At 37.5% G+C, this 144179-nt stretch overlaps 1 long non-coding RNA gene, 1 other non-coding gene and 1 pseudogene across 3 annotated transcripts; 2 read left to right on the top strand and 1 right to left on the bottom strand.

The window, feature by feature from the left end:
- The first annotated feature begins 46718 nt into the window (after nucleotides 1-46718).
- On the top strand, nucleotides 46719-132423 carry LOC112826713 (ELAV-like protein 1 pseudogene; annotated as a pseudogene).
- On the bottom strand, nucleotides 51248-89407 carry LOC112826716 (uncharacterized). 2 transcript variants are annotated; one of them, XR_012378807.1, is made up of 5 exons: nucleotides 89195-89407; nucleotides 75412-75601; nucleotides 69817-69990; nucleotides 59875-59953; nucleotides 51248-53254 (listed from the first exon to the last, which is right to left on the bottom strand). It is a non-coding gene; the product is annotated as an uncharacterized lncRNA (long non-coding RNA). The 2 variants fall into 2 exon arrangements; XR_003209019.2 differs by lacking the exons at nucleotides 51248-53254; nucleotides 59875-59953 and adding an exon at nucleotides 66919-67172.
- LOC112826940 (U6 spliceosomal RNA) lies at nucleotides 64424-64530 on the top strand. The gene has a single exon (XR_003209083.1). It is a non-coding gene; the product is annotated as a U6 spliceosomal RNA (small nuclear RNA).
- Nucleotides 132424-144179: the final 11756 nt, after the last annotated feature.

Genomic DNA, 144179 nt, shown 5'->3' with positions numbered 1-144179 from the left:
AATCTGTTGTACAATCGATATTAGAATCACACTCGGCACAATGAAAAGTTAACACCATGAGCGGCACATGGGAATTAAGACAATCAAGGGAATAGCAGGTTCTTTTCTATCACCTTCTGTGTGCCCCAAGGCAAACACTTACTGGTTGCAGTAGAGAACAAAATTATCTAAGCATAATTGTATTTGTTTAAGCTAAGTTTACATTTGATAGGATTCCACTCTATTTAGAAGAAAAAAAAAACAATGGGAAAGAAGACACATCAAAGTGGTGAACTTCACCCTGTAACTGAAGACTCAGTGTCACTCACTCTAAATCTGCTTGAATGTTTAGCCTGACCAGCAAATACACTTGGCTGAAAGTCCAAAAGATACCAATTTTTCCTTAGATTCTCAGAATTATCCTAAAGGTGGAGAAAGGAAAAACTGCCTCCAGCGTAGACACTGCCCCAAAGGAGTTTAAGAAAATATCTAAGAAAAACCACAGTCTGTTTTCCACTGACTTCACAGATAGTGGTGGCTATATAAAAGCCAGAAATGACAATGGTAACAGACACAAACCATGTTCTGTAAAGCTAAGAAGTTAGAGGAGGACACTTCCCATTTCCAGAGTCAAGAGCATGCAACTCATCCACAGCATGCTGGAATAAAGATATGTGGTGTGAACACAGCTAATTAAACTCCTTGGTTTATAAAACATTAGAAACCCAACCTGGACCCTGAAAAGTCAATATTCTATGAACTTCTTTTGACCACCTAGGACCATCCCACCAGTCAAGCATCAGGGACAGGACAGTAGAGGCAGATGTCTATGTCTGCAGTTGAGAGAAGGTGGTTCTGAAGCCTCTTCAGTCTATGAACTTTAATTGCCTTCAGCCCAGTCCTGCCTAAGAATGTGATTCCCAGACCAGCCCTTCTCTTTTCTCCTGGTTAGAGAAGAAAGGACAGAACAGCAATGGGATGGCAAGAGGGCAAGTGAAGAATAAAGAGAGTGGCTAGAGATGAAAGCTGCCACCAGAGAGGCTGAGCTGGAAATAGGATGACTACCACCCTCTGCTGCATTCGTCTGTTCATTCAACAAATATTGACTGAGTGCCTAATATATGCACAGCATTCTGTTGAGCATTTCTCATGTTTGACGGTCTTAAAGGGGGATCGTTTCTAGTGCCATTTTTATCGAGGCTCACTGCTTCCCTGGGTGACTAAGCTTCAGCTTTTCCTTACAGTAGGTCACACTTCTTACCCCACCTTCATGCAAGCAGAGGCTCCTGGCCCTGGAGGCTGTGAAGAGAAGAGAATCTGGCACAGCTGTAGGCTAGGAGAACCGCGTCAGATATGGTCAGCTTCCAAAATCAAAGCAAGGACCAGGTTCACGCGGTGTTCAAACAACATAAAACAACGCCTCATTTTCACTGCAGGTCCCTGGAGGGACATTTTTAACAGAAACTTGAGAACCCATGGATTATTCACCAGAGCTTAAAAAAGGAAGCCAGTGAGGGTAATTTATGGTATTACAAGAGATTTTCGAGTTCAGAGATCGAGGACAGAGTCTATACAATTTCAACGCATGTTAACATAAAGCAAGAGTTGTATGTGGTGAGGCTGACTGAAGATCCATTTCATCTTTTAATGGAAGAAAGATGCCTGTAGTCCAGTTTCCCTTTCTCAAAAAGACCTTATTCTGCCTGTGGTTAGGCAATTGAAGAAAACGTTGTTCTAAAGCCACAGAATTCATCTTTTCCTTGATCTAGCAAAACCGTGCCCATCTGTGACAATGCAGATTTGGGCAGTCAGAAAACAAGAGCATAGACAACCACTATCTTCCAAAAGCCGTCCTCAAGACTGAGACTAGGGCCTGTGCTCTCCTTAACATTGTCTAGTCACCTATCTTTCTTTTCTGTCAAAAGATGTATCTATTAAAAGAGAAAAAAATAAAAGTAATGGTGAGCACCGACAAGCCAATGTCCTGATGTAGCTGTACCTTTGTGCAACAAAGCTGGGAACAGATAATTTAAAAAGTACCCAGACTGTACTGCAAGCAAAGCAGAACAGAAAGTAGAAGATAACTCCTTTCTCACCTCAGTTAATGCTTTGTTCAAAAAACACCCCTTTCAAGCAGTCCAGTTATTTATCTCATTAAATAAAGCAATAAACCGCGCTAATACCATAAAGCACGGCACAAAATAACTGACAGTATTATTACTCCATTGTCGTAAGTCTGCTTAGGAAGGATAACTTTTAATGGTATGAACGCTGAGCAGCACCGCAGCAATACTGGAAGCTAGAAAGGGAGCGTCCACCTCCTACCCCTACACGTGATTCCTTTGCACACATGTGTATGGAAGTACGCAGAGGAGACCCTGACAGCCAGCACACCTTTACGTGGAGGATGACAGCCAGCACACCTTTATGTGGAGGATGACGGCCAGCACACCTTTACATGGAGGATGAGGGCCAAAAAGTGGGCAGTCAGATGAAGTCCACCGAGAGGCTTCCCTCACATGGGGCTGCAATCCCTGGCTGGGCCTTGCATGGTCACATGGGCAGAGGACTTCTTGGCAGAGATGATCCATGTGGAAAAATCCATCTGCCTGGAGATAAAGTGGCCAGTCACGACAGTCTGAGACCCTGTCTCCTTCAGTCTCTCCACCCTCATTCCCCTCGGTGCTGGATCTCTGATACATCTGATAAATTTACATCAAATGTAGAAGTTCCCTTTTCCTATTATTTGAATCAGAAGGATTTGTGCAGTTCCCCATACCAATTCCTGACAGATCCCTCCTCAGCTCCTACTTCATTATAAGATAGTAAGCACGCACATACCTTTGTCTGTAAGAATGAACAAATACAGTAAAAGCCCTTCTAGCCAACCTGCACTAAAGACTGCATTTCCTGTCCTCAGGAAAACCTACCAGCTGATACACCACGGCACACCTGGTGCTCACAGCCAGCAGTCTCCTCCGCCACATGCCTGCAGTCTTCTACTCCCACCAACCACATGTTAGGCTGTCCAAAGGAGTAAAGTTGTGCCACTTGTATTTACAATTATAATTATATAATTCAATTAAATATTTATATTATTTGATGAAATATGACAACAAAGAGAGTTATGTTTCTTTGAAAAAGCAAACTGAATTCTTTTAAAGAATCAATAAAGACGAGTTACTAAGAAAATCTGCTCTTAAACTGAGTATGAGTGAAACAACTGTTCATGACAGGGAAGAATAAATGAAAATATACAAGGATTCTGCACTCATTACAGCACAAGTGTCTTTAAGATCTTGCTCTTATTTTAAAAACATGGAACTGGAAATCATAGGTGATTCATTATGAGTATGGTTTATGTAAGAGAGATGATACAAATAATCAGTTGGCCGATTTGCAAAGAAAATGCCTCGACCTTCCACTGAAAGACTGGCTGATAAAATGTACATTAAATATGTTTTATTTTTAAAAACGTGTCTGTATCAGGGCGCCTGGGTGGCTCAGTTGGTTAAGCGACTGCCTTCAGCTCAGGTCATGATCCTGGAGTTCCAGGATCGAGTCCCACATCGGGCTCCCTGCTCAGCAGGGAGTCTGCTTCTCCCTCTGACCTTCCCCCCTCTCGTGTACTCTCTCTCTCTCATTCTCTCTCTCAAATAAATAAATAAAATCTTTAAAAAAAAGTTTTAAAAAATAAAAAAAAAGTGTCTGTATGATTTTCTACTTTCCCCCAATTCTCATGGTTAACCAACCAACTATTGGTTCTGATCACAAGATATCATAAGAAGGACACTGTAAAGACAAGTCAACAGAAATATCAAAAAATACTATGGTTCAACTAGACAGGACACACACTGAAAAACAGAAGAAAATGCTTCCCTCTGATTTATTACAAGGGAGAAAAGACATTTTAAAATTTTTTGGAAACTGATTTGTCATATGATTGGCCCCCTAACGACTAACTCAATGAATAACCAATTCGCTGAGCAATCATCTGACAAATGCCTTAGATAGGACAATTTGTCAAAGCCACTGTACCAGGTCAATACAGGGGCACAGTTAGGGGCAGAAGCAACAGGGACAGAGGCAATAATAATTAAGACAAAAATCAGTGTTAAAACCTTAATCATTCTATAGAAAGTGTTACGTGTTCTAGGAATTCTCAGTCTACAATGTGAAACACAGGCAAAGCTGATATTAAACAGCATTTGGCCAAAATATGTCTCCAGGAAAAGAGCCTCAGTGACACCAGGGTAAAATAATTTTTTTAGAAAAACTCTGTATTTCAGGAAGTTCATCTTTTGATCAAACGATTACTAGAGAATTAGCTTTTGGCAAGTTGGTCACCTAATGGTTCTTAGCAATTTCATGTTGGGTGAAGTAGCCAGCTTCCAAGGTGAAAGGGGAGAGCATTCTGGCATGAATGAAGGAATCACTTAGCTCTGAGGTTAGTTCTATGAGACAAGGGACCAGGTCTATTTGGTTTAATGCTGGATTGGCAGCACCTATCTCAGGACCAACACATACCAGGCATTTAAAAAAATATTTGTTTCATGAACAAATGTTGAAGATTAATAATGAGCAATAATATTCTATACATAGGTCAGGACCCACTGGGGAGAGCCATGGATGTTAGGCTATGAATGCTGTACTTGATCCTACCTGTAAAAAGGAACTCACTGAAGACTTCTGAGCAGTCAAGTAATATGACTGAAGTAAGGTGTTGAAGATTAATCCTTTGTGATTAGTAGGATATGTTAAAAGAGCAAAAACTACAAATGTCCCTTGATGGATGAATGGATAAACAAACTGTGATATATACATACAATGGGATATTGTGCAGCCTTAAAAAGGATTCTGACACACGCTATGACATAGATGAACATTTAACACATTATGCTAAGTGAAATAAGTCAGTCACAAAAGGACAAATATGTAATTCCACATATGTGAGATCAAATTCACAGAGACATAAAGTAGAATGATGGCAGTGGTTGTCAGGGGTTGGGGGAGGGGGTTATAGAGAGTTATTTTTCAATGGGTATAGAGTTTCATTTGGGAAAGATTAGAAAGTTCAGAAGATGGATAGTGGTGATGGTTACACAACAATATGAATGTACTTAATGCTGCTGAACTGTATATTTTTACAAAAATTTACCAAATTTACTAAAATTGTTAAAATGGCAAATTTTATACATTTGGTATAAAATAATGTATACATTACTATACATGTATACATTATGTGTATTTTACCACAACAAAAAAATTCTAGAAGTCAGAGAGAGAAGGGCTAGACAGAAAATTGCATTTTTCCCATATAACTAGAGCAAAGCAGTGGAGTAGACAAGATTTGAGTTAGAGTGATCAGGTGGCATACCATGAGGGGCCATGGCAACTCTGATAAAGAGTATGGACTTGGTATTGATGTTTGAATGATTCTAACTAAAATATTCATAGTCATTCATAGAAAAAAAAGAGGAGAAACTGATAGCAGGATGATCCAGGAGGCTATTTTATCCATGCATTGTCTAACCCAAGGTCTTGGTAATGGAAAGGGAAAGGAAGAAAAGAATTAATATCAAAAGCATCACAAAGGAAATGTAAGAGTTTGTTGATCTGATGGAGAAAATGATTAAGAAAAATAAAATATCAAAGTTTTTAGCCCACAACTAGAAAAGTGATGGTACCATCAAGAAAAAAAGTATGCCCAGAAGAAAGAGGTAGCTTACAGGTAAAAAATAATGATTTCCAGGGTGCCTGGTTGGCTCAGTCATTAAGTGTCTGCCTTCAGCTCAGGTCATGATCCCAGGGTCCTGGGATCAAGCCCCACATCGGGGTTCCTGCTCCGCGGGAAGCCTGCTTCTCCCTCTCCCACTCCCCCTGCTTGTGTTCCCTCTCTCGCTGTGTCTCTCTCTGTCAAATAAATAAAAATCTTTAAAAAAAATGATTTCCTGTTTTGACATGTTAAATTGGAGCTGACAACAGAAAATCAAAATGGGGAAGGCCAGTAAGCAGCTGGAGACATAAGTAAGTGATGAATAAAGGGTAGTTAGCTTAATCCACCAAAGGTAGGCTGAGCATATCAGCCTTACCATGTAGCAGTTGGTAAATTAATAATGGCCCTCAAATAAAAAGAATTAGTATGCCTACAGTAAGTAAACTGTCATTGGAAAATATTGACTCATTCTATTTAGGTGAATTATAATGTCCTTCATATAGTATGCTAAAATAATTTTTGAGACAAATCTTCCTTGGATGGACTAATGGAATAAAAAGAGAAAACTTTAGGAATCTATCAACTTTTCAAATAAGTTTTCTGCGTCATTCCATCTAAGATTTCTTAATCTAATATCAACATACATTCTAACAACATAATGTATGCACACTTGCTAATACCCTATCCTTTGGTGATAGTATCACTCATTTAGTCATTCAACAAACATGTACTAAGAGCCCACCAAAGATACAGACACAGCTTTAGAGTGTCAGAAATACAAAGACAAATGCCACATATCCCATGCCGTAGAAGAACTCACAGTCTAGAGGGGAAAATAGGATCCTGATCTAGAACACTAATACTCTTCTTATCCAGGGTACTATATTAAGATCTCCTAGTAAAAATGACCACTGTACTTACCTTGCTTTTTAGAAAGACTTAATCATATTATCAATTGATTATAGCAAACCGTTATAAACAATTGTTACATCCTAGGTTAACCAATATATATGTAATTATTCTAATTATTACTTAAGATGTATGGAGAAAGACAGGTGATGGCAGTTAGCAAGAAAGGAAAGAATGAGCTCTCAAGTTACCAAATAATTTTGAACCTCCTCTCTACTTAAACAGATAAACAGTATTATTTGATTAATCCAGAAGCAACAATACTATACACAGCCCTTCCAGCTGGAACTTTTACCGTTTATATTATATATGTACTTCAATCTGGCATATTAAAAAGAAAGACTGATGCATTCTGTTAATTATTTCATGAATGTACCCTTTTCTCTGTAGATACCATGCCAGCTCCTTAAGGATAAGAGTTATGTCTTTTCTTTTGAGACCCTATGAGCTTGGAGCAAGTCTTAATATTTGCTTAATCTAATTAAAATAAATTAAGTTTGTGCCTTGAAATCCTGTGTCAGTTACATTCTATTATAAAACATTGCCAAACTAGTAATTAAACATGCCATCCTTGGTTAGCACCAAATTTTCTCTCCACTCTTTGTTGTTTTTTAATATCCAAAGTGCTACTTCTCTTTCTCACAGCCAGTTCCTACAACTTTGGAATTTACAGTATTTTCATATTTCCATAATGACACCTGCTGGTAGGAGAAGAATGGATGAACTGCAGGAATTTTATTCAACTAGCTATAGCCAGTCATATTCCAGTCTGAAATAACTAATGTTCCTGAACATACAAAGAGTAAATCTGAATAACTCCAACTACCCACGTACTAAAAATTTGACAAAATTAGTACTGTTTCAATGCTATTTTCCAACCAGATTTAAAACTTATCCCCATAATCTTTGTCCAAAGCAAAACTGCTACAATTAAGAATAGTTGTTATTAAGAGCCTTAAAGGGCGCCTGGGTGGCTCAGTTGGTTAAGCGACTGCCTTCGGCTCAGGTCATGATCCTGGAGTCCCGGGATCGAGTCCCACATCGGACTCCCTGCTCAGCAGAGAGTCTGTTTCTCCCTCTGACCCTCTTCCCTCTCATGCTCTCTATCTCTCTTTCTCTCTCTCTCAAATAAATAAAAATAAAAAAAATCTTTAAAAAAAAAAAGAGCCTTAAAAATCATCAATTCACTTATGTTAAATATTTATCCATTTAAGATTTGGCATTTAAAGTATGGCTTTTTAAGAGGAAGATGGCGGCTGAGTAGGAGGACCCTAGGCTCCTCTAGTCCCACAAACACACCTAGACAACTATCAAATCATCCTAAATACCCTAGAAATCAACCTGAAGACAGATAAAATATGGCTATTTAAGAAATTATCATTCTCTTAAACTTTTTCAGTTTTTTCATATGATCAATAGATCAAAGTTTAAGTGGCCCAGAAGACAATGAATGGGGCATTTGTCTCAGTCGTAACCTGCATGTCTTGCCCTTTGGGAGGGTAAATAAGAAAAGCGGCAAGCCTGGCCACCTCTAGAAACACTTCTGGAAGTTCAGGATAAGCTGTAGGTCTCCTGTAATACCCAAATAAGAGATATGGCTGCTCTGTTCATCTAGTCTACACTTCAGGATTGTGTCTGGCTCATATCCTCAGTGCTCAGCACACTCCCTGACACACAGTATACATCAATGATTATTTTTAAACAAACGTGTGTGTGTGTGTATGTGTGTGTGTGTTTAGCAGCCAAACAGACTAGATCCTGGGTACATCTTACTCAGACACCAAGATGTTAATGAGATTAGGTGGGTTCACCGTGACAACACCCGAGTGAGCTTATTTAACTCAGTAGTTTAAAAAGCATGAACATTAACCAAGATGGCCTCAAATAAAATATGGGTAAGGTCAATGCATCCAAATTTCCTGAACAATTAGTAGATAAATGTATAACTCATTATAACATACATTACACAGACTCTTTCTTATTTAACCAGCAATTCCTCTTCATTAGAAATCAGTCATGTATGCCAGCTCCAGGGGGAGACAGCTGGTCTCAGAATGAGTTTTCTTTCTAAACTGCCTGCAGGTTAGAGTCCACACTGGCCTTCACTCAGCTGACAATCTACTCGTGATTGTTTTGTCTTTACAAGTATGTAAACTTCTCAGACTTCCCTATACTTGCTTAAGTTTGACTCCTTTCACACAGAGAAGGAAAGGCTTATAGGCAAAGTACATGAAGTAGGCCTTCTGATTTCCCTTTTCAAACACATTCCCCTTCTTCCAAAACAGCAGGGCAAGAGACATAATTATCATGCTTATTAATCAAAGGCTATAGTTTTCTTTCAAGAAAGGAAAACCGTTTGGGCACTTTAAAAGTCTTTCTTTGTACCCCAATTATATATAGACTACAAATCAATTCGATAAATACTACAAACACCTACTATGTACTAGCCCTGGTAGGCACTGAAAAAAAAAGAATTCTTGGATTTTGCCCTCAAAGAAAAGAGTTCATTGTCCAGCATCCTAGGCAGTAGCCTCGTCCGCTACGAGGACTAAGTCATATCCTATCAGCAAGTCAGTATTCAGCTAACTTTGTGTTTCCAGTTCCCAGCCCCACCTCACAGAGCTTATCTCTGTGTGTATATGGCTGAAGAAAACATATCAGAAAGACTGTGGTGTTCCAGGATACCATGGCTCATTAGGACACCCCAGGTTGATAAACCATAGTTCAAGGATTCCTACATGTCATGAGAATCTAGCACCTGGCTTAGGGCTTTGTTCATCAATTGTTTTTGATGGAGAGATGAAGCTTTGTAGAAAAACTGCAGTGATTCAGAATAATCTAATCCTTGGGCCATATCACATAAATGTGTGTGTGTGTGTGTGTGTGTGTGTGTGTGTGTGTGTGTGTGTAGTGGCAGACACACTGAATCGGGACTTTTGATTCAATACTCTACACAGCTGATGAAAGCACTTCATTCTTTGCTTTTTACCCAGAGAAAATAACATTGTGATTCATTTTGCCTAGGGCTTTTTAAAGACGAGAATCACAGGGGAAACCCCAACTCTCTTTTTCATACCCTTCTAACAATATGCACTTTAAAAAGACAAAATGTTTCCTCACCTGCGTCCCTGACCTGAGATTAACCTGTGGAACCACTGGAAAGTGGTTGAGGAAAAAAGGGAAATAATATTTACTGAGTGTTTATCCATGCTAAGCATTTATCATGTGTTCCTTTAGGTCTCACAATAATCCTGTGATTATTACAACTATTATATTACTATAACTTTATAGCTGAGGAAGTTAAAGTTCAGAGAGGCTGAGAAACTTGCGAAAGCCACTCAGCTGGTAGGTGGCAGAATCAAGGTTACTCCCTCCATTACAACATGCTACCCCGCTCTACACACGTGCTTCAGCTGTTTCTGAACATGTCCATACGAGACTGAAGGGATGGAAGAGTGCAGAGCTGGGTTTTGTGGGGCCTAAAGCTAATACAAATTTTGTACCACTCTTTAAGGAAAGTATAATACAAATTAGATACCAAAAAAATGAGTATTTCTTGAGAATGAGGAAAGAAATTGCACGTTTTTTAAAGACAACAGGTATCACAAACATTTTCTTTCAATTTACACTCTTGGTTTTCAATAGACATATATCCTTTCTATCACATCTGAATTTGGGTATGAATAATAATTCTGAAAAGATATACAAAATTAACCTGAAATTAAGGTATACACAAGAACAAGTCGAATGTCCTTACACTGCATCCCGCTACATGAGTGGATAATTGGATTCCTCTTATGCTACATACTGTGAATTACTGATGGATTATGTGAGAGTTTTGTCACCATAACACTTATTCTTTGGCATTTCTCTTGCTTTGGTGATGACTTTCCTCTGAAACCACCAAGCTTTCTGGGGACAAAATGCAACAGATAAAATAAGAAGAGATCCAGAATGGGATGAAGAAACATGCACAAATACAAGAATCCTGATAAAATCTACTCCATGCTATTCACATGAAAAAAGAAAAATATACGTAGTGAGTCTATAGTTGTATGCTTAGCATTATCAAGCATATTCCAGATAGGAGAGAATATATTTGACTAGGCATCAAACTTCCACTCACAATTTTATATCTGCCGAAGGTAAGAATTTTCCACAGCTGAGCTTCTCAAACTTTGCTTCAAACCTTTTTTTATTTCCACTACCCCTGTACTTCCAGTGATGAGCACCATAAACTGGTTTATAACCTTAAGACCTCTGGCCCTCATGTTTCCTCACCATCGCTGTTGGGTGAGTCATCCAGTGGGTGGTAGGGGTATTCCTAGAAGTCATTCCTCACCTGGATGGTCACAAAAGGGACTGCAAACTTCATAAAAATATTGCCCCAAACTACACGTATCCCCAGTTCAACTTCCTCTTAGCCAGATCCAAAACGTGCCCTTCACTCAGATGCCAGCTGACAAACTGTGATCGAGATGTCAGAGTGGAAAGAGATGATCTTAAGTGATTACATTTAAAACATCTTGCTTTTGCAAAATTTAGAAACACACATGATCATGTGAACACACTGGTAGGGCCCCTTGCAGAGCCTTCAGGAGATTGCTGGAGACTGGCCACCAGTATGTAATAGATCACATTATAGGAAAATAGAATTGGAAGAGAAGCAATCCAAGCACCAAGAGAATATTTGATGAGTCTAACAAGCTCTCTGGGTGTCCTTGTTCCTTGGACAAGACTTGATTCAAAGCAGATACAAACTAGGGAAAGAAGAGTAAAACAATCATCTATGTTTTGATGATTTTAAAAAACCACAGTCTCCCAGTGAGACAGAGTGTCCCCCAAAAGTTGCCACCACAATCCATTCTATTAAAAAAAAAAAAAGAAAGAAAGAAAGAAAAAACTTTGGAGAGCAATGCACTACACTTCAATAACTAAGATCAACCTTTTGGCTTTATTTTCCTCCCAGGGTAGTAGTTTCTTACCTTCCTCACATATGTATAATGGACCACTTTGTAGCAAAACTAGCAGTATTATTTATTGTCCCATACATTATTTTTAAAAGCCTGATATAGACTGGAAGGTTATTGTTGTTCTTCTTTTCCCCTCCTTGTTAGCTAATCAAATTTTACATGTCTAGTTTCAAGAAAGGCAGATTGGTTTTCACCAAGAATTAAAAAAATAAATATGATCTCTCACCAAAAAACAGTGTGAGGTCCTTTTATTCCACTGGATAGTAGCTGCACAGTTGATCCTTCAAAGGGAAATGTCCATTAATTTCACCTCCAAAGGACACACAAAATTGACACCTTAGGATCTGAGGCCTTCATTTATATGTCCTGTATAAACAACTGCCTGTTGCTACCTGAACTGGATGAGACAGACTAGGGAGCTTGAGAATGCCTTGCTTCCTGAACACAGATATTCCACAAACACATCCCATAATCTTGCAGCCCTCTCCTATCCCCTAAGCCCAAATGCATAACACAGGCTTTTCTGACAGTTGTAAGGTTGGGGGGGCGGGGGTAGGCAGTGGGGAAGCAATGCTTTGCCTTGCTTGCTTAGGGCTCTCTAACAAAATCACATCACAGATTCTCTTGCCATAAAACTAGTTCACAAAAGAAAGGAAACATGAACTTGAATCGTTGCCTACTGTGTGCCAGGGACATTTCATACATGCTTCATACATACCCTTGTGAGGTAAATACTATTATCCATTTTTTATAGATGAAGAAACAGAGGTTCAGAGAGATTAAGACATTTTCCCCCAAGATTCTGCAGCTGTCAAGGGGGCAGGGGCAGTATTCTGAAATCTTGTGAAGTGGTACCTACAATGTAAAGTGGGGAAACCCTGGGCTTTGGGCTTCATTCCTGGTTCCGCACACAGTAGCAATGTGACCTGAGATGGATGATGATGTCCCTTTCCTTATCATAAAATAGGGGTAAGAACAGCGCCCACCTCAGAGTTGAATGAGTGGTAGATGTAAAAGGCCAGCGCTTAAAAGATACACCGTAATTTTTGTTACTTTCCCTTCCTCTCAAGTTTCTTGGAGGCAGAGGCCACATTTTTCCTATTATCTTTTTTTTTTCTTATATCTTATACATACTCAGCCTTTAGCAAATACCTGTGGAAGTAAGCCCTGCCGTGTCCAGTACTTTCTGGTGATAGCTGACACAGTGTTTTCCATAACAATGCTGGGCATTCTTATGCCCCAAATATTAAAACTTTCCTTTCAACAGATTGGATGAAATACCTCACACAACAGTGCAATTAAAGTAAGAAATGGAGGGCGCCTGGGTGGCTCAGTTGGTTAAGCGACTGCCTTCGGCTCAGGTCATGATCCAGGAGTCCCTGGATTGAGTCCCACATCAGGCTCCCTGCTCGGCAGAGAGTCTGCTTCTCCCTCTGACCCTCCCCCCTCTCATGTGCTCTCTCTCTTTCTCTCATTCTCTCTGTCTCAAATAAATAAAAAAAAAAAATCTTTAAAAAAAAGTAAGAAATGGATGGGGAAAGCATTTTTGCAATTTTTTAAAAACCATCAGTTCCAGCATCTCCTTTTTATTAAAAAATATTTTCAGCCAGTGGAATGTAAGGTGAAACAAATAATAATCAAGTTATCAAACAAACACTCTGAGCAGCATCGAGCCTCTGAAACAGGCATTAATGGCTAGCATACAAGGAGTACATCTGATCCAATAAGATGATCCAGGGAAGCCTGGTTTCTAGGGTTCCAAGCCAGCTGCTCAGACACTAAGTACATGAACGCTAGAGCCAGGCCCCAGCCATAAATGAAGGCTACACTAGCATAAGAAACAGGGTTTGGCCTACAAATACACACTTCGGCAAGAATGGGTCCATTTCTCTCCACTTCAAACACCCTCGCTTAAGCCATCATTACCTCTAGCCTAGAATTCTGCCGTAGATATCCTGCTCCCGCCCTTGACCTCTTTCATCTATTCTCACACTACAGCCAGAGAGAACTTTTAAAAACACAAATTAGGGCACCTGGGTGGTGGTTAAGCGTCTGCCTTCAGATCAGGGTATGATCTCAGGGTCCTGGGATCGAGCCGTACATCGGGCTCTCTGCTCAGTGGGAAGCCTGCTTCTCCCTCTCCCTCCGCCTGCCGCTCCCCCTGCTTGGGTGCATGCTCTCTCTCTCTCTCTCCCTATCAAATAAATAAATACAATCTTAAAAAAAAAAAAATCAGACCATGCCGGTTCCATGGTCTCCCACAGTTCTTAGAATCAAAACTAAGCTTATGATGGTCTGGAAGGCCTAATAAGATCTGGCTTCTGCTTACCTCTTTATTCAGTGAATGAATGAATTATAAACAAGTGAATGAGACAGATATAGCAATGCACCACCTATCTAGGATGAAGCCCAGGATGTCTTACATAATATAAGTGACTGTTATTGTTCTCACTTAACCTTTATGAAATGTCTTGAGCACACTGCAATGTGTACAGAACAACAAAGGTAATCCAACGCCTGCACTTCCAGACCTATATTCCAGGAGTTAATCTTCCAAACATGGAAGGAAAGTTCGGGTCTTTCTTGGCAATACTTGCTTTATTCTTTTTCCTTCTTCAGACTTAGACAGAGATAATGATATTTGGAGAGCAGTGAGAAAGAAAACTAGAAATGCCAGGAAAAAGTAGATGTGCTACTAGGAGGAAGGGAGAGAGGGAAATCAGTAAAAACATCAAGAATGGGGCAGGGAGGTCAGGGAAGAGAAGAAGCAATGAGGAAGAAATAGGTTCTCTGTTTCTCCCTGCCTCAAAGAGACATTTGACTGGGAAGCGTTTGAAAAAAATAGAAATCAAGGTGAGTCCCTATGACCTCAGACAGATCTGTGACCATGCAGGAATGGCCTGCACTGTATGTTAATTAGACTTGAGTAAAAAATGATAATTAGTAGTGGTAATTTAAAACTTTTTTAAAGAATGAACTGTAGGCGCTAGAAGAACACATGTGTACACTAGGCTCTCTGGGTAGATGGACAGAAGGCAAGAGCTACAGCTGGGTAATACTCTACCATTACTGCCTTCGTCTCTATTTGTGAAAATGATTTCCCATTGGCTTCCAAATTTCCATAGACATTGACTTACAAGAGCATCATTGCATGAGCAAAGAACAAGAGATGAGTAAGCCTTCTTCTGTGCTTGCTATTCCCTTCCTCACAGGGTTCTGGAGTCCTTGACCACTAGAGTGGCAGAAGCAAGTTGTAGGTATTTTAGCTCTTTAAATAATCCCACTGTTCCTTCTTTTTTTAAACTACTAAATAAGTGTAAGTATATGAATCATATACTGTATTATCTCATTATTTAACTGGTTCAAGAATGCCTTGTCTCACTTTATAAATTATAAGTTCCTTGAGAGTAGGAACCGTGTATTCCCTCTTTCATTTGTGTCCCACACAACACTCAGCACAGTGTCAGAAACATAGCAAACACTCAAAAGAAACTCATTGCACTAAATATGATTCAGGGATTTACTGTCTTAAAATAATCCTCTCTCAAGGACATGGAACTTTGCAGTCTGACATTACAGAAGAAACTGAGAAAGAATCACAGCTAAACTATCAACACTAATTTCAATGAATCAATGTACTCAACTTCTTTATGTGTACAACTGGTCTACCAGAGGAAAAAACCATTCTGATACCCCATAATGAGAGCAGTGCTAATAATAGTTCATCCCGTTGCCATGTAAACACTGAGGAGCTAGCCCATCAATAGATGTGTTGGAAATGCTGATCCAATTCTAAAAATATCACTTCCTTTTCTCTTCAAGAAGCAATTTTCCAGGTTAATACAAATATGCAAGGAGAATACTAAGGCACATCAAGGCTTCCCAGAATTCTTGTATATTCATCAGCTGGATGTCCCAAGCTCTTCTCCCATTTGTGAGGACTGGACTAAGTTGTCACTGCCAATGATGATCTACTAAATCCTCAAAAATACAGCAAAGTCTAAGACTGCAATGACCACTCCTTCCCGTTAGACCCATGGCAGGAATCATTAAATGATGGAATTCATTCCCCTGAGTCTGGACTTGGCCTCAGAACTTCTCTTGATCCAGGACTGCAACCCAAGCAGCTTCAACCAAGCACAGTGAAGAACTGAGATGAAACTTTTTCCCATATATTCAAAGGCTAAAGCCTTCGAATCTCCATGAAGAGCTCCCGTAAAGACCAAACTCCAAATCAGGCTATGAATTTGAAATAGGTTACATTTGTCTTTAGGGACACCTAAAACCTCTTTACAGGAATTGCCCCATTCTTTCTATCAACCCCATCCCCAACAAAGTCATCATTCTATAATGTTTATGTTAATTCAAACTGCCACAGTCCCACGCTATGTGCCCACCCCTGGCCTGCCTTCCACAGACGTCATTATATTCTCAGAACTCTTCTTCCTCCAACTTTATTCTCCGATAACACCTGAATGACTATGGTCCTACTTCTCCTGGACTGTTTTTTCTTAGTGCCATAGATAACTGCTTAGATAGTCGGACAAACTCACCTAAACTAGTGTGCTAATTCTCCAAAGGAGCAGGGCCCTTCAGGAAACAACAGCCTAAGTGACACTAGTGGAGAAAATTTCGGACTTAATGTTAATTGGCTAGAAGAGAGATTTGAGAGCGTGAGAAAGAAACTGCTCCCTGTCATACCACCTTGATTTTCTCTCTATCCACTCAACAGCTCTTTATAATCAGTCACTGCCCTGGGTCTTTCTAGATCCATTTCAGCAAACCAACTTAACCACCATATAAGAACACAGCCCATTAAACACCCAATAATTCCCAAGAAAACTTAAGGTAGCTTAACAAAGAAGTACCTGATTTCTGTGGACTCTTGGGCACGTGCTAAGTAGAAGAGTTTACTAGAACATTATTACCCACCACCCACCCCCCTGCTCCAAATTTTAAAATCCTGCCTCTGTAAGCATTAACCTGGTACTTTCCAGAAGCTGAATAAATTAGGTGTCCAGTACCACTTAGGTTAAGTGGCTTAATGTTTCACCAGACCTGAATAGGCTTAGACAACAAGGAGTAATGGGGATGATCATGTATTTTCATTTCTTTCATGAGTCCTATTCTCTGTGGACTGGTTGTTTCTAAAGCTACACACAAAAAAGCTTTAACTGCATGAGTAATTTTTGTTTTGTGGTACATTATTATTCACTTTCAATCATGCAACTCAAAAATGACTTGCAGGATTACAAGAGTGTAGCATAAAGTTTCTAATACAATTCAATGGCCCTTAAGTAAAAACATGAACACCATCGACTGCAGTTATCCTGTGCAATGGCAGAAAACCGTCAAGCCCAATTATGTGAAAATGCAAGAGAACTGCATAGACAAACTCCCCACCAAGCCTTTCCATTGCTCATATAATAGAGGATGCTTAAGATCAAAATTCTAATGACATTAAATCAGTTTTCTGATTATAAAACATGCTTTTCAAGTTAGTTCAACATAGCATTCTCTGCCCTAGTACATAGATTAGAATAAATATAATAGTTATTTCTAGAAGGAATAAGCTACTTGCCAATCAAAATTGTATGTTCCAGGTGAAGCTAGAGAAAATTCTTAAGGCAAATTTACTAATGAAGAATGATTTGAGAATGCAAAATGCTTGAGACACAAACCCCCATCCCAGCCGTGGATCCTATTTTATAACATATAATCCACTTCCTTATATACTTGTTCAACTGAGGTTTTGAAAAACTATTAGTTTAACGTTGGGTACATAGTAAGTCACAAAAAAATGTCTGATGAATGAAGGAATGAATTCTTACAAATACTAAGGAGCTCCAATAAATGTAGAAAACTTAGAGCCATATCATGTAGAACCATATCTCACTTTCTTCAAAAATGCTATTACTACTCTTCTTGTTAATTACTTAATTGCTTAAGGCAATTTCTCTTTTTCTGAAATGTTTTAAGGCATTTATTTTCCCAAAAATAAATTAAATGTGGGTTAAGCATCTGTGCATCTACACCATTTAGATATCACATGTATTTTTTCCTATTTTCATAGATTTCATAAAATGCAAAGGTTGCATAATCCTGCCAGCATTATTAAGTCATTAGCAGACAAAGAGAATCAAGAGCTTTGTGTTTTAGTTTATCCCGTATACTGCTTCATAGCCCAACCAGGTTTCATAATGAAAATTTCCCTCAGCTGGTGCCTCAAATACTTTATTTTTAAAATACAAATTATGTGACCAACATCATTGTGGCTTAGAAATGTTTTCTTCCCTGTTGGTCTCTGCCATGATCTCCTCTGGATATAGTTCAATTAGATGCCTTCTCACTTTTTCACAAGTAGCCTGTTTTTGTAAAAGATTGAAAAACTTTGAAAAAGAACTATAAAACGTTTTCACTGTCAATAGAAAAAAAAAAAATGGATTGCTTGAGCCAGACACAGCTCCCCGTAGAGCTAACCTTTTGATCCGGGAGTCCTTTCATGCACTTAAGTCTTCTCTAGAGTCAATGGGAGTGTTGTGTGTGCAGGGGCAGCAGGATCAAGTTCAGTCAGTTCAGTCTCTTCTTTAGTACTCTGTAGCCAAGTGGGGTAGCCAGCTGAATCTGGTTTAGTTAAAAAGTTGGGGGGGGGACCTTTCCTGATGCTTTGAAGTTTTGGGGCAGTGTAATAATATCAGGATTTGTAGGAGGTTATTTTGCATAATCCTTAATAAGATATTCTTATGCTTTCAAAAAGTTAGTGGGATAAGAAAAGCAAGAACCTCCAGTACTCATCTGAAGTATTTTTTTAAAGTTCTGCGTAGAAATGACCCAAAATGCATTTCAGGACGATGTATAATTATAGTACTGCCCAACTACATGCCTATGCAGGAATGCGCCTGAAACTCTTCCCAAAAGATGGATTTTTTAAAGAAAGATATAAACCCCCATTTTGTAAAGAAAGACATATAACATCCCTCAAAAAAGTGTTCACAGAAAGTGGAATGGTGATTGCCAGGGGCTGGGGGAAGGGGAGAATGGGGAGTTAGTGTTTAATGGGTACAGAGTTTTGCCAGATGAAAAAGGTTCTGGAGGTGGATGGTGGTGATTGTTGCACAACAACATGAATGTACTTAATGCCACTGACCCATACACTTAAAAATAGTTAAATTATGATGTACTATATGGTGACTAACATAACATAATAACGAAAATTTTTTAAAGGATGAAAAAAATAGTTAAAATGGTAAATTTTATGTTATGTATATTTTAACCACAATGTAAAACTCTATGGAAAACGTAAATCTTTAGAAGTATCTAAATGCTTATACTTCTTATAATCAGGAAAATTAGAACTCTGCTAACTGAACAACTCCTGCATGGTTTGTATTCAGTTGTTCATTTTTTTCCTTTAAATGAGTACAAAATACTCTGATGAACACAAAGAAGCTTGCTGGAGGATTCTACTATTTGTAAATGGATTAAGTATCCCTGTGACTCATCCAACTACTTGAACTGAAACAAGCACTCTTTCCTTTAGAATCCTTATCACCCGAACTCTACAAGTACTCACTGATGAGGACATTTTTCCAGGTGAGGCCAGAGGTCTGAGCAAGGTGACTCTGCACTGCCAAGTGGAAAAGGGGCTCGAGAACAGGTAAGTACGGAGGCACGTCACAGAAGCCATAAAATCTCCCTGCTGGAAGCCCGTTCACTTTATTATTACCAAGAAACTGAGGTTCATTTTCTGGTATTTTGGCCTGGACATTAAGAATTTGAACTAACACCATTGTACACAACATACTGTTTTAAAAATAATCATTTTTTTATCACTTTGTGGAAGGGTACTAAAACCTCTGTAATTTATTGATATTGGGGATTCAGAAGGAATTTAGGCAGTAGCAACTTGGGCCTGAAAAATAAAAGTGCCTCACTAAACAAGTGATGGTCCCAACACTAAATATGAGGTTAGGAATGACCTTCTCTCTGGCTAAACACACACATACATATTTCAGAAGCATACTGAAGCTAAAACAGAAGAAAGGTGAACATTGTGTTTAGTGGTTGGAAATGAAGTGTGTCATTTCAACATATATAAAAATTAACTTACTTTGTCCCCACTTTTTGGAATCCAGATATTGGTTAACCTAATATTTGCTCCAAATGACTATTATCTTTTTAACAAATCTTTTTAAAACTTTAGCAGTGGTCCTCAGACAAAAAAAATACTCTACTTAGAGGTAAAATCTCCAAGTTATCTTCTTTGCTATCTCTGACAAATGAGAACCATGGCTCCACATGTTCACTTATCAATATACCCAACTAAAGGAAGTATTTTGTTACCTGCTTGGAGTATATTTTAAAATTATAAAATTAATTTACTTCAGCAGGACAAAATAAGTCTCTGGTGTTTCAAGAGAAAACCACTGGACAAAGAACAGACAACGCATAAAAGAAATATATTATGGCCAATAAATATGCAGAGATATCCAGCTTTGCTTGTAATGTAAGCATTGCAAAAACAAAAAAAAACAAAAACCAGCACAGAAATTTTTCTATCAGAATGGCAAATTTAAAAGAAAACTGACACCAGTGAGAGTGTAGAGGAAAACGTGTAAAACAGATACCTTTGTGTACTATTGACGATAGTGTAAACTGATACTACTTGAGCATGAATATACCAGCCTGGCAACTTTATCTCTCTCAAACTGTTAAATATTTCTACATTTGACCCAGCTATTCCACTTCTCAGAAGTTTCCTTAAACAGATCATTGTACATGTGAACAAAGAAGATGCAAAAGGATATTCATCACAGTGTAATTTATAATGGTGAAAAATTGGAAATAAATCATGACCATTAACAGAAGATTGGTTAAATAAATTATTGCTCTTTGATTCATCAACAATTGGTTGAGGGCCTACTGAGTGCCAGGCAGTATTCTATATACAGTATACATAATGCATCCACTAAAATAATGATGTAGATCTATAGTTATTAACAGTTCATATAGTATTATCTCATTTATGTAAAAATGCATGTGTATTTACTTATGTATATTTATATGTGAATATGTATACATTGAGAGACATCTGTAAGGATGATCACCAGTGTGTTGTCATATTACCAGGGATTATCTCTGAGGCTTTTTTGTTGTTAATCTCTACACAAAATTCCCCCCCACTATCTGTAAGTAGAGCATTCCCATGAAACTTCTCATAAGCTGAAAGGAAGCAAAGAAGCAATTAACATTAATTCACATGGAAAAATTGTTTAGTATTCCCAGACCCCAAAAATTGCCTCTCTTAGGCCTTTCTGATACTTAAGGACACATCTTGCTAATGAATGCACAAAACAAATCAAAATAAAGCACAGACGCCCACACAGGTCAAAGCTCCAGCAGCTTGATGCTGAGATGCCGAGTATAGTTCTGGGGCAGGAGCTTGGCGGGGGCCCCTCTCGCTGCTTGGGGTACTCCCTCCCTCCATATGGGGTACTCACTACCTCCATATAAGCAAAACAAATGCTGAACACTATTTTCACTTTTCACCTTTTTTCCTAAAAGCGAAAATCTTTTTCAGATTTCTTTCAGTTAGTGAAAACAGGTAGTAATGTAGGTCTTTCATTAAGAGCAAAGTGGCATAAAGCAAACTTAAAAAGCTGGGGATACCTATACATTTCTACACCAACTATTTTTACAAGGTAACTATATCACTTTTATTATCTAAGAATATCTGGGGTATATTCATTTTGAAAGGATAAAAAAGAGAACCATCAGTACAATTTAATCCTATTAATATGCAGAAGAAAATACCAGACAGCCACAGAATTCCAGAAATCCAGCTGCAGTTCTAAGATGTAAGACACAAAAGCAGATGCTTGCCCACAAGGATGAGGTAAATAAAGATGAAGCACAACGGTTCCATAGAACTCAAGTGCACAATGCAGCTGAATGTACTCTACCAAACTGGAAATCCAGGCCAGCAAAGTCCCCAAAGACTACAAAGCCTAAAAACTAGTAACAATAAACATATCATTCACAGGGCTTTTATAGAACTTGAATGTTATTTGCATTGAAATATTGGCCTCTTAACAGTTTATAATGTTGCTTTTTAACTCTATATGTCATTCTCTTTTCCTTTAAAAATGATTTCCCGTGAACCTTCCCCGTCCCTTTAATCCTACAAGATAGCTTTTAGTCTGAGTAGGTGCCAAATCATAGCTTGGTTAAAAAGCTAAAATATTTTTAGCTTTCCCTAAATTATGACCATCCCAGCCAAAATATCAAGTGTATATCAACAGCACAATCGTAATGCAAAATAATTCCTTTTCCTGCTATGAGCAGAATCAACAGGATGTGCATCATAAAGACAGACAGAGAAACCATAACACAGAATGATATACCACAAGTCATGCTAGAAATTCTCTCATGATTCTGTTGAATCTGAATATATGACTAGCTGGCCAACATGAATAAGAGAATGGAAACATACAACCACATCAGGTCTTTAAACCGTTAGAAAAGAGCATTCACAGAGTTCTCATTTAAATGCCCTGAACAATTATTTAAAAGTCTGGGTTTCTACTGTGAGAGGTATACTAAGAATTCACTTTTGAATATATTTTAAATTTTTGTTGTTATGTTGCTGTTTACTCTTACTGGATTACTTTACATTTTTATACCTTCTACTAGGTATGCATCATAAAGCATCAGCTTTCTCTGTATAAAACTTCTGCTCCAGGTCTTTAAGATGGAATCAAATCCCAGTAGTAAGCAAATACCTTGCTTTCACAGTTTTTACGATAAAAATTGAAAACGAAACTTGAAGACATTTGGTTGAGTCAAACAGAACAAACAAAGCAAGTACTGTAGTCTGGTGTCTTTTATTAGTCCAACTTTGAGTTCTGAACAGCAAGCTCCCTTGACCACACAGAAGTCTTAAGAGTGTGTGTGTGTGTGTGTGTGTGTGTGTGTGCTTGCCTTGAACCCTACCAAGGACCCATAAGATGGATCAAACATTCTAACTTTGCTCCTTTCAAAAATTGTTTCAAGAAATCAGGATAATCTGCCAGTAGATTTTTAAAAGCTGAAAAAGTATTCTGTAACATATGACCTTTCTGATTAGAGAGAAGGCATATGCAGACTATTGACCAACTCCAAGCTTCAAGCTGCCATTGTTAAGCAAAGTTGAAAGACCTGTTGACTTAACTCTTGTGAACCTGGGCAGGAAGCATCAAGCTCTTTCTCATGTCTTGCCCTTACTCACCCATTTGTTATATTCTTCAGATGAAAATTCCAACTTCAAGCAGTCTGCTAGTGTTCCTAAGAATAAATCAGGTTTTATAGACCTGAATATCTTGTAAGAACAAAGAAAATTTAGGAAGCCCTAAAAATATCAGACTGACACATTAATTTTTTGGACATTCACCAGGTTAATATAAATAGTTCTGGTTACCCCTATTGGGGAAGGGAAAGGTAAGAGTTTAGGTTTCTGGGCTTCACATTAATAGTTCAAAGTCAGGGAGTGGGGTGGGAGACTGAGCATAAGTCTCTTCCTTGCCTGCCAAAGCATGCCCTTGCCCCAGGTGCTTCTCTATGAATCTTTGTGAATGGAACATTAAAGGAAATGACTAAAAGAGAAAGAAGACACCATGTTCATTAGTCTGATGCTGCACAGTACAAAGTTACTTTCATTCTCTTTAATGACATTTTTGTAGAATGATGTCAGAAGTAGTTTAAAACATTTTTAATCTCAAAACTTATTAGAATAGTTGAAAGAGAAAAATCTCTAAAAACTGCAGTAGTATAATCTCTCAACTGCTCAGAAACAAAGAGTTTACATTTGGTTGTGTGTGTGTGTGTGTGTGTGTGTGCGTGCGCGTATGTGTTTTCATAACCAGCAATTAGTATTAAATCAACCCCTTCTTGTAGTTCTATTGCAATAATCATGTTTGAAGCAATCAAGATATTGTATTAGCCAGTATCCAAAGTTTTAATACTTAAAACAATACTTAAATATTGTCAAAGCTCTTGGGTTATGTCTAAATGCTGAACTAAATTTTAAAAAAAGTTCAGCTCAGTTGAAAGTATTGTACTAACAGCATATTTAACAAAAATAACACACTGAGTTGTTTTTAACAACTTAAATTCTTGTGGTACTATTTACAATTGCATACTTATTATTGTCATGGCAATACAATTTGGGGATTATTAAGAAGGTTAGAAAAACTCTTCCACTAATAGGTCTCTCCAAAATTCCAGTCATGTCCAAAATCCTGTAATTGTAATTAGTTTATTAAATATGCACTAAAGGGGATACTCCTTCAGAGATATACACATGCTTCTATATATCAAAAGCTTAAAGGAAGAAGTTTTCACAAACACACAGAAGCTATACTATTGAGGGAAAAAACTATTTGAGGCTTTAAAAAAAGAAAGAAATTACAAGGGCCCTTCACACTCCATAGATCTTACTCTTATTCACTCAGAATTCTTTAGAGTGCCTAGGTATGTTCTAGCCTGTGACAAGGCCATATTCTTTTATCTCCTACCCACCCTTACCCCAATCACTACTTCCCACCATAAAATTAAATACCAAAATTGAGCCCATGGCAAAGTGAACAGTGGCTTAGCAGCTGCTAAAATAGCTGAAGACATGAACTAACCTGGCACTTCATATCTTGTCAAACTGAGGTCCAGTTGGTTTGGTGTAGACTCAGAGGACCAGCAAAGAGCTTCCGCAGGTCATCTGGTTGACCCTCCCATGCATTAGGCAAGGGTCTGTCCACCTATCCAAACCATTCCTGCCACATCAGTTTCTGTCTTATTTCCAAACATCTCCAGAAAAAGAGATTCCATAATAATCCATTCCAATGATTAACAAACGTCACTTTAATGGGAAATTCTTCCCTACATCTAACCTAGTTCCACCTCTGCTGAAGTTAAAGACTATTTCCTTTTGTTCTCTTCTCAGCAGCAAGGAGAACAGCTGGTTACTGGTCTCCATACAATAACCCTTCATACACTTGAAAACTTTTATTAAGCCACCCACCAGTTTCTTTCTTCCAACCAGAATAATCCTAGCTCCTTTAACCTTCTTAAATCCTATTTTTCTAACCTTTTGGTCAATTTTTTTCTTTCCTCTGTAATAGCCGTGGACAACTAAACATGAAATCCAAGATGTTAAGGCATTAAAGTGGACTGGAGAGACAGTTTTGAGGACTGTTAAAGAGGGATGGTGAGATGGGGTGACAGAACACTGGAAAAAGATATACTGGAATTTAATGCATGAAACCAAGATAGTCTTGGAAATTTAAGTCTTAGTTGTTCTAAATATTGCCCCAATTTCTTGCAGAGCCATTGTGTTTTCAAGACTAGCATTGGATAACATTACATTCAGCTGCAAGTCTTGTGAACATCAATCTTGCCCAACACTTAGAAAACATGCTGTCCAAGGCACCCTTCAGTACAACTTTAGACTGCAATAAAACAGCTAGATAATATCAATATTGGCTGACTCAGAAGAATGCAAATCTCCAGTAACTCATCAGCTAATAAATGCTGAATGCAAATGTTAAAGTCACACACCAAGACACATGGTTTGACTCTATCCTAATCTTTCATCAAAACATAGAGCATAATCAATTCCTGAGAAGAACATTCCTTGTCCTGAGATGGTCAAATGTGCCTTGTATTTTTTTATCTAAACCCCAGGGGATTGAAAATCCTGCAAATGTCGAAGTGTTTCTTAAAGCACGCTGGGTTCCTGCGCCTCAAAGAATGTGCCACACATAATACACCAAGAGTTTTCTTTACAAGTTTTTTTTTCCAATCTTTATTAAATAAGAATCCAAGAATAAATGCATTCAGATGTATGAAGTTTAACTGTTTACTCTTGATTACGAAGAAAAAAGAAAGAAACAGAAAAGGGTTTTGAAAGATTGAAGATGAAACCTTCCCTAGTTTGTGGCCTCAGTAAGGTTAAATACTGATTAGATATACTTTGGCAAGATGCCGCTTCTATTATGTCAATTTTCACAAAAAAAAGTAGGGTGTTTTACAAGTACTTGTTTCTTAAATGCCACAATTCATCCTCAGAACTTTTTTTCTTACAGCATACTTTTCCCCAAATAGATGTGGTTAAGTTTGTATTTGTCAACTGTAGGTCAAATTCTATTCTTAAGGACCAAGGCAGGGTGCCTTAAAAGTTATATGCGTGTTCCTGCATACATTTGTGAACTGTGTGCATGAATGTGTATTAGGAATGTGTCTTTAATTTACCATCCAGTTGTGTGGACAAGTTGGTCTTTCACTGATTGAAAATGTACTGAGCTACTTATCAAAAACAAATTGCTGCCATCTGTGAAATAAACCACTAAAGATATTACTACCATAATGAAATTCAGGAATCAAGATCAATGAGGAGATGGATAGTCTAAATATCCAAATTTTACATTTGTTTCTCCTTTCGAACCTCTGCATACTGAAAGAAGGTTCAGAGGCTAACTGCATTGATGGGCCCTTACCTCCTGCCATAAAGCCAAGGGTAAAGTTCTTGACAGGCTTAAGGCATTTGCATTGTAATGCAGAATCCAGGAATGCCACATGGAGGGTGGGCTCCTTTAGTGTGTCTTCCAGCCTGATTCCCCTGACTCTGACCACTGTAAATTTAAGTGGGTAGCACAGAGCCTGACATATAATCACGTTCAATAAATATGTGCTGAATATATGAATAGGGGAAAAAAGGTCATAGACTCTAGATCATATCTTAGTGGTATCAACATTTTGCTGGAGCTGGAGAAACTCAGGCAAAGAGGAATACAAAGGCTTGTCTGTATGGCATAAGCTGAACTAAGTGGTCGGGTATGCTTTTCAACCAGGTGTATTTTGACCACCGGACTTTACGAAGATATCATGGAGTATTAGGACCCCAAACTGCAATGCTTGGTCACACCACTATTTATTAGATGCCTATATTGTCATGACCTACAACACCTGCCCAGAGTAATCCAGGCTATTAATTAATTCAGGACCAAGAACCAAACGCACTGGCTTAGGGTTGAACCTGCTCCCCATTACACCAGATCTGAATTCCGTTGTGACTAGTTATTGCTGCATTCCATTGTCATAAACTGAACCCCCACAGTAGAGTGCTATATTAAAATTGTGTTGGCCGTAATTCAAAACATCGCCTATTTGGGAGCACTTTCCTCAGAAAAAGGCATAGCAATAACTTCAGTGTATCTCTAGAGTCACAAAATCTAAAGATCAAGAAAACATTCAACTAAAATGTAACACATGACTTTTCTTTAAGGACTGGATGAAACTGCTACTAACGGTTACAATTCACTAAAATCAAAGTGTTAAAGAGTGTTATTTAATGCAGCTAAAACATGGTTACCTTTATTGTTATGTGCTTAAGAAAAGGCTTTGAAACTTGGTCATTTTAAACTCTCTTGTATTTAAATTGCCATCTGTCACACTGAATCTTCATTTGATCCCTTTTCCCCCCTCCAACAGTTCCCCTTCTCCCTAGAATAAGGCGCCCTTACCCTCCAGTCTTGAACTCCCTATACCTCCTCACTTATGAGGATTTTTAGAAGCTCAACCAACCCAGACTTTAGTTACTGGAACATAAATGACAGTATTCTTTAATATGCTATCATTCCTAAAGGGCTTTATATTTTAATAGGAGAGGAAATCTAAGCCAGCCAGTTTGAAAGTTAAAGGAAGAAATATGTAAATTATTAATCTCTGAGTTCATCACACTAAATAAAAATAAAAAATCCTGTATAGTAGAACTTAAAATTCCCAAGGGCCCTTTACAAAGTTTCACCAGAGGAATCAAAGATGATTTAGGCACCAGAGAATCTGAATTACAGTTGACCCTTGAACAACACAGGTTTGAACTGCACAGGTCCACTTATACATGGATATTTTCAATAAATCCAGTACAGTCCTATAAATGCATTTTTCCTTATAATTTTCTTAATAACATCTTCTTCTCTCTAGCTTACTTTATTGTAAGAATATAGTATAATACATATAACATACAAAATATATTTTAATCAACTATTTATGTTAACAGTAAGGCTTCTGGCCAACAGTAGGCTAGTAGTGATAAATTTGGGGGGGAGTCAAAAGTTACACATGGATTTTTTTTCTATGTGGGGGGGGTGGTCAGGGCCCCTAACCCTTGCATTGTTCAGGGGTCAACTACATTTTTTTCCCTATGCTTTGAAATGAATGTCCTAGACTAGAATTGAGATAAAAATTGGTGCAATGACAATGAAAATTTTGCCTTAAATTTTGACTAGTTCAAAGTTGGAAAAGGGCAGGACAGAGCCTCTCTCACAGGGCATGCTGGGATGTAAACCAGGCTGTTTCTGTAGGAAAACTGGCAATATGTACCAAGTGTCACATGTATATAACATTTGACCCAGTCATTTGACATCTAAAAATTTATCCTAGGGAAATAGACAAACATGCACCCAAAGATATGGAGAAAATATTTATGCAACACGTTTAAAAGCAAAATAAAATAATTTCAAATCAACCACAATGTCCAGCAGTAGGAGATGATTAAAGAGAAATGGGCATCCATGGATGGGACCACTGTGTAGCCACTGTGGTGAGACAACTCTGGCTGTGTACGCTGACTAGAAAATACCCACCCAGTGATGCCACCTAAAGAATCTCACAGTTAAAAAAAAAGAGAGAGAGAAGATGGTAGGAAGGGAAAAATGAAGAGGGGGAAATCAGAGGGGGAGATGAACCATGAGTGACTATGGACTCCAGGAAACAAACTGAGGGTTCTAGAGGGGAGGGGGGTGGGGGGATAGGTTAGCCTGGTGATGGGTATTAAAGAGGGCACGTACTGAATGGAGCACTGGGTGTTATACGCAAGCAATGAATCATGGAACACTACGTCAAAAACTAATGATGTACTGTATAGTGACTAACATAACGTAATAAAATAAAATTTAAAAAAAAGGAGAAGGAAGGGAAAAATGAAGGGGGGGAAATCAGAGGGAGAGATGAACCATGAGAGACTATGGACTCTGAGAAATAAACTGAGAGTTTTAGAGGGGGAGGGTGGTGGGGGGATGGGTTAGCCCCGTGATGGGTATTAAAGAGGGCATGAACTGCATGGAGCACTGGGTGTTATATGAAAACAATGAATCATGGATCACTACATCAAAAACTAATGATGTATTGTATGGTGACTAACATAACATAATAAAAAAAAAAGAATCTCACAGTAGAAAGTGGCATGAATGAAATTACCCTATTTAAAGGAAAAACTCTCATATCACAGATACTCATATACATTTACATACTTCCATTCTTTTTTCTTAATGACTATTAAGTATTCCCTGGAGTCACCTCGAAGGACTGTGACTGACAGAGAGTGAATGACTTGACAGTGTGTGGAGAGAAAGTTTAATTTTCGGCTTTATAAAACTAATTATTGCTTAAATCTTTATACTCAGCAAGTATCTGCTTTATAGTTCAAAAACAAAAATAAAAAGCTTTTAAAAATCATGTTTCAGAATAAGGGCACAGGAAGCAACTCATAGTATTTTCTCAAGTGAAAAAAAACAAGATACAAAATAGCTCAAACCAATATGATCCCAACTCTATAAAAAAGTAAATCATATATGGCATAGAACATAAGAGAAATATAGAGTCAAAAGGAATGAAAATATATCCACTATTACTGGTTAGTTCTGAATGGTGAGACTAAGATTATTTTTTTCTTTTTTTTCTGAATTTCATTAATTTTCTGCAATGAACACAGATTAATAGTATAAGAGAGAAGAACAGTAAATATTATTCTTAATACATTAAACTTTTTAATTGTCAGTTAATAAGTTAATGGTATTTGTTTTTCTAACATTAAGACTTACACTTTCTGCCAACATTGACATTCATTTTAATTTCACAGTGTTACTCTGAAGCTTGAGATGTCAAATTTCTACAGATGAGTATCCTTTGAGCTCACTGGGATGTGCATGTTCTAACAGTCTTAAAATGTTAGATGAAAGAAGGGACTTTATATAGCAGACTGATGCAGTTGATGAAACTGAGGTCCAAAGAGTTAAAGTGGTTTTCCAAAAGCTCAAATCTTTTCATTTAACGGAAGAGCTGAGACGAGAATTGATTCTCCCAGTCCAGTGTTTTTCCATGACATGATGCTGCTATGTTTTGGAAGAGAATCAGCGAAACCACAACAAAAATAGCACTTTAAGAAATGTACAGCAAAATGGCAAATGGACAAAATTTGTATGTAGCTTCATGGAGAATTGTTAAATCCAGCAAAATACCAGATTCCACTCTCAAAAAACCAATTGGCCTTTCAGAGAAGTCTATCTAAAGAAATGGCTAGTACCTAGAAGGAATCTTAAAGAAACTTGATTTTTATTTTAATAGTAACACAATTCAAAGCTTAAATGAAAACATCTGGTTTCACTTTCTTTGCTGATTATGATAGCTAGAGATTCTGAGACATCAAGCATGACTCTGTTATTTAATATGCAAATAAAATTTTTGGCTTGAGTGTAAATCTTATACTTTCAGTTGTGCCCCTTGCAGCTAATTATTTTTTTATGTCCCCTCCTGGATCCAAGAAAGCTTGAGATAGAATCATTCATCAAGAAATGCATCCTTCCCACAAAATGCCTACAGGCACAATCCCCCTAAAAAGTAGGAAAAAAGTAGACCCTAATTAATTAGAATCTAGATCACTGGGATAATTGCCAATTCTGTTTTTTTTTCCCACTCTTCCCTAAAGGTTGTGACCCAAACCCAAGGATGCAAGACCAAGTGGGGTTGGGAGGGAGGTGACCACGTGGCAAAGGGATCAATTTCCACTGCAGCTATGAAGCAGAGCATTTATTATGAAACAGGTACTGTGCTAAGTGATTGTCAAAGACTACCAAGGTCAGATGAGAAACTTGAGTTCTCAAAGTGGGAGTAGACCCCCAGAACTGTTCTCACACTGCCTAGCTCTCTCTCAGCACATACATACACACATATACACCAAAACAAAGAAAAACATCCATAACTCTCAGTTCTCTCATTAATCAGGTAAGTTTAATAGAACAGAGTATTAGGCACTTTCACCCTTGCTAATGGAAACCTTGCTTTGGCTCTGTGTTTCATAATGCCAAACATGTAATTCTGGATCTCAACAATGAACTACTTGTTGCAACACATCCTTAAATTCAAGGGGCTTAGACCTATCTTTTCCTCACAGGGCATCTTCTCTTAGTTGGGAACTATGCAAATACATTCACTGATATTCACAGGGTACCAGAGTATGGTGTGTATTCATCCATGTCAGGCAATGTGACATTTCAGAAGGGAAGGCCCTTCTCTGTCAGGGTTCATTTCACCAGACCTGGATATAAAGTTGATAACTCCATCTGAACCAGAAGGAGACACTGAGGAAAGAATCTGGGTAAAAGGTACAAATATATACCTTTCCACAGTCAAATGTCATAATTTCACTTCACAATATCCCTAAATTTGAAGTGGAGGAGGCAGAATCCAGAATATTCCTTCATTTATTTAAGCAAGCAGAAATTAAAGCAATGGGGAGAAAGAAATGACATACCAATCACAATTAACTACTGTTTAACTTTTTAGAAATAAATAAACTAGTCAGTTCACATAGCTAGAATTTTTTAACATATGTTATGCAACCTATTTTTATGAGATGAGGGCAAATAAATAACATTCAAAGTGGCCGCAGGGTATTCAAACAGGCAACTGCTAAATTACACTGCTAAATTTGTATCTTTTAAGCCCAATCCCCACAGGTTCATGTCTAATGCTACATAGTAACAATTGCTGTTTACAACCCACTGAAGGTCACAGTAGTAACTGCGATATCCTAAAATGCCTACCACATAAATCAACTAGATTAAATTCTATTTAGTATAGTCATACTAACCAATATATCTCATATATTTCTCGTATTTTAATTGATTGTAAACTTACAACCCACATATGATAACACAGTCCAGTTAGTCAAAAAATAGCCCAGTCCTAAACATTTAAAACCACACCTGTTCTACTTACTACAAGTATGACAAGTAAAACAGAAACAGAGACAGAGCTACACTGATAATCCAGGAAGCTATAAATACTGCACTGTCTCATCATCTGATATTACATATTGATATATTTAAGCATGTCCAAATTTTTACATCAGTCCAGATCTTACATCCCTAAATAGGCATAAACTATTTTCTAAGTTCAGAAATCAACCCGGTTTCTCTCATTCTAGCTTCCTGAATATTCTGACCACTGCCCTACCACCACCTCCCTCCACTGCACATACTTTTTCACCATCTGAGACACTGCAGAGTGAGGGAAAGAAAGGAGATAGAAAGAGAAGTCTCATGACTTCTGAAATTGGAAAGGGAAGCTAAGTTTTGAAAAGAAGAAAGAAAATGACGGTTTTGCTTAATTCTAGTATTGAGTGCTATTGCTTGATTATTCTTTATAAGATATGCCAGTCCTTTTTAGCCATTTCTTTATTTACTTAATTTATAAGAAGTGAAACTCTAATGTAAAGAAACTTCTTCCACACACAAAAATCACTTTGCCCTTGGCACCTGACAACATTCCACCCCACCCCAAATCATAGCTTGCATGATAGGGCCTTACCTTGTGTGCTTAAATACTAGGACCCTAACTGCTAAAATGAGGAGCCTAACACAACTGAACTGGGGAAAACACAAAGTAGAAATTTATTCCCCTTAGAAAAATAAGTAAAATATATGTTAAGGAAATGGGTAACTCAGGGAACCAGAGTATTTAAACAAATTCCCAGATGTTTGTGCTGCTGTCTGAACATTTTAAAAAGGAAACAGCTTTTTATTCCTTCATGAATCCTCCTTCATTGTGAAGACAATTTCAAAGCCCCCAGCATTCAGAAGAGAAAGCCTCAAACTTGTCAGGGTCCCACTATGTCTTGGGCACCATGAATGTTCCAGAAACCCACAGAAAAAGCTCAGGCCTGAAAACACATCTGATTTTGACCTCCCAACCCCCCAAATCTGTTTTTATATAATTCATGATTAAGATGGATTTATGAAGCTCAGGTAAAATCCCATTTCATATTTCCCCAATCAAAATTTCAAAATAATTAAACCAACAGTCATTTTAACATTAATAGCAGGGATACGGTGACCATAAATCTCCACACTTTCCTCTGGACATCACATGCCTTCACTGGGAAGCTTTAACTACCTCTGGCAGTGCCAATAAATGTGGTTAAAAATCAAGCAAGAAATGTCCAAATGTGCACACTCAGTTACATGATTTTCACTAAGACTCAAAAGAAACTCTCAAACAATTTTCACCAAATTTGACTTGCCTTGCCTGCCTGTAAATTGCAATACTGCCAAGTTACAAATTAAAAATTCTGCCAATTTTTCAATTTTGTGAGCAAAGAAAGAAAAAAGCGTACTTTCCCTAAACAGATAAAGTGCGTGTGTGTGTACGTGTGTGTGTATGTTGAGTTAACACTTGGTTGTAACAGTATACTATAACAACATATGGAACTCTTATTTAAATTTTCCAGCACACACACACAGACACACACACACACACACACATTGTATACAGATCATGAAAAAAAAGTTAAATCCAGATTGAACTGAGAGGGACTAGAAGAGAGAGTTTTTGTATCTCTAAATGCTAATATCCACAACCATTAGTGCTGCAATTTAGGCAATTTGCCACCCTTCTAGATCTTTATTCTAATGTAACTCACATCGCAAATGTGGTCAAGTGACTAGTTTCAACCTCCACACAAATAAATTTAACTTCTAAAAAAAGTCCCCAAAGCAAATGTACAGCCAAAGAAAGACTCATTCCAGCCAGGCTGGTGGTCATGGTGGCAGAGGTGCTTCTAGGGTGACGTCTCCCTGAGGCCTGAATGAGGTCTGAAATGAAGAAGGAAATACTCAGAATGTCCTCCAGGCATTAAGAGCCACAGCCACAGAGCCAAGCTAATCAGCCCTGCTCAGACTTCGCTGTGTTTTTAAGAAACACAAAATACAGGGGGCGCCTGGGTGGCTCAGTTGGTTAAGCATCTGCCTGTGGCTCAGGTCATCGTGCTCCCTGCTCTGCGGGAAGCCTGCTTTTCCCTCTCCCACTCCCCCTGCTTGTGTTCCCTCTCTCGCTGTGTCTCTGTCAAATAAATAAATAAAATCTTTAAAAAAAAAAAGAAAAGAAACACAAAATATTGAGATAGACTTTTAATGGTAAATGCTGGAAAATACCTACTCCCAAACCTTAAATATCCCCTCCTCCTTCCCAAATCTAGGAGTGGTGCACTCCTTGTCAAATACTGAACATAAATAGCCAGAATGTCATGGCAGATGAAAAGTAAAGCTCTGGTGTGAGAAGCAAGAACTTGCATCCATCCACAGCAGGAGTCTGCCTCACTACAACCATTCTGGAGGGCAGTTTGGCTATATATGTCAAACTGGATGCTCTGGAGCTGAGTGACATCCACGAATAGTTTGGTTTTTTTTTTTAAGATTTTATTTATTTATTTGACAGAGAGAGACACAGTGAGAAAGGGAACACAAGCAGGGGGAGTGGGAGAGGGAGAAGCAGGCTTCCCACGGAGCAGGGAGCCTGATGTCGGGGCTTGATCCCAGGACTCTGGGATCATGACCTGAGCCGAAGGCAGACGCTCAACGACTGAGCCCCCCAGGTGCTCCCATCCACGAATGGTTTTAAATGAACCATGGGTGAAACTATTCACCAAAATGCTCTCCCATTTAAGGTATTATATTTTATGTCATCTATATCTGCCCTGAAGACTTCCTGTCAACCTTTCCCACCCCTTAGCACACACATTTTCTAAGTGGGTTTGGATTCTTAACTTTCACTGGTAGAGTATAACCTCACCCCTATCCACAGTGTCAGGGGCTAGGGGGCTGTTTTTCTTTAGGCCACTTGACTGTAATTAAGTGGTCTAGATCTTTTTCCCAAATGCTGATCTAGGCAGACTGCCTAAGAACTACCGGAAAATTTGTTTCAAATGGAGAGTAATGGGAGCACCTGCCTGGCTCAGTCGATAGAGCATGTGACTCTTGATCTTGGGGTAGTGAGTTCAAGCCCCACACTGGGCATAGAAATTAATTTAAAAAATATTTTTGGTGGGGGAGAGGCAGAGGGAGAGAGAATCTTAAGCTGGCTCTATGCCCAGCGTACAGAGCCCAATAGGGGGCTCAATCACACAGTCTGACATCATGACCTGAACCAAAATGAAGAGTCAGACCTTTAACCGACGGAGCCACCCAGGCACCCCAATTAAAAAAAATTTTTTTAATAAAATAAAATGGAAAGTAAGGCCCCACCTCCAGAAAATCTGACTGTACAAGAGGGAGGTACTATTCTATGTTTCTAACAAGCTGCTCAAGTGTTTCCTAGCTTGAGAAACAATGTTTCAGAAGGCAAAAGTCTAGTCTGAGCAAGGGAGGCTCAGAATGCTGTTGGATTGCAAGAGACCCCAGGCATCTGTTATAGCACATTTTCATAATTTACCTGTTTATATGTCTCTTTCATCCACTAGACTTGAAGCCCCTTTTGGACAAGGAACTTCCCCTAATCTCTGTATCTACAGGCTCAGTACAATTCTACTACATCCAATAAGTGTTTGGCACTGAATTAATTAATAAAACAAAGAACAAGAATAATTCATCAAAATCTGATCCTACTGGACTAGAAGTTCTTTTCCATCAATAGATTGTTAAAATAAACCTATCATTAGAGTTCATATGCTTTTTATCCTGTGACATTAAATTTAGCTAAACAATTGCTTTTGGGTTTTAACAGTGCTCCATGAGGTAAACACGGTAAGAATAATTATCTGTTTTAGCTGAGGAAACAGGACAAGAAGGGATAAAATGACTAGCAAGTACTCACAATTTTTAGTATCTGCATGACCAAGGATGCATAGTGGGGTAATGAAAAAGCATAGTCTGTATTGCTGGGTTTGAACTGGAGCTCTGCCATTCACTAGTGCGATCTTGAACAAGTTATTTAAATTTTCTGAGACTTCCTTTTTTGTGTATCTACTGTATCTACAGGGACAGACAGCAGCCTTTTCTGAAAGATTAAATGAGTCTCAGAGAGTGTTTAGCACATAGCAGGAGCTGAGCAAACATTGTTTTCCTTCCTTCCTGATACACTGTCCACAGCAAGGACTCAGTTTGTCTTGATCAATGTTATATATTCAGTATATAGCACAGTACCTGGCAAGTAGTATGGGTTCAACACATATTTATTGAATTGATTGATGGACTGATATAATCCTAGGATTAAAAAAAAAAAACCTTGTCCTTTTACCTATCAAATGTTATCAGTCTATAAAATTGTAATATTATCATAGTCTCCCCCAATCACAAACCTCAGATGATCTACATACTAATGACAAGTCTCCTCAGTCAAAACCCAAGGAAAGTGACCTAGAGACTGCAGGTTAGAAAATCAAAAAGGGAATTTTCATTTAAATGTAAGACTATACACACATGAACAAAACTAACATATAAGCATGTCTTTATCTTGAAATTTTTCTAGCAAGCAAAGGATGGTAAAGAGAAATTAATCACATTGTATGAGAATTCAACTTGTATAAAAACATTCCTGGTGTTCTAATTATTGTGATCCCTTAATTTTAATATTGGCAACTCTAAAATATAATTTATAGGGATACTGTAACTTCACCCAACCCTATATTTTCCAGAAGGATTTAAGGTCTCAAATGTGAATTCTCTTACTATGATTTTCTTCTTTAGGACCATCACCCTCTGGTTGGGAACAGACGCCATGAGAAGAATGAAGAGAACACAGACTTGGAGTCAGATAGCTCTGCCATTTACTTGCCAAGTGACCATACATAAACACACTGAGCCTCAGTTTCCTAATCTATAAAACTGAAATTAAAAACACCTATTTCACAGAGCTGTTATCAGGATTAGAAAAGGCAATATGTATGAAACATCTATGTCACACAGCAGGTGCTCAATGAATTGTTCCCTCCTGGCCCTATAACCACACAACAAAGGAATTTAGGAGCTCTAGTTAAAGGTACCAGTCTAGGTATTTTCATACTTAATAACTGTGACATCAAACTAACACTTTTTTTTAAGTCTAATTAGTTGCAAGATCTTTCTATTGTCTCTCTGAAACAGAGTTATTAGCTGATAGCACGCCTAAGACTCACAAATGCTGTGAAGACTCCAACATTTCCAGAGAGGAAAAGGGCTATGTCAACCCACAAAGGCTTTCTCTTTCCTAGGAATGTTCTCTGGGATTTCCCCATGGGACTTCCCTGAGCTACCTTGAACTAAATGCCCCACCCCCATGACCTGGCCTCCTGAGAGTTTAAAGCCTGCCTTGTCTGTTGCCCTTTATATTCCAGGATGTTGAACATCTTGTATTTATTTCTCCATAACTTCCACTGGATTTTAAACTCCATGAGGACAGGACAGTGTCTTTTTCACTATCTAAGATTTAGTCTCAAATACAATTCTCTAATTGCAATATTTTCACAAAACTTTCTGCTAGATGGTTCTCTTAAAATTAGTTTTTAGTTTTCTTCTTTTCAAGGTCTGAAGTGTCAATAATCTAGGTATAACAGGGATAGATGTGTTTTATTTATTTATATGTGCCTCAGCGGGTCCTGGAATGGAAATACCAAATCCCTTAATAAAATGAAAGTGAATCTTTCTTAGCACCAGAAGAAAATCCTAGGAGGCATCTGATCTACTGCAGCACCACAGCCTCCTCAGCTCTATTTTTCTGGGCCATCCAACACCCTGAAGGTCCCATGATGCACTGCTTACCCTTTAAACTCCTCTCTTGGATCCAGGCTAATCACCTAAGGCTGTCTCTCTACTCCCCCACCCAGTCCTCTGACCACTATATTCGAGGGATGTTGTAAATATGCCCAAATAACCATGTTCACCTCACCATGGGTGTGTCCATGTATTCCTTTCACAGCATATTTTAATTGCCTGGTTTTTTTTCCTCCTCTATAAAGAAAATTAGATTGTAAGCTCTGTGAGGACAGGAACTATCTTGCCCAACACACAGTAGGCTCTCAATAAAGATCTGCTAAGTGAATGACTTCCTTTTGCAAGATTTTCAAAAACACTTGACTAAAGAGTAAATGGAAAACAAATGGAAAGAATCTTAAAATACAGTACAAGAAACTTAGCCAGGAACATACAGATTTCTGACACTAGCATAGTCTCTGGAAGCTTCAGCCTTGTCCTATTCACCTTTAGACTGGGCATAACCACCTTGTCTTTTAGGCAGGGCTACTAAACTCCCCAGGCCTCTTTTTCATAGAGAGAAAGCTATCCTAACCATCCCAAGTTCTCCACACACATTCAGGTCCTGTCTCCTGGTCATTTTCATGCCCTCCTGCTGTCCCTCCCACCTCTGCAGAATCCACCTCTCATTCCCATGTCAGACTAGTCCTGCAGGGAAGCTCACCTCCTCAGCTCAGTGCAGGACCTCCCCTAGCAAGCCCAGGAGTGTGGAGGACACACAATGTCCCAAGAAGGAGGCACTTACATGAACAGGGGATGAACCCTTCGCAGGCCTGTAACCCACGTTTTGTCTGTGTGACCACCTCCCTTGAGGAAAAGAAGGTAGTCCCAAAATCCACTTCTACAGGCAAAAATACCTATAGGATCCTAAGAAAACAGTCAGCCTTGAGTTCATTGATTGCAGATTTGGGAAACTTGTGTAGTTCTTTTTGGTGAAAGAAGAAACCTGACACTGAGCTAACCCCTGCCCAGAGGCCGCTGGGGCCTGGAAATACCCTTGTGAATTCTCAGCGTCTAGGCCAACGCCTGGGAGTTCCCTGCCATCGGGCCATCTGCACAGGCGCACTCTTGAGAGTTTGGCCCGGCCCAACTGTATGACCTGTGGCCAGACTGTGTGTGGCACCCATAAGGCTAAGGCCGCTGCACCACCCTGACAGGGAGAGATTCCTGGTAGCTGCAGCGAGGCCCACCTTTGCTGCTCAGAGCTCCCGGGGTCCTTCGACCCTCACCCGGAGTGCCTCTGCTGACGGCTGAGACCGCAAGAGCCCTGATGAGAACAGAGTTCGTTCCCGCCCCTTATCCCTTCCCCGCCACACTTGCCTGCGCCACGAAGCTCGCGAAGTGGTTCCCCCTGCGTGCCCCTCTCTCCAGGCCGAGGCTGGAAGCGCCTCCGCCTTCGCTGCTGCGCCAGACCCGCGTGGGCTGCCCGCGGCCGCCGCCGCTCCTCCTTGCCCCAGAGTCGGTGCGCGACGCCGTCCCCGCTGCCCCGCTGCAGACAAGCCGGTTCGGTGCTGGGCCTGCCCGGACCCCTGGACCTCCAGATCGGAAAGCCCTGGGGTTGCTCCCGGGCCGCGGGGGTGGGGTGGAGGATGGGGGCTCAGTTTGCAAAAATAATAACATGTTCTGGTCGCACTGATGCCAGGACCCCCGCGAAAGGCAAGCAAGTGATTCTGCGGGCCCTTCAGGTGTGGCGTCCAGTTTGCTCAAAGTATAGCAATCCGCTACTTTTGCAATGTGAGAAGGATTTTGAGGGGGCTAGGGCGGAGCCCCAGACAGCAGCTCCTAGCTGGACCTGGATATTCCCCCCCCCCCCATTCTGACCTAGGTCCGCGGCTCTGACCTGAGTGTGACCTCCGCGCCCCGCCTTGGGCTCTGCGCGAGCGGGAACCCGGTGCGAGACTCCGGAGGAGTTGCGCTCGCACCCGGGGCTTGCAGACCACGGGAGTGGAGGCCGGGGAGGAATTTATATAGGCTCACGTCTGGTGTCGTTTTCCAGAACGAGCTAAATAGATCTCAAAAGTAAAGTTCTCGTCCCAAAGCCGCCACTGCGCCCCCTCGTCCTCTCCACAGATTCCCCAAGGGTGCTTGTCCAAAGAGAAGACTATTTGCGCCCCAAGTTTTCCTCACGTACGGCGCTTTGAACCTGGGTATAGCGTTCGAGATGCACGCACTGTGCTCACCCACTCACGTCTGTGGGAGCCACGTACTAATTAGGCGCCACTGTCGCCAGGTCCCAGGGAGAGGCAGCCCCGCTCCAGGAGGCTGAGACCCAAGCAGATGCCAAGGTCACCCGCCGTGACCGGCCTCGACATTTAGAAGGAGAAAGGCTGCGTGGAACACTCTTTAAATACTTAATCATTTGAGACAGGAAAGCCTGTAGGCGGACGCGAACGTGCGGGAGTTCTCTTAAAGAGCAGCGCAAAGTTGCCAATGTAACTGTTTCCTCCCGGCGAATGGGCCGCAAAGAAAACACATCTGGACCAGGTACTTGCGCAAGATCCGCAAAGCCGCTCCCGGCGATTCTCTGAGACCTCCAGCGCCTGCGCAACCAAGGCAGGAGGAGCGGGCAGGTGGGTTTTCTCCACCCGTGAGTGCTACAACCTCCTTCTCTATTTTCTCATTTTATTTTTTAAAAGAAAAAAAATGAGCACAAGTCTCAAATGTAGCTAACTGAACAGGGTCCAGATAAAATTTGCATTGTGAAAAATATGAAGTCGAGATAGATCAGTTTGTGGGTGAAGGCTGCTCTAGCAGAAACGCGAGAAGTGAGCAGGAGCCCACAATTTTCGTTTTTACTGTAGAAGTCGGTAAACGAAATCAAATGGTAATGGTTACCTATTACAGCCACTGAAAAGTTTGAAACAATCTAGTGTGTTTTGGATTTATATGTATGTAATCACCATACTTTTTATTTTGTCTAGCTATTTCCATTCAGTTTTAATAAGCTATTAAAGCTCCCTGGATAAATTTTGTGAGGTATATTTTTTTAAAATGAGTGTAGATTACCTGAACCAGAAGCGAAGTTTGAGCATAATTTCCTTAGCTACTGGGAATCTGTACCTCCTGCCAAAATTTCCAGTGATGAGGAGAAGAAAGGGAAAGAAGGAGATTAAATATTCATTGAGTACCCACTATGTGCATGCACCCTGTTGGGGCTAGTTTACCCATTTTATTTCATATTAATCATTGTTTATAAATAAGAGCTCTTTTTAAAAAGACGGAAACCTCCTTCTGCATCCGGACCTCAAATGGATAGCTTCCATAATTATATTTTATTCGCAAGAATTTCGTTTTTATTACTTCCTTCTTCGAAGTGACATAATTGCCAAGGTTAATGGAGAGATCCATATTTAATGATATTAAAGTCTGTTTTGTTTAACCGATTACATCGTTTAGTGTTAATCCTGACTGGGGGTTAAGGGGGGGGAAGGTGAGTCAGCAAACGCTGAATTTCTCCTAACTCTTTAGGTCCCTGTAAGAATAAAGAAAAAGAAATCCTGAACTTTCTGGAGGAGACGGAACTTGTAACTGGGAGGAGAGCACCATCACTGAACGCGATGAACCAAAAAAAAAAAAAAAAAGAGAGAGAGAGAGAGAAAGAAAGAAAGAAGAAAGGAAAGAGAAGAAAGGAAAGAACATGCAAAACAAAACCTCCGTTGCTGTGGATCAAAGGAACCGAAAACATGACCCATTTTGTGAGGGTTATGCAAACACTGTGGCTTATATTGACCATTGATAAAGGCTGAGTTAGACTAGCGGCTACATATGTTACAATGGATACGGTGTGATTGAGTTTTAAAAAAAAAATGAGAAAGGAGTTAACCCCCAGATGAAGTGGGAAAGGAGAGGAGAAGAATAAACCCAGGAGCTCCAGCAGGCAGGTAAATCATCAAAAATTCAGTTCCTGTAACTAATGAAAAAACCAATCTCACTATAGTCCGGGGGAAATGGTTCTCTGACGCAAGCCTGATGGTGAGTCTATTTGTCGTGTTTCTTTTCCGGACTATCAAAAAAGTTATTTCGAGATTCAGCCAAATGTTTTGACTGGGAGACAGAAAACGGGACGAACCGTTTCCTGCTGTAACGCCCGGGCCGCAGAGCGGCCCAGCGAGAGCGCGCCGGGAGTCGCGCGCTTCCCACCCGGGGCTGCTCAGTAGGAACGCTCCCCCGCGCGCTGGGAGAAGTGAGCCCTAGGTCAGCTGGCGGTGCTGCTCCGGTCCCACATGGGGCCTGCTCTTCAGCCTTCCTTTGGAGGAAAACTCCTTTAGTTTTGTTCTGGAAGGGGAAATGGGCGCAGCTCTTCCAGAGCTAGCAAGATTCCCAGTCGCCTGACAAACGTGGAAACTGTGGGAAGTTCTAAACTGAACTTCCCTCATTCCCTGAGTCCCTTTCTGTCTCCTTTACCAGGGCTAAAGGGCTGCTTGCCGAGGGGTTGCTCTTTCAGATGAGTGTTTCCACGTAGACTGGCGAAGGGCCGCCGCCCGCTCCGAAGGCTACTTGTCGACCTCAGCGCCCCGGGCTCGGCGCGGCGCACCGCCAGCCTCCCTGCGCCCGCCCTGCCCCGCTCGCGGAGAAAGCCCGAGGGCGAGTATCTTCTCCGCTGGTCAGACCTCCATGCCAGAGAGGTCTCCTGACATAATCCTGTCCAGGGGGGCCAAGACGTGCACTAACCAGTGCTTGGCTCTTCGGCTACCGGTCCCATCCCCATTACCGCCCGCATCTTCCTTGAAACCAACCCCCAACAGCAGAAAACCTCGCCTCACACCCTCCCTCCTTGGTCCCCGCTTTCCCGGCCCTTTCCGGGATCCCACACCCTCACCCCGTTTCTCCCGCCCGTCGGGGCCGAACCCAGGCACCACTCCCCACGCCCACCCCGCCGCGCCATTTAACCCCTTACAGGTTTCCGCAGCCGAGGGAGCGCTAAACAGAGAGAATGCTTAACCTCTACATCTCACCCCAACCCCACCTCCCACCCTACCCCCACTCCGCCTAGGTCACCTCCTAAAGCAACCTGAAGGGAGGGGATTGTGAAATGAACCAGTGGTGGGCGGAGGTGGAGGACATGCTACTTCTGGATTCTCGAAACTTTGGCAAAGTCTGGGGAACACTTGTGCTCCCCCAGGACGGTTGTCTTCACCTCGAGTGGAGCGCGGGGTGTCCGAGTTCTTTGGCACTAACTGCGAAGAGCCTCTCCCTTTCCCAGCCCCTTTAAGGACATCTGATCTCAGCCTCAAGCTTTCTCCTCTAGTCTAAAAGCTTCGTCAGCCGCCGAGAGCGACCCCAGGCGAAGCCGGGAAGGGAGAGCGCCAGTGTGGGGTTAACCCAAACCAGGGCGCCCAGAGGTTGGCTGAGGCCCTGCGGGTCGAGGCCCCGCGCACTGTTTGCTGGAGGGAGCCCCCAGGGATCCGCACGGGGCATGTGGCCACGCCTGAAGCAGGCGTTCCCTTTTCCAGATCATATTCCCCATAAAATCTAAAGCCAGATGCATCGCTTGGGCAAGTTCCCATTTCACCGCGAAAAGCACAGATTTGTTTCCAAACTGGACTCCAAATCGAGGTTTCTGGTGCGGGTTCCAGTGGAGTACGCAAGCTTGGGCTTTCGATGGCTCAAGGGACTGCCCAGACTGGTAACGTTTTAGGTGCTGCAGTTTTATCCTAGACCAGGAAATGTGTCATTTGCGTGTGCGGAGATTAAAAAAAAAAAAAAAAAAAAGAGGGTGCGTAATAAAGACAACTATGGCTTTCAAAGCCATGCATGTACTTTTTATTTAAGTGGGGTGGAGAATAGACCAACTTCATAATTACAGACGCCCAGGTAAGCAAGATAACCTGATGGAACCTCTGTTTCACAACAGTAAGTTACAAGAGGAAAAACTTGCAAGAAAGTGAGAACAGTGGCCAGGTATGAAGCCAAAGGGCGAACATAGTGAAAGCAGGCTTTTTTTTTTTATCAGTCTGCTGCGTCAAAAACAGCTTCTGATGAATATTTTTTTAAGAAATAGATGGTTCTTTACAAAAGGGTAGCCTAAGGGTCGATAAACCTAAGGTTCTATTTAACCTGTAGCTCTCTTCTCAACATTGTATAAAGAAATTTGGGTGGAATAGGCCGTCTTTTTTTTTTTACAGTTAGAACTTTCTGGCATTTGCAGTTGTGGTGAAAAAGGAAGGAATAAAAACGAACGCTAGTCTGGGATTGACTACTGCCTGTTACCAGCGAAACACTAGCAGGAAACCAAGACTGCCTTCCCAAGGCTCGCCTAAGCGAACTCAGTTTTGCATCTTTTAAAATTACAGCTGTTTTAAAGTCACTTTGGTGAAATGAATGACCAGCAATGTGGGATCTAAACGACGCAAACAAGTACACATTCCCAAGTCTCTCTATTTAAAGAGCGAAAGGGTGAGATGCGAAAGCGCCTCTGAACAGCTAGAGATGTAACAGCTGTGGGCTGCACCGTTGCAGTAGGTGCCAGGGAGAGAAAGCACAGACCCAACTACTCGTACAGAAAACTGTTTCCACATTCGACTCATTTAGAATCAAATGATTTTTTTAACACTTGCCAGAACTCGCAGATATTGCTACAACAAATGTACCATTAAATAGAATAAAGTTAGTTGTTTATTAGGGTAAGGTGGTGCTTTTCTGGAGTTTGGCATTACATATATGTACTGGAGCGACAGAGAGAGCCTCTAGCAGGCCAGTCTTCTAGTGTTGGGTCACTGCGGGGGTGGGTAGGGAAGCGAGGACGCAATTTGGGACTGGCTGCCATCCCTGAGAGATGATTGTGGGGGATTACCTTCACCTAGTGAAGATATTCTCAAGCCTTCCCTTAACCGAGAAAATCTGCGGCCGGTAAGGCCGCCCACACTGGCCGCTCCTCATCCAAATCTGCGCAGGCCGCCTTTGTCCCCGCGGTGACTACTGCGAGGGAGGAGGGCAGGAGCAGAGGATGTCACCAAAGTTTTCTGAAATCTTTATACCACGTAGAACTCTGGTTTTTGCAGGGAGTCTCGATGCTTATTCAACGTCAGTGGATCAGCAATTCTGTGGGCCTCTGCGGCCTCTGTGCGCACTCGCTCGCCCAGGCCTCTCCCCGGGATCCGCCTCCAGGGGCCAACGCTCGCCTCCGCGCCACGCTCCTTGGCCTCCGCGTCCCCTCCGCACAGCCCTAATCAGTCTCGAATTTCAATTCCAGATCCAGGCCAAACTTTCCCTTCTGGACTGGCATTCGCTTCTCCCAGGGGGAGGAGGAGCGCTAGGGTTCATGGCAGCCCCCGGACGCCCTCCGGAGACCACCCCCGACCCGGTTTCTGCGCAGCTCTGGCGTCCACTCTCGCCTCCCTACCCCAGACCTTAGCCTCCCGCGGCCGCTCTCAGGGAAACCCAGGGAAGCCGCTGCGACTGATGCGCCCGGGTGCTTTCGTTTTACTTTCGCTCCCTCCTCGCCGCAGCTGAAAAGACTGCGGAAGAACAAAGTGGGGGTAAAAGGCACGTGTCCCGACAAAGTAGCGGGGACACTGCGGTTTGGCCCGAAACGGGAAGGGGGAAGGAAGGCTAAGGCTCAGGCCTGGACACCCCTGCCATCTGCAGGGGCGGGAAGGACCAGGAGGCCCTGGATTATTTTCTTCTTGCAAAGAAACGTGGTTTGTAGGTATGGATGTAACAAAATTGGCTCGTAAACGAATTCGCCTTCTTAGGCAGGCTGTGTCTTTCAAATACAGAAGACAAGGCAGAGTGGAAAGGCGGGAAGAGGGGCGGCCTGGACCTTTCACTAAGTTGGAAAAGAGAGGAGGCACGAAAGCCATAAGATTAAGAGTGGCTTCCCCTACCAAACTCTAAGACCCGTCAGGTGTCAGGGGACCAACACGTCGTCCAATTTGAAGCGGGTCCGCTCAGCTCCGCGCTTTGCAAACCCAGCAGCCACTATAAAGGTTTGCTTTATTTCTTCTCACCTCCGTCTTTATGGCGAGCGAAGCACACGTTGCTAAACTGATGAACCCACGGCCTAAGTTCTCCCCCTTCAAACAAACAAACAAACAAACAAACAAACAAACAAACAAGGCCCAAACTTGGAACGGTTAGTCAAACAGTGGCACACTTATTGCTGCCCCATGTGGCCCGTGCGAAAGCTCTCCTAAGTTTGGACAAGCACAGTGCACGGCCAGGAAGCGCGGCTCGCGGGCGCGGGCCGGTACAGAGGTCCCGCCCCCGCTCCCCTGGTCTGCACTTGAGCCAGAACGAGGCTGAACGCACGGGTACAGTCTCTCCAAAATCCTCAGAAAATAACATAACCCTTCCAGACTGTTTACCACACCGTCCAGCTGCCCGGAAAGGTCCAACGCATTTCCTGCACTCGTCCCAGCTGAGCCTGGGCTTTCCTCCATCCGTGATCTGATGGGCTACAATGTTTTACTCCGACTCAAACTGCGATCTAAATAAATTAGCTAGGGAAAAGTCCCATAAGGCGAGAAGGTAAATTACACTCAAACTAGCTACTTGCACTTGGTATTGTTATAAGGCCTTCCTCTCGTATTTACCGCCTTCCTTGTTTACATCGAACTCAGAAACAGAGGCTTTAGGCCGGTAGGGAGCTCAGTTTCATTTCGGGGGTATACCGGGGCCTATCATTTCATCAGGTTTTGAAGGAAAGTTCCAATGTTTTTGTCACATATCTAACTTACAGTAACTACTCAAAAACCATATTCCCCCCACTGTGGCTTAGGTCTGCAAACTCCTCGATTCCCAGCTGTCCGGGAAGCGGTAAGTAAACTCTCTTAATGCCTCGTTGCACCTGCGGAGTAGAGAGTGCGTCTCCGCGCGTCCTGAAACGGCCGCACCGCGCTCCCCGCGCTCAGCGGACCAGCTTGAGAGCCGCTGCGAGCCACCTCCGCAAGCCTCAATCCCCCGCCCTCATCCGATCATGCGGGGGAGGGTGGGGGCGGGCATCCCAACGCCAGGGGAAGCGGCCGAGCGAGGGACAAGTCAGGCCCCTGGCTCCGAGGCGAGGCCCGAATGCGCGCACACTTCGCGACCGGGGCGGTGGCGCTCCCGAAGCGGGGGGGGGGGGGGGTTGCTGTGGAGGGCGGAAGCGCCGGACCTTTGTGAGCACACCCAAGAGCTGCGGGCCAGGGGTCCCCGCCGGGTGGCTAAGACGTGGGTGCCCACGCTGTGCGCGACACTCGGGCTACAGCCGGAGCCCACGAGCTGGGCGCACAGCTGAGCGAGGCAGCCGCAGCCGCCACGGAGCCTGGCGGGCGGCGCGGAGCACCGGCGAGCTGGTTTTCCCGGGCGGGCACGTGACGGGGTTGGCAGCGCTCTGGCCCGGGCTAGGAGGAGGGGGAAGCGGCGAGCAGGAGGCCGGGGGCGGGCGGACGGCTGGCTGCTGTGTACTTAGGTCGTGTGCTGGGGCTTTTCTCTCCCAGGAGCCGGCGGAGGGAGGGGGAGGGGCCACCGCTCCGCCTTCTCCTTTTCGCAATGTTGACGCAATCTATAAATAGTGGAACAAAAGGACCAACTTCCTCGGAGCTTTGCTGAAACTGCACAAAAAATCGAGCTGGGGGGTTCCCTGGTCCCTGGCGACGGGGCGGGGAGCGCGGCGCCAGGGGAGGGGGCGGGCGCGGTAGCGCGGGCCCCGCCGAGGGGGGACACCTGGCTGAGGCACAGCTGCCGCCGCACCGCTCCGCGCGAACCCAGGACTCCGGTCCCTGCGCGGGCTCGAGAGTTCGCCCCGAACCGGGGTCTTCCTCCTCCGCCGTTGACAGGTCAGTTCGTACCGCCCCTTTCTACACTGGGTTTTCTTTTCCCTCCCCCAAGCCTCTACTTTTAGAAGGGAATTGAGGGAAAAAATAGAACAAGGCGAAGCAGTGACAGCCACCAAATTTGCAACCCCAGCAGTCCACGGCGGGGTGGCCGAGGGGGCTCAAGGAGGCGGTCAGCGCCTGGACCCTCGTCGTACGGCCGGTGCCGGTGTCGCGGCCGGAGACGAAGCCAGGCAGGACTAGCGTGCGCCGCCCAAGCGGCAAGGAGAGCGGAGGCGGGAGCGCTGCGGAGGTGCGGGTCGAAGGCTGGCTCCCGGTTGCCGCTCCCGCCCGGGGGCCGACCCCCGGCAGAGACGTGCCAGGTCCAGGAGGCCGCTGAGCGCGCCTCGCCCCCTCCGAACTCGGACCTGGCGTCTCCGCCTCGTCCTGCGGCTGCTGTGGGAGGGCTGAGCAGAGAAGAGCTGTCGCCACACGCCGCCGCGCACCCTGGCTCCGGTGCCCACGCACCCAGGGCGCCAGGCATTTGGGGGGCAAGGTGGGGTCAGGGGGCAAGTTCTCATTCGGGAGCCCGGGACCTGTGCGCGAGCGCCTGCCGCGCCGCCGTGGCGGTTACTCAGGGCGCGGGGGAGGGGGCGGAGCTGGTGCTGTTGACAGCAGTGCTGGAGCAGGGAGGGCGAAAGTTGGGGAGAAGGGGCGGGGGAGAGGTGGGAGTCGGAGCTGGGGGAGGGAGGCGCGCGCGAGATTCGGCGGCGGGGGGGGGCTGGGTCACGTGACGGGCAGACGCCCCCGCTACAGGCTGACTGTAGGGGTGACGTCACCATCCCCTGACTGCAGGGGGTGGCACTTCCGCTCCCTCCCCCATCTCTTCTGCAGCCTCCTGTAACTGCGGTTGCAGCCATTTCCAAGTGTGGGAGTGGGCGGAGGGTGGACAGGGGTTTTCCTCACTGCCCCAGCCCCTGGCTGCTTCCTCAGCAATCCAGAGTCCCGGGCCTGAACCGGAGTGGGAGCGGTGGCCACCCCCTCCCGACGCGTCCCATTGTGTGAGCGGGAGGCGCTGGGCGGAGGCTGGTGCCGGCCCCCCGCGGCTCCTAGCTCCGTAGGGGGCGGGGCGGCCCCGGAGCAGTCAAGGCCAAGTCCCGCTGCGTCCCCAGAGCGCCGTCGGAGCGCGCGAGGTCCAACACTCTCGACTCCCGGTTGGGAATTTGGCGGCTTTGCCCGCGTTCCCGGGGCGCCGAGCGGCTGGGGGGCGGGGAACCCGCTCAGTGGCGCGGGCCTAAAGTCCTGCGGGTGTGTGGTAGGAGTCGGTCACCGCTCCAGGGGACGCGATTCCTGCAGTCGTTATAAGCTATTTGGGGAAATTCGGGGTTTTGGTGACTCAGCGCGGTAAGCGCTATTTATAAGTTGACGCGTTACTAGCAGGGCAATACACTTCACTCAGATCCGTCCGCCAGTGGAGGGCAAAGAGCTCTGTTAAGAGACAACTAAAAAACTTTTTTTTTTTTTTTTTAAAGAAAAAAGGTTTGACTCAGATCCTATGCTGTAAGACCCAGCAGCTCTCACGAGTATAGTAGTCAAAACACGTTTTCTCTCAAAAAGTTGGAACATCTTCCAGGGTAGATGGAGAAGTTTAGGGACACGTCGTGATGGTAGACTGTTCTGGTGCTGCGTGAACTAGGAGCAATAATACAGATATATGACCCAGCAGCCCTCCTAGCAGGTTACAAAATATCAGAACTGCATTTTTACAGGATTTCTTAAATAATAGACCTAACACCTTCCGGTGGCTAGGCATAAAATAAAGGAAAATTGGTTGATGTTGAAAATTCCTATATTCTGTAACAGGAAGGTGTGTGTGGTATTTACCATCACAACTGCTGACAAATATAAATTACACGTTTACCACCCAATTTCTTCCCAGAAAGTACTGTAAAAATGTATATTGCAGCCTGGAGTTTTACAGTGTGTAAGTGCTGCAGAAACAATTATCAGTCCTTGCTTGTTTTACAGGCTTTATGGGTTTTATTTTTTTCTTTTTCTCCCATCCCCCCACTCGCCCCCACCCCAGTTCGGAAATCCAGGGGGTAAATGCTAAAAAAGAGCCATTGCTAGTCGGGCTTCACGGAGCCAACAGTTCATACCCAGCTTGCCTAGCCCCGCACAGTTTTCTATAGGTAGCAAGATCTGAGGTGTTTCCTGAAAGAAAGAAGGTGGTCTCCTGGATAGCCAGTTAGGCCAGCTAGGAAAGGAAGGGGCTTCCTAAGCTGAGAGAGTGAAGCAGAATGTATAAAGGCCTGGAACTACAGAGAGAGAAGTACAGGACAAGAAGGGAATAAAGACGGATGAGAAAGGAAGCTGGACAGAAGGCCAGAGGAGTCTGACCTTTATCCTGAGAGCTACAACTTTTTAACCTTTTTGTAGACACATACCCTTTTGAGAACCTATGGGAAGCACTGTGGCCTCTCCAGAAAAATGTACCTATAGATCTATACTACAGTTTTGCATACATTTTCAAGGGGTTTGTAAGTAAAGCACTATTGGGCCTCAGGATTAAACCTATAGGAAAGGGAGAACCAAGAAAGATTTTTTAATGGAAATGCATAGTCAGGTGTGAAAAGATTAGAGGTCTTTGAAAAGATTACATTGGCTGGGGTCCTGGAGACTTGAAGATGGAATGTAAAACAGCCTGTAATCTAAGTAAGAATGGACTGGGACCACTGCTGTGTGCCTAATGACAGTGGTAATAGAGAGAAGAGGGAATCAAGAGAAGTAATTAAAATGAATTGAAATGGGAAACTGATTGGTTGTATGGGGCAAGGGCAGGAGATCCCTAGGTTTCTGGTCCAGTGTGTGGACTGGGATGGGGAGTGGGCCTTAGGTCCAGGAGGAGGAACCCTCTTTTGTCCCTGTGGAATTTGAGCTATCCGGGAACTAGCCCAGGAGGGTTGGAAGTAAAGTCTGGCTCTCTGGAGTCAATAAAATGTAGATGGTAACTAAAGTCATGGGAATGTATAAGATGAACCAGAAAGTGTGCAAAGTGAGAAGAGGTCTGAGAAGAGAACCCTGGGGAAAGCCCACATTTAGGGGAAGGGGAGGAGCCAGAGGAAACTTTCAAGGGCACTGATGAGTGACTAAAGACTGAATGGTGTCCTTAGTGTATAACTTTGGTCAGTAAATCCTGCTTCCTTGATAAGGAATGAAAATATGTTGCAGCTTTAGTCCTTTCATAAGATTGAAAAGTCTGTATTATTTCTGGGGGGGGGGGGCACCTTTCCAAAGATTTTAATTCAGAAGAGAGATGAGGGCAGGAGATGATTAAATCTTGCTTTCCCCTCTTTTTTGAAACTAGGGATACCTAGGGGAGAAGAAAAGAAGAAATAGACTCAAGCTTTCTCTTTTCCCTGCTCAGACACTAAGCCTTCATTCAAGGAAAAGGAGTTTAGATAGGTCCCCATTATGGTATTTTTTTGGTTCCTGATGGCACTTCAAAAGCATACTTATACACCAACAATTAGTACTAGGAGGTGCTAAGGTCTCAGTCTGGCTAAGAAAACAAGAAAAAGTGGAGGGAAAGCGTTTTCTTTTGCTTCCTCCATCTCCTTCCTACTTGTTACAGCTAACCTGAGCTAGAACTAGTCCCTACAAACAGGGGCTCAAGTACATAACAAACCACCCCAGAACTTATTCATTACTTTACTTGAATATGCAATCTGGGTAGGGCTCTGCAAGGATAGTTTGTTTCTAATCCACTTGGCCTCATCTGGGGCAGCCCATAGGCTGGAGGCTGGCACCATCCAAAGGCTTGTTCACTTACATGTCTAGTGATTAGTACTCACTGATGCCTGGGACCTTAGCTGGGGCAGTCAGGTCAGAACACCTACGCAATGACCTCTCCTTATGGTTTGGGCTTTCTCACAACAGGGTTGCTGGGTTCCAAGTGTCCCAAGACTGAGAGCCAGGTAAAGCTGTATCACCTTCTATGACCTAATCTTAGAGGTCATGCAGCATCATATCCATCACATTAGGTTCGTTAGAGAAAAATCACTAATGCCATACATATTCTAGAGAGGGGAATTCCACTCATCTTTTAATGGAAGGAGCATCAAAAAATTTGCACCGTGTTTAAAATCACCACACAAATTAACTTCAGATAAACAGATTTATAAACAATATATTGTATATTAAAAATGTTTAAACATAAGAAACCAAACATCCTCTTTTGATATCATAATGAGATACAAAAACTCAAACATTCCATTGTTACAGCAAAACCAATTCTAAAGCAATCCAAGTAGGCAATTTGTCTCATAATCTTTCCTTCTTCTTCTCTCTCCTGACCATTCTCCCCACTCCAGGTCAGGCCTCCTATACACAGATACCCCTCTCTCCCAAACCAGGTAGGATCCTCACAGTGGCTATACCTCTAAAGCAATAATCAGGTCCTAAAAGTTTTTCCCTGAATTATCCCTGACTTTGTACCTTACCAGATCATTGGGAAGGCCATCAGTGACATGTCTTTACTTCTCAGAGTCAAAAAGCAAAATGCTATAGGGGGATTATTCCAATAAATAATTTTATAACAAATTCATGTTACATAATTAAAACAAAATGACATTTCTTTAAAAGGGCTATATGTTTTTAGATACAGGATCTTGACTTAGGCTTGTTAATTCTTAAAACTCAGTGATTCTAAAAGGGATGGTTGAGATTTTAGGTATTTTATAAGAATTTGTATGTTGCCTTGAAGGTCATATACCACTTGATTATTATAATACAAAATTTAAATGACCTTTCTTCCATGTTTATAATGCACATTGTATTGTTTTTCTTTAAAACCAGTACACATTATTTGGTTGGTAAAAAGGCTCAAGAGTTCTCTTAGGAACTGAAAATACTACCTTTCTTTGAGTAATCACGATAAAACAATCTTTTCTTATAACCTAGTATCTTTTTAAATTCTCCTAAGCGGATATTATTATAATTTATACATCTTTGATGTTCTCTTAAAAGATTTATGACTTAGAAATAGTGCTTTCTTGGCTTAGAAATAGAATTTTATTTATTTTTATTTTTTTAATGAGTATTCATTCGAGAGAGAGCGAGAGAGAGCGCGCACGGGAGCCTGCAGGCACGTGCGCACGGTGGGGGAGGGGCAGGGGAGGAGGCCAAGGGAGAGGGAGAAGCAGACTCCCTGCTGAGCGGGGAGCCAGAGACAGGGGACTCCATCCCAGGACCTGGAGATCATGACCTGAGCCGAAGGCAGACACCTAACCATCTGAGCCACCCAGGTGCCCCAGAAATAGAATTTTAATAATTCATACTCTCCGGCGCCTGGATGGCTCAGTTGTTGAGCAACTGCCTTCGGCTTAGGTCATGGTCCTGGAGTCCGGGGATCGAGTCCCACCATCGGGCTCCCTGCTCAGCGGGGAATCTGCTTCTCCCTCTGACCCTTTTCCCTCTCATGCTCTCTGGCTCTCACTCTCTCTCTCTCAAATAAATAAATAAAATCTTTAAAAATAATAATAATAATTCATACTCTCCTAAAGGCTGTCTAATACCTCTACATATTTTGGTAATTTTGCATAATCGTTTATAGTTATACTGAGTCAAAATGATACTGTGAATCCATAGTATGGAATACAAGTTTAAAAATAAGTATATCTAAATAGTGAGCAAACATATATTTATGAACCCTTTGTTTTGTGTATTTCTTAATGATTTTAAAGAAGCACATGTGTTTTAAAAAACAAAATGAATTAAACATATCTTTGTTTTTAAAGGTTCTTATACAGCAATGATTAAAAAAAATTGACACAGTATTCACATTAAACTAATAGACTTTGTTATCAGGCCCCAAACTATTCCTAATTCTGTGAATTCATAGCTACCATGGAGGCAGCCCAAAGGAGCTTAAGTAAACACTTTTAAATTATGTAATGAAGTTCTGAGGGAGGAACAGCCCCAACCAAACTGTATAGTACTATACTATATTACCTTTCTGGGGTCTTAAAAATGTCCAGATTTTTGATACAGTAGTTCTACTTCCAGGAACCAATCCTAAAGAAATAAATAGGAAGTCAAAGATTTATATATATTCACTACAGTATCTATAAGAGGAAATAATCTGAATATTCAACAGTAAAGGAGTGGTTAAATGAGCCATGGTACATCAATCAAATGGAATATTATGTGATAACTAAAAGTACTTAATGCCACAGAAAAATATTAATAGTAATGTACAGTTAAATTTTTTAGGTTATAAGACTATTTCTCCTCATTTGAAAATGCACTTATTTATATGCATAGAAAAAGGATGGGGAAAAATATATCAAAGTGTGTTATATGTGGTTATAGTAATTTTACTCTTTCTTTTTTAAAATGAGCACAAATTGGGTGCCTGGGTGGCTCAGTTGTGAAGCGTCTGCCTTCAGCCCAGGTCATGATCCCAGGGTCCTGGGATCAAGCCCCACATCAGGCTCCGCACTCAGCCAGGAGCCTGCTTCTCCCTCTCCCTCTGCCTGCCACTCCCCCTGCTTGTGCTTGCTATCTCTCTGTCAAATAAATAAATAAAACCTTTTAAAAGAAATAAAATAAAAATTTAAAAAATGAGCACAAATTACTTTAACAGAAAAAAATCACTAGTACCTATGAAACAAATAATGCAATATAAGAAAAAAAAAGAAGATAGCAGGAAGGGAAGAATGAAGGGGGGGAAATCGGGAGGGGGAGACGAACCATGAGAGACAATGGATTCTGAAAAACAAACTGAGGGTTCTAGAGGGGAGTGGGTGGGGGGATGGCTTAGCCTGGTTATGGGTATTAAAGAGGGCACGTTCTGTGTGGAGCACTGGGTGTTATGCACAAACAATGAATCATGGAACACTACATCAAAAACTAATGATGTAATGTATGGTGATTAACATAACAATAAAAAATTTAGAAATCACTAAAATTAAAAGATCTCCTCCCAAATATGTAAATCAAATGACATATGTTTACATTCTTACAACTCTAGGATATTTAATAAAGTAACACATCATATTAGTTACTCTTTATAAGTACTTTTTCATTTTGTATACTTATAATAATGTCTACCAGTGAATAATCTCTGCTTTCTAAAATTAAATTAGATAAGGTATAGGCAAGTAGAGAGTATTCTGTGAATGGTATAATCTGAGAGGTAATCTTGGTGGAAAAGCTGATTTAAGAAAAATTTAGCATAGTCAAAATCCATCTGTAAAGCTATAATGGCTGGATCTATTTTATAAGTTTTATAACAGTATGTTTAAAATTTTTTATTTTAAATTGTGGCAAAAAACACATAGCATAAAATTTACCATCTTAACCATTTTTAAATGTACAGTTCAGTAGTACTAAGTGTATTCACATTGTGTATAATAGTGTTTTTATAAAAATAATAAATGTTCATAAAAATAATACAGGTTTACTTATAAATAATTTAAACAATATAGAAAGTTACAGGAACGTTTTAAAATCTCGGATTCCAGATTTTACCATCAATTTTAAATGAACATCATGGTAGGCATTTCTGTGCATTTATACAAATAAGATAATCTTATTTAAGATCAGAAAATGTACATTAAAGTTAAAAAGTATTAAGTTTAAAATTATTTTAATTTGGTAGTGGTAAGATAAACTGAAGGAATTGCTGAACTTTCAGAAAAATGTTTCTTTACTACAAAAGCTCTTATTTCCTAAAATAGCTGAAGTTTAAAAAAGAGTTTGGAGGCTTTTTAAATCTATGTTTCAAATTTAGAAATACTAGCAGACTCTGCTATGAAAAATGTATTTTTACATTATCATTATTTTTACAAAGTCAAGGTTTTAATGTTTATTTGTTTTATAATCCTAATTTCTTTGATCACTTGGTCTTGATCTGTATCTTAATCCAGTGCTCACAACATGGCTTGATTCTCAATATCCTAGTTATTAATTTTGAGTGATCAGTTATCTGTTCTTCACTGTTTCGTTTTTGTTTTTTCCTCTACATGGATCCATGGATGCTGTGTTTGCCTTTTTCATCAATTCTCAAATGACACTTATTTAGATGTAATAGTTTGGGGTCATGCTGGCTTTGCCTCAAAACCATACAGACGTTTTTCCTTTGTTTTCTGGCTTTGAATATTGCTTAGAGGAAGTCTACGGCCAGCATGATTTCCTCCCTCTTGATAAGTTATTTAGTTTTCTGCCTGGAGTTCTGAGAAGTTTTTCCTTCATTCTTTATGGTTAGTAGCTTAACCAGGATATGCCTCAATACTGAATATTATGTGTCCATTATTTTTCTGCAGGTTCAGGTTTTTCGTTATTTGGTGGAAATTCTCTTCTGCTACATCTTTCTGTGCTTTTTCTGATTCATTTGTTATATTATGTACTCAGGAAGATGAAGCAGGTTTATTATGATATCTTCGTCTCACTTACATGATTTTTGTATTGATTCTGCAATTACTTTGATCTGCTTCTCTCCTACATTCACTGCAATCTATTAAATTCATTTCTCAACTGGAATTTATTGAGTGCCAGCACCAGTGGTAAATAAGATCATATTCCTGCCTTGATGAAGCTTTTAGTTAGGGATAGGGGAGGGAGAAATAAATAAACTTGTAACAATGTCAGGTAGGAATAAGAAGAACCCCAGGTAAGAAACTAGAAGGATGGGGGAAGGAATTGTGCATTTTAGATGGAATGTGAGAGCAGGCCTCTCTCTGTAAAATGACACCTGAGAAGAGATCTGAATGAAGTGAGGGGGTAAGCCAGGGAAAGACCTGGGCAATCCAGATGCAGAAAAGAGCAAATACAAAGGTCCTGTAGTGGGAAAGTGGTGTGTGTTCAAGACAGAATCATTAGAGCCAAATGAGTAACCAGAAAGTGGTGAGAGATGAGACTAGAGAAGTGGACAGGCCAGATCACAAAAGGGGTTGTGAGGAGGCTGAATTTTGTTCTAAGTGTGATGAGGAGGGAGATGATGTATGCTTCAGAGGAGTAATTCAGGTTGCTGCTAAGTATTTCAATAGCAATAACTGAGTATAAAGAATCAGTCAGATAGGTGTAGAACTGAAAATGCAAAAAGGGAGCACTAAAATAAGAGTAACTTCAGGAAGCAGCCACTACCCCTGATACTAGATAAACACAAGGAAGACCTGAAGTTTTTAGAACCCAGAAGCTAGAAGGGGAGACGCTGGAACCCTGGCCTCAGAAGATAGGTTGCTGCCCATTTGCTGCTGATACCTCTGACAGGGTATGTTGAGTATGTTGGGGCTGGTTCTAGGGAATGGAAAATAGTTGAAATTTGGAGCTGAGTGCCACTGTGACAGTGAAGGTCCATAACTGGGGCAACCCTGACGTGTGCAGAAATCCAATAAGAAGGAGCAGGTTATTTTCCCCTCTCTTCTTGACTTTCAGTCTTTCTCTAATGCACCTTATTAAGAGAATGCAGCAAGGATTCAGCTGGGAAAATAGAAATGTAGTTTGCAGAGTCCCATCCTAGCATCACAAAATGTATGAATGTGGAAGGATTTATTATTAAGAGATAACAGCTTAGTAACCAGCACAGAAAGGAATTAAGGATGACTTCTAGATTTCTGTCTTGAGCAACGGGATGAAAGTAATGTCATTTACTGACCTAGGGGAAGACCTGGAGAAAAGTAAATTGAGGGGGAGAAGAAAATTACAAGATTGGTTTTGAATGTGTTGACTTTGAAGTCCTTGCTAGATGTCTGAGTGCAGTTCCTAGGTAGGCAGTTGGGTATGAGTTCAGAGTTCAACAGAGATATGAGGGATAGAATACAAATTTTAGGAGTCCCAAGAACATCTGCAACATTAAAAAAGGAAAAGAAAACAACTTGATGAGATTACCCAAGGGAAAATAAATGTTGATGGAGAAGGAAAAAAGGGGTGAGGAATATGCCTGGGGTCCCAAACATCTGAGAAGAGGAAAATGATGTGGCAAGAAGTTAATTGGTGATTTCAACAAGCCCAGTTTCGGTGGGACTGTGGAAACGGTAATCCTAATTGGAATGGACTGAAGGGATAATGTAAGGCGAGGAAGTGGAAACTGCAAGCACAGTCTTTAAAAAGTTTTATTATAAAGGGGAGTAGAAAAATGGGCTCACTCAGTAAGTAGAGGGGGAAAGGGGGTGATGGTATATTTAGAATGGGAAAAATTACAGTGTATTTACTGGTTAGAATAATCCAGTAAAGAGAGAGAAAATGAAGATGCAGGAAATGGAGGAAATAATCACAGGAACACAATCCTTGAGTTTACAAGAAAACACAGAATGGGGGCACAGGTGAGGGGCATGCCTTATTTAAGAGAAGGGATAGTTGATCCTTTATAAAGGAAGACAGTATAAGTATAGATGAAGAGAGGTTGGTAGATAGGGTGTAAGAAAGAGGAGTTTTTCCTGTGACAGCTTCTATTTATCAATAAAACAAGAGTTTGGGGTGAAGAGTGGGGAGATGTGAGAGACTTAAGAGAAGAGACAAAGTGTAATCATCTAGGAAAAGAGAAGAATGAATTGACTAGGGGAGTGTGCTGGGATTGCCAGTCTTCCCTTTTGTTGAGAATTTGATTTCCAGCCATTCTTGATATTCCAAAGTATTGGTTTTGAAATAATAGTATTATTTTGGTCTTCAATGGTTAGGTTGTAGACATTCTTTGTTTTTAACGGAATTTTTACTGTTGTTTGTTTCTCCTGTAAGATATTTGAAGTGGAAGACTTTGTGGTCTGCCTTTACTCCCCCATCTTTGTCTGGAAGTCTAGAATAATGTTTTAAATAGATTGCAATTCATATTTTTTCAGCTCACCCTATACATAGGAATTTAACAGTAAGATGTCACAGTACTATTATATATTATTATAATAGCCACCATTTACTGAATGCCTGTGTGCAATGCATGCTAGAGACCTTACATACATGATCTCTAACACTTATCACAAGCCTACAAGGTAAGTACTGTTGCCAGTCATTTCCACAAGAAACCTTTTTTACTAGTGATGTCAGATCACAGAATCTTACCTGAAGCTCACAGCTGACCAAAATAGACAAGAACAAATTTTTCTCTCTTGTGTGTTTTTAAAAAATTAGCACATAAGAGACTCTTCTTTTTTAAGTACAAAATAATAGTTTGCAAAAGTGCACCACACAAACTAAGAGCAATTTTAGGGACAGCTTTTTGACACTGTACTATATCATTAAACCCTTGGTGGGAGAGGTGCTACTTAACTGACAGATTCAAGGAACTTGGTAAATTGAGGTGCCCTTACTCTAACCATCTTCATCATCCACGAACATATTGAGAGCCTGCTATGTTAAAATCATTACTAAATTATATTAAACCTTTATAATTTTACAACTTATAGGAGATGTATCAGCATTTGTTTTGGAAACTCCATAATTTGAATTTAAATAATATCAAACTTTCCTATTGGTCAACAATATTTATATTCATGTGATGACACTGAAAACATATCATTGAGACATAAACTTATATCTATGACAAGTAATGGATTTCTTTTTCTGATTATAAAAGTAGTACATGTAAGTGAAGAAAATTTTGAAGATATGTTTAAATAAAATAAGTAAAGAAAACATCTTTTTTAAAGGACAGCAGGAAAAAATAACGAATAATTCTCTTATTTACAGGCAACTGACTATTGAGGTTGAGTATTTCCATGTAGTTTTTTAAGCTTATGAAGTTTAAACTACTTGAGTACACTGCCTTTTTTCATAACAATGTATCAGAAATGTTTCCTCAAGTTATTTAAAAGTCCTCAAAAACATTTTCAATGGCTGCATAATGTTCCTTGAGTAGTATTTCCTTAAGTGCTCATTTAAGCTATTTTCCTTAGTTTCTTGTAAGTAGTGTTACTATGAACTTTTTTATGCTTAAATCTGTTTTAGCATTTCAGATTATTTCCTAAGTTAGGACAAATTCCTAGAAATAAGCTTAAAAGGCCAATATTTTTAAGGTTCTTCATCTGGTAAAAATTTTGCTGTAAAAAAATCTTTTCATTTTCTACATACTCGTACTGAAAATAAAGCTAAGGAGAAAAATTTATGTGGACTACCTTTTAAAATTGAGACTAACATTTAAGTTTAGGTTCAGTGTTTTGGTTTTGGTTTTAATATCTTACCTTTAGGGAAAAATCCACTCTTCAAAATATTTACTTGTTTTTGTCAGGTTCAAAACTTACACTTAATTTGAGGATGTAAGTTTAAATATATATTTATTTCAGCCTAAGGTATCATCATCTCTTTTTTCCTATTTTCAGATATGCTCACCCAACAGTGTTGCCTCCTGACTCATCATCAGTTTAATCTCACATGTACACCACTAATTCATGGTACAGATGTACACATTCATCTGTGGATGGAAACCTAAATAAAATTGCAGGCCAAGGTCATTTCCAAACTAAGCAAACTTGGCACAAGAGTTTTAAGAGTGCCTAAATTAATACTACAAAACAGTTCTATCATTCTAGACTGAAATACAGAGCATATGAACAAAGCAGTTTCACCTAATTCTAAAATTAATTTAGACTGGTGATGGAATTGCAAAACTTGAGAAAATATCCAGAAGAAATCTAGTCTAAGTAAATAAAGGATTACTGTTTTTTAGTAGCTATCATTTATTCATTCACTCACCAAATACTTACTGATTTGTGTGTCAAACACTTGCTAGGTGCTGGAGTCAACCGACAAAAGATATAGGCCTGTCCTGCTGGAAGATACATTCTAGTGGAAGAGACAGACAAAAGCAAATGAATAAATGAATAGTCCTAAGCTGTAATCTAGGCACGTCCACTACCAGTATTACTTAAGTGAGACAAAGAAATGATTTGGGTTCTACACCAAGAGTTTTTAAAGTTGTGTTATTGAATAAAAAAAAAGTTAAAGATTTATAATTATTAGGAAATATAGATATGTCCACATATAGATACCTCTACAGATCTTTTATGAATAGTCATTATCATCCCCTTATGCCCTGTACTCCCCCCCAACCCCCCGCCAATAGAAAGGATAGACTAGGATATCTAGACTTTGGCCTTCCCTTCATTACTCTCTGGACTCTGGCCTGACCCAATCTCTGCTGTGGCATGTTGTAGTCGAAAATAAAACATTCCAAATTTGGGGAGTAAGAAAACCTCAGTTTTAGCAAGTGACAGTGCTAAAGGGATTGAAACCTTAGGTGAGACACTTCATTTCCTAGAGTATCAGTTTCCTTTGCAAAATGATGGATTTTGACTAAATGATCTCTAAAAATCACTTTGGGCTTTAAAATTCACTATCTATGCATCTTTCTGTTAAACATCTCTTCCATTATGCTCCTATTTATATTGGGGATGAAGAGGAATAAGATTGATTCCTGTTTAATAGGGATAAAGGATTTATAGTTTTTAATGACCATTCTTTCATGTTATTGAATATTTTTTAAAACATGTTTTTAAGGGGCGCCTGGGTGGCTCAGGCGTTAAGCGTCTGCCTTCGGCTCAGGACATGATCCCAGGGTTCTGGGATCAAGCCCCGCATCTGGCTCCCCACTCAGCGGGAAGCCTGCTTCTTCCTCTCCCGCTCCCCCTGCTTGTGTTCCCTCTCTCGCTGTGTCTCTCTCTGTCAGATAAATAAATAAAATCTTTAAAAAAAAAAAACATGTTTTTAACATCTGCACAGCATTCCAACATATGGATATACCAAAATGTATCTATCCATACCCTCATTCTAAAGATTTTTTCCCCAATTTCTGCAGTATTGTAAAGGATATATTTTTAAAAGATTTTATTTATTTATTTGACAGAGAGAGCGAGCACAAGCAGGGGGGGCAGGAAAGGGAGAAGCAGGCCCCCTGCTGAGCAGGGAGCCTGATGCGTGACTCAATCCCAGGACCCTGAGATCATGACCTGAGCCAAAGGCAGACGTTTAACTGACTGAGCCACCCAGGTGCCCCAAGAATATTTTAGAATCTCTATTTGTCTTCTTTACTCAAAATACTACTACAGGCTTTCTCTTTTGTTTTATTCCTTTTGCTTGGAAAAAAAAAAATCACTGTGATTCCTTCTTATCTACTCCAGCCTCTACATGGCTTTCTATTAATATAAAAACTCCACTTTGGACAATGTGATAGAGGCTGTCCTTTCTCCTCTCTAAAACAGTATCATCCCAGAGTAAGGTCCATATTTCTGCAGCTTCCTGCTGTAAAAGAATGTGAAGTAAAGCCAATTCCACGCCTGCATCAAATCTGGATAATGTACATTTTAGCTTTAACCAAAGTTGAAATCCATGAGATTAAAACCCCAACAGCAGACAAATAGGCAAAGGTTCATTTCTGTTAGCTATACCAAAAATGTGATTTAGTGTGTTAATTACGACAAAGATAACTGTGACTGGTGATTTTGCCATGATCCTGAACTTGCTATAATATTAGCTATTACTACATTGAAACATTAGAGCATAAATATACAATTAGGAGAAATAAAATTTAAGGTTTTAACTACTAAATTCAGTGAACACTATATAATCTGCTATTTAGTTTTTTACTTTTTTTGCAATATGCTATATTATTTCAATAGATATCATGTTCGGCATTAGCATTGGTACTTTTCCACCCATGAGTAAAGAAATCAGAGAGGTGACACCTACTTTAAAATTACCCTAAAAAATATGAGTTAAATACCTTTTCAACTTAGAAGTTTTTACTTAGGAAAAGAATGGGAGCTCTGTTGTGCCTCTTTGATTATGAATTGGTGCAAGTTAAATACCTTTTTTAAAAACTTCCAAGATACTATTCAGGACCTCTATAGAATCAGTTTGGAATCCAAAGGAACACTCACATTAACAATTATTTCTATCAATAGCTTCATAACTACTGATATATCAATTATGTCAATTGACAATTATATCAATATTATAGTAGAATTTTAGTGACAGGATCTTTGAAGTCACATAATCCAACTCTCATCTTACAGAGAGGGAAAGTAAAACCCAGAAAATTTGTATTACTCATAGCAGTAAGCTTGGAGTGGGTGGAGGCAGATGAGGGATCCTAACACTCTCTTTCAATCTAATGCATACCATAGGGTATTAGACTATAGGTAGGTAGCTAACAGGTAGGTAAATATTCTAACAGATAGCTAATAGATGAACAAATCTAAGAAAGATATCTGATTTGTATCCTTAGTATACATATTCCCCTTAAGATTCTTATTGGATGGGGGCACCTGGGTGGCTCAGTCATTGGGCGTCTGCCTTTGGCTCGGGTCGTGATCCCGGGGTCCTGGGATCGAGCCCCGCTTTGGGCTCCCTGCTCAGTGGGGGGGCCTGCTTCTCCCTCTCACTCCCTCTGCTTGTGTTCCCTCTCTCACTGTGTCTCAAATAAATAAATCTTAAAAAAAAAAAGATTCTTGTTGGATGATCCATTCCACCTCAATCTGTTAGCACAGATACAAAATTATACAAATTGATGCTCGCGTGCAATAAAACCCAGGAGAGTAGTTGGAGTTAGTTTGGCAGAACTATATTGTTGCATAACTCCTGGGATGAAGATTTATGTATATCCATATGTATATATACCTGTAGCTTCTTAATCCTGCTTCAGGAAATGCCATTTACATACATTACAATGTAAATAGTGCCCAATGGAGTTGTGCATCATAGGGACACTGCAAATATAAGTTTTGTATGTTAAATTAATTAGGGTAGGCTAATTGCCATACAGACCAACCCCAAAATGTATAATGGCTCAAATTATATTTGCTATAATCAAGTTTCTTTCTAAAATAAACAGGTAGTTCAGTACTTAGTTTCCAAGGTGTTCTAGTACCTCGGCTTTCAGTACTAAACTTCCAAGGTCTCCTGTGGGGTCTTGTCTATTCCAGTCCATTAGAAGGCGAGTTTTTTTAGGAGATTCAAAAGTAGTGCATATAACTGCCATTCTTATTCCATTGGCTCTAACTCAGTCACATGCCCACACCTGCCTGCAAGGGAGACTGGGAATAAGTTTATCTGTGTGGCCAAAAAGAAATGAAAACATGGATTTGGATGTCTAACTAAGAGTCATTGCTCACTTGGGTGCTCTCTTTCTCTCTCTCTACACACACACACCCCCCCACACAAACCCTGAAGTGGTCACCAAAAAACAAACTCACATTATTATGCTTCAAATAAAACAAATAAAGGAGCTTTTATTTAAGAATTGCATTCACCTCTACCCTTTCCCTCCTTCAGGTTGGGACTGTTAGTTAATGCATAACAATAACCAATTGGTAACTGACATCTGAAAAGGAGGATAAAAAGCAAATTTTTGCAAGTATTACCCTTGTGTGTGTGTGTGTGTGTGTGTGTGCACATGCATGCATGTGTTTCAGGGATACAAGACCACCAAGTTCTCCTTTTTAACTACACTATTAGTAAATGATGTTTGAAAAATATTCAACTTTTTATACAACAAAGATAGCAGTTCCACAAATGAAGGCAGCAGTAAGGTTAATGGTTTTATTTCCTTTGGATAAGTTGTCATTATAATCCTCAAACTGTTCTCAATCACTCAGTTTTTAATAGAAGCACTGCATGGTTGCACTTCTCAAATCATAAACAGGAAGTATGATATATAAATGTCAGTAAAACTAAAACTCATTTCTATGGCTTGATATTTTCATTTTAATGTCTGATTTTGTATGTACTTCAAATGATTACATAAGGCAAATAGTAATATTACCTGATAAGTTTTCTTTGGTAACCTAACACTTTGGGTTTTGGGGGAAATATTTAGAGTAACCCATGTGTTGTAGATTTTCACAGAGGAAGAAATGGGAATGATCCAGAAACTGCTATTAGTTTGGCATCCTTAGAAACTGCTTTTTTATATATGTTGCCCAACTTTATTAATGCCAGAAGATAGCATAGATGGAGAAAGAAGCCAGAGGGTGCATGACTCTTAATCTATTTAAAAATACATTACAGAAAATAGTCTTAGACTTTGTATATTCTTATTCTGATACCTCAGCAATTCCTCGAATGTGTTCTACTACATTAATTCCTTCATGAAACAACTAAGGAGTAGCTTAAGTACTGCAAAAATCAGGATATTATCTCTGTTTCCTCTCTGAAGAAATTAGGGGTCTTTTTAGGATTGGTGATATTTTCTACATAATACTATTTCAGTTTCTTTGGTACATGGACATCTCTATGGAAATTACAAGAAGCGATTCACTGCTCACTTCAGCAGCACATATACTAAAACTGGAACAATACAGAGAACATTAGCATGGCCCCCACGTAAGGATGACACGCAAATTCATGAAGTGTTCCATAACAAAAAAAAAGGGGGGGGAAGAAGAAGAGATTCAAATTGACTAGCCTAGAACTTTTATATTACATTAAATATTTCTGGAGAAATGTACCAATATATAGATAACTTCTATAACTTTAAAATGTTTTTTTCTTTAGGAAATAGTTTCTTAATTTGTTCTTAAACTGAGCACTGAAGGAATGATTTTACTCAAAGTTACATAATATAGGAGGGAAATAGCAAAAAATAGAACCTATCTATGTATCTAAACTCCCTTTCAAGGCAGATCACAATGATCCAGAGAATGTCATAAAAGGTAGCCTGCCCATCTATTGAGTACCTAGCTTTCTACAGCACATGAGGCACTGCTGAGCAGCATATATAATATATAAAATTTGAGGGCTTTTAATTTTTAATTTTTTTTAAGATTTAGAGAGAGCGCACATGAGCACAAGCGGGTGGAGAGACAAAGGGAAAGGGAGAGGGAGAGAATCTCAAGCAGACTCCCTGATGAGCATGGAGCATGATGCTGGGCTCAATCTGAAGACCCTGAAATCATAACCAGAGCTAAAATGAAGAGTCGAATACTCAAGTGACTGAACCACCCAGGTGCCCCAAGAATTTGAGGTATTTTCATTGAAAATACAGCATATGTAAAAAGGATTTGGGAGTGTTTGAAAAGTAGTAAGAATATATTAATCAAATGCAAACTATAAATAACTGCTAAGGGGAAGTGGAAGATGAAGTGATTTAAAACTAGATTGATAATGGATAGAAGTTTATTGGAATAGGCAAATTTTATGTCAATTTTTTAAAGTGGTGATGGATTTTGACTGCCAGAGAGAAAAGATAACCATTCATTCACTTATCAAAGAGTTATTGAGGGCTCACTATGTGCCATATGCTAGACACTGTTCAAGGCACTAGAAATATGGTAATACACAAAACCATTGGAGAGCATGAACAGATATTTCATTGCCCAGGAGGCATGATAATTTGATAGAAACAGAAAACACAAATATGAGAGTAGAGAGAAATGAAATAGAAAGGAAAAGAACTAGTAATGGGCTTATAGTAGAAGGCCTTAAATACGAGGATATTTCTAAATGGGAGAAAGATGTTTGGTGTGAACTGAACTCCTTTGGTCACTGCAGTCAGAATAGACTGCCTTTTTTTTTCCCTTCTGTCAGTCAGCTCTCCTAGCCTCTCAGATAACTTTATAGTAACCAAGATAACACAAAATAAATACTGCATATGGAAAGATTCACAGCTGAAGTATGTGGAAAGCAAAAAGGGAAAGAATAGGAAGCAAAAGTTGAATTTTATGTCTCCTTTTATCTTTCCAATGGCTATTATATATTATCAGTCCCTTTCTAGCAACAGTCTCCCTTTCAGTATTTGTGATTCAATTCCTGAAGGTTCTGCTCTTCTTTCCTTCTAGGTAGAATCACTGAAAGGAAAGGAGATTCCATTTAAATTCCCTTTTTTGAGTCAATCAGGTGTTCCTTATTCACCTAGCAATACTTCTCTACAGAGTGTGTGATGAAAAGTGTCTCATGTTTTGTGTGGGATGGTGGGGAAAGGGGTAAGACAAGATGGGCGCTAAGGAGAATACCAAGAGGCTGTAATGCAATATAATATAAGAGCCTAGAATACAAACTTGACAATTAAGAGCTTGGATTAAATGGGCAGTTTTAAAAGTGAAAAGAGACATATCTGAAGTATACAATAAAGAACAATTATAAAAAGTAACAAGTTTAACCCCTGTTTACCTATGGGAGGATAAGGAAATAAGGAAATGAATGTAAGTTTTTAAGTTTGAAGTTCTGAAAATTTGTGTTGTCAATAAGAATAGCCAAGAAATTTGAAAGAAATAGCTTGAAGGAAAAAATGAACTTAATGTCAGATCTAAATGAGATGTCTCCAGAAGATAGAGGACTCAGACTTTCTTGATAAGCTACTGGACCTGTTGATGGACACGTGTAAGTCAGCACCATATAGAAATTGATTGAAACTCTATGGACTAATGAGGAAATACAATGAAGATGATCAAATGGCTATGTATGAACTTTGACTGTAAGATTAGGTATCAATTTCAAAGCAATTTCAAAGAAGGTAATCTAGCTTTGGAACTCTTTCCTTCAGGTCAAAGCTGTCCTTTATTAAACATCATCTCTTCATTTTGACTGACCCCTTAGTAAGTGAGAATAACAAAACGAATAAAATTGAAAGACTTATTTTTTTCTGGATTATCTCACTGGAAGTTCTGGATTTTTTAAAAAAAAGATTTATTTAGGGTGCCTGCGTGGCTCAGTCATTAAGCGTCTGCCTTGGGCTCAGGTCATGATCCCAGGGTCCTGGGATCAAGCCTCGCATCGGGTTCCCTGCTCAGCGGGAAGCCTGCTTCTCCCTCTCCCACTCCCCTTGCTTGTGTTTCCTCTCTCACTGTTTCTCTCTCTCTGTGTGTCAAATAAATAAAAATCTTTTTAAAAAATTTAAAAATTTAAAGAAAGATTAATTTATTTATTCATTTATTTATTCATTTGAGAGAGCGCATGCACAAGGGGGGGGACGGAGTGGGCAGAGGGAGAGAGAGAGAATCTCAAGCAGACTCCCTGCTGAGTGACGAGCCTGATGCGGGGCTGCATCTCAGGATCCCAAGATCATGACCTAGGACAAAATCAAGAGTCAGACACTTAACCAACTGATCCATCCAGGCACCCGTGGAAGTTCTGAATGTTTAACTGAATGTCCTCCTAGCCAATTTATACAAATTATGTGTCTTAAGATACAATAAGCAAAATAAATATCTGCAACTTTTCTTTGACTGTATACCTTTATATAAAGGCTATGGCTTAAAAAATACAGAATATAAAATTTACACTAGCATAAGTCATTCGAATTATTTAGCTGTTAAATATGGAGTTTGTTTTATATAACACTGTCAGGGTGAACATGAATTTCCATCCCTAAAGCAAATCTTGGTTGGGGAACCACATAAATAGAAACTTACCTTTAAAGAAGGTTCAGTTTTAAAATGCACTAGGCTGGGGCGCCTGAGTGGCTCAGTCGTTCGTTAAGCGTCTGCCTTCGGCTCAAGTCATGATCCCAGGGTCCTGGGATCGAGCCCTGCATCGGGCTCCCCGCTCTACAGGAAGCCTGCTTCCCCCTCCAACTCCCCTGCTTGTGTTCCCTCTCTCACTATGTCTCTGTCAAATAAATAAATAAAATCTTTAAAAAAATTTTTAAAATTTTAAAAAAATGCACTAGGCTACATGTTCCTTTAAATAGGAAAGGATCAATCCTGACACTCCCTGAACTAAGAGTTTTTAGAATCTATTTGATATTTTCTGTACACAGATTATATCATAAAATAATTTTAGCATTTCTTCATTATCTAATATGGCTTTGGATTTCTATATTTATGTAGAAGCACCTTCAAAGTAGCTAGCAGTAGAACATTTATTAGAGTATTTTCTATATGTTGGACACTATGTTAAGTGCTCCAATATTTACTATCTCATTTAGTTAACATTGACAACTCAATGAAGTATTACTAACCCATTTCACAGATGGGAAAACTGAGGCCCAAGTTAAGTTATATCTTCAAGGTAACATAGCTGGTAAGTGGGCAGAGCTAGGATTTGAGTTCAGATCTGTCTGATTCCAATGCCACTTTTCTTAATATCCTATTGCCTCCAAAATTCACCTAAAAACATTTTTATTATAAAAGTTTTATGTCTATTGAATTCTTTCAATATAATGGAATACTTTTTTTTTGGCAATTTAGAAATGTTCCTGTGTTCTTGCTTATTCTCATGACTTTAACCAAGAAAATCTTCTTGGGTGCCACTTGGACCACGTATCAAACTATATCTCCCAGATTAGTAACCATAATTTAACACACACACACATACACACACACAGACACACACTCACAGGAAAGGAAGATTTCATGGAAAAGTAAAAAAAAAAAATCCTCCAGTTCAATTTTAGGGATATAGGAACACATCTATTTAATTCCACTTATAGAAGTGCATAGATAAATTACTGTCTTTAATATTAGCCTGAAAAAATCCTCCAAAGTCACACATTCAATTTCTTAATTTCAACAGACATAGCTATACTATGAATACTGAAAAGAGAATTGTCAAGACCAAAAAACAAATAATTTTTGAGCTCTTAGTTGCTTACTGGTGTAAAACATATTCTAATCTATAGTTAGCAAACATGCCAGACAGCACTACTGAATGGTAAAAGGGGTATGGAACAGAGTGGATCACATAGTCTGAGATCTTAGTTATCAGTAGTATTATACCATCAGTCCTGCCATTGAACCACAAATCTAAATGGAGGCAATCTAGTATAGAAGAGTATATATTTTGGAGTAGAACAAATTTGAGTTTAAATCTTGACATTACTTATAAATTCTGCAATCCAGAAAAAGTTACTGCCTTTGTGAGTCACAGTTCTTTCATTTTGTAAACTGGAACTAAAACTCTGTAGCCTAATGGATGTCATAAAGATCTATTAAAAGAAGAGACTTCCCAGGTTCAAATCTCAGCTCCCTCACGCAGAAATTGTGACTTAATGCCTCCTTTCCTCATCTGTAAAATGAGGGTAATAAAAGTCCCTATACCTCAAAGAGTTGTGAGGATTTAACACCTTAATATATTTAAAGTACATATAACAGAACTTGGCACATAGAAAATGATATATTTACATATACTGTCATTCTTATTTAAAGTACCTACCTAGTACTTGCTCCTTAGTATATTTCTAATAAATGTTAATTCCCTTTTATATTTCAATTGAAATTATTTTCCTTCCTTTTCTTTTTTAAGATTTTATTTTTCAGTAATCTCTATACCCAACATGGGGCTCAAACTTACAACCCCAAGATCAAGAGTCACATGCTCTACTGACTGAGCCAGCCAGGCGCCCCTCCTTTATTTTCTAGATACATTTTTAAATGTATTAAGCTAAAGTATAACTGATATTCAATAAACTACGTATATAAAAGGTGTACAATTGATAACTTTTAACATGTATAGAATTTATAAGTATACAATTGATAAATGTTAACACTGTGAAACTATCACCAGAATAAGACAATGAATATATCCATCAACCCTAAGAATTTCCCCGCTTTTATAATCCTCCTAGTACCTCTCTCCCCAGACAACCATTGCTGTCTGCCCTTAGTCTCAATAGATCAGTCTGCATTTTCTAGAATTTTGTATTTTCTGTCCTCACTCAGAATACTGTTTTGAAATTAATCCATGATATTGCACATAACAATATTGTACATTACCTTTTATTGCTGAGTAGTATTCCACTGTATGAATATATCACAATTTATTTAACCATTTATCTGTTGGTGACATTTGAGTTGTTTCAAATTGGAGACTGTTAAAAATAAAGCTACTATGAATATTCATGTACAGATCTCTGTAGGAACATGTGCTGTCTTTTCTTATGGAAATACCTAGAATGAAATGGATCATATATTGGTGTATGTTTAACTTTTCAAGAAACTGCCAAACTGTTTCCAAACCGATTATATCATTTTACATTCCTATTAGGAGTGTGTAAAGTTCTAATTTCTCCACATCCTTAACAACACTTTTCATTTTAGCATTCTAATAGATGTGTATACATTTTTTTTTGTATATGGATATCCAGTTGTTCCATCATGGTTTTACTCTATGTTTCCCCTAAAGACTAATGAGGTTAATAAGTTGAACTTCTTTTCATATGCTTATTTGCTATGTGGGTTATCTTCTTGGTGAAGTTACTATTCAAGTCTTTTGCCTATTTTTTGAGACTTGTTTGCTCATTGTTGAGTTTTGAGAGTTGGTCACATTCTTTTATTTTTTAATCTTTATTTATTTATTTTTTAAGTGATCTCTATACCCAATGTGGGGCTTGAACTCATGACCCCCGAGATCAAGAGGCACATGCTCTACTGACTGAGACAGCCAGGAACCCTGAGAGTATGTTACATTCTTGATACAAATCCTTTATTACATGCTTTGCAAATATTTCTCTCAGGCTAGAGCTTGTCTCCTTTAGCAGTGTATTTTAAAGAATAGAAGTTTGTAAAAATTTGTAAAAGTTTGTAAAAAAGTCCAATTTCCCAATTTGTTCATTTATGGATTGTACTTTTGATGTCACATCTAAGAAATCTTTGTCTAACTCAGAGTCACAAAAATTTTCTTACATTTTCTCTAGAAGTTTAATAGTAATGTCAGGTTTTATGTTTAGGTCTGTGATCAATTTTGAATACATTTTTTTACATGGTGTGAGATATGAATCAAATTCTTATTTTTATATATGGATATCCAGTTCTTCCAAGCACACTGTGTTAAAAACAACAACAGCAACAACGGCTATTCTTTCTTCACTTAATTACCTTTGCACTTTGTCAAAAATCTGTTATCCTTCTGTATGTGGCCTACGCCCGTACTCTCTGTTCCGTTACATCAATCTATTTGCCTATTCTTACACTAAAACCACTCTGTTTTGATTACCGTACATATTTAATAAGTCTTGAAATCAGGTAGTATCAGCCCTCCAACTTTGTTCTTTTTGTCAAAGTTAATTATTTTGGCTATTCTAGATCTTCGCATTTCTATATGAATTTTAGAATCAGCTTTCCTTTTTTTTTTTTTTTAACTTACTGAGATTTTGATTTGGTTTGTGTTGAACCTATAGATAATTTAAGGGGAGTTGACATGTTAACAATATGAGCCCACTGAGCCAGGTAAATCTCTCCAATTATTTAAGCTGCCTTTACTTCCTCTCAACAGTATTTGCTGGTTTCAGCATACAGATCTTTTATGCCTTTTATCAGATTTTTTCCTAAATATTTCATATTTTTATGCTATTGTAAATGATATTTTTTTGCATTTCCATTTTCGGTTGTTTGTTGCTAGAGCATAGAAATACAGATGATTATTGTATATTGATCTTGTATCCTGCAATTTTGCTACATTCACCAATTAGTTCTAGTAGCTTTTTGTAGATTCCACCAAGTGGAACAGATGGATAATTATGTCAGTTTTATTTCTTCCTTTCCAATCTGAATGTATTTTTTTCTTTTCTTGCCTGACTTCACTGGCAGAACCTCCAATGTTGAATAAAAGTAAGAGCAGGGGCACCTGGGTGACTCAGTCAGTTGAGTGTCCAAGTCTTGATTTCAGCTCAGGTCATGATCTCAGGGTCATAGGATCCAGCCTCGTATGGAGCTCTGTGTTCAGCATTTGTCTGCTTGGGATTCTCTCCCTCTCCCTCTCCTTGTGCCCCTCATCCCACTCACACTCTAAATGAATGAATGAATGAATGAATGAATGAATGAATGAATGAAAATAAAATCTTTAAAAAAAAGTGGTAAGAGCAGACATCATTGTTTTGTTCCTGATTTTAGGGGGCAAGCATGCAGTCTTTTACCAGTAGGTATGGGATTATCTATAGGTTTTCTGTAGATGCACTTTATCTGGTTGAAGAAGTACCCTTCCATTCCCAGTTTGCTAAGTTTTTAAATAGGGAATGAATACTAGATTTTGTCAGATGTTTTTTCTGCATTTATTGAGATGATCAGTTTTTCTTTTTTAGATTAATTTGGTGAGTTACAGTGATTAATTTTTGAATGTTAAACCAATCCTGTATTCTTGGAATAAATAGCACCCAATAAATAATATTTTTTATATATTGTTAGATTTGATTTGATAAAATTTTGTCTAGAATTTTTTACATCTGTGTTCATAAGGGAAATTGGCCTGAGTTTTCTTTTCTTGTAATGTCTTTGTGTAGCTTGGGTATCAGGGTAATACTGGCCACAAAGAACAAGCTTGGAAGTATTCCTTTCTCTTCACTTTTCTGGAAGAGTTTGTGTGTGATTGGTATTTTTTTTTCTCTAAATGTTGGAAGGATTCACCAGTAAAGTCCTGTGGGCCAAGACTTTTCTTTATGGAATGTTTTAAACTAAAAATTCAATTTTTTGGAAATGGATAGATGACCATTCAGGTTATCTATTTCTTCTTGAGTCAGCTTTGGTAGTTTATGTCTTTCAAGGAACTTGGTCATTTCTAAGTTGTTAAATTTTTTGCCTAAAGTTGTTCATAATATTCCTTTATTATCCTTGAAATATCTGTAGAATTTGTAATGATGTCACCTCTCTCATTCCTGATACTGGTCTTCCTGATAAGTGTCTTCCCTCTCTTTTTTTTTTTCCTAACCAGTCTGGCTAAAGGTTTATCAATTCTATTGATCTCAAACAACCAGGTTTTGATTACATAGATATTCTCAACTTCGTTTTCTATTTCATTGATTTCCACTTTGACCTTTATTTCATTTCTTTTGCTTCTTTGTGTTTAATTTGCTCTTCTTTTATAGTTTCTTAAGGTGGAAGTTAAGGTCATTGCTTTGAGACTTTGTATTTTTTAATGTAGGCATTTCATTTATATAAATTCTGATATATTGTATTTTTATTTTCCCTCAGGTCAAAATACTTCCTAATTTCACTTTGGATTTCTTCTTTTAATCAGTGGGATATGTAGAAGCATGTGATTTTGTTTCCAAATATTCACGGATTTTCCAGTTAGCTTTCTGTTACTGATTTCTAATTTAATTCCACTGTGGTCAGAGGACATACTTTGCATGACTTAAATCCTCTAAAATGTACTGAGACATATTTTACAGTCTAATACAGAGATTGGCAAACTTTTTCTATAAGGGGTCAGACAGTAAATATTTTAAGCTTTGTGGGTGACATACAGTTTCTCCTGTCACATATTTTCTTTTCTTTTTTACTTTTAAGAAATCTTTCAAAATGAGAAAACCATCCTTAGTTCATAGGCCATACAAAACCAGGCTAGATTTGGCCCCACAGTCATAGTTTGCTAACCCCTGGCCAGGAATATGGTCTCTCTGGGTAAAAGTTTCATGTACTCTTTAAAGAGAATGTGTATTCTACTGTTAGTGGAATGTTAGGGAAGTTGGGTAATATTGGTGGATAGTGTTGAGTTTACTATATCCTTGCTATGTTTCAGCTTGTCCTAGCAATTACTGAAGGGGAAGTATTGAAATCTCTCACTATAATTATAGATTTGTCTGTTTCTCCTTGCAGTTCTATCAGATTTTGCTCTACATATTTTGAACCTCTTTTTATTTGGGGCATAAACATTTAGGATTGTTATATCCTCCTGATTGACTCCTTTATTATTATGAAATGACCTTCTTTAACCCTGGTAATATTCTTTGCTCTGAAATCTTACTTTGTTTCTACTATGTTAATACAGCCCCACTAGTTTCTTTTGACTAATGTCAGCATCAGTATGGTATATCTTTTTCCATCCTTTCATTCTTAACATTTTTGTGTCTTTATATGTAAAGTGTGTTGAGTCATGCTTTCTATCCAATCTGACAATCTCTACCCTTTGATTAGGATTTTTAGGTCATTTACATTTAATGTGATTATTGATATAATTAGATTTAAGTCTATCATCTTGCTATTTTCTATTTGTTCCATTTGTTCTGTGTTCCATCTGTTCATTGTTCCTTTTTTTCTTTTTCTGCCTTCTTTTGGATTGAGTACTTTGTTATTCCATTTTTTTCTTTGTTGGCTTATTACCTGTAACAGTTTTGTTATTATTCTACTGGTTGCTTTAGGGTTTACAGTCTACATATTTATCACACTCTACTTTCAAGTGAATTTATACCATTTAACATATAATAAATGATCCTTATACTATCTTATTTCTATTTTTCTCCTCCTGGTCTTTATGCTATTGTTGGCATATATTTACTAATGCATGTTGTAAACCCCATAATACAATGCTATTATTTTTGTTTAAACAGTTGATTATCTTAAAGAGAATTAAATGTAAAAAGAACTTAAACATTTACCCTGTAGTTACCTTTTCCAGTGTCCATCATTCCTTTGTGTAGATCTATATTTCCATCTGGTATCATTTTCCTTCCATCTGAATGACTTTTTTTTTTAAAGATTTTATTTATTTGTTTGAGAAAGAGAGAACGAGAGAGAGAGCACATTGGGGGGGGAAGGTTAGAGGGAGAAGCAGACTCCCTGCTGAGAAGGGAGCCTGATGTGGGACTCGATCCAGGGACTCCAGGATCATGACCTGAGCCGAAGGCAGTCGCTTAACAACTGAGCCACCCAGGCGCCCCTGAATGACTTTCTTTAACATTTCTTGTAGTGCAGTCTGTTGGCAATGATACTAAATTTTCATTCTGTGAATTTTCAGAGTCTTTGAAACACTCTCAGATTCAAAGTAAGTAATCATCAATTAATCTACTCCCTACCATACACTACTATAAATAGCCTGGGCTAAAGTATAAAAAGAGAAAACTGAAAAGGAGCATATTGTACACCATGAAATAGCCTAGAACCTTGCCTCTAAAAGTAAGTTGGAGGCAAAGGAAACTTATAGTATGCAGGGTGCTAAAAGCTACTGAATAAACATGAGGCATCTTCTTAGATATCAATTTTACTCAGGGATTTTGGAAAAAATATATAAGCATTATATTTATACTAAACATAAGACTGTTATGATATGTAATGCAACATTTACAGTAAATTTAAGACAAAACAAGAAACTAAAAATTCTGGTTTGGGATCAAGCTTCTAGGGCACTTTTTTTCACTTTTCTCTACTATTAACCACACTTTTGTGAAAAAGTTTAAGAAGCTGTGAACTTGATGATTATTCATGATTTATTAAAACCTCCCCTAAAATTGGATGCTGTCAACAAATGTAGGTTATTCACAGAGGTTTTTATTTAATTTATGAATTGACCACTATATCCTGTTATTCAGCTCATGAATCATTTCTTATTGTGCTCATGAAAACTACACTTAATTCCAAGTTTTTTAAATACTTACTTACCAATTTTCACTTTTGTGGCTATCAGCATGCCTACATCAATCAGTACCTACAACACTGTCCAATTTTCTGATTCCAATCCAGGATAGAATAATAATACACATAAACAAGGCTGTTAGAAATAAGCCTAAAACAAAGAAAAATAGGCTGGCTATGAAGATCCTACTGGAAAATCCACTTGTAAGTCTGCATCCTAAGGAAATAAAGCAAAAATTTAACTATTAGATTGTCCCTTTTACAAAGAGAAAAACATAAGTATAATACCCCCCAAATAAGAAATTGCTTAAATTATGGTATATCCTTATTCTATATGGAATACGTACTCAGCCATTAAAGGGTATTATAGCTGAATATTTATTACTAGAATGAACAACAAACAGGTATGAAAATGTAATAAAAGGGGTTAACAGTGGTTATTTCTGGGTTTGGATTAATTTTTTTCTACATCTTGCTTATCTTGTTGTATATTCTTTAATAGCAACTGCATGTAATAAGAAACACCCAAAGTTTCCAAAAATACTAATTCAACATGAATACTTATTCAAAATGAGATCATCATTTGTTTATCCATTAATCAACAAATATTTGCAGTATTAAATAAGACAAGTTCTTGCCCTCATGACTCTTAATTTGTGAGGACAAAAAGGGCATAATCAACAATCTTGGAAATTTTTTATTCCTCTTCTTCATTCTCATTACTTGATTGCCCAGTCATTCCCTCCCTTATTTATAGAGGACTTTGGCACCTGACTTCCAGTATCTGCCTCCCCTGCATTTCCTGCCATCATGTGCCACTTCAGTGTCCACATGGACAACCCATCCAACAACCTTGAGCTCTGACTCCACCAGCTTACAACCACTTCATTCAGTGATCCATACCCAGACCCATACCATCAACCTTCTGATCACAAGGAAATTGTTCCACAGCCTTAGACTTCAATATTATTGATCTCAGACCACAATCACTTATCATTCTAATTTTTTCACTCTCTTATTCCCTAAACACCTGCTTTTTTATTTTAACCTCTATTCCTCAACTATTCCCTTTTCTTTTTTTCAAACTACAATCTCCAGCATGGCTTCATATCTTTTCCTATCTAGCTTAGTTTCCCAGGTACATCAGTCTCTCTCGATAATAACCTTGCCCCCTGGCTAATTCCCTCTTCCATTCCTTAGGGCATATATTTTTTGCCACCTTACTACAACCCAAACTTGCTACTTCACCTATGCCCTTATCTTTAACATCTCCTTTATCAGAAAAAAAGTCAAAACTATAAGCTATGAACCTCCTAACCTTCTTGTTCCACATTTACAAGTTATACATGAACTATCTTCACCTCCTTTCTTCTAATCTTAGAGGAAGGAGTATCCTATCTCTTCTTCCAGGTCAACTCTTTTACTACACCCTTGATCCCACATTCCCTCATCTCCTACAGATCTTTCTTTACCTTTATCCCTCTTCTCTTTAATCTCTTCTCTTCCTCTTCTGATGACTCTCCCCACATTTTATAAATATTAAACTCTCTTCACTGGAGAATCCCCTCCTCAATTCTATAAACTACTCCCTATAGTGATCCTTTATTTCTGTTTTGAAGAAGAAATGAAAAGCCTTGAAATAATATAAATCCATTGTAACTTTTCTCAATTTAAAATACTTTTCAGGATGCCTGGGTGGCTCAGTCGGTTAAGCGTCTGCCTTCGGCTCAGGGGGTCCCAGGGTCCTGGGATCAAATCCTGCATCTGGCTCCTTGCTCAGCAGGGAGCCTGCTTCTCCCTCTACCTGCCCCTCCCCCTGCTTGTGCTCTCTCTCTGGCAAATAAATAAATAAAATCTTTAATAAATAAAATATTTTTCAACCCAACACAGAATTCTGCCATCATCAGCACATTGAAAATGTTCTGGCAAACATTACTAATGACAAAATTGCCAAATCCTATTATCTTTTTCAATTTACTTGACCTGTCTTTATCTTCTGATACTGACTCTTTTTTCCTGAATCCTGTCCCCCACTGGCTTCTAGAACTCTGAGCTCTGTTGGTGCTCCCTTCCATCCTTCTGCTATTTATGCTTAATTTCTTTTTTTTTGCTGTCTTCTGTTACTTTGCCCATTTACTAATGTTGGTTTTCATTTCCTCTCACTATATTCAGTTTCTATGAGCAATGGCATCCAGTTCCCCCAAAATTTCAACTACTACCTTTTTAGTGACATCCACTCCCAGCTCCAGCCTTTCTCCTAAGCCTCAGATACACATGCTGAGCTCCCTACTGAACTTCTCTATATGGATATCCCAGTGACAATCTTCCATATTCAATATGTCTTCATTGAGTTTCTCATCTCCTTCCCCTTTCCCAGTTTTCTATTCCACATCCTTATACACACATACACATAAGCCAAAATCCCTGTTCTTCTCCATTTGCCTCTATCCTGGTTAATTATACCACTATTGTACTCTACAACCAAGCCAGGAACTAGAAAATCGTTCTAGATTCTTCTTCATCTCTATCCCAACCATTACTACCCTAGTCCAAAATCCTATTATTTGCCCCCATGATTGTAAAACCACATAAAACTACTTCCATTTACTTAAGTAATAATAATTATTACACATAATAATATGTAATAATAGAGCACATTTTACAACATTTCCCTTAGTATTTAAATAATGAAATTACGATCATGTTACCTAATTAGCAAACCGTGAAGGCTTATACAGAAGCATAAATAGTCTCCACTATTCCTAGAGATCAGAAACCTTGTTTATACCCCCGTACCTAAGTTTTTATCACACAGCAGTTGTTGCTTTACTATCTGTTCACTTTTGAATAAGGTAAACATGGCACACTTAAAGATAACCATAATAATCATTAAGCTGCAAATTAAAAGGTCAATAAATAGTAGGATCCATATTTTTATATAACAAAATACAATTTCATACCTTGTTAGTTCACCAGGATTTCTTTAAAACATATACCACACACATACCTATACACATATACCACGTTAGGAATTACATAAACTAACAAACTGAGTTTTCCCTATAAACTGAGCTTCCTTTCATTCCTATTCTACTGTCTTTAACAGCACTCAACCTATCCATGCTTCCAAAATTATGAAAGTGAATGCACCCCCACAGCCACCCTTGTAGTTAGTGTGGCATAGGTAGATCAGAGGGGTCCCACTGCCTCCCCAAATCTTTTCCACTTTGCTTTCTAATGCCTGAAAGATGGAACCATCTATTCCACAAGATACAAACTGCAATTTTCCTGAAGAAGAAAAACAAAGTATAGTATTTAATAATGCTAAATGAATGAAATTCAATAATACCAAGACATGAAAGACAAATACAGTCTTCCTTTGTCAATTGGGAGAGAGAGAAAAGTGGTATATTGTTAAGGGGCCTTCTGAAGCAATGCCTTCCAAATCATTCCTGATTTTTTTCAGTATTCTTTAATACACATGATGTATTTTATAACTGGGGGCCAGGGGACGTTCAAAAGTGAGTCCACAGGTCTAGTGTCCCAAGGGCAAATAAAAGTATTTTTACATCGAGTGATTTACAAGAAGCTTTGAACTTTATCATAATTAACAACTGTATTACTAACATTTTTTACATCTAAAGGATTAAACTTTAGGAACTTTCAATTTTATATTCCTTTCCTTTTAAAGGAAATATGTGTATAAATAAAGGTAGATGGGAGGATCATTAGGTTTGAGCATATGCTATAAGAATTTCTTGTCAGGAAAAGTTGTGTATCCACCATAATATATTAGTAGTTTTGCAGTTATTAAAAATATTGCAGTTAAGTCACATGAGCTTTGGGTTGTTTTGCCAATGGCATAAATATCTAATTGTTAAAGAAAACCCTGTGCTTATAAAATACATCCTCCCAAAAGGGGAAAAAATTAGTATGTATGATATTCAAACCACTTATTTTTCTTTAAGAGTTTTCTTAAAATTAGGTATATGCATTGTATATACCATCCTGGGTTCACTGGGTCAAAAGTTAATAGTATAGGGTCATCAAGTAAATTAAATGTTAACAGCAAAAATTAAAGGACTTAATTTAAAAACATAGGGCCTAATCCTATGATGAAGAAAAGTGGGGAAAAAGTGTTCCCACAAGAGCTGTAAACTGTTCACCTATTTAAAATAAATTACTTCTTCAGAGCTGCCTTAAAAAGTTAATTTGTTTTAAACACATAAGCATTTCTTTGCCAAAAAAGAATGTGCTATATTTTATTCTCATTTCCCTACAGATTTGTGCTACATGAAAGAAATAATTTTTTTACATATGAAGAATAGAAATGTAGCATGAAGCTCAACTGTCATAAAGAACTCATCACACATTCTCAGTCACATCTCCTAAAGACCAGAGGGTCTCAATTTTACTTCTGTTTACTAAAAATAAGTAAGAAATGAATGATCATAGGTTCCTGGTTCTCTGTCCTTCTCAACTTCCAGGACAAGGCTCGCCCCAAATCAACAAAGTTTCTGAGAAGGTCATGAGTTATAATTTTTAAAAGTTTTTACTCAATGTGAAGTTTATTTTATTAAAACCCTTCAATTTTCTTTTGACAAAGGATCAATAGATCCATTTATATTATTTACCAGTCCTTTTTATTATCTTAAATTTTATTATCTTGAATTTAATTTAAGACATTTTAATGGCTAGGACAAAAAGTTAACTAACACTTGGTATATTTCAGACCATATATGGTATATGATTTACCGTTCTGGGTGTGTCACTTTTTGAGAGGGGCCCCGTTAAACTGGAGCATAACCAGAAGGAAGCCAAGATGGTGAAGGGTTTAAAATCACAGAGCCACTAAGGAAACTAAGGATCTTTGGAGGGCCGTGATTCAGTTGTCTTCATGGCTGAACGTAATAGTGATCATATTTTTTTTTAAGTTTTTTTTTTTTTACTAATCTCTACACCCAACATGTAGAACTCATGACTCTGAGATTAAGAGTCTCTCGCTCTTCCAACTGAGCCAGCCAGGTGCCCCAGTAGTAGTCATATTTAAAAGGTTATCACACATAGATAGGAATTAATTTATTCTCAGTAGCTGCATGGGGCACTTTGACAATGGGTAGTGGTTACAAAGAGACATGTTTTAACTACTAAGACTTTATGACTCCAAACCTATTATTTTAATAAAACAACATTCCAAAACATTCTATTTAATATTTCATCTAAAAGCAGCATGTTCACACGAATTTGTTAGAAAGTAGGTAACTGAAATAAGTGGGTTTATCCTTTTCCAGGTATCCTTATTGGTAAAGGGAGTGAGGAGAGCTCAGACTTCTTCAGTAAATATTAACCATTATTAATTGTAAATGAATTTTAGATCAGTCTCATAATCTGTGCTCAAGAATATGGAAGTAAAACAATTATTCATATGGAGGGAAAAAACCCTTATACTTCTATAACCTTAAGTCAGAGTTGAAAATGCTATGTATGAATCTGTTCTACTTCCATAATACTCACCCATAATACTATTTTTTAATTGAAATAAACTGATATTTGCCTAATTTTCTTAAACATTACAAGAACTTAAAATACATAGATCATTCCTACCTAAGCTATAGTAGTATATGCCTGATTTATTAAATCATTCTACATTTAATTTATATCTTCCTGAGGCTAAAACTATGACTTACTGGTAAAAACTGTCAACTCAAGCAAGTTAGGGTTACCATCCCAGGCACTGAAGTTAATTATCAGAGCCCCCCAAAAGAGGCGACCTTACAGACATATAAACCAGATTCAAATTACACATAACTTAATTCTTCCATATACCACTAAGACTGTAGCTAATTTTCATTACTACTTAGTTAATTTTGCATATCTCTGGATACCTTAAGATCATCCAGTTGGATTCTCCATCTCTCTCAAATTCTGCACTAAAGTCATGCTAACAAGTGGGATCTAAATTTTTATGAACAAGAGAAGCAAGTGCTTTAAAAAATAGATTTTTAAGAATTATGTGATCCATCAGTCCATCAGCACCCTCCAGTCTCTTAACAATGTCCTCAATTATTGATTTTAAAAAGTAAATCAATAAAAATGAGATAGATGGTGAAAACTTGCAAATTTCTTTACTTTCACTTTCAGGTTTTGCTTTTTCAAATATTCCTTAAGCTTTTTGTGTTTGTTTTCCTTCTTTTGTTAACTGTGTATTTGTTAATGGTTCTCTTTTTCTTATAGACTTATCTCTGTACATTGAGGATATTAACCCATTATCTGCTTTATAAGTTAAAAATATTTTTCAGTTTGTCATGTGTCTTTTGTATTAATAGTGAATTTTTCCCTTTGTATTTATTTTTTGTGTAGCTACCAATGTTCTCTGAGATTCTGTGACCCTTTTTATCACTCTACATATCTCAGTGACCTCATCCAAGCCCATAGGTTAAACTACCATCTATGACTGGTCAACTAGTAAATCTATAGACAACATGCAAACCAGACCTTTCCCCTAAATTCCAGACGTCTAAATCAAAATCCAATCCTACTACCTAGTTATCTGTAAAGTGAGGATGGGAGGATGTACTTAACCCACCAGGCATCTCAGAATCAATACTTCATATATCAAAATCCATCAAACCTGTTCTAGTTTCCTTATCTCAGGAAATGGCACCGACAGCCACTCATGCCCACACCAGAAACCTAGGAGTCCTGTGACGTATCTCCTCCTCTCTTCTCCATAAACAAATTTTGTTTGTTTAAACCTTCTCTGTAGGGGCGCCTGGGTGGCTCAGTCGTTAAGTGTCTGCCTTCGGCTCAGGTCATGATCCCGGAGTCCTGGGATCAAGCCCCACATCGGGCTCCCTGCTCAGCCAGGAGCCTGCTTCTCCCTCTCCCACTCCCCCTGCTTGTGTTCCCTCTCTCGCTGTGTCTCTCTCTGTCAGATAAACAAATTCTTTAAATAAATAAACAAACAAACAAACAAACAAACCAACCAACCTTCTCTGTAGTCTTACCTTCCAACTTTTTCCATTCTTACTTACTCTGCTCTAGCCATATGGGCATTGAATTTACCAGTCCTTCCTGCTCAGGATGTTAATATACACTCTTCCTTTGCTTAGAATGTTCTTCCTTTCTTTTTGGCCTGGCTAATTCCTAAGTCTCCGCTTAACTGTCCCACCTTAGGAAGGCCTTACTTAAACCTACAGTGTTAGGTCCCCATGGTGTATGCTTTCATTGCATTTGTATTTTTCTGGTACAGTACTTATCACAGTTGTAATTTGTGTAACTATTAACTTAAACATTGTTTCTCTCACTAGACTATGAGAAGCAGTGACTAATATGCTCAGTACCTTGCACAATACATGACACTTTGCATGTGCTAGTTACCTGGAAATACCTACATATTAATACTGAATAAATAAATTCAATCCCTTTCATACTTCATTTCATTCCCATTTCTACTTCTTTAGTTCAAGTACTCTTTATTGCTTGCCGGGATACTACAATAGCCTCTTAAGGCCTCAACCACTGCTCTCACATTTTCTAATCTGTTCTCCAGGATCCTTGGATTTTTTTTTTTAAGATTTTATTTATTTATTTGTCACAGAGGAAGAGAGAGAAAGAGCACAACCAGGGGGATTGGCAGGCAGAGGGAAAAGCAGGCTCCCCACTGAGCAAGGAGCCCAATGCAGGACTCGATTCCAGGACCCTGGGATCATGACGTGAGCCGAAGGCAGATGCTTAACCAACTGAGCCACCCAGGCATCCCTCCAGTATCCTTCTTAAAGTGAGTTTCTAAAATATATATCTGATCATATTACTTACTGGTTTGAGATTTTTTAAGTGCATTTTGTAAAGGTGACATGCAAGACCCTTCATGATTACCTCTATCCACTTGATCAGGCTAAACTTTCTCAACTCCTCCAAAGACATGTAGCAACAAATCATATAAACTACCTGAATTTTCCTGAACATGCAGGTTCTTCCTGACTTGTTTTCTTACAATCCAGTGATTATGTTTAAAATGCTTTCTATGGCTTATTTCTACTCTCTCTCTCACACTGGAATAACCCCAGTCCTTTAAGGTTCCGTTAAGGTATCCCTCAAGATATAGCTCTACTACTGAAAAGCTTTCCTGAGCCACTTATTCCTAACCTGGTTTAAATGCTCTTTTGTCTATTATTTCTCTAATTGTCATTTTTAGAGAATTTATCTATCTTCCATTAGGCTTTCAGTTTCTTCCTAGCAGGGACTACATATTTTTCATCTCTATATATCCAACCCTGGTTTGGGCTTTGGTAATTGTTTGATTACATGTGTGTGCCAAAACATATCAAACCCATTAAAACATACCTACCTGTGGGAACTGGTATTCCTACTTCTGGGAAATCTTCCAATAAATAAGCAAATAAATACGAAGGTCATTAGAAAAGGCATATGCATAAAAATGTCCACTTCAGAATTATTTGTAATAGCAAAATATTAGAAACAAATTAAATGTCCAACAATAGAAGAATGGTAGAATCTGCTGAATGACCTGTAGCAGAGCAATTTAGAATGAAGATTATAAAATGATACAGTAACTCACAGATGCTAACGACATGTTAAGTGGAAAAAGACAAAACTGATTTCACACTATGACCCTTTAAAATTATATGTATAGATAGTGACTAAAAGGAAACATGAAAATTGTATGAGTGGTTTGTGTGGATTGTGATTTTGTTGCCTTTATTAAGAATTTTACAAATGTTGCCATGGTATCTTCTCAATTATAATTATAATGAAGATAATTTAAAATTAAGCCCATATCATTAACATATATATATAAGTGTATGCACATTTGTATGTATGTACATTTTTGTGTATATAAATATTCTATATGTATGTATATATTTCCTAGTTCAGTCTTATGAAAGATCCAAGAAGCAGAAACACTTCATTAGCAAGAGCATACCTAGCCTTGGTCTCTAATACCATTCTGTACTAACAGGAAACAGGGCTCCTTAGAGAAAAGTCTAATTCCAAGGCTGGGACAGAGTAAGGACAAGATGAACATGGAACATCTTATTATACCAGAAAGTAAGGAAGTGCTCAAAAAAAAAAAAAAGATATAGGCATATCACAAAAACATAGTACCCAGACTAAAAGTGCTCCCACTAGCTTAATCTGGGACAATGTAAATAACAAAATAATTAAATATAGACTTAAATATTTTAGAGGTGAAAGGTCGTGACATAACAACTTACCTTCAAGTGATTCATTTTTAAAAAGTGTACAAAATATACATATCTAAATATAGCTAGAACTCAAGAAATCAAAGCAAATACAGAATGGAAAAACAGGAATTCATAAGTTAATGCAGATAATAGAGAAGAAAGGGCTCTTTGTTCACAGTAGAATGCTATGGACTGACTTGGTAGATGTGGAGACAGTACTAGATTTGTTGAATCATTTTGCAACCATAATGGCAAAAAATATCAGCAATAATTGATGCTAAATTTAAATGGGAATTTTGATGATGAGCAGGATGTATCTTCAAATGTTTCCCCACAATTTGCTTTTTAATTGCCGGGAAGGGAAAAAACAAACAGTAGCTATACAATGGAAGATTCAGTCCACATATGGACCAGGTGATCAAAACTAATATCACCTGGGGCGCCTGGGTGGCTCAGTCGTTAAGCGTCTGCCTTCAGCTCAGGTCATGATCCTAGCATCCTGGGATCAAGCCCCACATCGGGCTCCCTGCTCCGCGGAGAGCCTGCTTCTCCCTCTCCCACTCCCCCTGCTGTGTTCCCTCTCTTGCTGTGTCTCTCTCTGTCAAATAAATAAATAAAACCTTAAAAAAAAAAAACTAATATCACCAAGGAGGGACAGATGGAGCATGTGCTTCCAGAAGTGATACCCTACAAAGGACACATCTATCACCTGTGTAATAGTCCGGTTGAGAATATATATAACCCCAATTTAATCATGAGGAAACATCAGACAAAAACAAAATAAGGAACACTTTATTAAAAAGAGTGGTTGAGGGGTGCCCGGATGGCTCCCACAGTTAATCCAGCTCAGGTCATGGCCCCAGAGTTGTGAGATCATCAGCCTTGGGCTCTGTGCTCAGCGGGGAGTCTGCTTCTCTCCCTCTCCCTCGTGCCACTCCTCCCACTCTGGCGTTCCCTCTCTCTCTCAAGTAAATAAATCTTAAAAAAAAAAAAAAAAATGCAGTGGAGTGAAAAGCTATATTCTTTAAAAATTCTTTAAAAATGTCCAGGTCATAAAAGGTAAAGGCTGGAAATGTCCCAAAGTAAAGGAAGCTAAAGAGTCATGACATCTAAATGTATTACCTGACCCCAGACCGGCTCCTATACTGGAGGGGTAAATGCTAATAAGGGTCAAGCTACAAAACTGGAATATGGTGGTAGATTGAAGTATTATTTCAATGTAAATTTATGAATTGATAGGAAATACACTCTTAAATATTCATGGGTGACAGGCCAAAATGTATGTAACTTAACCTCAAATAGTTCAGAAAAAAATGTATTTAAGTATACATGTATGTGGCGAGAGAGAGACCTTGCACAAGAGCAAGCAAATGATAAGGATGTTCTTTGAACTATTTTTATTTTTGCAATTTTTTGTAAATTTTAAATTACTTCCTTTTTTAAAGATTTATTTATTTGAGAGAGAGAGCCTGGGCGAGTGCGGGGGGAGGGGCAAAGGGAGAGAATCTCAAGTAGACTCCCCGCTGGATCCTAGGACCCATGAGATCATGACCTGAGCCAAAATCATGAATGGGACTCTTAACCGACTAAGCCAATTTTAAATTATTTCTAAGTAAAAAGATTTTTTAAGAATTAAGTCCACCTTGGAGAAACAAGACCAACAAGAAAATAAAAGTTACTTTAAAACGCATCTAAGCAAATTGTCTTTAAAACATTCTCCAGTGTATACTGTTTTCAAGTTACTGTTCAAAATGTTTTCAAGAGTCTTCATTCTTTTGTAAAAGATGAACAGACCTATAGCTTTCACAGTTTTATCTAAATAAGTCAATATGTTGAAGCCAACATTCCATCAGTTGTAGCTTACTCTGTTAGAAACAGCAGGAGGGAAAGAAAGCATTGAAATTACAAAACCTCTGTTCTCCACACTACCCATATTTACCATTCGTTTGCTGGTGATTGCATTCCAGTTTCCAAGTAAAACCTCAGATTTTAAATTATGACTTTAGTTGTACTGTTATGACAAGTAGAGTATGCAGAGACACAAATGGGCTGGGTGGAAAGGAGTGGGGGTAGGGCTGATGAATTCTTCACCATGTTGAAGATGAAAGAAAGCTGAAAACTTCTGCCCTAATTGAGTACCTAAATAATTGATTTCTTTTTTTCATAAAGTACGTAACTATGTGGAGTATTAAAGTTTGGAGAAGGTATTCTTACCAGTTTTTACCTGTGAATTTGATCATCTGAGGTAAAAAACACTTTTTCCCCCTTTAAAATTCAGCTCAATTATTTGCACCCCCTTGTGGTCACAACATAAACTTCTTGGTTTTCAAAACATTTTTTCCAGTTGGGCTTTTTGTTCAGGCATGGGAACCATGTTACTCGATTTTGTTTTCTCCCATTTTGGTGAATCGAGAAGATTTATAAAGGGTTTTGGTTTATTGAATAGTATTTTAAATAAAACAGGACTTAACTTTTCTACAAGTGACCTCCATATAAACTTTAGTCTGTGCAAAATGGAGATTACACCAACCTCAAGTGTTACTATGAGGATTCAAGGGGAAAATGCACATACAGGCCTAACTGACACATAGTAGGAACTCAGTAAATATTATTTACCAACAACATCATCACTTTAGAATTCTCTTGACAGAATATATCTAAAAGGGGACTAGATCAAAAACTTACCAGTTCATGAAGTTCAAGTACAATTGTGCAAATAAGTTCCCCAAATATACCACTTATTCAGATTACCACTAGCTGGTTCTCACCACAGATACATTTTTAAAGAACAAAGAATATGTATTTATCTCTGGATGATAGAAATTTGGATAGTTTTTACTTTATATTTTAATTTATATTTTAGACTGGCCTGATTTTCCCTTCTCCCCCTTAATTTTAATAATTAGAAAAAGCAATAAAACTATTCCATTTCCATATGCATATTCTTTTGAAATGATAAGACTTAAATTTAACATCCTTATTCATCTGGCAGGAACCATTACTCATATTTGGCGAAAATAATTTGTCAGGCTGATTTATCATTTTAAGGGACTTTTGAACCCAAATACTTAACTCCTAATGGTGTTAACTTAAAACTTTTTAAAACACAAGAAGTTGTTTTAAAAAGGTCAGTGTTAATGTCACAATAGCTAACATTTACTAATATACCAAACACTGTTCAAATGCTTTTACTATATTAGCTCATTTACATCCTTACAACCCAGTGAGATAATAAAAGAGCAAACTGAGAAAAAGTAACTCACATAGGGTCACAAAGCTAGTTAGTAACAGAGCCGAGATCCAAATCCAGGCAGTTTGGTTCCAGAGTCCACGCACTTAACCAGTGCACAAAAGAACCATAGAGATGTAAGACAAACACTACTCTGCAATATTACTTCTTGATGATCTCAAATTATTAAAATCCATTTCTTTTCTAATTCTACCTCAGTAATGCAAATCATGCTAGCCTTCTCCCATTTCCTTACTTCTTAGTACGTCAGGCACTTTCAGTATCCATCGTCTTCTCTAACCCTCACAATGATATGTTTTTGTACACTCCTACAGTTACGTCTATCACAAGTTGTTTTGCAACAAAAACTGGGAAAAAATGTAGCAATACCCCAGATTTTAAATTGTTGGATTCTTTAGAAAATGTATTATAACTTGGGATCAGGAAAAAAAGTAACCAAAAATAATCTTAAAATGTAATAATTTAGAATCAATGGCACTGGTTTTGTTTTCATTTTCATCTTAACTAGCCTGGTGGCGGGTAGGATAACTCTCCCAAGCATATGAATGATTAAAAGAGGTTTTTAAGGAAGGTGTTAAAATACTGACAACTTTATCATCATTTATTGTCATATCTTAGCGTCCAGTTTTTGAAGGTGAGCACAGATCTGCCTAGGTCTTGTGCTTATACTTACTAGTTTTAAGATTTAGGGGCACATTTCTTAATCTGAGTCTCGGATGTCCTCATGTGTAAAATGACGATAATACCTTCTTAATAGGGCTGTTGTGAGCAGCAAACATCACCAATCCGTAAAGCGTTTATTTTGAACCGTACCCAACGAGAGTACAGTCAGTACGTGATATCTGGCTACTATTATTTTATTAATGTGTCGCACAATGGAAACCCGTCTTTGGTAGTTTCGGTTCCCTTACCACCAAAGACAGACACACACACACACACACACACTAAGTGATGGCCAAAGACTCCCCATTCACCTCTCCAAAACAGCAGAACATTTAAGAACAAGTGAGACAGTGAAGAGAAACTGGACTGGATGAAAGTGCCTTCGTAACAGGCAGCCTAGAACCGGGAAGAAGAGCTCCAACGCACTGAAGTAATCCTTAACTCCAGACGCGCGCGAACGCATACACCGCACACACGACACACACAATTGTTGAGCAGGGGAAACCACGCCTCCTGTATGTGCTCAGGTTGCATCGCACAGTAAGATAGAGAATGGCCCATGTTCCAGAATCTGACAGATGCGGACTCATCCACGTGCTTGCTACCTGTGTCTCCTAAGGCATATTACTTAGTAGTCTCTGAGCCTTCCTTTCCTGGTCTGCAAACCGATAATAATAACAGTACCTACCTCATAAAGTTGTTCTGAGGCTTAAGTGCAATAGCTCCTGTAAAGCGTTGACACAGCAAGTGCTATACACACAGGCGGGGCTGTTTTTAAGCACACGTGTATCCATACAGAAGGTCTTAGAGACACATTCCGTTGTTAGGAGTTTAGACACTGGCAATAAAACGCTATTCTTTTCGTCTAAGCTGCACCTTATTTGTTTTCCTCGAACAGTAGAATAATACCTATCGACTGACATGTCATCTATGGACCCCCGGGCCCACAGTCGCACGGTTCCTCCACGTCCGCGGCTGAGCAAAGGAGCTGCACGCACGCGCAAGAAAGGAGGTCGGAGGAGTGAGATTGAGGAAACGAAGTGAGAGCGGCGAACAGCGACGATTCTGCGCATGTTCAAGGCGCGGAGGTTGGGGTAGGAGTTTGCGCATGAGCAGAAGTGTCGGGAAAGCTGGAGAAGGGTTCGGAGGCGGTATTGACAGCTGTGGAGGCAGCCCGCGTTCCCGGCATGCCCCGGGGCGGCGGGGTTGGCTCTAACGAATTTGAATGAGGAGCCTCAGCGCTTTCGGCGCCATTTTCGAGTGATGCCTGATCTCATCAATCTAGTGGGAGAGACGGGATAACCTGTCCGAGATTATAGCGCTACGAGGACTCCGCCGAAAAATCACTAAAAAAATCGCCAAAAATTACTTGGAGCAAAGGGCAGTCCGTGGGGCTTCGCCAGGGTTGGCGCAGACGGTAAGAACCTGAAGAAGTAATAGTGGGACCTGGGAGGTGGCAGCGGTGGGACCGTCAGGCGATGGGGGTGCAGGGAGTGGGCACTGGGTCCGCTCTCATTTGAATGGCTAAAAATGCGAGGAGATGGGGTTAGGGGTAATTGGGTGTCTGGGAGTGGGCGGCGGCGGGCGGAATGTGGCGGGAGCGCGGAGAGACGGGGGCGTGGGGGGAGGGGAGTTGCAGTTTGAGCGGGACGCGGACGGGCTGCGGCGGAGCAGCCGCCGCCCAGCGGATCTGTCAGCCGGACCCCCCGCCCGGGGCCGGGCCCGGGGCGCGGCTGGGCTCCGCAGGCCGCGGCCTCTTGACAGGAGAAGGGGGACGAGCGTCCCCTCCCCCATTTGCCGAACCGAACCGTCTTTTATCGCAGTTTTCCCGGCCCGCTGACTACCGTCTTCTGGTGACATGAAACTTAAGGTCGGCAGAAAATTAACCCGGAGTGGCGGGTGCCTCCAGTCCGTTGTGCGGACTTACCGCCCGCGGGACCCAGCACTGTATATTGTGCTTGATGCTGAAGCGTGAGGTGCCCTAGGCATGTGAGTTTCACAACGTAGCCCTCCCGCTCTGCGCTCCTCGGTCCCGGCAGGGGTAACCCTGACGGTGTCTGGCTTTTCCAATTTGGGTGAGATAGGGCGGGGGCAGACTTTTGAGGTTTTAGCGGGCTCCTAGGAAAGATGCTGGACTTTCGCTTTTTGCTCGGGATTTTTGTCATTTGCTCTCCCGGTGTTGTTTTTTTCGGGGAGGGGCCGGGGGGAGACAGGGTTTCGAGCTTGCAATTTCCTTCACCCAGTTGCACTTTTCTTAGAGGACTTTTTCCTTCTCCAGTCTTTGAAACATGTCGCAAGGATAAAAGCAATCTGTGAAACTATTGATGTTTTCCTCCCGAAAAGTCTTAGCCCGGACAACTTAACGGTAATTTTGCAATCCCCACCTTTTCTCGGGAACTCTCTTGACTCTGAGGCGGAGGGAAGAGAGCTGTTATTTGTCTTTCCCTTTAGTGATTTTTTATCCTCATAGTTTCTACCAATTCTTAGTCGACAACTCTTGCATGATTTGGGCCAGTGACGGCTTTAACTTTAAGTAGTACTTTATAAATAATGGCCTTTGTAAAAATTCCTCATTAGAGATATATTAGGTTTTGTGTCTTTTTCGGCGCTGAAGGCACCACTGATTAACCCTTTCCTGGTGTGGTGTTTTGCGTGTGGGGTGCGCGGCTTTGGGTTGCGAATGTGCAGGAGATGGGTTTTGCAGCAGCTATTCAATTGTTCGCAAAGAGGAATAACGCTTTCTGGGAACCGCAATCTCACACTCTTTAGGACCACCTGCCTGAAGAGTTTTTCCTCCTGGAATTGATGTAACAATTGATCGATTTCTTATTTCTATAAAGACTAGAGGACCCGCCCTCATTTAGAATCTGTCCCCGAAGAGAATAGGAGAGCGCAATGTGATGTTTTTCAAATTTTATCTAACGGAGTTCCCAAAACACCGGACTTGTTACCCCCCCTGATTGGCTGGAAGAGAGCGGGACTGGAGGGGGTTTGAATGTTGAACACTAGATTACAATTCTCGACTTTCCGAAAAATTTTACTTTTAGAGAACCACGGAAATAGGAAACGTTAAGACGGGGATTGGGAGGGGGGAAGCTGGGATTTAATATTTTTTTCTTCCATAAAGGACTTTCGAATGATTCTGAAATGTATATTAAAAGTAAAACTGAGGAGGCAGTTTTCTTAAAAAATGTAATTCTGCTGGCTGAAATTGCAAGACTTTTATGTATTTGCCCCTGTTCCCTTTTGGTTAAAAACTGTACGATCTAGGTTTTTTTATTTCTTTAACAAAAATTTTTCAGCTTAAACTACATATTCGATGCAGATTACGGGAGAATTGTTTCTTTTATTTTGATGAGAAGAAACTTTAATTTTCTTAGGAATGAGCTTCTCCACATTGTCCATAAAAATTGGTGTATTTAAATTTTTTTTCACATCTAACTTAAAATACATGGATTTTGCTAATTCAGCCATTGCTGTGGACTTAAAACTTAATTTACAAGAAATTTACGTTGCTTAATTATACAGTACAACAGGTAAGTATGCACAGGTGCCTATGTATGATTTCATTCCTTTGATAAATTCACTGTGAAGAAATATATTGCATACAACAGTGTAGGTGTGTTGTGTCTTACTTGGTTGGTTTTCAGTTGATTTTTGTTTAATGTTGCTTGAGACAGCAGTCAATATATTTCTATTTATTACCAAGCTTGTCATTCCGTTTAATTGCATCTTGATAAAAGGCGGGTGTGGTTTTCAAAGAAAATCGGTAAACTCAGTGATAAATAAGATAGCTGTAGATGCTTTTTTAAAGATTTTTTTTAATTTAATAGAAATTAATGCTCTTTTATGAATAGCAGTTGAAATTTTGAAACTTAGAGTTTATATTCTCACATTTAGATCAAATATGCATTGTTAGAAAATACTCAAATGAAAAGATCCCACTACTTTTATAAATCTCTGTAGGGCTATAAATATAATTTATATTGAGTGGAATAGCTGAATTTATAAATCATACTATTTTGTATTGCCTTTATAACAGGAATTGCAATTACAGAATCTTTGTTCATTACCTTTTTTCAAAGCTGTTTATTTTGAAGCATCTCATGAAAATTTCATGAAAGGTGCTAATTATCCTCTCTATAAAATTTGACTTAATGAAGTTGTAGGAGACCCCATTTCTATTGTAAATGTAATCTTACCTGTGATACCAGATCTAGTGGGTTTTACTTTACTGTTATTTGGGGTTTTGTGTTTTAATTTTCATTCAAATTATTATGTGACGTAGAGTTTTGAGGGTGGGGTGGGGGAAGGCTTTAAATTCCACCAGGCTGGTTAAATTTAACCATACTTTTTTAGTACTTTGGTTTATGGGGTTTTTTGTTTGTTTTGAGGGGTGATGGTGAAGGATTGTTTTGTTTAATAAGCCATTTTTTTAAAAAGTGAAAATTCCTTTATTTAAAATACTGCACTTAAAGCTTGAGAATGCACTAGCACCTAAATAAAATCCACAGCATTCAAAATATTTTCCCTTTTATGTGATGCTAGATAAGAGGACGATTTGGGTTTTTAGATTGTGGGCATGTAGGCGTGAGATCCAACAGATGTATTTTATTATGTGTATTATCCATATTACTCTGTGGAAATTGATAATTATAATTCATTTTCTATTGTGAGGACTATAAAAGTCATATCACTGGAAAACAATGGTGAGGAAAGGTGTTGCTACAGTAGCTCTACTCTTTTTAAAAGCTATGTTTATATAATGTGAGGGAGAGGGAACTAGAGAAGGTAAGGTGCTAGTCTTCCTGGTAGCATTGATTTTTATTTGTTTGCCTTTCCTAGTATTTTTAAAACCTCAAATAAAAGTGCAGTTTTAGACTTTGTTTTAGTGCTGTTAACTTGTCTTAGTTGTACATTTACAAAATGTAGCCTCAGGTGTTTACATGTAACACCGCATTTTTTGTAATCAGATTAATAACACTTTTAACGTTATCAAGAACTGGAACTAAGGATGAAAATTTCAAAATAGTTTTCATATTCTGGATCCCCTGTTTCATCATGCTTTGTGTACTACATTTTTGTTTGGTTTTTGTTTTGTGAAGATGTATATAAATACACATTTGTGTTTATTGGTATGCAGTAACTATTCAGAATGTCACAATATACTTCCATCCAGAAATACTGATATTGTTCAGTTAATTTGGTTTACAGAAAGAAAAATTAAATGCCCAGAGACTGTATTAGATATTTCTTCTACATGATACATAAGTTTTCTCCAATTAATAAGACACACAATTTTGAAAGTTAATTCTATAAAAATTTATCTCATTTAAAAAAATTAGTGGCCTAAAATTTGCTCTTGTCTTTTCCTTTTGTTTAGTGAAGCTTAATAATTCCCACACTGATTTTTTTTAACCCTTTTTTAGAAGAAACATTATTGGTCTTATAACTAGAAAACACTTCTTAGAATTGTCATACTAGAGTATTTACATGTAGTTTTATTTCTTATTATTAATTTTTGTTCAACAAACTTAGAAACACTTTGGCCAGGCAACTAATTTTGGCATGTAATTAAGCTCAAACTATGACTTGCTGAAATTTGGTAGCCCCAAATCTCTTTAAGACCAAAGGAAATAGTAATAACCACCACTTTCTTTCAAATAAGTGTCGAAAATTAGATTAAGCCATTTTTGCTTTAAGTTTTCACAAGTGATAGTATTAGAACTTTAAAGTCGTGATTGTCTTAATATTATAAGAGTAACATCAGTTTTAGAATATCACATTACTAATACATGTTTACCTATTTGTTTGCATATACAAATAATTGTAAAGCCTTCATATAAATATTGCTTTCTTATAGGGAAATGATTTTCTTTTGCCTTTTCCCCCCTTCTGTCTGTCTCTTTTTAGGTCTCCTTTTACAAAGACAAGTTTCAAATAGTGAAATTGATATTAAATATATATATATGAATTTTGTTCTTAACATTTTTTATCAAATTATGAGAAGTTTAATATACTTTGGTTTATTCCTGTCTTATTTCACTAAAAAATCTTTGCACTGGAAAGACTTTGCACTGGGTTCTAAGTATAAATAATAAACTGTATTTTGTAATAGGTTTGACATCAAATTATACTATTTCAGGGTTTTTTTACATCTTTATAATCTTACACATTTGGTTTAATATTTGTCTTATATCCGAACCTCTTTTGTTCTTTATCATCTAGTATTTGTTGTTTCCCTACTATTTAAAAACTTAACATTTGGCATGGAGTACGTACTGGTTTCTACTATCCTTCTGTGATTTTTAAAGTTACGATACCTTAATTTTCAGAGTGCTCAAATACAGAAAACTTTGTGTCTTTTGAGGAAGACTATGTAGAAATGATTTTAATTTTTCAAAGTGTCATGGTATTTGGATTGGTGTTTGTGAGTTACATATGTGTAGTGTTTGTCATTAAACAATCAAATATTTGGCGGCAGAGGATTAAAGGTTTTTGGTTTTCATTTCTTTTCCTAAGCTATTCTTAAATAAAAGTAGAAAACTCTGAGCATTATGGTTAACGTATAGTATGTTATAAGCCTTTGGTAATTTAACTTTATATTTTTAGATAGTTGATTGCCACTAAATCATTAAGATTCAGGTGAAACAAATGAAGAAGCCACTTGTATACATTTGATTACACCATGTCTGTTTGGAAATAGTAAAAACCATTGGCCATCCACTTAACAAGTCATCCACTTGTTACTTATAAATATTTTGTTTAAAAAGTTAATTGTAAATTTTGTTCTATTAGAACTGTAATGTCTTAAAATATTTGGAAATATCAGTATAATTTGTTCACTCGGGCAAGGCAGAAGACTAAACTTAATAATGGTAATTTCTGTCATCAAAATGTTTGATGATTGAGGGAGAAAGGTAGTTAAAAATCTATCTCTGTCCTTTGAATAGTCTTTTTAACTGTGGATTTTATGAGTTTTAGAAGCACAAACATGAGTTTTAGAAGCACAAACTATATTTCTGATATATTCCTTATGGAGTCCCCTTTAACAGTCCTCCAACACTTACCTACACACACACACACACACACAACTTTGAAAATGAATGCCCTAAAGAGAAATGAAAGCAGAAACATATTAATCTGATTTATTTGAAGAGGCTTCAGATGATAAAGCATATCACAGGTGTTTCTAATCAAGTTATTTCTACTTAAAAACATTATTTTCAAGTTAGATTTTCTTTGAACACAGGCAAGATTGGGGTCATTTTGAAGATTTTACCTCAGTCTTCAGGGATCAGCTGTGGAACTACAGGAGGCGGAAATCTGTTGAGTGTCTTCATGCTATAATACATGACATTTTTATTGCAGGTTTTGACCTTTAGGAGAGAGCCAATTCTGGAGAACAACCTAACTTCTTTGATTGAACACTCACATAATGCATTGGAACATGATAGGAGATTAAGGTATACTAATGAATTTTAAAAGCATACTATTTTATATCTTTGCAATATAATTGGACTAGACAGTAAAACTAGAACTTTTAAGTGAGCTGAAATCAATAAAGATTTATTATTAATAGAAATCTGTGAAGTGGCCAAGGTGGACTTCTCTTGCTTATTAAAACTGCAGATTTTTAAATATAATTGATATTCTCATCATGTTTTATTAGGTCCAATTCCAACTGAATTTATTCTAAAAATAAGTACATATAGTGATTTTTCTTAAGGTTATTACACTGTTATATATGTAGAAGAATTAACTAGTGGACTTTTCATCTTAAAATGGAAGATTTAAAATAGAATTTGGTGCTTGGCTCTTTGAGAGGTATAGTGATAGGTAGAGCCTATAAGATAAGATTAATGAGATTATTTTAAGAGAATTTAGAGTATTCCAAATACCATCCTAACCAAAAGTGGCATTTTGGTTGAAACTGAAAAACCCACTTTCTTAAGCAGAAACTAGTATCTTACTCATAGGTACTCTGAATAAAATATTTAAATTATTCATATCAAAACTTGCAAACTCTAAAAATGAAGAATGCCAAAACTTCCAGTAACTTATTTTTACCTTCAAAATACTTTATCAGAAGAGCCATTTTTCTAGTATATTTATTTTCTTTGATTTTTATAGTTGAAAGTTTCAGATACTTACCTAATAAAAATTTTGATTGCTAAATAGTGATCTGGTATAATGTAAATGAATGTATTGAACAATATTACTAAGTATTGATTAATTTTTCCATGGTAAAAATATTAGTCACATGATAAAGTATTAACCATAATGTTTTTTTAAAAAAAAAACTATTTGCTTAAGTGTCTACTAAAATAAAGCATACTACAATTTTTTCTTTAAATTTTTTTTCACCTAAAAATATTTACTTTATATACTTAAGATACAGGAGATAAAGATTTGTTTTCATAAGAAAAATGTTATTTAGTTTTAAGAGTGAAGTGTAATTGTGGTCATAGAACTGTTTGTATCTTTAAACAATGTTCAGTTTTTTTCAAATTCTCCAGTGCCTGTTTGAACATTGAGATGTATATCAAAATATTAAAAAACTAATATTTGATATTACTAGATATTAGATAATCCAAGAATGTGAATCCATTAACAGAGTTAATGTTAAATAAAATGTTAAAATTTAATAGAAATCAGTTTAATGTAAGGGTAAAGTTTCAAGTATTGGTGTCATATTGTAAAGTGTCACTGTACTATTTGAGGTAAATATAAGTTATAGAATGTCTTCATAACTTAGATTTGAGAATGTTGTGAAAAAGCAGCTGAGTTTGAGTAGGGTGAAAATAAATACAACTTTCCCCCTCCGATTTAACCAGTGATTTTCAGATTAGACGTTAAGATGAAAAGTGAAAAATATGGTTTCTGAGTATGTGAAAAAAAAACAAACTAGATTCAATTTATCACTTTCAATCCAGATATCTTTTACACACCAGCCTACTGTTAAATGGAGGAAGAGAGATAGCTTTTGAGTTCATATTTTAAATAAAGACATAAATCCACAGAGTTGTTTCTAATTTAGGGTGTTTATGATTTTTGATCTTTGAAGTTGTCAAAACTTACTGCTTGAACACAAGTATTTAGCATCATAAAATCATCCCTCTATAGCTGTACACTGGCTTATAAACTTCCAGATTTTTAGCTTCCTAAATAATTTAACATCTAAGAGACTTGATGCAGATATTAATAGTTTTCTTGTATTTGGTCACTTCTTACAGGGTAAGAAACTTTAACCTAATTAGTAGTATGTGTTATTTTAGAAGACAGGTTAATAAAGGCTTTTACTGCTATGTGTGACTGGCTAGCCTTTAACTACCCCTTAAAGGACATTTTCTACTTAAATTTGCAAACCTGATTATATCTAACTTAAGCCTGATAAATAGTTTATTATGTCAGGATTTGGAGGAAAGGATTTACTGTGTTGTTGTTTTTTTCACTGATAGACTTCTTATTTGTGCAATATTTATATTTTTGGTTAAATGGACTTTCTGGGTTAAATAACATTCATTTTCAGGAAAAATTATTAATTGTTCCTAAAATACAGTTATACTGTCAGTATTCCTGTTTTGTTGAAATAGTTTTTCTTATAGGGAAAGAATATTTTGGCTAAACTAGAAGAGAAGTAATTTAACATGACTACATGTGGAGGGACTTGAAATTATTCATTATTTGTCATTGATGTATGATTCTAGTTTATAAGGACAACATATTTTAAGCAATTTCTTAGCTGTAACAGCTTCCTTTATTGAGATTTTGTAATGTTGCTGAGGATTCATTAAAGAATAGACAATTAACTTTCTCAAAATTTTTTTTAAATGTTCGAAGCAATTTTGTATTGTATTTTGTGTTGTTTCTTGACCAACAAATAAAATATATACTTAATCTGTTTTTTTCTTTTCAGAATTTTATTTTCTAAGCATCTTCAAAAGGCATTAATTAATGAGATGATTTAAATTTTTCAATTAATATTTTGAAGTAGAAATTCAGTCCTTAGCACCACAAACCACACTTTTGATATTTCATTAACATATATGATTTGACTTACTTTTACTTTCTTGTTTCATGATTAGAGTCACTTGGAAGAGAAACTTGTAGCATGTTTCAAATGTAGTTCCTAAGACTGATTAATCCACTGGTTAATAGTTTATTAATTTATTACTGTTTTGTAAATGTCTTAATTTTTAAAAATCCTTTTTTGATATTTGCTGTCAGTGTTTTTTCATTCTATGGCTTTCATAATAAAAGTAATTTTGTCATCCTGTGATCCTCAGAATTATTTCTTTTATTTTTATTAGCATTATTTGTTTTTGGACTGCTGCTAAGCAAAACAATTGTTTTTGCAATTTTGATAAAAATAAAAGATTGGTTTTTTCCCCTTTTTTCCAAAATATTTTGATCTGAGTTTTTGATATTACTGTATTTTATACTTTTATTTTAATAAATCCTAAATCTAGCCTTCTTGACTAGATTTTATTTAGTCTTATAAGCCAATTCTAGCATTTTAAAAAATAATTTATAGATGTCCTAATTTTTCTGACTTTTTAAATATTTTTCAGAATCAAAAATTGCTTAAGGTATTAAAAGATAAGGATTGCATTTAAAATTGAAGTTATAAGTCCATAAATAGCATCACATTTAAATTTAAAGATAATTTGGCAGAATAAATATTTCTATGTTACTCATCATTGATCTTATGTACTTACTAAGTTTTTAGCTTTGTAGTACACATTTAAAGTAGATAAATTACATGTGGGAATTTTTTTTAATAGTTGGAGTTTTTGTTAAATTTTTATGGGCTAAATCTTATTTCTTTGTTAATAGGGTCTGATGTCAAACATATGGTGATGATTAGATATGTGGAACTTGGGAGCCTGGAACATTTTATAAGCAAAATATAATTTCATTTCTTGGTTAAAGTTTAGGTACTACTTTCCAGTAGAATGGATAGGAACAATAATACAAATTTATGAATTCATGCCAAACCTGGTTAAAACTCTTCTCAGAAGAGTTTTAACTCTAAATCTAAACTTAAACTGGGAGCTGAAGATCATTACATGTGTCATTAATTTTTTTCCTTAAATACATTATAGATTCCCTTTCTGATCAAAACACTAATTTTGTCTTTTCTTCTTCTTTTCCCATCCTACTTTAAAGAAAAAATTTCTCCTTAGAAAATTTTATCATATAGTGATGAAAGCCGACCTGCTAGGTAGGTTGGACTAGAACCATTTTGTCTTCTGTGTCAGTTACATATGCTTTTCTTAGCTTGCTGCTTCAGCAGCAGTAGCAACAACAATGAATAAACAAGTATCACCACAGCCCTTGTTCTTGTTCCTTACAGCTGGGTGCAGGGGCTGGGAGATTGCTACTGCTTGTCAGCTGTTGTACAGAATAGCATCAATATGCAATAATGGTGGCCAAAGGAGCCTGCACCCACCAGCTTTTACAGACCAGGTAGGAAGGGCTCAACTGTCATTATAACCCGTATATAGTATAATGAATACATTCTTTGACAAAAAGGTACTTTCTTCCCAAAGCTGCATAAAGAAAACAGTAGTTGCTTATAGTTCTTAGACTTTGTATTATTTTCTATTATTTACTCTGTGATTTTAGTTCATTTAATTTTGAATCAGTTAATTCCATCTGTTTGAATGGAAAACCATCTTGCTTCTGGAAGTATGTATGGTATGTTTCATGTTTTTTACTTTTAAGCTGGTAGATTGAAAAAAATTATTAGTTACTGATAACACAAGTTAGGTGTTAAGAGTAAGAAAAGAAAAGTTGACTATGGCCACACAGGAGTGTTTCTTTCACTTTGGAGCCATATTCTGAGCCTCTGTTATCTTTGTTTTATTGCCCAGTCTAAACAAGACCAAATTCTTGTTGATTTCACTATAACTAAAAAAGAATACCCCATGCTGCTTAGTGTTGTACTTAAAGACAAAGCAGGCTGCAGCTGGAAATTCATTAAGTCTTTACTTTTTCTGACTATTAAAATAATGTTGTATATCTGAACTTTATATATCTGGAGGTTCAGATTATTCTAAATCTTTTGGAAATAGGGCTTTGTAATATCAAATGATACAAAAGGGTTTTTTTTTATTTTTACAACTTGAATCTGCCCACATTTGCATAACCTAAATATCTTTGCATTTTTCTCATCTTATGTATCTAAATAAAATTACAATAGGTTGTAGTTAAAGGGAAGTGAATATTAGATTGCTGTTCTCATAGTTCTGATTTCATTTGTAGCATTCTAGGGAGGAAACTACAAATGACATTTTATTTTAGTTTATAAGTCTAATGTCCCATTTTAAAGTCTTGACATTTGCAGTAGCATTCTTTTAAAAAGGTAATCATTGTTTTTCCTTGGTCACCTTCATTAAAATCACAACTAATCATTCCCACTCTTAATGTTTTCCATTACCAATAACAGCAAACTGAGAATGTGAATTTCCTCCTAATACTATCAAAACAACCTTTGTTGTAGTATGTGTTTAGTTATCTGAAATAATAAATGAGCCTAAAACCTTGTCTAACATGAAGTCAAACATATTCAACCATAAATTGAAATTACTTTTTTTTTTGCTAATACTAGGATGTTTGATGTAATTTATGTTGTTGTCATTTAACAGATAACATTTTAATTAGCTGCCTGTCTTAATTAAATGAGTTACAAAATCCTTTATATTTAAAACACCTTGTTTTTACTATGAATTACTACATAAAGTGTCTATGGACCACCTACCTGTACCAGAATAACTTAGAATAAAGCATTTTACCAGACCTGCTGAATCAGATTCTCTGGAGCCCTGGGACTCAGGAATTTGTATTTTTTACAAGCTCCAAGTGAGTTTTTTTAGAAGCACCACATGTGAGGAGCACTGCCCAGAATGAAATGGGGGAGGATTCTTCACAGTAATAAACCATTTATATTTTCTGCTCCCCCCCTCCCTGCCCTCTTTGGTCATTGTGGATCTAAGCTCAGTAACTAATTCTGACTCTTAAAATTTCTACCACAGTAGTTCTAGATTAAGTCTTGGTATTTACTCAGTCATATAAGGAAAATCTGTATCATGAGAGCTTTATTTTTGTGCGAGTACCTTGGGGCAAATTGTAGTCTCTTTTGTTTAGAACATTTAGTATACCTATGTTAGACCTATACTTGCTAAAAACAGAAGGATTTGATCACTTAAGAATTTTGAAAATACTCCTTTAGATAGTAGCTATTTTTCTTAAATGTACTTTCAAATATTGGAGAAAATGAACTTTTCATATGCTCCTTATGGGAGCATCTGACATTATCTGAGTAAAATTGAATATACATAGGCTTGAACCCAAGAATTCCATTCCTAGATGTTTTAAATAAACTGAGACATGTATGGCAAAGTCTCATTTACTTTTATTTTTAATAGGAAAAAATCAAAAGCACTGTAAACATTAAGCAACAGGAGAATGTCAAATTTTCGCATAGTCATATGATAAACTGTTTATTATACTGCTATTAAAGTGAGAGCTCTGTGTATGATCATGAATGAATGTCTTCAGCAAACAAAAACAAGCGCAAAAGGTTATGTATTGTATAAAAGCATTTATATAAAGTGTGTATATGATAACATTTAAATAAAGCTTGAAAATAATGATAAATGTTTTAAGTACTTGAATTTACAATAGTAGTGGTGTAAAAGCATGCAAAGGAAATAAATACCAAATCAAGATTGTGATTTTATGTTAAGAGGAGAATGGGATCAGGGTATGGTACAAAAAGGACTCAACTATATGTATTGTTGTTGTTGTTGTTTTTCTTAAAAAAAGATGCATAAAATAAGCATGGCAGAATATTAGAATTCAGTCAGAGGGCCAGGGGTAGGATATGGGGATTCATTTTGGTATTGTCTTGATTTTTTTCCATAGATTTGAAATAATTTTTCAAATATATCAAAAAATATTCTGTATTTTGGTGAAGATATTCTACAATAAGATGTGTACTTAGAATGCTCCATTAAAAGCATCAATGAGTTTATTCTACTTACTCTATTCTGTATCTTGTAGTAAGTGCTTAAGCATTAGTTGGTGTAAGAACTACAACTTACAGTCATGGCCCACAGAAAGTAAACATTCTAACCAGTTTAAGTCAGGATATTTTTAAATTTTTTCATTTTTAAAGATAAGATGTAATGTTTCCTTTCTTTGTATACTAGCTTTTTTTTTTTATATTTATTTATTTGACAGAGAGAGAGAGACAGCAAGAGAGGGAACACAAGCAGGGGGAGTGGAAGAGGGAGAAGCAGGCTTCCCGCTGAGCAGGGAGCCTGATGCGGGGCTCGATCCCAGGACCCTGGGATCATGACCTGAACTGAAGACAGACGGTTAACAACTGTGCCACCCAGGCGCCCCTGCATACTGGCTTTTAATACTTCCTACTCTTGTAAATAAAGGACAACCTTGGAAACAATTTTTCTTATCACTACTATTCCATTTTTCACGCAATTTCATAATAGTATTTTGTTTTGGGTATAGATCATAACATTATTTTCAGACATTTCTTTAAGCATTTGAAACTCCAACTTAAGCTCTGTATTTATACTGTTATTACAGTAGAATTCTTGGGCAATATATGGATTTTTAGATTTTGCACTTGTGTACATGTGTGTATTTATGTGCGTGAGAGAGAGACCAGTCAATCTTGAAGTATGATCTTGAATTTATCTTAAAATATCTGCAATTATATGATGTCCTCTAGAAACTCAGTGTGTTCCAAGTTAGACCTTGAAGTATGAGTTTTAGTTGCACTTACATATTTGAGTTTTAAACTTTGAGAAGGTAATAGTAATAGAAAAGTGAATTTAAAAAACTAATAACACTCTGGACTAAAATACACAAATGCTGCTGGGTGTTTATAATCTGTGGTTGTGCTATATCAGAAAACTGTGATTATCTACCCCAGTTGAAAATTTTCTAATTTAAATAATGTGATCAAATTTTTAAAGTCTTCACTCTTATTTTTTTCCTAGGTTTAATAATGATAAAATGAAGACCATAATAAAACAGTCCCCCTACTTAGCCCAGCAATTCTTACCTTGTAAGTATTAACTCTCAGTTAATATTTAGTATTAACCTCGCTCATTGCTATAAAAAGTGTTTGGTTACAGCTTTTGCTTTATTTCTGAATTTTTTCCTACAATCCTAGATTGACAACCTTTTTTTTTTTTTTAGAGCGAGCGGTGTGGGTGGGGGCAGAGGGAGAGAGAGAATCTTAAGCAGGCTCCCATGCTCAGCCTGATGCAAGACTTGATCTCATGACCTGAGCTGAAATCAAGAGTCGGACGCTTAATCAACTGAGCCAACCAGGCACCCCTAGATTGACAACTTTCTGACCTCCCCTTACCTCCTACACATTGAAGTTTGATATGAATTTAATCCAATTTAGAGCGAGAATAATGCCATTGTTTTGGGTAAGTTTCGATTTTGAGAAGTATTTTACAGCCAGGCCCTTTCCTCTCTCAATCTGAGAATCACAATTTTAAACAGTTTTCCTTCAAATGAATTTATACATAACTAATTATCTTTCTTATTATCATCATTAATCAGATTTACTGACAGTTACTTTATGGTTTTATAAATTGGAAGTATTTTCTTCACTTGAAAAATAGTTTTTTTATTTATTTTTGCATTTCACTAGATTGTACTGCAGACTTCGTGAGATACTTAAAATTTAACTTTTAAACTTCAGAAGGTAGGAAAAACCAGGAAGGCAATCACTTTTCCTTCCTTTGATATATGCACATGCACACCTTTCTGAGAATAAGAAACATTTTTACCCTGATTGATATAACTTTTGAGAAACTTATAAATTCTATTTTTTAAGACTTTTTATTTATCAGAGAGTGAGAGGGAGCGAGCATGAGCAGAGGGAGAAGCAGACTCTCCACTGAGCAGGGAGCCCGATGTGAGGCTCGATCCCAGGACCCTGAGATCACGACCTGAGCAGAAGGCAGACGCTTAACCACCAACTGACCTATCCAGGTGCCCCAAGAAACTTAACAATTCTAAGGGAAAAATTCTTACAGGTTAGCTGAAATTAATGTCATACCGATAGAAAAACTCTCAAATCAAGGTCATGGTAACGATGCAAGATGATAAGTATTTTCCTGATATCAGTTACCAGAAAGATTCATTTCTGTCTATTCCTTGAGCTAATTCTATATTTCTAAATAAAAGAAACTCAAGTGCATCTGTTTTCAGTCCTTGATGTTGAAGGATGGCCCCATTTAAGTGAAAACTAGTGCATCAGATTCTTCTCTTACCTCATCTAATACCATTGCATTAGTGACTTGGTAAATAATGTATGTGTTGAGGAGTGACCTTATGATCATAGAAGATCAGCCACTGAACTCAGTAAATAGTTTTTAGGGTAGAAATCAATTAAATATTGAAAACTTGTATTAGCCAGTTTGAAGAGTAGTAGTCAAATACCACAGGTCACTTCTTTAATTTTTTCCTTTTTATATTTTTGTCTCTGGAAAACTAGAATGGAAACATTTACAAATCCCCAAAGAATCCCATATAGCCCAGGCATAAGTTCCTTAATTGGTCCCTTGGAAGCCAGCTCAGTTTTACTTCAGCTTAAGAAAAAGAAATCTTTTTGACTGGTATTGCACTCCTACTGTGGACCGGGGAGCAGTCAACTTTTCAAAAAGAAACAGGTATCATTTAACTTGTAACAGATTTATGAGCATAGATAACATCACATTCCTAATCTTATTTCATCTCCTTTATAAATTTCTAAGCAAACAGCCTTTCTTGGATAATGTCCAGCATCTTTTAAAGATAGGTTCATTTGCTATATTTTATAATTGGAATGCTTTCTGTTTTCTGTCCTAGGTAGTATGTCTGGAGTTCTCTTTAATCTGAGTTATTAAAATGGTGATTTTCCAATTAAACAGTACCCAGAAAAATAGGTACATAATGACAGTAGTGAGTGATTCTGTATGATTATGTGTGTATATACCCTCTTCTGTCATTCCCTTATGTTTGTTTAATGCCATTCTTTCTTTAAGAAAGGGATATTTTTTAAGCTGTTTCCCATTTGTGGAATGTGGGTATTCCAGAAGTTGTAGAATATTGGTGTTTCATATATTTGATCCTGTCAGAATTAAATAATAGCAGTGGTTTTGGTTCATTTTTGTATATTGGGTTCATTTTTATATATTTGTTACTTAACATAAAACATTCAGAAATAATCATATTTCCTTTTTTTCCCACTTTTTCTTCTTTGAGCGGTGTTTTTGGTTTTTTTATGTTGCAGTTTTAGGTACTTAAATCATGTATTTCTGTTATATAAACTTAAAATAACTAGATATATCATTTGGTGCTAAATGAAATAACACCTTTAGATGCACTGTCAGCAGTTAAGATCATTGCTTCTTTTTAATCTACAACAACAAAAATTTTAAGACACTGACTTTGTAAAAAACAGAAGATAAAGCAGAAAATTCATTCAGGGCTGTCATTGTTAGTCCCATAAAAAAAGGTCATGGAAATAAGTTACCTTGTAATTCAGGAGACTTATTATTTGCCTACTATCAAGAACTAGTCTAATAAATAGAAATGACAAAAATTATTTCTCATATTGAACTATCTAGATAAGTTTTTAGAAATGTAATCATACGTATTAGAAAATATTGTCAGTTCTTGAATTATAAATAATGTAGGAGCACCTGGGTGGCTCAGTCAGTTAAGCATCTGCCTTCAGCTCAGGTCAGGATCCCAGGATCATGATCCCAGAACCCTGGGATCAAGGGCCCCATAGTGCCCCCTCCCCCATGTTCTCTCTCTCAAGTAAGTAAAATCTTTAAAAATACATATATATATGTGCATATATATATATATATATATGGGGCTGTCTAAAAGTACTGCAAAAAAAAGTACTACAAAAAAAATCAGAATGTTGAGTAGGGCAGTAATTAATAATGGCAAATGATATAAAATCTGTTGTTTTCAATGAGAATGTAATGCTTTTGGTATGAGTCACTAAATACTCTATTTTTAACATATTTGTGATTGAAAATTACTCTTAATGTAAAATGCTGTCTATTTGTGGCACTCATGAGGAAAATAATTATCTTGAATAATTTTATAATGTGAATGTTTCTGGGAGAAAGATTTGTGCCAAGGGAGATAAAAAAACAAATTGCTCTTTTGGCACTTGGATTAGTAGTAAGCAGTGTTTACAATGAAAAAAACTTTAAGGGTGCTAGGTACTGCCAGCATTTGGTGGTAAAGAAGGTTTGCAAATTTACTGAAATGACCAATTGATATTAATTTAGTTAAATATATCAAATCTAAGCTCTTAAATGGGTATATTCTATGGTTTATTAACATAGAGAAAATTTACAATGTGCCATAGCCGTTTTTCAGTCATTGTTCAAATAACTACTCTTTCTGAGAGCTAGTGTTTAATCAAATGCCAGTTGTTCCTATCCTTAAAGTCTTAATGTTTGACATATATGTGTTTAACAGAATAATTTAAATTATTAAATCTGATCTTCTGTCTATGCGAGGCTGTGTTTCTGCTCTCAACAAAATTGTAGGCATAAAATTTGAATTTAGTGCCAAAATTATAGAAAGAAGTTGGAGTCATTATTTTCCTACCCTGAACAACTTCTCAGTTCAAGATGGATGATTCAAAGAATAGTAATAGGGAATTTCTTATTTATGAAGTTACTTTTGATGTTTTCTTAGGAAAATGAAAACAAGGCAAAATTTAATAGCACAGGCCTTAATTAAAATAGGAAATAAACGTACAAATACAATAAATTCTGCTGTAATAGGGATTTCAGGTTCTAAGCGTAAATACAATAGGTAACATCCCTAGACTATTCAATGCAGTCTTGTCCTTTGCCACTATCTTTTTGTCTGAAATTGAGTTTTCAAAGTGATTTCCATGTAAAACAGGAATAAAGTGAATGCAGAATTGAAATAGATATATGTCAAGTTGTCAGCAGTCACACCTGACTTTTTTGTCTAGACTATCAGTTTCATGCTTTCTGTTCTATCCAATAGATAAATTTCTTAAAATTTTTTTCAGTTTCATTTTCTTTAAATTGTCTCAAGTTATTTCTTTACGCCCCTTGTATTTAATGCCCTCTTGTCAGAACTTAAATGCACATTGTCCTCCAAATCCTTAATAAGACAGCTTAGTAAAGTATACTGAAATTTTCTAAAAGTCAGTTCTTTTAAATATTTATTTGAGAGAGAGAGCACGCACAGAGGGGCAGAGGGGAAGGGAGAGCATCTTAAGCAGACTCCCCACTGAGCGCAGAGGCCCATGCAGGGCTCGATCTCACAACCCTGAGATTATGACCTGAGCTGAAACCAAGAGTCAGCTGCTTACCTGACTGAGCCACCTAGAAGCCCCTAAAAGTCCATTTTTTAACTGATCTATATTGATTTTATTTTAACCCTCAGAGTTTTAGAATTAGAACCATAATAGATAAGCTTTTTCTTTAATGGTATAAATTATGTCAGTTATAATAATTGATAAAAAATAAAATTCTCATAAGAGAGCATATTTCAGTTCAGTATATAATTTCATCCTTTGGCCCTAGATAGGTCTTCTAAAAATAGTCTGTCTTTTCTCTAGACTGAACATACCTAAGTCCTTCACTGGTTCTCATAGTATGAATTCTAGATCAGTAGTATCCTGGATATTCCACTTTTGGATCTACTACATTTTTTCAGTATTTCTTTAAAAATACTCTGTACAGAACTGAGTGTACTCTGTGTGGTTTGAGGTACACAATACAGTCTTTCTCTTATGAATGAGATCTGTTAATGCAGCCTGCTTGATTCCACTAACTTTCTCTTTGTCATCAGCACTGTTGGTTCATGTTGAATCACAGTCCGCTGAAACCCTGTTTGCCCAAAGTATGTTTCAAAACCTATAAAGTTAGATTCAGCAGTCATTTATTAAATACCTATTCACTACTAGATGTGCTCATAAAAGTTTAAATTTGTACAGTATTAACAGGGCTATGAACTGAGCATTAATAACCCATTTTACAAAAAGGAAACTCGAGGCTCCATGTACTGAAATAACTTACCCAAGATAAGGATTCATAAAGGATAGAGCCAGGATTCCATCTTGGGTCTTCCAAATTCAGATTCACTGTTCTATATCGTTGTTGCCTCAGTAAATTATTTCTGCTGTTTATTATATTGATAAAATTGGAAATGCAGAAATTGACTAGTAAATTCTTTTGTGCTCAGGATGATTTCAGAGCTTAGGAGACATACCTAGAATTTTTTAATGTTTTTGTTAAATGCAGTAATGCCTTATGTAAACTAGATGAACTGAAATTACAGCAGCATTAAGATAGAAAGTAAATAGGCCCAAACAAAAATGTTAATGGAATCAGAATTAGAGTAACAAATCATTTATGAGGAAATGAGGGGAGAAACCATTAATTTATATAAAATTTGTATCCTTTTGTATTTTAAATTTTTATTAAATCTGTTACCTAATATGAAAACTAAGGTATTTAAAGATTTCCATTTACATCAATGAAAAGAAAAAAAAAAAGATTTCCATTTACTCTCAGATTCATGTTCAAGTTGACTTTTTAAGCAAAACATTTATTGTCTCACCTTTCAAAATGACTATTTTTTTCTTAGAAGATCATAAAAATAAAAAGCTGATACATATAAAGAGCTAGTAAAGATAATTAAGAGCCCACAGGCCAGAATATAAACCACCACACTTGGAACTAAGACTTTGATAAAAATAAAGGCAAGAACTGAATGGTACTGTTCTCTAATTTTTTTTTAATAGCTCTCTTTGTTTGGTTCTGCATCTAGCCAGTAGGGCTCATTCCATATCTAGTTAAGGAATGTGGCTTTTCTTTTAGCCAGCAAACTTGAAAGCACAGTTTAAAGAATGGAGGCACTATAATGTTTGTAGTGGACTAAGATACAAGAGTAGAGAAATGGTGTGGGCCATACCAGGAAGCATTGGTACATAGGTGGTCCGGTTGAACGGATGATAGATATGAAATAATTAAGCCGGTTATTTGCTCAGCACAGTACTCAATACTGAGAATAATTTTCTCTATTCCAAAGTTCTTATAAATGTGCAATTCAGTATCAGCCAGAAAGGTTGAAGTAAGAATGCACTGGAGAGGATACACTTAAGTTGTCCCCTAAAGTAGGGATAAATGGAAAGGGGATTAGTGAGTACTTTAGCTTCCAGCAGTAGCTTCAGTGAAGATTCAGAGATCAGGTGGGAATATATAACTTAGGAGAAGAAAGAACTGGAAAACAATTTATTAAAAGCATGATAAGTAATTTTTTTTTAAAGATTTTATTTATTTGACAGAGAGAGCACAAGTAGGCAGAGAGGCAGACAGAGAGAGAGGGAGAAGCAGGCTCCCCGCTGAGCAGGGAGCCCGATGCAGGACTTGATCCCAGGACCCTGGGATCATGACCTGAGCGGAAGGCAGACGCTTAACCAGCTGAGCCACCCAGGCGCCCAAGCATGATAAGTAATTTTATTCCACTTGCTATTTACCTGGTGGCCCCACAGCACATGCCTGATCAGTTTTTGTCCACTCATAAATACTTCCTATGCTTCTTTAACTTAAAGGGATCCTTTTTTCCTAAATGTATAGCCATTCATACTTATAATAACAAAATGAATAATAAGCCCCTACTGTAATAACATTTAGTTTCTCTTAAAATTCCTGATTATTGTATTGGGTTGTCATGTCTCTTAAAAGAGACTTTTTAACTAGAATGGTAGAGGATTCTAATTGGAAAGAAGTAGGAAATACTGGACAGGTCCTAATTACACAGTCCTTAATATTTTGGGGGGTGTCTGTCTATTAACCGACTGAGCCACCCAGGCTCCCTAAAATTACTATGTTTAATAAAATTATCATGCAGTTTAGTTAAACCCCATAATTTAGGCCTATTCTTAAAGATACTACAGGATGGCTAATTTTAAATTTTCTCCAGGTATAGTATCAGCGTTTCATACCATGAGTGTAGTATTCCATTGGCCTTAGCCAGTATAGTAATTCTGTGACCCAGGGGCTATAGCCAGCTCCTTAAGAGGTTTATGGTGCAGAGTTTGAAGCATACTTGAAGAAGGTAATTATTACAGATAGTTTTGATGTCAGATTAAAAGTGAAATTAAGTATTTGAAAAACCCAAAGCAGTGTACAGATACACAGTGGGTATGTCTAAACAAAAGAGCAAAAATATTTTCATGGCATGTATTAACATCTGAATATCTCAATCATGTGACAGTGGAAGCCCTCTATAGATTCAAAGAAATTTTTAGTTTAAAATAACCCCTTCTTGGGGCCCCTAGGTGGCTCAGTCAGTTAAGTATCTGCCTTCGGCTCAGGTCATGATCCCAGGGTTCTGGGATCAAGTCCTGCATCTGGCTCCCTGCTCAGTGGGGAGTCTGCTTCTTCCTCTCCCTCTGCTCCTTCCCCCTGCTCATTCCCTCCCTCTCTCTCTGAAATAAATAAAATCTTGAAAAAAAATAACTCCTTGAAAGCATAATATTAAACCTACTTTAGCAGCCCCAGAGTAGAAGGTCATTATCAGTGGAAAGGAAAAATCAAAACTTACCAGACTGGGAGATTATTGTTGTTTTGTTATTGTTAAACACAGGTAAAGAGGGATGCCTGGGTGGCTCAGTAGGTTAAACGTCTGTCTTCGGCTCAGGTCATGATCCCAGGGTCCTGGGATCGAGTGCCGCATCAGGCTCCTTGCTCAGCAGAGAGCCTGCTTCTCCCTCTTCCTGCCGCTCCCCCCTGCTTGTGCTCACTTGCGCGCTCTCTCTTTCTCTGACAAATAAATAAATCTTAAAACAAAAACACAGATAAAGAGATTTATCCAGCTGCAATTGCTCCACTGGAATTATTCAATTTATTAATACATTTAAGTCAAGAATTTCCGTATTTTTCTGGAGTGTGGAAAGACACTTTTGCTAATAGCTTAAATTTATCAGGCTTTCCAATAGAAAGCAGTTCTTTTTTAGTATCTCAGTTAAAAATAGAAATAAAGGGGCACCTGGGTGGCTCAGTCACTAAGCGTCTGCCTTGGGCTCAGGTCATGGTCCCAGGGTCCTGGGATCGAGCCCTGCATCCGGCTCCCTGCTCCGCGGGAAGCCTGCTTCTCCCTCTCCCACTCCCCCTGCTTCTGTTCCCTCTCTCGCTGTGTCTCTCTCTGTCAAATAAATAAATAAAATCTTAAAAAAAATAGAAATAAAAATAGGAAAAATCTTCCTCTGAGGGTGTTTATTAAAACATCAGTGATAAAATTGCAATAATCTTTAAGAAATGAAATTAAGATGAGAGAAATTATAGCATTTTTGCTGATAAGAATGATCCAGTAGAAAAACTAAAGATGCAGGGGAGAGTGCTAGAGGAATATCCTTAAGTAAGCAAGAGGATAAAATCTAGTATATAAGAGGTTTATGTCTTACGAACAGTGATTGCTTATCCATTATACAGAGAAGGAGGAGTTATATGGGCACAGATATATGTAGGTAAATAGATGTAGTAGAAATTCTCTTTTAATAGCTTCTGTTACCTGAGTGAAAATGAGGATGAAAGGAGAGATAATGGGGGGCACCTGGGTGGCTCAGTCGGTTGAGCGTCTGCCTTCGGCTCGGGTCATGATCCCAGGGTCCTGGGATCGAGCCCCACTTTGGGCTCCCTGTTCAGTGGGGAGCCTGCTTCTCCCTGTCCCTCTGCCCCCCAGGTAATGCTTGTGCACTCTCTCTCTCTGAAATGAGTAAATAAAATCTTAAAAAAAAAAAGAAAAGAAAGGAGAGATAATGGAAATTTGAAGAGAGAGGAGAGACACCTGTCTGATAAACCTAGAAGAATGAGAAAATGAATAGACCAAGGTTGCCAAACAGCTTCTGAACCAGTTTTAGGTATAAAAGATTTATAAGGTAAAATCATTTCTGGCCACAGATGATATGATCTTATATGTAGAAAATACTTGGTTCGGGGCACCTGGGTGGCTCAGTCGTTAAGCGTCTGCCTTCGGCTCAGGTCATGATCCCAGGGTACTGGGATCGAGCCCCACATTGGGCTCCCTGCTCAGCGGGGAACCTGCTTCTCCCTCTCCCACTCCCCCTGCTTGTGTTCCCTCTCTTGTTGTGTCTCTCTCTGTCAAATAAATCTTAAAAAGAAAAACACTTGGTTCACAGACATACACACAAAAAGAGTTATAACTAATGAGCAAATTCAGTGAGGTTGCAGGATACAAAATCAACACTCAAAAATTAGTGGCATTTCTTTGCACTAAAAGTGAATAATCGGGAGCACCTGGGTGGCTCAGTTGGTTAAGCAACTGCCTTCAGCTCGGGTCATGATCCTGGAGTCCCTGGATCGAGTCCCACATCGGGCTCCCTCTGACCCTCCCCCCTCTCATGTGCTCTCTTTCAAAATCTTTTTAAAAAAATAAATAAAAATAAAAGTGAACAATCCAAAAAGTAAATTAAGAAAACAATTACATTTTCAATGACATCAAAAAGATTATAATGCTTAGGAATAAAATTAACCAAAATGGTGAAAGGCTTCTACACTGCAAACTACAAAACATTGCTAAAAGAAACTTAAGACACAAATAAATAGAAAGACGTCCCATGTTCATGTTTTAGGAGTCTTGGTATTAAGATGACTATTATCCACAGTGATCTACAGATTCAGTGCAATCCCTGTCAAAATCCCAGTGACATTTTTGTAGAAATAGAAAAACTGCTCTAAAATGTAGACAGAATCTCTCAAGGGACACCAGATGGACAAAACAATATTGAAAAACAAATTTGGAAATCTCACACTTCTGATTTCAAAAGTTAATGCAAGATCATGGTAATCAAACAGTATGGTACTGGCCTAAAGACAGACATATAGACCAATGGAATAGACTAGAGGGCCTAGAAATAAACCCTCACATATATGATGAAATTATTTTTAATATGTGTGCCAAGACCATTCAGCTCGCTCAGTTGGTAGAACATGTGACTCTCGATCTCAGGGGTATGAGTTTAAGTCCCACGTTTGGCACAGAGCTTACTTTAAAAAAAAAAAAAACATTCAATGGGAAAAGGACGGTCTTTTCAACAAAGGGAGTTGGGAAAACTGGATATCAACATATAAAATAAAACCTCATGCCATATACAAAATTAAAATGGATCCAAGACCTGAATGTAAGAATTAAAACTATAAAACTCTTAGAAGAAAACTTGGAAAAACCTGATGACATTGGACTTGATAGCAATTTCTTGGATAGTACACCACAGGCAGCAACAACAAAAAGATAAATTGGACTCCATCAAAACTTAAAACTTTTGTGCATCAAAGACACTATCGACAGAGTGAAAAGGCAGCCTACAGAATGGGAGAGAATGCTTGAAGATCATATATCTGATATGAGACTTATATCCAGGATACATAAAGAACTTTTATAATTCAGCAACAACAAAATCAAACAACCCAGTTAAAAAATGAGCAAAGGACTTGAATAGACATTTTACTAAAGAAGATATACAGATGGCCAATAAACATAAAATGCTCAAAAGACTACTTATTAGGGAAATGAAAAATCAAAACCACACCAAGATACCACTTCACATCCATAAGGATGGCTATTCTTTTTGAAAAGAAAGGAAAAAAATGTTGACAAGGATATAGAGAAATTAGAACCCTTTTGCATTTCTGATGGAAGTGTAAAATGATAGAGACAGAATGGCAATTTTTCAAAAAATTAAAAATAGAATTAAATACCTTGTGATGTGATCCTGGGGATTATACCCAAAGGAATTGAAAGCAGGACTCAAACAGATATTTGCATACCATGTTTATAGCAGCAATTAATCATAATAACCAAAAGATCAAAGCAACTTAAATGTCCATAGATAAATGGACAAACAAAATGTATATATACACATTGAATACTACTCAGCTGTAAATAGGGAAGTCTGATACATGCAACGGCATGGATGAACCTTGAAAAAGTAATCTTAAGTAAAATAAGCCAGACTCAAAAGAATAAATATTTTATGATTCCATTTATATAAGGTACCTAAAATAGGCAAGTTCATCAAGACAGAAAGTAGAATCGTGGTGTCCGGGGCCAAGGGGATGAAGGACCGTATTTAATGGGTACCGTTACAGTTGGTGTAGATGAAAAGGTTCTGGAGATGGAATGTGGTGATAGTTACACAATGTAACTGGACTTAATGCCATACAGTTGTATAAAATGGTAAAATTTATGTTAGGTGTATTATAACCACAATTTTTTGAAAATAATAAATGACATTCTTACTGTGAAGTCTTGTTTAAAAAAAGGTTTATAAAAGTGACTTTCATTTTGCAATACTCACGTTTATTTCTTTCAAGTTTGGCACCTTTGACTTTGTTTAAAATATACAGACTTAGCAAAAAAAGAAAGAAGATTGAAATTGAAGTGACCAGTGGATTTCTTCTTGATTTTGGAATTGTCATGTATTAATTATTATCATGTATATGTATACATGACTTAATGTATATATATTCTGTGGGGGACAAGAACAATATATAGACTTGAATAGTTATTTGTTTAATGATTTCATATCTTATTTAAATGATGTTAAATTTTTTTCTGAGAAGGGACTGTGTCTATATAGTAGTGTACTAACTAGTGTAATGACTGAGACAGTGCTTGGCACATAGTAGGTGTTCAGTAAGATATTTATTAAATGAGAAATGTATGTATATAAATTATGCATATTTGAAAATGTCATGTTTACATTTTTTGTTTGGAAAGTGGGGTTATGGGAGAGATAGCCTAAGGAACTGTTCCTTAATTGATAAATACAAATATAGTGTATTTCTCCAGTCATTGCAAAAAGATTTATTTTGGTTACATACTCAAAAATTGTGCAGAAATTTGAGATAGTAATAGAGCAGAGTAGTATGTGAAACAGGGGTTACTCAGGAGATTAGCTACATATATTTTTTAATGGGGAAGATGCTCACAAAAAAAAATATAGAATGTAGGACACTTGTGCTTTTGTAAACAATTAGATAGGAGAGGAAGGGCAGATTTCACTGTACATCTCCTTATTTCATACCTACACCATAGCTATAGCATGGCCATTTTAATGATGAGAAAACTGGAGCAAAGGTTGTCAAGGCATGAACTAGAATGATGATAGTTTTGTGGTATCTTTTAGAAAAGTAATTGCATTCCTACATCAGAATAAGTGGAAACTATTGAGGAGTACATTTCCTTGCCTAGTGAAGAGTGGAGGCAGGTAGGATATAGGAAGATTAAGAGCCACAAGATTCCGGTTTTACTTCTCATCTGAATACAAAGTTAACTCATCTTTCCACAGCCTCATAATCTGGAATTACCTTTGGCTTTTCCTTTAAAAGTGTATTTGGGGGCACCTGGGTGGCTCAGTTGGTTAAGTGTCCGACTCTTGATTTTGGCTAAGGTCATGATCTCAGGGTCGTGAGATGGAACCCTGTGGGCTGTATGCTGAGCATGGATCCCGATTAAGATTCTCTGTCTCCCTGTGCCTCTCAGCCCCCCCCCCACCTCACCCCCAACTCATGGGCATGCATGCACTCTAGTGCAGAATGGATGGATGGATGGATGGATAGATATAAATAAATAAAAGTATATTTGCATTTGCCCACTTAAGTTTATGAAACCGAGCTTTTGTATGATCATTTCTTATTTTTCCCTTGACATGAAGTCTTACCTACTTGATGAAGAGGTCTTTTGAAAGGTGTACTGCAAGGAATGCAATGCTGTCTGTAAATTAACACTTTTATCAAGGTAAAGACCAAATTTTATGAATTCACTTTCTGTTTATAAAAGGAAAAAATAACTTCTATATATTATAACATTCAAAACTTTGATCAAATATTTAACTGTATTGGCTTATTAAGTTGACAAAGGGGGGGGGAAATGCTTTTCTTTTCTGCATATTACACATCTTTGTGTTCCTAACCTATAGCAATGTGCTTAGCACATAGTAGGCTTTTCTTAAACATTTGATGTAGAAATAAATCTTATTATGCTACTTTAAAGCTTCTAAGAAATAGCAAATTATGCATACTTTGTCGGTTATAATCTTTAAACATGGGTTTTTTAATGTATTCTAAAAGAAAAAAATGTTTTGTATCTTTAGGTGCTAATGTGTGTTTAAAAAAACAAAAACCTTGGAGTAAAGTAGCAGCACATAATGGTTTGTGGATTTTGAAAAGGTGCAGGCCATATTGTGCTGCCTCAAAAATACAAGGATCTGATCTTCTGAAGAAAATATATTTCTTTTTATTCATAGCTCTTATGATAGTGATGTCAGCAGTGCCTTAGCAGCACGTAAATATTGGCGTTAAGATTCTAAAATTATCTCCAGTATTAACTGTGCTGCTGAAGTAAGGTTGGCCATTCTCTACAGTCTGATATGTTTTACAGTTTAATATGTATTAATATTACTGATATATCTTCAGTTTTATTGATAAAGTATTTTCAGTATTATTGATAATCTTGTTAATGTTTACATTGATTCTATAAAAACAAGTACTAGCTTTTTCAATGTATGTGTATTAAAGAAATACATAATTGTGGGGTGCCTGGCTGGCTCAGTCAGAGGAACATGCAACTCTTGATCTCGGGACTCATGAGTTCGAGCCCCATGTTGTGTGTAGAAACTACATATAAACATTTAAAAAAATAAAATCTTTTTAAAAATAGAGTAAAATAAAATAATATAATTGCAATTTAATAATTGTGTTGAATGCCATCAAGGGTTTATTGAAAGAGCTTATATAGAGGGGCGCCTGGGTGGCTCAGTCGTTAAGCATCTGCCTTCAGCTTCTGTCATGGTCCCAGGGTCCTGGGATCGAGCCCCGCATCTGGCTCCCTGCTCCGCGGGAAGCCTTGCTTCTCCCTCTCCCACTCCCCCTGCTTGTGTTCCCTCTCTCGCTGTGTCTCTCTCTGTCAAATAAATAAATCTTTTAATAAAAAAGGAGCTTATATAGAATCAGACTTATTTTATTGCATATTTATATCCAATGTAAATACTGTAATTTTTACTTAAATATTCGTTTTCCCTGTTTCTCTAGTGAAATGAAATTGAAGATATTTGCTTATCTTACAGATAAGTGTACATTTATAAAATATACATTCTGAATAGAACTTAGAAGACAGTTTTTAGTAATGTTTCTAAATATTTCCTTATAAAGGAAGGGGGAACTATCAAAACATGTAAATTAAATTCCTGAAGTCCGGGGCGCCTGGGTGGCTCAATTGGTTAAGCGACTGCCTTCGGCTCAGGTCATGGTCCTGGAGTCCCGGGATCGAGTCCCGGGATCGAGTCCCACATCGGGCTCCCTGCTCAGCGGGGAGTCTGCTTCTCCCTCTGACCCTCTTCCCTCTCGTGCTGTCTATCTCTCATTCTCTCTCTCAAATAAATAAAATCTTAAAAAAAAAAATAAAAAATAAATTCCTGAAATCCCAGGACCCTGAGGTCATGACCTGAGCCAAAGGCAGCCAGCCACTTAACCAACTAAGCCACCCAAGCGCCCCAGGAAAATGTTTTCTTTACTTTCTTTTTCTTATTTTGTTATTTTATTAAGTCATTAAACTAAAAATTAATGTTCAGGATAAGACAGGCGTGTTTATGTAGTATACCACACTTCTGGTCTTTTCTACAAGGACTATCTTAACCTTTTCAACTGTAACCAAGCAGAAAATCTACAAAATAAAAGCGGTTCTTAACGAATCATTTCCAATTATTATTGTCTCTTTTAGAAACTCTAAAAGTATTTCAGATGTTTAAATTAAGGAATTGTATTTGAGGATCTTCTGTTTAAAATCTAATTTGAAGGGAAAGAAAATATATAAGATAAAGCTTTCATTTTTAAGAACAGTTTTTCCCCCAAATAAGGAAGCAGCATACCATATATATGTATTAGTATTAAATGCCAGCATTTACATGGAAATAAGTATTGCCTTGGTGCTTTGAAAAATCATTCATCAAGCTCTTAACCTGTTTTCCTTTATTTCAACTCTTTTGTGAAAGACTGTAACAAATAAATGATGATTTTTAATTCCACTAAAAGTATTCCAGGATTTAACATCTAAATGCTTGGAAATATTTATTGAATAAAGTACAAAGTTTGTCCAGTATTTTCCAGAACAACTCAGGAATTAGATTTCCTTTTTGTTTTTTGTTTTCCTAAGTATATTTTGACCTAATTTTAGAAAATTATATTTAGTCTAATCTGCTTTCTAAATGACAGAGAGAAAACCTGGATTTTACATTTACTAGGTGAATCTTTATATCTAGATCCTCCAGATGTGAAGAAGGAATATTTGGGGCTGTTACAGCTAAATGAAAACTTTCTTGTTTTAATCCTGAGAATGGATTAAAGAAAAATTGAAATATTGGCGAAGTGAGAAACTGTAGAAAAACTGTTATATTGAAATTTATCGTAACAGCATACAGCTTCTTTCCAGTCTCTTACTAAAGAAGAGGAAATGGCCTATCAGTACCTAATGAAACACACATTTTAGGTAATTCAGCGGAACTGGGAAGTTTTATTTGTATGAGTTAATACACTTCCATCTTTGTGTAATTTTGAACACATAAAGCGGAAATAGTAAAATACAAGTTATACCCTTTATAACCTAAATTTGGCTATTTTACAAAGAAAAATAAGTATGGGTGTGTATTAAATTTTCATTTTTCCATCTTTGGAAAAAATCCTCATTTTTTTCATTCAGTCTCTTTTTAAGTTGATGCCAAATAATTTCAATATTGAGCATCTTAAATCTTTTACTTGGAATATGGATTGAGTTTGGAGCTAATTCAGAGGACTCAGGCAAGTATCCAAGAAGCAGCAAGAGGAATATTTTAATAGTTGAATAACTCCGTTTATATCCTATATTTAAATGGAGATCTCTTAAGATCACACATACAGATATGTGATAGTAGATAGAAAATTTGGCCTTAGACTAAATTCTATACTCAACCCTAAAGGTTTTCTTCAGTCAATATATATCCTTTTGTTGTTACAGAATTACATGTTGTTTGTAAGCCACTAAGTATCATTTATGGATACATGCCCAGGTTAGCCATAATTGGATAAGCAAGATTATACTTTCATAAACTGTGATCTCTAAGTTAATGATTTATTTATTTAGAAGTTGACATTCTAAATCAATTTTTTTTCCTTTTGCAGGTGGATATTACTATCCCTTATTCATCGAAAAAGTTTTAATTCTAAGTGTTTTTTTCTCATTGAGTATTAACAAAAAGGAGAAAAATTAATGTCCCAAACTTTTGAGATAGATTTGGCTCTAGTAAGTATTTAGACATTATTTGCGTATCTAGGAGAAGAAATGAGACCATCATCATTTCCAGCTAAAATTATTTTTTTTACCTCTGTCAAAGGATTTCTTGCAGTTTCTGTCTTATTACTAATAACTTGAGCCCCTTTAATGCAGAACTAACTCACCAGAAATGTGAGAGTATATGTTCTTGCCTTGTTTGTTTAAAAATATATCTCACAGATTTCTGATGTCTTTTTTTTTTGAGCTATATACAATGAAAATATTGACAAAATAAATAAGTTTAAACCTTTTGTTAAAGTTACTGGGCAAGGTGACAAGTTAGTTGCTTTTTTTTGCTTTATTATTACTGAAATTCAACATTTATAATTTCTATTTGGGTCTATTTCTTGATTACTAATACATGGAATTCATGCAAAAACTTTGAGTAAAATACTTAAATTAGCATATCAATGATTATAGGTCCCCCTTAATTCTGTGGAACTTTGAATAATATATTTATTGTATTCTTGTGATTGAACTTTTGTGTTTTGAAGAAATATAAACTACCTGGAAAATGTTGTTACTGTTTCTATTTATCATATGCTGTAGGATTAGATTTTAAGCAATTATGCTGAGAAAGAACTTTTAAGCTACTTTTACACAAAATGTTAATCTGGTTAACTTGTTATTTAAAAGTATTTGTATATCTTTGTTTTATAATTTAACCACCCACCATGGATTATTCTATTAAAGAATATCTTTAGGAAGTGGTAGAAATTCTGAATCACCCCAGAGTTTGCTTATTTCCACATTTCATTATTTTATAATTTTTGGGAATGCTTATATTATAACATTTCAGGGGTATAAGTTCTTATAGTACCACTAAAACTTATTTCTTTTTTGAATTTAATGCATATGATAGTAAATTATAGATTTTTTTGTTTCCCTGTCATCAATTAAAAATGCCATTTTAGCATGAAACAAACAATGAAGAAGGGTATTTGTTGTCCTGTAGTATAAGTCAGGAAAGTTTAAGTATATCATTCCTTAAGAGAATTTTTAAATTGTAAAATAATTAATGTAGATTTTTATATTATTTAGTTTATACTTTCATGAATATCTTGTGGCAGTGTGAAAATGCTAATGTTTGACAGGGAGCATTAAAATTAGATTTGAAACATTATATAGAGAGAGGTACAAATTTATTCTGTTTAAATTCTGAGGATCAACACCGAACAAAAATAAATTTCCACCCTCATAGAGCTTACAGTCTTGGGAGTGAGACATAGGTAATAGAATAGACAAAAAAACTGATAGGTACTATATGTGGTATGTCAGATGGTAAGTTCTATGTAGAAAAAATACAAGGAAGGGGAAAGGATGGAATAAAGGTGTTTAGAAAGCAGGAGAGAGATGTTTTTAAGTATTATAGTCAGAAAATGCTTCACAGAGATGATATTTAGTAAGACAATGATTTTTAAAATGATAAGGAGCAAACCATTAGGTATCTGGGAAAACAGCCTTTCAGGCAGATGAAATAACAACTACAAAGATTTTGAGGCTGAAGCATTTTTGGTGTGTACAAGGAACAGCAAGGTCTGGGTGGCCATGATTAAATATGCAAGAAGGAGACTTGTAGCTCATGGGATCGAAGAGTTTATAGGGGCTAGATTTCATGGCTGTTTAAGCTTTTAGCTTGCTCTACAGATTTAATTTTTCATACTTAAAAGAACTCAAGAAGCTTCAGCCTATTTGACCTTTGTAGATAGAACAATATTTATGAATCTGACTCAAGGTTAGAACCTCCATCTGACACCATTTAGAATATAAACAAAATGTTTAAATAGTTGGTGAATAGATACATGTGTAATGATCAGGTTTTTACAGATTGTGCTTTCATGGCTCTGAAGTTGTTTTCCACTTGATCAGTTTAGCTTGTCAGTGCTAACAGCTCCAGGAGACACTGACCTTACTCCTGTTTGTCATTTACCCAAACGAATCACCACCATCTTTGACTCCTCCCTTCTGGAATTGCTGCCATAATTAAGTATTTCATTATTTCTCACCTATTCTGTAGCATCGTATCTGAGAAGTTCTTTGCCTGTAATTGTTTCATTTGTTATAGTATACATCCCACTAATTTAATCTTCCTAAAACACACATTTGCTTATAGGATAAAATTTAAACTCCTTAGCTTGTACCTTATGATGTTGCCCTTACTTTTTTTCCGCTTTTCTTCAAGGGAACTAGTCTTGATCCATCCAATTTTTCTCTTTGCCTTCATTTATGCCATTTCACCCACCACAACTCTCCCCCCAACTAATTCTTGTACATGCTTAAAAATGGGCCAGACCTCTTGTGTGTGGTAAATGTGTCCTTACTTTAACAATAAGACATTACCCCTCCTTGTGGTATGAACAGTTTATATCTGTAGTTCTTAACCTTTTTCTCTAACTTAACACACCTGAGGGACAGAACGCTTCATCATTAATTGTGCCTCATTTATTAGTACATATTGACCTTTTAAATATATTAGCCATATGAATAAAAATTTAAAATTTTATAAACAGAATGAAGAAAAGCAAATGGACTAAGATGCCCAGAACTTGAAAACATCAGCCTAAGTATCAGGTTCCAGAGTTTACATATTAATTTTATGCTGATGAGTGATATAGTTGATTTTTTCCTCTGTTATATGAAAAGCTCTTCCCCTCCCTCCCTCCTTTCCCCCACTTCCCTCTCTCTTTCTCTCTCTCTCTCTGTCTCACCTATAATTGAGTATGGACTAGCCATATACATTTCTAGGATTTTAGTATATTTAAAAGAATAAATTCTCTAATTTTTCCATATTGTAAAAGCAATTAATAAATATACTTTTAAGAAGTAATCCATGTGTTTATTATAGTATTGTTTATAATATTAAAAATTTGGAAGAGTTTTTAAAGTGTCCAGTAATAAAAGGCTGATTAACATGCTGAGTGGAATATTGTGCAGCTATTTAAAATAATGTAATGAATATTTAATCAGCTAGAAAATTGTTCACGATTAAGTAAAGATATGTCAGATATTTTCAGACTCCTTAAACGAATACATTTGCTAAACTGTTATTGTTTATTGCAGGTGTGAGACAAATCTTATTAGGATGAGGGGGTGGATCTTATTTTCATGATTACAAATAAGCATGTATGATTTTTGTGACTCAGGGAAAGGAAAGTTTGTTTTCTGAAAAGGAGAGAGATAAATCCTTGAAAAATAAAAATTATTTGAAGCAGACTTACAACCACATAATCAACCCCCTTTGGAAATCTGTAAATGGAAATCCTACGAGGTTCAGGATCTTTAGAAGTGATAATGAAGAATTAACTATCAGGGAAGAACTGAACAGGTAATTTCAAAACTCAGATAATTTTAAAATCAACTGTAGGGGAGCAATCTATGTGTTCTCAAAGGCGTGTTGAAAAGAATTCAAGAATTTTTTGAGTGGTTTTGCTGTCATTTCTCCACTCCAGCCCCCAAAACCTCAAAAGGTAAGTATAAAAAGTAGATAAATCTATTTTAATTTTGAAGCCATATTGAACTATATAAAGAAAAACTAATAAGTTTATTTTATAGTTATAAATATTTAGCAGCAATTAAACTGACTTTTAGATCTAAAAATTAAGAATTTTCCTGTTTTGGGTCACCTGGCTGGCTCAGTTGGTAGAGCATATGACTTGATTGATCTTGGGGTCATGAGTTCAAGCCCCACTTCAGGTGTAGAGCTTACTTTAAAAAGGGGGGGGGAATTTTCCTGTTTAAAAAGATTGGTCTTAATTTCTCCTAGCATAAAAGTAATACATAGGCATAGAAACCTTGGAAAAGGCAAAAAATTCTATTTAGAAATCACATTTTTACCATCCAGTAGCAACTTACTATTATCAGCCTCATTCCCTTTAGTTGCATAGTTTTAATTTCTTAATCCAATTGATAACTATGCCAGGGATAGAAACCTAGAGTATCTCCCTCTAGAAAAGAAAGATGGGATATGCTTCTGGCTAAGAAATTTCTTTACATTTATCTAAAATGCACCTTAAACTACTAACTTTATAATTTGTTCCATAATACTTTACTGTAAAAATGCTTAAAATTTTTTTAACTTTTTTCCTCAATATTAGTAAATTTGAACATATGAGAAGATACATCTTGTTGACCCTGTGGTTCCTCTACCACAGTTTCATGCCAGCCCCAAGGGTACCTTTCTGTAGTGTGAGAAGCATTCTGAGGCAAGGGAGGTCATTGAAGTTTTTTTAGCAGGAGAGTAAGAAAAATAACCACCGAAGTATGTGGAGTGGCTCAAGGTTTGCTCAAAGAGAAATCTAAGACTGGTATATTAAATTATGAGTTTCTTTCTTTTGTATCTCCACAACTATATCAAATTTATCAAAAAGCTGGCTATTCTCAAATTGTGGAATTTGTATTTAATATTCAAAAAGCATTTATTATGGACATTTCAGTTCAAAACATGGCTAAATGTAAATATGACACAAATGTATGGATTCACAGTATATGACCTTTCTGTTACAGTGACCCATTTAGCATGTAAGCAAAAATGGTATGTTTCAACTTGTTTTTCTCACACGCAGATATTTTAGAACTTAACTAAAACTCTTAAGAACAGTAGTAATTTAGAAAGGGAGATTTAGAACCTGAAAACAACTTGGTTAATAGAACAAAGAAAATATTTTGGGGGAAGTCTAAAAATCTTTATCTCTGGGAGGGGTATTTGTCACCAAAAGACGCCTATGGTACAGATTTCAAGTCAGATTCTCTGTTGTGCCATTTTTGTCAGCATTTTAGTGGTTTATTGCATCCTTTGAAAAAATAGGAAAAATACCCGAAAGTAAAATCTTTGGTCCATAATAAATAAGCTATTGTACAATTTTTTCAAATTAGTGATTCTTAGATATGTTTACCGCTAAAACTCAAGGAATTGGGACCTTTAAAATGTGATGACTTATTCATTTTAGAAAGTGCTACATAGTTATGCTCTGCAGGAAACATTTATGGTGGTTTTACTATACTTCCTATATTCGTTAGAAACTAAATCCCCCTCACCGCAAAAAAAAAAAAACTTTTTAATGTACTCATCTTTTTTTTTTTAAGATTTTATTAATTTATTTGACAGAGCACAAGCAGGGGGAACAGCAGGCAGAGGGAGAAGCAGACTCCCCGCTGAGCAGGGAGCCCCATGTGGGGCTCAATCCCAGAACCCTGGGATCATGACCTGAGCCAAAGGCAGACGCTTAACGACTAAGCCACCCAGGCACCCCTAATGTACTCTTACTTTCTTTTTCTTTTTTTTTTGTACTTTTATTCTCAAAAATACCGGATGTTCCTGGTTCCTGGATAGCCAAGTTGTATAATTCAATTTGGAATTTAGGTAAAGTTTGAACAAATTTCAAAACTAACATGAAAATTATAGGTTAACCTATTATATGCTAATAAACACTTGTTCCCCCAAACCATTGTTGATGGGAAGTATTGGTGTATATGGCTCATGTCAGGACACATGTAAAATATGGAAGTGAACCAACTAGAGTGCATTTAGAGAATTGAAAAATATGGGGTGTTCAAATGTCACAAGGAATGGTTGAAGGTATTGAGAAGCTTCCTTGAAAAGGAGAAGACAAGTAATCTTGAGACTTGTGTATTTTGTTTTGCACTGGAGGGCAAAACCAGGGAGATCAGGTTTCAGGGTTGCAAATACAGCTCCTTAAAACAAGCAAGGGCTCTCTACTAACTTTGAATGTATGCATTATGGAAGTGGACTGCTTTACCAAGTACCTCAAAAGTGAAATGGGGATGGGGGAGTTTGTATGATTTAAAGATACTATTTGAAATGAAGAAAATGAATACATCATCTTAAATCCTTGCCATTAAAATGTAAGGGCATTTGTGCTAACAGGACAATTTTTGACTGAAGGAAATTATAGGGAAACGTGGATTTTTTTTTTTTTTTGCTTTTGGACAGTTTTTACTGATAAACTTTCTTTTTAACAGACCTGACACTGTCTAAGGAAGGTGCTCTAAGAAGTTCAAGATCAAGGTTTCCAGAAACATGTAACTTGTCTGAGAACAATGAAATAAATGAAAATGTTAACTTATTAAATACTGGAGTTGGAACATAATATTTAAATACTAAAAGCTTTTGTAAGTTGGCATTTGTTTTCAAGGATTACTTTTTGAAAGCTATTGGACAAATCCGACATAGAACTAGATTATTAAGTTTTCATTTTCCTCTTAAGACTTCCAAGGAGAGTAAAGTTAAAAAATTTAGATAAACCAATAGAAAGAAATCCTACAGAAATTCTTAATAGAACAGTTTTGGTTTGAGATGAGTTATAGTGTCCAAGTGGGGGCGTTCTTTGATGTTCTGTGGTGTTTGGATGTTAGTAAGACTGAAAGGCCATAGCTTGGACTTAGAATTACACTCTTCAGATTCTCTTTTTGTAGTTAAATATAGGGGAATCCAGCTTCAATTGGAGCTTTTCCTCTTGCCAGGCACATAGTAGGTGCTCAGTTACTAATTAGATGGAGTGTTCCCAGGAGGATCAATATCACTCTAAAATTAGCGATGGAGGGTGCCTGGGTGGCTCAGTTGGTTAAGTGACTGCCTTCGGCTCAGGTCATGATCCCGGAGTCCCGGGATCGAGTCCCACATCGGGCTCCCTGCTTGACGGGGAGTCTGCTTCTCCCTCTGACCCTCTTCCCTCTCGTGCTCTCTATCTCTCATTCTCTCTCTCTCAAATAAATAAATAAAAGAATCTTAAAAAAAAAAAAAACCCAGTTACTTTAAAAAAAATAAAATAAAATTAGCGATGGGGTCTAGTTGAGTCTGGCATCAAATATGCAGGAAATAATTCTATAGTATCTCTGCCAGTTCTTTTGAGGTCAAATCATTGTGAGACAATGTTATGGCTTGGCTAAGAAAATTTTTATGATACCTTTTAATGCAAGCTTTTTAGTTCTTACAGTTAAGTACTTTTTCAAACTACTCTGGTTCTCTTCCAAATTAGATAAGAGATTATGGGTATGAAATAATTGTAAATACAGTAATGAACATCAGGGCGCCTGGGTGGCTCAGTTGGTTAAGCGACTGCCTTCGGCTCAGGTCGTGATCCCGGAGTCCTGAGATCAAGTACCACATCGGGCTCCCAGCTCAGCGGGGAGCCTGCTTCTCCCTCTGATCCTCTCCCCTCATTGTTTCTCTCTCTCTCTCTCTCTCAAAGAAAATCTTAAAAAAAAAAATAGTGAACATCAGCCATGGCCCAGTTTTTAAGGTGTATTTGCCCCTCTGGGAAATAAGCCAGTAATTTTTTTTATTGTTTAAATGGTTGTTTTAGTGAAAATGGCCCAAATCAAATTAATGTATTAAATACCTACTAGGGTTGATTTTTTTTTTAAGTGCATATAGAAACCACTCAAGCTTTAGGTACTATTAGTGGTAGAAATAACTGCTAATACATTGATTGTCCTTTGCCAGAAACTTTTACATTTTATAACCCATTTAAGTTTCATAACCACCTGGTGAGGGAGGTACATCATTATCCCTGTGTTATAAATAAAGAAATGGAGTTACAGGGAAATAGTATGCCTAAAGCCACATAACTTGTAAAGGGATGGGAGCATTCAAGCTCAGGTGGTTTGATTATAGATATCATGCCCTTAGTAATTAACAGCCTCTGTCCTATAGCTAGTAAGACGCAGAAGGGACAAAATTAACAAATATTACACCCTAAAATGCTAAAAAATAATATTGATACCTTAAAAATAGGTTTGTATGTGGAAATATTCTACCAAACACAAATTAGCTCAAATATTCCATGATGGTACTACTGTCCCACTGTAAGGAGACATACTCTTAGAAGTGTATTTTGGTAACATTTGACATGGGGTGAGTTTATGTGTCCATGTCCTTCTGTATGTTTGTATGGTCCATGGATATACATACAGGTATATGAATTCAGTCAGCTTCAGTGTAAGAGCATAGTCCTCCCCTGAGAAAACTGCTCCCACCTAACTGTCCAGAGTAAAGACTACACATCTATATATTATACTTAGTTGTATTGTTTTTAAGGCATTAAAGCATCAAACATCATTGTCATCTCAAACACACTGTGTCTCTGAAAGCTCATCAAAATCTAAGAAAAACAGACCTTTTATAACTAAAAGGCTGCGAACAAACTATACAGTATAAATTGTGACTTGTTTTGGAGATTATCCCTAAGCTATCAGACACTATTTTCTTAGTATTTCCTATCAGGTTTTTTTTCCCTATCAATTTAAAGAATTGGACTTCTGGCAGGGCTTAATAATAAACTTCATTCTGTCTCATAGAGCAATTCCAGCAAATCCTTACTTAGCATTTAGAAATATTCTCAGGTCTTAGAAGAGCAACCTCCTCCCAGCCTGTCCACATACACAGAAAATAACTCCCATCCTTATAATAGTTTAATTAGTGTTTATGTTACATTGTACTGTGATTATTTCCTTATTTCTCTGCTGTTGGGCTGATAGCCTAACACGCTTGAGCCCAGAGACTATATCTTAACTCTGCTCACTTATGACTAATGTAGTAAATAGAATTGATGACCTCACATAGCACTAATACGTTAGTTCCTTTATTATACAATACATTGATACCAATATTAATATGGCTGCTCAAAGCAACTCACTAGTCAGCTAGACATTAGATCTTGCTTTTCGGTGGAATTCTCCCAAGCTCAATTAGGTCAAATCCATCTATAGGTCACCAGTATCACAATTTCACTAAAGGATCAGAAGGAAAAGATAAATTAGAAACATGAAATACTGTTTGCCAGGTAATATATAGTTTTATATGTGAAGTAAGTCTGTGTAAGGGCTTTTTATCTTTCTCATTGAGATGAGGTACTAGTTAGGAATAAAGAATTTCACAGAGCATATTTTATCTCCTAGGTAACAGACAAGAAAAACTTTGACAATACATCTGATGTAAGTCTTAAGAAAAATTGTCCCTAGCAGGCTGAAATGGATTCTCAGATGTTCTTTCAGATTTTACAAGAAAGCACTATGGAGGTCAGAATTTCAGTTAGCTTTTCTACCACCGCAAGATTCAGAGTTTGAAATATTAAGTACTTTTAAAAAGTATTAAAATTATTTAATGGACTTTTTTTCACTTCATTGATATCTGAATCACCTATAGTTGATTGCTTAAGACAACTTTAAAATCCAAGTCAACCTTGCCTCAGCCAATGAATTCATACAAGCTTGTATGTAAGAATCTGACCAAAACAGCCACATCAAGAAACTTTGTAACTCTCTCTACCACATCAAGAAATAGATGTTTTCACCTGCATCTTTACCTGAGATCTGGGTGTGACTCCTTTACCTAGCACTATGTTTGTATTCTTGCTGATCTCCCAAACCCTGCCTGCCTGAACCCCACAGTATCCAGTCTCTGAATCCTGTCTACGTAAATCTATGACATTCAGATGCTTTACTCTGCATTGGGAAATCTGGCTTCTGGGCTCTACTTTTGTTTGGGGGACCCAAGTATATTCCCAAAGTAACTGAAGCTCATAATACCTTGCTTGCTGTACATAGCCTCTTGAATAGATTTCACATGGTAGTCTGTTGCTCTTCATAGTTAAGTCCTCCCAAACAAGACCTACCTTGTCAAATATTTGGGTGTTTTATAGTTAAATGAATTCCTGATAATTCATTTAATTTGGTAATTTACTTGACACATTTGCTACTCAAATTATTTTTAATAACTTTTCTAAAATTAACTGCTCACTTCCAGAGATACTCAATATCCTCATTTTTAGACAAGTAAAAAGCCTGAGATATCATTGTGTTAGAATAGGGTTTCGATAGCAAGATTCTAAATACAACACATGGCACAAAGGAAGCATAAGAATGATAAAATGATAACCTCGTCTTCAATCCAGGCCTGCATATAGTAACCCCCCCCTTATCCGTGGGGGATATGTTCCAAGACTCCCAGTGGATGTGTGGAAACCACAGATAGTACTGAACCCTATACATACTATGTTTCATATATATACACACACATACATATACATTCACATTCATATATATATGTATGTATATACACACACCCCCATGGTAGAGTTTAATTTGTAAAGTAGGTACAGTAAGATTAATAACTATAATAAAATGGAACTATTATAAAAATATACTGTAATAAAAGTTATGTGAATGTGGTCTCTCAAAATACCTTGTACTTTTATGTGATGAGATGAAGTGAGGTCAATGATGTAGGCATTGTGACGTAGCATTAAGCTACTGTAGATCAGATGATTCATTAGAAGGGGGATCAACTTCTGGACTGTGGTTGACAGCAGGTAACTGAAACCATGGAAAGCAAACTCAAGGATAAGGGGACTACTGTAATTATTAGCCATGGAAAGGTCTAAAGTGGCTGGAAACTACTTTTTCTGACTAAGTTTACTTTTCATCTTGTTTCATTTCGTCTTAGTATGATAATCTTTTTGTATGAAATTGTACCGTTTGCATTTTTATAAATTCATGCATGGGCTGTATAGTTTTACGGTTTGTGATAGCTGATGTTATTTCAAGTAACAAAATTCCCTTACACATATAAGGACATTAAAATTAAGCTGAAAACATATCTCACATAGTAGATACCCAGTAAGCATTTAATTAATATTGAATAAATAAATAAATCTGATTTATTTCTCATGGGAGTTTTAAAAGGTAAGTCAGAATTTTTAGAATTCTGTTATCAACAAATCATCTTGCAATTTTAGAGCCTCTGTGCATTCAAAATTTTTACTTTTAGTAGTCAATATTTTTGTATTCAATTTCTTACGGTTGAAAAGATGAAAGTTCTAGAAATAGTAAAATGAATTTTTTAGATTCTTTTTAGACTATGCTTTTGGTTCCCTTACTTGCTCCTATAGAAAATAATTTAAGCATCCCTAAAGAAATAGAATTAGTATTCATTTGAGAATTCATATAAGAATTAGGAATAATCTGGAAAATCAGCTAATAGAAATGAAAATATTCATTACATTAATTTGATGATTCTAGACATGCAAATCTGTAAGTTATTTCCTATGATTTTGTCCTTATTTTTAAGGTCTCAGACAATAAAACTTCCATCAGTTCATTCTCATTCAGTAATGTGTGTACAGCTATTCATTCATCCAACAAGTCACTTTATTCAGAGGCACTTGCCTCTGATACCAGTCTCTTCAATGTCATCAAGATGCCATTTTATTCAGGTAACAGTTGAGCATGTAAAAGAAACTAAAGATTTCCCACTGGTTTAGAAGACCATGAAATGAAGCAGAGCAAAATGTTATAATCCAATATAATAAATTCATATTTGTGAATATTATGCTAAAGAAGTGTTTAGGTAGCTTGGTCACTTTGCCAGAGGATTGACAATGGAAACAGAAGCTTAAACCCTGGGCCCCAGGCCCGCCCGCTCGCATCCAGATTTTTAAAAAAATACAGTATCTAATGGTTATGAAGACCACATGGCCGAAGACTGCAGGGATGATATCGGGAGAACGAATTTAATTGTCAACTACCTCCCGCAGAACATGACCCAGAATGAGTTGCGGAGTCTGTTCAGCAGTATCCGTGAAGTCGAATCTGCAAAACTCATTCGGGATAGGGCTACGGCTTTGTGAACTACGTGACTGCCAAGGATGCGGAGAGAGCGATCAACACCCTGAATGGCCTGCGGCTCCAGTCAAAAACCATTAAGGTGTCATACGCTCGCCCGAGCTCAGAGGTAATCAAAAACGCCAACCTGTACATCAGCGGGCTCCCGCAGACCAGAAGGACGTGGAAGACATGTTCTCTCGGTTCGGGCGAATCAACTCCCGGGTCCTTGTGGATCAGACCACAGGTTTGTCCAGAGGGGTTGTGTTTATCCGGTTTGACAAAGGGTCGGAAGCAGAAGAGGCAATTACCAGTTTCATTGGTCATAAACCCCCAGGTTCCTCCGAGCCCATTACAGTGAAGTTTGCAGCCAACCCCCAACCAGAACAAAAACGTGGTGCTGCTCTTCCACCTGTACCACTCACCCGCCAGACGGTTCGGAGGCCCCGTTCACCACCAGGCGCAGAGATTCAGGTTCTCCTCTATGGGTGTAGATCACATGAGTGGGCTTTCTGGTGTCAATGTCCTGGGCAACGCGTCTTCGGGGTGGTGCATCTTCATCTACAACCTCGGGCAGGACGCCGATGAAGGGATCCTCTGGCAGATGTTTGGCCCCTTTGGGGCAGTCACCAATGTGAAAGTGATTCACAACTTCAACACCAAGTGCAAAGGCTTTGGCTTAGTGACCATGACAAACTATGAAGAAGCCGCCATGGCCATAGCGAGTATGAACGGCTACCGCCTGGGGGACAAAATCTTACAGGTTTCCTTCAAAACCAATAAGTCCCACAAATAACTTGCTCATGCCTTTTTTTTTTTTTTTTTTGTACGGAATAGATAAGACTGAAGAAGTTGGAAAAAAAAAAAGTGTGGTCATATTCAAATATTTAAAAATTGGCTGTGGTACTACTGGTTAGTTATGTGACCTTAAGTAAGTTGCTATCTCTCTCCAGTCCTCTGTTTAAAATTGTAAGAGATTGAATTTGGCTCTGTCTTATCCCATATTTTTAAAACCCTAAACAAAGTCAGCCTCCAATATATCCATTTTGCAAATAATTCTTTATACTGACATAAAAGCAAAGGAAAAAAGTTAAGTTTTGTGGATTTATGTGGAAACTTTAATATCACCTTAGAATTTTGGAAATTATATGTTTAACTTTGCCATTATGGAAAAAATTGTTAGATTTGTTTCTCCTACCCTTCATCAAACCCAACACCTTGACTCTATGAGATACAGTCAAAAAAAGAAAAACAATCTCCACTGGAACTTAGAGAAGGAGAAGCACTTGCTGCACTGTAAATGAAAAATAATGATAAAATTTTAAAGTTTATCAGATAAGGCATTTAATTGAATTAATGGGACAATATGGAGTATTAGATGATTTAGTTAACTGAAGTTTATAATTACCCTAAACTTTTATTTGAATATTTTCTAAAACATAAAAAATTGCAATATTTTAGTATATTGTTTAATCTTAATATTGTTAAATTTTATGAGTAAGGAATGATCAAGTCATATATTCTGTAATAATAGGTATAGAAGTTTTAAGAATTATGTTCAATGTGTTCTAAGCCATATAACACAGAGGGTATTTGATTACAGTTTTTTCATTTTTTTTTTTAAGATTTTATTTATTTGACAGAGAGCGAGAGAGGGAACATAAGCAGGGGGAGTGGGAGAGGGAGAAGCAGGCCTCCCACGGAGCAGGGAGCCTGATGTGGGGCTCGATCCCAGGACCCCGGGATCATGACCCAAGCCGAAGACAGATGCTTAACAAATGAGCCACCCAGGCGCCCCTACAGTTTTTTTCTTGAGGTAGAGTACAAGAGACTAATTCAGATTAACTAAGGATTCGATTTGAAGAATTCCAATTTCCTTTAAGCAAAATTTCACTTTATTTCAAGCTGAACATTACTGTATTCATGATTTGATGACACACTTAAAGATGTACATTCTAAAGGATTTTAATTATAAAACTTTCAGTTATAATCTGTTGCTTGTAAGAAGGCCATATACTTGTATATCTCTCCCCCACTGTCAGAAATTGGATCAGAAGGGATTGGATTACCAAGAATGGCCGCTGGTTTTGATCATGGTTATGTACATGTGGTAGACTAGGACAGTTTTATTAATACGCAAATCTATTTTTGAATAGTGTGAAAATCTGAGTTGGTTGTAATTTGAGACCTCAAATTCTATAAATGAGAGTAAATATAATTTTGAGTCATCAAAAATAGTTACTAAATGCTACTTTAAATTTTTTTAAGTGTTGGGGTGCCTGGCTGGTTGAGTCAGTACAGCATGCAAATCTTGATCTTGGAGTCATGAGTTCAAGCCCCACATGTGGCATAGAGTTTACTTTAAATTTTTTTTAATTTTTTAAAATTTGTTAGCATTTTTCATGTGATTTTTAAGGGCCTATTCAATGCCCACTATAGTCCTAAAAAGATTGTCACTGTCAGCAAAGAACTTTTAGCCTAGATGGAAATATTATACTCACAAGAAACAACTAGAAAATAGTTTTGTGTAAATTCTATCAGGCAGACTTGAAGTTCAGTAGAAGCTCAAAGAAAATGTGGACTTAGACTCATCAAAGAAGACTTCTTAGGTGGAAGATGAGCTGAAGTGAAGAAATCGGAGACTTTCAAGTTCAGGAAACATGAGTCAAGGCATCATCAAGTAGGAAGGAATAACACATATACTAGATCGAAAACAGAGATTGGTACTGGGGAATAGGTAGGGAAATGAATGTAACCATGTTTGAGATTCTTTTCTTTTGCCTAAAACGCCCTAATTTCTAATAGAAGAAAACAAGAGTATTTGGATTGCCTGCGACCCTTTGAGAGCCAAAATGTGATGATTTGAAGGGGGGATAAAAACACAATTGGAAGGAAATCTGGGATTAAATTAGACAAGTTTACCCTAAATATTAGGGGGTCTATGTATTTTAACTCAGCAAGTCAAGTGAGAAATCTTAAGGGGAAAGGATTTCATAGCCAGTATTTTACTACCAGGGATATTTTTTGTTCTAGGTAAAATTGATCTTAATGCTATGAGAATGATTGTGAATTAATACCAAAGTACTGTTAAGCCAAATAGAAATACTCCTTTTCCAAATGCCTCTCTAATTTGCTTCTGAGCCTTAGCTCAAGTTGTTTACTCTTAGAGTGTCCTTTCCCTCATCTTCACCTGTCTAAATCTTCTCAGGCTATTTACTCCTTGCATTAAATTTTCCCAGTTCATTTTTCCTCCTCAGCCAGAAATGCCATTTCTCTCTTTTGTGCTCATATACCTGATTTAGAACAATTAATAGATCCTGCTTTATAGACAGGGATTATCTTAACTCTTTATTGTATATGCCACAAACTTAACATAGTGGGTGCTTGATGAATGGCAATTGCTGAAAATCAGCAATAATATCTTTATGATAAATTTATTCTGGAAAGGCTAAATACCAGCTAGATAAATACAGAAATGCCTAGGCTCCTTCCTGGTAATTAAAAAGTTCTCCACCTTTTACTACGTTTACAGGGCTCCTTTGATTCTGTGCTACCTACTGACACTCATGCCTCAAGTCTTATTTATCTTAAAATGTTCTTTTTAAAAATTTTTTAATCAAAGCTCAAACCTGTTGGTAGGTTTTTGAACAGTTAGAAGGCCCGTGAAATTTCGGTATCCCTCTGGAGGGCCATTGGTAATCTAATTGATCATCTAAAGCTTTTCAGTGAAGTATAGTTTAATTGTTTTCTGTTGGCCTTTATTTGTGTGTCTCTGAGGAGTTGGGAGATGATAGAATGAAAACTACTTATATTTAAAAATGCTTTTCAAGAAACACCATTACCATAATCATAAAAAAACAAATATCTTGAGCATCTCCTGTGATTCTTTGAAGTGTGTGTTTCTGAATCCCTCTGCTTAGTGGAACCACCTCATTGAGTGAAATAGGTTTTCTAATTTTCTTGGACAATTGTGTAAAAGACTATCCACATCACACCAATGAAAGCTTTTTTTTTTTTTTTTTGAAACTCTACACCCATCGTGGGGCTTGAATTCAGACCCTGAGATCAGAAGTCTCGTGGTCTACTCACTGAGCCAGCCAGGCGCACCCCAGAGAAAGCTTTTAGAAATCTAAGACAAAACTGTGGCTCAAATATGTAGCATTTGTTTTCTGCTAGGACATTCAAATCATATTTATAATGTGATAAGGTTTTATTTTATGTACCCTTAGAGCTTTTATATAAAATATGATATTTATGTCTTTTTCAGAACCTGTATGTAAATTGCATTTTTTGAAAGATCTGTTGTTGCTGTTGAGTTTGATTTGGCTTTGAGGGTGGTTGACTTGTTATACTTAACATTTAACCAAAATCCAGGATTTCAACCAGCAACTAAATAATAGCTTATATGGCAAAGCAGTTTCCCCTCTGTATTGATTTGCTTTATGACCTGTTTTCTAGGCATGTATTTTGATACCACCACTGCCTCCCCTCCAAAAGGTGAGAACTGACTATTGCATGTGTACCTAGACCATGTGGAGAAAGGACTGAGACTGGAAACAGAAAACAAGACATTGTATAGAGCAGAGTACCTGACAACAGCTCGCTCTTGTAAAGGGCAGTAAATGCCACACAAGATGATCTCTCATCACAAAACTGTAAGTAAATTTGGGGAAGTACAGGGGAATTGGACCATTGTTCCTGCTGATTCAATAAAAAAAAGTCTTCATTTTATAATTTGTGGCCTGTATGCTGTAAATTAAAATGTACTGAACTGTTAAATAGTGGACTTTCCTAATTTGTTGATAAGAATTTAAGGCAAAAGAAAGTTCAATATTCCCTGAAAAGTAAACTTAGGACCTTTGCCTTAAGACCTGAGGCAAAGGTTACATGAATTTGGATAACTGGGTTAAAACTAAGTAGTTGGGCCTTTGCCTGGAAAACAGATTAGAGAACTTTAGTCTTAAAACAGCATGGAATAGGGAGACATTAGGGCCTCTTCCAACAAAATAATGGAAGTTGACAAAGTAATGGAATTTTTGGAAATTAAATATAGTAATATATACTATATAGAGAAAGATTCTAAGATATAAACTCTGGTGGCAAAGAAACTGGGCATGTGACTGTTGCAGTAATCTAGGAGTAAAGAAAACCTGAACAGAATAATAGCATTGAGAATGGAGATGAAATAATAAATTTAAGATATTTCAAAAAAAACTGTAGAACACCATGATGAGTTAGATAAAAGGATGGTGTCAAAAATTATGTTTTCTGTACTGGAAGACAATGGCAGTATCACTGAAAGAGAACAGTTAAGAGAAGTGAATGTGAGAAGGAAAGATGTGTTCTGTTTTGGTAACATTGAATTTAAGATGATATCTAGGCATTCCATTTGAAATCCTTTAATTAAAGATCACTGAGTATACAGAAGGGGAATTCTATGTAATAGTCAGGCTGAAAAGGTAAATTTGTCAGTTATCCTCATAAAGCTGATAAGAGTAGACAAGCGAACTGAAACTGTTAAGGACAATAGATCCCTTTCTTTTATTTATTTTTTATTTTTTTTAAGATTTATTTATTAGAGGCACCTGGGTGGCTCAGTCAGTTAAGCCATCTGCCTTCGGCTCAGGTCATGATCCCACGGTCCTGGAATCAAGCCCCATGTTGGGCTCCCTGATCAACAAGAAGCCCGTTTCTCCCTCTGCCTGCCACTTCCCCTGCTTGTGCTCTCTCTCTATGACAAATAAATAAAATCTTAAAAAAAAAAAACCACTTATTAAAGAGCACGCACATTGATGTGTGAGTATACAGGCAGGGGGGAGGGACAGAGGGAGAGAATCTCAAGAAGACTTCCCGCTGAGCATGAGCCGCATTGAGGGCTTGATCTCAAAACCCTGAGATCATAACCTGAGTTGAAATCAAGAGTCCAACGCTTTACTGACTGAGCCACCCAGGCACCCCAATCCCTTTCTTTTAAAAAGAAATGTGTAACACAAATTTACATAAATAAATTGTTTGATTAGGTACGTAATCTTAAATAAACATTTCCAAAAATCAACTCTCTTTTTTCCTTAGACTGTGATATCCCAAGCTTATGCCTGTAAGAAAATCCCTACACTTATATTAGTTATGAGCATCAGTGACTAATGTGTGTTAATATTCTTGAACCTTACCTTCACGTCTATTAATAAAACAGAGATCTTTCCCAGTATTAGATTGAGGGAAGGAAATTGAAAACTTAAAGTTCAAATGATTCAGTCAGTTAAAACTTTATAAATTTGACATGGCTTTAATTTCTCAAATGGAAAGGCAGGTAATTGAATTGTGGGAAATGTGCTGGTCTCCAGTTTCAAGAAACAGTACAGCACAAAGACCTGGCATTCTGGCTGAAGAGCTATAATAATAAACAGAAATTTGAAAACCAGGAAGACAAGTTTTCCAAATGTGCAGTTGTGGCATTTCAAAAGAGATAATAACAAGAAATTCCAGAAGATGGCCAAAAATAGGTTTAGATAATTGAGATTCCTTATATGAATACTTGTTTTTGATGGAGAAACACAGTTAAGCAGAAATGAAGGTTCTATCTAAGAGGCCTGTGACTTACTCCTTCTCACTCTAAATCAGGTTTGCTTCTGAAAAAAAGTGTTAGCCAGAACAAATCAAACAGGGATTCAGTAAATTGTAGCCAGGAATTTAAAAGTGACCAAAGGGGGGAAAATTTAATTGAAAGAAAATATTTTGTTTTTCTAGGAGCTAAACCTTGTGTTGTAGGATTTCTATTTAGAATGTCAAAGTATCTTGCTCTGTTTACCTAGTTACTACTTGCTGTGAAAAATAGCCACCTTCATGAGACAGAAATTCCACATTATTCTACATCTTGAATTGATTTTTTAATATATATTCCATTTTAATGATATGTAAGGAAACCTAAAACGTTAATCTATGCTTCCAAAATAGCATTTAAAAAACTCAGTAATATGTCTTCTGGATATACCAGCATCTTTTAGACCATTTCACCTCAATCCTTGAATCATTTGATTAATCCAAGGTCAGTAAACCTAGGACTTTAAATCGGGTTATCCAGAACTGGGAACACTTTTTTCTCTATTTCTTTCCTAGTTTCATCTGACTTATATGCCTGCTCTGATGACTTCTATCTTTTTAAGACTCCTAAATTGTGAAGGTAAGTCAAGATTTAATATCAATTATGGTCATATAACATTCATTCTGAACTTGTATACCCTTAACATTTCTTTAATTACTAAGCATTCTTGTAGCATTGCATTTTTATTAACAAATTATGTAAATTCCTATTTTGGCTGGACTGTTTTACTCTGATTAAATGTGTAATTTTGTGTAACTTTCAACTAGTTAGTATTCCCATATACATCTATATTTTCATCTTATTTTGTATGCTCTTACCCAAGTAAACTTTTTTTTTAAAAGATTTTATTTATTTATTTGAGAGAGAACACACGAGCAGAAGTGGGGTTAGGGGCAGAGGGAGAGGAAGAGGGAGAATCAGACTTCCCACTGAGCAGGGAACCTGGACACGGGGCTTGATCCCAGGACCCTGAGATCATGACCTGAGTTGAATGCAGACGCTTAACCTACTGAGCCACGCACGCATCCTACCCAAGTAAACTTCTAATAGAAAAATACCATGGGATTTTTTTCTGTAAGAGTCTTTAGCTTGAATCAGTTCCTTCAGACTCTTTACATAAAGTGTCATCCATCTTTGAATCTACTATAATACTTGTTTTTCCAAGTACCTATTCACTGAGACTACAGTGTTCCAAATTGTTCAGTTCAGTTCAGTTGAGACCATTAGATGTACAGCGCTGTGGGGGGAGTGTACAGATCAGTATAAAGCACAATCCCAGGCCTCATCTTAAAAGAACTCATAGAAGCTCTGACATTGCAGCCAGATTTTCTTGGGGTGTCTTACTACAAGAAGAGTAAGACAAACTTCTCCTATTTGGCTTCCAACTTGGGAACCCAAAGAAATTCAGATTCTTATCGGAGTGTGAAATAATGGAGAGTGACGTGAAATAGAAACACTTGGTTTGGGGTGTGTTTTACTCAACTGATAGAGTAAAAAGCCACTTTAAAATAATGATTTCTGGGGGACCTGGGGGGCTCAGTCAGTTAAGTGTCTGCCTTCTGCTCAGGTCATGATCTCAGGGTCCTGGGATCCAGCCCTGCTTAGGGCTCCCTGCTCAACAGGGAGCCTGCTTCTCCCTCTCCCTCTGCCATTCCCCCTGTTTGTGCTCTGTCTTTCTCAAATAAATAAACAAAATCTTAAAAAAAATAATGATTTCTGGATTTGAGGTATTAGTATGAAATGTGAAGGTGCAGAATGCTGCCTATCTAAAATTTCTGTATAATTAGACAAATCTTAGGCACATTTTAGTTCAGGGAGCAAAGTCCTATTCATTTTGCTGTGTGTTGTTGCCCTTTTATTCTGTGCCATGCTTAATACTTATTTCCCATTTACCATGTAAGGTGTTAGCCATTAAAAGATTTTTGTGGTTGGATCTATCTCATAGTTTAGGTAAATATTAAAGCATTTCCTAAGCTTAATATTTATGACATAATGAGTTTTTTGGTGAAATTTTTACAGAAATTTTCACCTCTAATAGGTCTGATAGGCGGCCTAATAATTCTTGAAGTGTAGTTCTGTGGCAAAGCTAGTGAGTTAATTATGGCTTTTACTAGGTCATTGGCATTCTAGAAATCTAAGTATTTTTAGTAATATATTTTCATGTCAACTCTATTTCTTGAACTTTGTTTGAAACACTAAGTTTGATGTCACATTATTCTCTTCCATGGGTTCTTTGGCGCCAGGAAAGTAATAAAATTTCCTAAATTTATTTTTAAAAATTCCCTCATAGTGGCTCTTCTGCATTGCTAAACTTGCTGGTAAGGAGTCAACTTCCCCAGCACAGAGGAAAAATAACAATAGAATATGGGAGATTTAGAGTGCTCTAAGCAAGTCTTTTGTTATCCCAGCAAGGTTTCTGGTGATGTGACCATTTCTATTATTTGTGATAGAGAACCAATACAAAAACTTATAAAGCAAAACTGAAGTTTATCAGATGTTAGCAGTATAGAAAATAAATTTGAAATAGCTTATGATTCCCTAAACCATATATTATTTCTCTAGCTGCTTTCCTTTGACTATTTTATGTTATTTTGGGATCCTGATTTCAGATATATTTTGAAAGCAGCTCAAATTAATTCCAACTTTACCATAGCCTAAGAACTCTTTGTAATTATGACTTGTATATTAAAATCAAAAGTAAATTTCAACATTAGATATCCTTTTTAGAAAATCTTTTTAGGGGCAACTTCCAGTCACTTATAAGGTAAATTATTGAGGTTCAAGAATAAGCTAAGATATTTAGTGCCTTATCCAAAATGAAACTGTGGGTGATGGAGAAAAGCTAAAATAAACGTAACAGAAGTGGGAGAATAGGGGAGACCCAACTACTAATGGTCCTGTTAAGGGCTGACAGACTTTAATGTATCGTTGTGATGATTCATATTTATATATATGAGATGGATTGATAGGTGCATATGATTTGATAGAAGGTTTTCAGAGTGGTTTTCCTAAGACAAGCTTCTGCCATTATTTTCTTATAATTTAAAATAACACTGACAAATCACTTCAGTCAAGAAGTTAAGAGTTAAGTGATACCCGTATGAAAATGTTAAAGTTTTTTTTTTTCTAAAGCAGGCAAGAGTTTTTGATTTGCCTGTGGTGCATCTAATATAGCCCTGTTTTCTTCAAACAACATTTGCCTGCTCCCCTTTCTAAAACAAGACTTTATTTTTTGCATATCTTGATATCCCAATGACAATGTCCCACTCTATTTTAGAGTAAACACAAAAGGCTTACTGAGATGATCTTGACAGATGTGTCTCCAGATGCAATAATCTCTAAAATATTTACTAAAATAAGAAACTCAATCTACTCTGAAATTACACTTTCCCTAATGAATAATATATTTTTTAAATTGGAATATTCTATCTCCTTCTAAAAACCTCTGCATTGTGAACTCATAACTTTTGAGAAACTAATAATAATATTTGTTATTCTGATTAAACCCATTGTCAATGTTATGAATTGTTTTTGTGAAAAAACTCTAGAAAGGAAGGCATTGTTTTGTTCCTTGCAGTATATCCGATGTCTAAAATAGTATTTGGCACACAGTAGATGTCAATAAATATTTACTGAGTGAATGAATGAATGTCATATATATTATGTCTCCATAGGTAATATGTTTCTATTAACACATTAAAAAGAATATTTTATTTCTCAACTCAAAGTAGTTTTGTGCAAGTATGAATAACTGAGAACATATTAACATTAATTTATTTTAAAGATATTTTTTTGAGAGAGAAAGACTGAGTAAGAGAGAGCACAAGCAGGGGAAGCAGCAGACAGAGGGAGAAGCAGGCTCCCCGCTGAGCAAAGAGCCCAATGCGGGACTCAATCCCAGGACCCTGGGATCATGACCTGAGCCGAAGACAGATGCTTAACCGACTGAGCCACCCAGGTATTCCCTAACAGTAGTTTAAGCATTTCTTGTCTTATTATTTGCCAACCTGTTACAATATTTTTTGTTTCAGTATTTTTTAACCAGTTACCAGTTTTTTAATAATCTTATCAGCAAAGCTCTATACAGAATTAAACAGTGTTGCATATGTAACCATGGCAACTATATCCAGCTAGTTAAATCACAAAATGTCAAAAACTTACCAGAATAGAAATATTGTGCCCTAGAATATGGTGCTAGCAAGGGAACCAAACACATCATCCCCAAAATTAAGATGACACACTAAAACAACTAAACTGGCTTTTTTGCAGAAAAGAGGGGATAAGTGCCACCAAAAACAAAATACTTATTCATAGGGCTTTTTCTCTTATTGGGGTCATTATTTTCAACAGCTAACCTTGACCTTACTAATCTTGAAGTATTTTGCACTTACATTATACATAACCTGTTGAGATACTGTTAGGAAATTTTTAAAATATTTATTTCTTCTCTACAACCTAGTATACAAATCTATAATTGGTAGAAATTTCTGGAATGCAAATTCTTTACTAAGTGGAGGGCTTTCACAGGAAAAGTAGTAGATTAACATTTGTATCCATATTAAGATAATAGTCCATACTATGCCATTATAGTCCTCCTAAAATCCCTTCCTCCTCTACACACACAGATACACAGTCTTTCAGGTGTATCTTCTTCCTTTCTTTTTTTTAAATAGATAATATATCTACATGATCTGGTGAAAGTAAATCTTTCTTCCACACCAAACCCCACTCACCCTGTTCCCTTCTACACAGGTGACCCGTATCTTTGCTGAAAATTCTATGCATGTTTAAGAAAATGAGTCTGTTGGGCACCTGGGTGGCTCAGATGGTTAAGTGTCTGCCTTCAGCTCAGGTCATGATCCCAGGGTCCTGGGATCGAGTCCCGCATCGGGCTCCCTTCTCCTTGGGAGCCTGCTTCTCCCTCTGCTTCTCTCTCTCTCTCTCCCTCTGTCTCTCATGAATAAATAAATAAAATCTTTAAAAAAAAAAAAAAAGAAAATGAGTATGTTTCCACAACTGGAAACTATGCACACATACACACATATATAATGGAAATATATTTTCCCACTTTATACATTGTTCTGCCCCTTGCTTTTTTTCCACTTACAAATATTTGACAATCTTTCCTTAGTTTATAAACTGTTGCCCTATTCTTCTTTAAGGGCTACATAGTATTTCATTGTATGAACCATAATATACCCATTCCCTATTGATGAACTTTGAGTTTATTTCTAATCTTTTGCTGTTAGATGATGTACTTCCTCTCTTGAATATGAGCTCTTTGAGAATAAGAACTTTTGTCTTACTCATTTTTTAATCCTGAAAACCTAGTATGGTGTCTAACAAATGTTTAACGTATGTCTTTGAATGAATTAATTGTACTTTTTACAAAGGTACTCAACTGCTTCCATGCAGGTTTTTAACCCTCCTGTGTGTTTGGTGCTCTTTGACTTAATGTTTCCTTTTCTAGATGTTTATTCTGGTGTTCAAAATGACACATATATATGAGGAATTCCTAAAAGAGGAATCACTAAGTCATAGTATATGTATATTTTAAATGTTAGGAGAGGTCATTCAGAAGCTTTTCACCAAATGTAGGTGTTAATAAGTAACAGTTATTATTCCTCTCACCAAATGTTTAGTAGTGCTTTACACGTAGTGGTGTTAAAACTGTTGAGTGGATTGGGATCACATTCAAGTGAAAAACGTTTGTTTTCATGATGGCATATAAGTCTATTTAGAGGAAAGGGCTGATTCATATGCCTGGGAAACGAGGAAGACAAGGCCTCACCCTCACAGAAGAGGTACAATTCAAAATAGGCCACCAGTCGTCTTTTTCTTCAACATCATCATTGCCATCACGAACAGTTACTTGGTGTCTACTATGTGCCAGACAGTGTGTTGAGTACTTTACATTATCTCCTTTTATTTTCACATATCCTATAAAGAGATACATTATCCCCATTTGATAGATGAAGAAGTTGAGGCACAGAGAGCTTAAATGACTTGCCCAAGTCAT

This window comes from Callorhinus ursinus, unplaced genomic scaffold (genome assembly GCF_003265705.2).
Source record: "Callorhinus ursinus isolate GAN/ISIS: 27379988/994484 unplaced genomic scaffold, GSC_fseal_2.0 scaffold7, whole genome shotgun sequence".
Classification (NCBI taxonomy): Eukaryota; Metazoa; Chordata; class Mammalia; order Carnivora; family Otariidae; genus Callorhinus; species Callorhinus ursinus.
Note: the sequence above shows the minus strand (reverse complement) of the source record. Positions and strands in the feature narration are given on the sequence as shown.